This window comes from Sinohyriopsis cumingii, chromosome 6 (assembly GCF_028554795.1).
Source record: "Sinohyriopsis cumingii isolate HCF-2022 chromosome 6, ASM2855479v2, whole genome shotgun sequence".
Taxonomy (NCBI): domain Eukaryota; kingdom Metazoa; phylum Mollusca; class Bivalvia; order Unionida; family Unionidae; genus Sinohyriopsis; species Sinohyriopsis cumingii.
The window spans coordinates 81,897,619-82,041,797 of NC_142966.1; the positions used below are offsets into that span (position 1 = coordinate 81,897,619).

Genomic DNA, 144,179 nt, shown 5'->3' on the forward strand with positions numbered 1-144,179 from the left:
CAATTGATAACAAAATTATTGCGAGAAATGTCACTTTCCTGCTACTGAGAATTTCCACCAGATGGAGGAAGCTGCAATACAACTATTGCTACATATAACTATGTATAATGAATGCAACTTAGTCATGCTTGGTACTCAGTTATTCAACATAGTTATACCGAAACCGGCATAAAAGAAGAGAATAAGGCCTTAAAATATATGTTAATATTAAAAGACTCGTAACAAAAGTTAACTAAATTTAACACGTAGCTCATGTATATTGTCGATAAAAGCATGGAACTTGATGTCATTATTAATGCAAGTTAAACAACAACCATCATATATTTGTTATTTAGTATTCGTAAGTTTGTGCACAGTTGTCTTTTCACTTTAACTGAACTGTCTGACTGAGGACATTGATCCTAGGGATTGATAAAACCCATATCTGCTTCGTGTGTCAAATATCAGGTTTGAGCTAGACTGAATTATGGACTGGGAAAGTGGTTTTAATACAATTCACATACGTGAGAGGGGGGGGAGAGGTTTTGTAGTTTTCAGGGGGAAAGGATTAATTGGATTTTCGCTCTCTGTTCGAGGAGATAATTAGATAGTAATTCTACAGTGAATTATGTGTTTTTTGTGTAACGCAACATAAGGGAAACGGAATGTATAAAGTGTAAACAGTAAATAAGCATTTAAATAGCAGAATTAGTTTATGAATTTATTTCTGAACCCATCACGTTAAAAAAAATTGGTGGCAGCGTTGGGATATTCTCACTCTTAGTGGATTATTGTGTGTGTTGTTGTGTGCAATTGTGATCAATCCACAGCATAACATTTGACTGATTAGATGTATCTTTTGTATTTGTTTCTTTACACTATTTCGCTAACGCATGTGTATTGCAGATAGTGACTTCTTTTGCGAGAGTGGTTCTCTTAAAGTTGATCCCTTGATTTAAATCGCTGTGATATTAGTGAGGATTATATTTTGGATTTATTCAGATTCAGAAATTTTTATTCATCGTGTAAAAAGAGCGGAATGAGGTCTTGATACCCAAACAATTATGTTTGGACATCTCAGAAATCCCGACACAGGCTTGGGTACAACGTTACAAATGTCAACTCCTATCTTTAATGTGCAAAGTAGGTCGCAGCTGGGGGAAATAAGGAAGCTAGAACAAGAACGTGAGGCACTGGAGAGTCAAATTCAGGGAAATCTTACAAGTCTGGGAAGAGTTGCAAACATCAGTGGGATTAGAAATTTTCAAAAACCATTACTGAGGCCAGCGCTCTATGACGGGTCGGAACTGTGGGAAGACTTTAGAGTTCATTTTGAACTTGTTGCTGAAATTAACAAACGGACTGAAGACCAAACAAAACAAAACAATGATTCTGGCATCAAATTTACGAGGAAGTGCACAGGCAGTAGTAGCGGATTTAGAATCTTCAGAGAGGAAAATGCAATTGTCAAACGAGCTGATCAGGAGGTTTGTCTCAGAGAATCAAACATAATTGTTCAGGATTCAGCTTAAAAATATCACTCTGATACGAGATTAAACTTAGCCAGAACTAGGTCATAGTGTAAAAGGCTTAATGTGGAGAGCCTACCCAAAGGCTCCAACGGAACTTATAGAAACTTTGAGCCGGGATCATTTTATTGATACGTTGACAGACTCATACATGAGGATTCCTATTCAGCAAAACCATCCTTAAACCTTGAAGAAGTCACAAAGTTAGCAGTTGAATTGGATGTTATTCAAAGTGCAGATAGACAACGGGGTCGTCGCAGAACAGTTCAAGTTCGAAATGTTGGTGATGATGATGTAGAATGTTCAGAATCCGGCATAGTGGACATCCAGGCATGCATCAAACAATTATCTAGTGAAATCATAGAATTAAGGTAGAAATGGATTCATTAAAGAGAAAGGGCATTGAAGGACCCTTCAATCGGCAAAATTCGAAGAAGTGCTGGATTAGTGGCAGTGATGAACATTTAAAGAAGGACTGTCCGAAACTAAAAGCAAATAAGAACAAACATGATCAACAGTGCAGGACGCGACCCAGTACCACTCGAATTTCAAGCAATGGGTCAGGAATGTACATTCAATGAACAGTGAAAGGAAGGAAAGTGAATTTCCTCATCGATACGAGTGCAAGTGTTACCAGATTTAACGGTCCCATCTATAAACAAATGTCTGACCTGCAAAAGCCATATTTCGAACCAGTCGATCAACAAATGAAAATGCTGATGGAAAGTGTATATAAACAAGACGTGTGGGAAAAATTGATATCATGATAAATTATACGAAAGTTAAGCACACAGTGTCGGGGCGGAAATCGACTAAGCTATCGATGTAATTCTTAGTTTTGACTTTCTCCAGAGACACCATTGTGTCATAGACGCTGCGATTAATACATTTAAGTTGAATGATCAACCAATGAAATGTGCCACGATGGAATTGAAGAGATCGGGTGTTGCCGAGTGGTAGTGGATAAAACAAGTATCATACCTCCAGGAGTGGAAAGAACCTAACTGGCGAAGGTACTAGACCTAGAAGCCGTGCCCTCTAGTGCATTACTTGTAACCACCGAGATATTCACCGAGAGGTATCAATTATTGATGGCGAAGTCAATGGTTAATGCAGAAAATAACTGTATCCCTATTCGGGTACTCAGTCCGTCAGACAGATCAGTTAAGGTGTATGAGAAATATGTGGCAGCGACGTGTGAAGTTTGTGACATTTGATAACGAAATTACAGTGTTTCCATATTCTCAGACTAACATGGTTCCGTCTCATTTTGCAGACTTATTCAAACGGTCGTCGAAGTGTGTTGAAACCTCCCAAAGAAATGAGTTGGTTAATATCCTTGTACAATTTAACCAAGTGTTTGCCCAAGATGATGTCGACCTGGGGAGAACAGACATAATATGACATTCAATCGACACCTAGAATGTAACGCCCATTTGCCAACGTCCAATACGGTTACCTGTAAAATACTATATTAAGAAAATCGTTAAATAAGATGTGATTGAGCAATCCGGTAGTCCATGGGCATCGTCCATTGTTCTTGTTCGAAAAAAAAATGGATCGATGAGTTTTTGTGTCGAGTACAGAAATTTAAATGAAGTAAATAAAAAGGACTCTTTGCCCGTTTCCAGGATCGACGACAAACTGGATGCTCTTCAAAGGTCGGAGTGGTTTTACAGTATATATTTACAAAGTGGGTATAGGCAGGTGGCCATGGGCCCCAAAAATAAATCTAAGACTGCATTTGTCACAGACTATGGTCTCTTTCAGTTCAAGCTCATGCCCTTTGGCCTTTGTAATTCACTTGCTACCGTTGAACGTTTGATGGGTCGAGTCCTAGAAGGGCTTTTGTGGAAAATTTCGAAACGACATTACAATGCCTGCAAGACGTTTTTGAGAGACTTTTGGCTTTTGGCTTGAAACTTAGTCTAGGAAAGTGTCATCTGTTTCAAAGCAGTATTTCAAATTTGGGCATATTATTTCTCAGGATGGCGTCCAAACGGATCCTGATATAATCAAAGCCGTACAGGACTTGCCTACTTTTATTAACATCAAGGAGTGGAGGACTTCGTGGGTCAGTGTTCGTACTATATAAACTATATTCGAGGATTTGCTGAGATTGCATGGCCTTTGACGATACTGACAGAAGAAAATTGTCAATTGAATGGAATGATGTATGTGGGGGGTGGGGGCAATCCGAACTATGAAATCCAAATTGTCTTCGAGTCCTATTCTGGTTTATCCCGACCCGTCTGGTTCTAACTTCAGTTTGGATACTGACGCAAGTAACCTTTCAATTGGAGCAGTGCTGTCCCAGAATCAAGATGGACATGTAAACGTTACAGCCTACTACAGCCGGACACCGGGCAAAGCATAGATGAGGTGTTGCGTCACTTGTAAAGAACTCTTTGCAGTTGTCAGTGCTATCAAGCATTTTCACTGCTATTTGTACGGTAGGAAGTTCTCCATCCGTACTGATCGTAGTTCATTAAGATGGCTCACTCAGTCCAAGGACATAAAAGGCCAAAAGGCCAAATCGCACATTGGTTAGAACCTCTTGGGACCTATGATTTTGAAATCATTTACCTCTGGGGTAAGAAACACCAAAACGCTGACAGTCTGTCACATAGGCTTTGTGTAGACTGTTCACATTGCGAAAAATGTTGAAATTAAATATGGGAATGCGTTATAAAGCTCCAGAGTACAAAAATCAACCCTGTGATGTTCTAAGACATAGTAACGAAAACGAGCAAAATGGACGAGTCCTTGTGAATTCTTTGAATACCAACAAGAGAACTGAGGAATGCTCAGCAAGAGGATAAGGATATCGGTTACACAATCAGTTTTACGGAAAAGTCTGGCGAGTGCCCGAAATGGCTTGAAATCTTTATGGAAAATACGGCAATTAAGGCTTTATGGAGCAAGTGGGACAGGATGGAATTTGAGGATGGGGTTTTGTAGCGAAGATTTTGAAATCATTTACCACGGGGGTAGAAATTTACCAAAAGGCTGACAGCCTGTCACATACGCCTTGTGTAGACTGTTCACATTGCGAAAATGTTGAAATTAAAGATGGGAATGCGTTATATAGCTCCAGTAAAGAGTACAAAAATCAACCCTGTGATGTTCTAAGACGTAGTAACGAAAACAAGCAAAATGGACGAGTCCCCGTGAATTATAGGAATATCGACAAGAGAATTGAGAAATGCTCAGCAAGAGGATAAGAATATCTGTTAAACAATCACTTGTACGGAAAAGTCTGGCGAGTGCCCGAAATAGCATGAAATCTTTATGGAAAATACGGCAGTTAAGACTTTATGGAGCAGTTGGGACAAGATGGAATTCGAGGATGGGGTTTGTAGCGTAGATGGCAATATATGACAGACAAGCACATTTCCTGGAAGCTTGAGGTCTCTGCCGTATTTCTGGAAGATGTTATCGCGAACTTGCATGATGCCATTACTGCTGGTCATCTTTGAGTGAACAAGATTCTTTCGAGAATACGGGAGCGATTCTACTGGAGGAAATGTTAAAAACTGGTGTCATAGTTGTGACCAGTGTTCAGCACGGAAGAGGCTATATAAAGTTAACCAGGCCTCCATGAAAATTTATAATTTTGGTGCACCAATGTAACTATTGCCATAGACGTTTGTGATCTTTCCTGTGTCAAATCATGGAAACAAGTTGGTCGTTGTGATATGGGACTATTTCACAAAATGGATAGAAGCCTTCACAATGCCAGACCAGTAGGCAGAGAGAGAGACTGTGGACACAATTATAGTGGACCAGTTCATCGCTCGATTTGGTGTACCGGTGTGAATTCATACAGATCGTGGAAGAAATTTTGAGTCGAATTTGTTCAGGAAGATGTGTAAACCCTAATATATAAAACGCGGACTACTGCTTTTCACCCACAGTCAGTGTCCAAAGATCGGAAAAACTGGGATGATATTCTGCCACTGGCTCTCATGGCATACCGTAATGTTCATCTTGACTCAACGAAATTCTCACCAAATGAAATGATGTTTGGCCGATAAGTGAGGTTACCCATTAATTTGATGTATGGAATTCAAAAGAAAAAGTCTTTTGAGTCAAGGAATTCTACAGGATTTGCTTCAAACGTAAGGACATGCTTGCATTGTGCCCTAGGGAACACATACAAAATGTGAGCGAAAAGCAGAAAAGGTAATACGACTACCGGACATTTATTAAAACGTATCAGACAGGAGATGCTTTGTGGCTACATGACCCAAAACAGAAAACTGGGATTAGCCGGGAATTAAAATCAAATTGGAATGGACCCTATCTTATTGTTAAATATATCAGTGACCTTGTATATCACATTCAAAAATGTCCAACACACAAACCGCGTGTGGTTCATAATAATAGACTAATACCATTATATGGCGATAAAACAAAGTAGTTGAAGGGCAATGTTAACACAGAGACAGAGATTCCTTACAGTGGCTCCAGTGATGATAGTGATTCCGATAGTTCTGACAGTGAGACTGGGATTCCGGATGTTACGGAGCCTGGGTGTGGCAAGCGGGTGCGACACCGAACACAGGGATTTGACCCTGAAGTGTAGAGTGATCTAAGACATGATCAGGCTCAACAAAGTGACTGTGTTCCGTGACTGTCAAATGACTTGAATTAGTAGAAATGTGTAAATGTCTACATTCCCTTTGAAATATTGGTGAACCTTTTGGTTGGGCATTACTTTTTGTATGAGCTCTTTTCACAAATCAGTGACATTCCAATGTTCAAAGTTCTCATAGTCTTTAATATTTACGGGTGTGTATTATCTGTTTAAATATCTCTCTGAAAATAATGAATTTGTTATCTCCCATTTTGGTTACACGTTCTCATGCCAGTAGTATTTTTCAGTTGGCATGCCACTGTCAAAATATAGTTGCATCCAACACTGTCCATTTCTTATAGATATATTTAATTTGCAGGGTGTGCTTGACCTTCGTCTGTAATTGACTGTAGATGCCTACTTGACTACTCTCACACTTGTCTTGTTTATAAGTTATACATCAATGATCACTTGGGTTTCATTTTATGATCCAGCCTTGATGGTGACCTTTGACGATTCTAATGAAAAAACGAATTTGTTTACAGTTTTGGATAATTTTCCATTAAGATGATTTAGTTTTATTAGAAAATGGTATTCAGACACAGGTCAGTTGTGGCTGTATATAAATTTGAAATCGAAATATTGTTCTTTTCTATGTGAATATCAGTATTTTAGTTATGCTCAGGAACAGTTTGAGAGGAATCATTTATTTTAACTATTCACTGGAATTACAAAGAGCCCATTGACATTTTGGACTCAGATATTAATGTGTGATTATTGTGAGTTAATTCAACGATATCCTGGATTATATCATAGAGATACATCAGACCATTTAAGGCTATTTGTGCATCAGCTCATTCAATACACATGATTCATTTGGAACATTCTATAATTTTGGACTTCTGATTGAACATATAGGACTTTTTGAAATTTAATTCACAATACAGTAAGTTCTTTTTATATCTTCAATTTATATTCTATCTAGATAAATTATTTATTGAATTGTTGGATCACCTTTATGGGCTACTTAGTTAAAGACCGCAGAGCAGTACCAACTTCCGATTTTCCACGTTCAATAGTTTGAGTCATCCCTGTATGAAAAAACATCATAACATATACAAAAAGGTGATATATTTTAAAGACTAAATAAAATGAAAGATAATAAATATATACTCACAAAATGGAAAGGAACTGAGGACTATTTGAACAGTTGGCAATTCATTTGGAATAGCATGGTTGTACCTTAACATCTGGAGGAAGCAAACTACTAAATTACAAATATTAAAGAAAATATGTCGACTTTGAGATTCGTAAATATTGATTTTCTATGATGCGAAACATGTCGCAAATAAACGCTTTTAATAGTGAAAGATTGACGATATGCACGGAAAGCAAATTAAACGTCATCATGATCTAATATGTGACTGATAAATTAAGCTATGGAAGGCATACCAACGACAAAGATAAAGTTCATGCTAACTTTACAGGAATAAGCGATAAATAAATACAATTATATCTATGAAATTATTGAACACAACAGAAGGTCATTGAGATCTCATTCAGTCATGATGAATTTATATCTTTCTAAAGATTTCTTCAATGAAGGTATATTAATCATGTCAAACATCCCAAGATCACATATGATTTGGAAACCTACACAATCAATTAAACAAGTTTCCTGGATAAACGCTTTCGTCGTATGCACTTTGAACATAGCTGTAAAACATGATGTTGCAAAGGATTGTCACACAATGAGGGAACGTTTTCTGACTTGGATGAAGTAAATTTCAATACACGTTTAAACTATATAAAAGTTTAGGTCATAATATATTCAGATCTTTCATTTTATTGCTAGTAGCAGCAAATTAAACTTCGGAAATAATTATAGTTGCAGTTGTAGCGCATTTAAAATTCAACAAAGAAAACCGTATAACGAACTGGAGAACAGAAATGTAAAATATTAGAGATGTTAGAAGTGATTCAAAAATAAAAAGAATTAAATGACATTACTTTGGAGGAAATGAATAAATTAAAGAGACGAATCAACAAAGAATGTCGGATGACAACAAAAAAATATAGTTAATAAAAGTTGAGTTCTTTGCTAATTTAACTTTATATCATGTACAAAGTACATATCAAGGTTACACTTTATTGTATATTAATGGACCTATATAAAAATATAAGGACTATTTTAGAACCTTACCCATGTCCCGCAGATCAGAGTAATGCTCTGAACAGTCTTGATATTTGAAACAATGTTCTTTATGATCAAATAAACTGAGTAGTATTGAATGCATCATCTTATTGTTGGATTTGGTTAAATAATTTGGTAAAACAAAACAACGTAGCGCGAGATCTGACTTGTTTTAACACGAGTTGTGTGGTAATAGAATGTTTTGAATGTAATTGACCAAGTATACAACTTTACGTGAAATACTAACATATTCAGCTGGAGTAATGTCGTAATTTTGTATGCTTCACGCTGTAAAATAACGTGTAAGATTTATGGCAGAATAAACTTATATTTAACCTTATATGTCTATTACATCATCATCTTTACATACTTGCGTCTTAAATCAGAGTCATCACAAACTTTGCCTGTACTTGCGCTAGAAAACACAGGTAAAGTATTGTTAGATACAATGCAACATATATTTTCGTTCAGCCTCATTGCTTCATATAATGAAGCCTATTTCAAAGCACAGATGAAAACTATGATTTAGCGAAGACAAAAAAATATGTAAACATTGAATAGAACAAACAGATATTTCAAAAACTTTTTGAATTAGAACATACAGGACAGCATGGATAAATATTCATCGAAATTATTTCGAAACAAAATGGAACAAATACAAATCAAAAGAATATAAGGAATAGTTTTCAAAGATAAAAATATTAAGATCTAAATTCCAATGTCAGATTTTGGACGTTATACTGTAGTATATTAGTAGATTCATTCTCAGTTACATCAATCAATGTTCAGTCTTTTAAAATGGGATCAATGATGTCATCATTGCATTATATTTTGAAAACCGTCATTCATATTCATTTCAAAATATCGAAATAAATTAACTAATACGAAATATGGAAAAAGGCTTGAACAGTAACATGCGTACTAGTTCATTTTAATGTTAAACAGTCTGGGCTATTGAATGAAACTGTCACAATAGCTACCATATAATGAGCAGATGACTGTCGTGTGATAATCTTTGACAAAAAAGTGCATCAGACATAAAAAATACTAATGAATGTGATTTTAAATATCCCTATTGACAACGTTTACATTTTTCAGTAATTCAACAGTTTCTTATGATTGGTTATAGTATCTTCAGATACATTTTCTCCCTTGTAGAGCTATATTCACTGGCTGTCTAGTGCTTCATCAGCAAAAACGTTTCTTTATTCAGATGGTATTGAATTAAGTGCTGATTAAAATACAATTAGACTTTAGACAGAAGTAAAGCTCTCTAAGTGCCTAACTTTTAAAACTTTTTTAAACAAAAATTGAAGGGATGTTGCACATTTCAGTATCAGAGACTGGACTTCAAAAATGTTTAAAAACTTATGAATTTAACTATGCCTTATTGACCTTTGCTGAAAACAAGATACGCACGGTGATTTACAGAACTGTTTAATAATAATCAGGTAATCAGGCTTATATGCAATGTTTGTCAACTTTTATAGATAAAAAAACCCCATCATTTCTTTTATTTGTATACCGGAGTAGAGGTAAACAATAAACATTTTGTATACACATTCACTCCACGAAAAGGAATCTGATATGTACAGATAAAAAAATGTAAACATATTAAACAAAAGAGAATATTGTTTATTTAATGACATCAAAATCCTTAAGTGACACTTGAATATATTTACAAGCTAATAGATGTTCACAACAATATATTAACATCCAGCAGTATCGCAACTTGAATCTCTTAAAATGTAGGATAATAGCAACTATTGTATAACAAAAGCTTTACAATATTCTGTTGAGTTTATTATAACCTTGCAAAAATGAATTTTAATTATTGATCGCTAGATAAATATCAAACTAGCTGCAGCTGCGGTTACGGTTAGAAGGGCAATATATAATTCTCCATCATTTGGAGGACGCAGTAATCGGTTTATTTCATCTGGAGGGAGCTGAACAGGAGGAAATTAGGTACTGTCGAAGATCTGCATAGGAAAATTGGAAACTTCTAACAAAATAGACTAAACGTTAGATGACGCATTGTTAACAGAACCTGAATTATGCATTTTTCCTATACGTTCCTGCAGACCCAGAACATAATGTAAATGTTGAACAATCTGGACAAGATAAAGTTAATTACTTTAGCCATCCTTCTAATGGTCCAGTAAAATGCTAGTACTTATTCATTAAATTTGTAATGGGTGCCTGTGTGACTCTTGCTGACAAGGTTTATATTTTTAAAAAAATGCCTTGGTAGTTTTCATAGCAAAATATGTCAACGCACTGCAAATACATAACTCATCATAAGTAAAACAAGTAGCGCAAGGTGTTAAATACTTTACTCCAACAAACCGCTGTATCACATACAATCAAGCTAGCATCAACCTGAACAAACGTTCCACATAGAAATTCCAAAACTAAGCCCGACTATATTGTCTGAAATGTGTAGTTTCTTTGTGACACTTGATATGAAAGTGAAAGTAGATACTATCGATGAAGTGGTAAACAATTTGAGTAAAATGACGTACAAATCACTTTGTCTATTGGAAAGTAGTATCCATTAAAGCTAAAAATAACTACATATTCATTGCAAAGAAAGATATGTGGCTACTCGGGCAGTGTATATATATATATATACACTATTTACACCGGTAATACTGCAATCTGGATTTTCTATACTGGGTAAAAATTTATCCAAATTTACAATCATGCCCTACTCAAGTAGTCTGCCCCTATATTTTCAACCCCTCTTATTGCCTTTACACGGAAGGAATATGGTTGTAGTGTCAGCGCCCAACGCATCAATCGAGCGTTAGCGACCTTATCTTTGTTTAAATACAATAGGGGTTGGTGATCAGTCTAGAGAACAAAATCTCTCACAAAAAAGATATGCATGATACTTCCGAATTCCCCAAACTACGGTCAAACACTCTTTCTCAATAACTTAATAGTTTTTGTCCCTGGGTAGCAATTTTCTACTCGAGTAAGCTACTGGTAAATTATTGTTATCTTGCTCTTGCAGTACAACTGCTCCCAACCAGCTTCCGAGGCAACTGTTCTTAAAATAAAGGGTTTGCTAACATCTGGCAATTTTAATATAGGTGCACTGATTAGTTTCTCTTTCAGCGCCCCAAAAAAATCTATCCTGTGGCGGTCTCCGCTCTACTACGTCATTGTCGATGACTGCCGTACAAACGACATTCGAGACCCCTTTTTCTACATTGTCGCTCTTCTCTTAAGCATGTTTGCATGGAATGTCTTTAAATTACCGTCTATGTCAATTTTATAGTCTATGTCAGTATTGACCTCCTTAACTTCGTAGGAACCTTTCCACTGGACTAGTAACTTATTTGTGCTAGTAGGAAGAAGGAATAAAACCTGATCTCCGACAAGTAATTTACTATTTCGCGCTCTGCGGTTATAATACTTGGCATATCTGCATCCCGATTTCATTAATTTGTCGCGTGCCATCTGGCATGTACTTTCCAGTTTCTCTTCCAGATCTAACACGTACTGGTATGTAGTTTTTATTTCCTCGCTCGCAATGTGACCTGTCCATAGTTCGCGTAGTATCCGCATCGGGCCTCGAACTGTTTTTCCGTACAGCAATTCGAAGGGTGAAAACCCTAAACTTTCTTTCGGTACTTCACGGTACGCGAACAGAACCGCGTTCAAATAGCGGTCCCAGTCTTGCGGACGTTCCGCGCAAATCTTTCGTGGCATACATTTTAGGGTACCATTAAATTACTCTACCAGTCCATTGCACATCGGTTGGTATGGGGTAGTGTTTAGCTGTTTGATTGACAACATTCAACTAATTTCACCCATGAGGTCGGAGGTGAATTGGGCAACACAGTCCGTAAGGTTTTCTTTTGGCACCCCTACCCTACTGAAGATGTCAAACGATGCTTCAGCCACCCGTTCCGTTTCAATAGTTGGTAACGCTACAACTTCGGAATATGTGGTTGCGTAATCCACAAGAGTAAGAATATACCGGTTCTTCCTTTCGGTAACTGGTTGTATTGGGCCTACAATATCCACCGGCACTCTTTTAACGGTGTATCTATTAATGACATCTGTCCCAAGGGCACCCTTGTAACACTTCCCTTACATACGGTTTTCTGGCATACGTCACGAGATCTACAGAACCGTGTGACATCGCCATTAACCCCAGGCCAGTATAATTCAGCGACTACTCTACTGGTGGTCTTCGCCTTATTTAGGTGTCCTGCCATGCTATGCTCATGGGCCACCCTAAGTACTTGAGATCTGTATATCTGGGGTACGACCACTTGCCAATACCTCTTACCCTCCGGAGTGATAATCTCCCTATGAATTAGCCCGTTCCTACGAACGAATCTCGAGCTGCCCCCCAACCTTGCAGTGTCTAATATCGTCGGACGCGATTTTCTCAATAACAGTTTTGATGGATTCGTAAGTTCTTGTTCTCGTTTGAATTCATCACGCGAAATTCCGGAGATCGACTCAGGGACTAATAATTTCTGAAACGCGCTTTTCTCTCGCCTGGTTTGCGCTCGCGTTTCGACTGCCTGGGCCAAAGGTATCCTGAAATCTGCCATGGGTGGAAGACGGGAACCTTCAACATTACCGATCATCAGATCTTAAATAGTGTTTTCCATACAAAGGGCATCTACAGTTCCAGTTAAGAAAGGTGTTTCTACCGTGATCCTTGCTACGGGAATGCGACCGATCGTTTGATCAAGTAGCATACATGGGGACATCTACCCGAGCATTTGGTTATCTGCATGAGACTACATTTGATAACTACAGCCGTGCAACCAGTGTCACGTAATGCTACGACTTCTCGACCGTTGACGAAACCTCTCGCGGTGGGTACTCGCGCTTCGGGGAAAAGACACGTGCCAAGTGTATACACGGTTCTATCTGCACCATATTACCAGATATACTTTTACTCTGTATAGCCACGGCTACCTTATGCATATGTCCCTTCCCTTTAGGACATTTTATTTGAATGTGACCCCATTCCTTACACAAGATACATTGTATACCCTGACGACATGTATCCCTAACTGACCTACTTGCCTCAGCTGATTTCACAAGCTCCCTAGGCATTGGTCTAGTAGACTGGTTTCCAGACTTAAAATCTTTTGAAACCACGTTCTGGGTTCCCCCATGAGACTCGGCATAGAAATTTGCTTGTTAAGCCATATCCTGTACGTTTGAATAGACTTTCTCTTTCAGAAATTGACTTAGTTCCCGCCCAACGGTGTTTAACAATTGATGTCTGAGCAAGAAATCAGACAACCCTTCAAACATTTTCACCGCTTTGCGGCATTCAATCAACCGCTGAAATTAGTTCGCCATTCTAACGATAACTGATCAAATGTTTCTCCCTTCTCGGGCTTTCTACACCTGAACTTTTTCCGAAACCCCTGTTCAGTCAGCTCGTACCTTTTTAGAAGTGCTTCCTTCAGGACGTCGTATTTGATCACATCGTCTCTAAGAAGTCGCGAGTACATATCCAGCGCTTTACCTTTTAATAAAGCACTGAGATGCAGTGCCCAGTCATTTCGACTCCACTTCTGCTTCTCGGCATACCGCTCAAACCGATGAAGATAACTATCCATGTTATCTTTCTCATCGTCAAAGGGGAGGGGGCGTAGCTTGGGACCCTTTAATATACTAGAGGCAGAATCGTGTTCTCCTTTTCTAGCTGTTGCTAACTCTACCTTACGTTCATGATCTCCTTGCCTTAATCTTTCTCCTACCTCCAAAGCTTCTACCCTTGCTTGTTTTTCTAACTTATTGTCTCCCTCTCAGCTCCCATTTCCCATTCTATCCTTTCTCGTTCGTCCTGTTTTTCTAGTTATATCGTTTCCCTTTCGGCCTGTTTTTCTAACCCTCTATCTTCCTTCTCTAATTCTGTCCGCCTTTCCTGCGTTTCCCTCTGCCGAGCTTGTTCTTCCTTTTCAAATTCCCTTGCCCTTACCCTTTCATCCCTCTCCCGGGCTTGTTCTTCCTTAACAAATTCCCTTAAACTTTCTCCCTCATACCCAAGTTCTTTGCCTAAGGCGACCAAGTCTTTAAGGGATGACATGATTAATAGTAACAAAACAAATTTAATTTTACTTGAATCCATAGGAGTGTGAGCACAGGTCAGGGTAGAATACCCGTGCATATCATGTTAGTCATGTTACCTCGTCACAAGTAATCTCTGTGGCTAGGTACATGTTAATACAGTCGCTTACCTGGAAAAGCACATTCACCATAGATAACGTTGTACGCATGTACAACGAGAAATAGTCGAACAGTTTTAAGATAAAACCAAGTTATTTCTTTGCCTAATTCTGTGAGAATACTTTTTAAGATTTCCTAATAATGAAATGTTATAAGGATTTCAAGTTTGAATGCGGACGAAAAATCTAAGATGAAAGACGATTAGGTATGTTGTAAACTGTAGTGTATTGAAGTCTTAAATTCCTTGTAAAAGCAAGAACTATCACTCTGGTTTGGGAAATCCGAATAAATTTTTAGAACAGCTGTCTTTTTTTCAGGAATTTCGTTGTTGTTGTTTTTGTTGTTTTGGGGCTTAACGCCATTTTTCAGCACACGATAGGCTATACATGGCGGCCAGTATTAATGGTGGAGGAAGAACCCGGGAAAACCCCGGAAAGAACCACCGACCCACGAGAAGCTACTGGCAAGCTTTCTCACATACCCACATTGGCTGAATCCTAGACTCGAACCGCCGCAGACAGAGGTGAGATGGAGGAATTTCGTAAGAGCACACGTATTTTCCAGGGGAAAAAATTCGTTTTGAATCCAACTCAGTTGAAATAACTACAAACGACAAAACACTTTCCAGTGGAAAGAATAAAAGCCGAACTGAGAGTATTTCTCTAAAACAAATATTATATCGTGTTCTTAAACGCAGTTTCGAAAATCCCCAAGTTGCGAGATCGAAAAGGGCGTCACGTGATCATGTTCATATCACGTACGCCTTACACGACCCTGACGAAAACCAATCATTTTACTCTAAGAAATCAAATTATAAAAAAAAATTGTTTACTTCCTAATCAAGTACTCCCAATTATTACCTTGATAACATCCAATCATTTTTAAAAAAAATATAACTTATTTACGTTACTGCAACTAATTTTGAATGAAGGTTAAGATCCAGGCCAACACTTGGTGTTTATAAAAACGAACAGTCAGTTTCAAACTATTTTCTGGAAAAAGTATCATCTCCAGTGAATAAATTTACACTAAAATAACATGTAATAAAATTGCTAAGAAAATTAAAATTCACAAACAAACAATTATATTGAAATAAATATATATTAAATCAGATATAATTGAATCAAATATATATATATATATATATATATATATATATATATATATATATACACACACACACAACACCAACGTAATAATGTCGTACATGTTGGAGAAGTTTAATTCGTCCTATACGGAGATTGGAACCAAGATCCGCATGGCACCCATGGCATTGCCTGCACGCACCAAGCCATATTTCATCACGGCTAAGAAAGTAATTAAGACTTCTCTAACCTATATGATATCTTTATTTGTATTAGACGTTAATCCTGCCTAGTTTTATGAAGCATTCTTCTACGGAATCGAGGAATAGCACCTTCCGTTCTGTTTGTGTATATTTGTAATTACCCCCCGTCTCTGTCTCTCTCTATCTGTCTCTCTCTCTCTCTCTGTTCATCTCTCTCTCTCTCTCTCTCTCTCTCTCTCTCTCTCTCTCTCTCTCTCTATATATATATATATATATATATATATATATATATGTATATATATATATATATATATACGTGTGTGTGTGTGTGTGTGTGTGTGTGTGTGTGTATGTGTGTGTGTGTTTGTGTGTATGTGTGTGTGTTCAATAGTAAACTAAATGTTTTATAAAATCAACTTCCGCCTAGGGTAAAATATCGTGGCCATCCACGCCTAAGTGACGAGAAGAATATCATGGCTGATATTCAAGCAAATGTTATATTGTGTATTAGATAACTTAAGAGCTACATAAATGAAAACTTGGATTCTTTTTGTCATCTAATAAATATACATATAGTTTAAATTATTATATCAGCGAATGCTTTTGCGATGATAATAAGTAATTATTGTCTGCATAAAAAGATTTATGAAAAGACTTTTAATAAAAATAAACAAATCAGTTTGAACACATTTAAGATGTACGGTCAAAGATGTGTGAAAAAATTATTTTATGTACATGTATCCATAACAAGAGTTATAACTTCTTATGCGTATTTAAACGTATTGTTTACAACATGGATATCCTGGATAATAATAGAGAGATGATTACATAGGAATAAATTAAATATTATTCCAACTTTCTACTGATTATACGTGTTTATTTAAAACTAATCAAAGATTGTAAGATTATTGCTTGCACGATTGGAGGGGCATACTGGCAATGCACAGGAAATACCAGTCATAGGATGGCTGCCTTTGTACGATTGGTGAATTATGCCACTTTGTGTCTGTCTGTGACTGAGGCTGCTGGGATATTAGCATAGTTTGGCATGATGTGTCCTCCTTCTGCTCCAGCGTCAATTGTGTTTATATATTCGTGTGTAAGCTGGTCATATTCAGCATTGCCAATCTCGCATTTATCCAACGATGCATAGTTTTCAGGGTTTGGGTTAATATATTCCATCACATTAAATGCGACCGTACACATCGTCGGACTATTTCGCTCAGTACTTGATGTTTTCAAAGCTTTGTCCTGCATTTTCCTGCAATAGATGGATGTACGTTGTTATTATTCAGCGTAAAGCCAAATACTCGAATTCTCTGGGTGTATGAATGTGTACTTGAGGTAAATTATAGCTATCCATCTTCTACCACAGAAAGAGTCAGAATTTACTGTCATTTTCTACAAGGTGGAAAACAATACGATCGTTTTCTGATTCCTTCTAACGATAAACCTCCAACGAGACTGGAGCTATTTTTACCTCAAGGTTTCCCGATAACAATACCAGCGCTCATAGCGATGGAGTGCTAATAAAGCTCTCACTGAGACTTTATTTCAGTAACATTGCTGAATATGTTAAATACGTCAAAGGTTCAAACCATGATTTTGTCAATACAACAATAAAAAAGAGAAATACATTTTTAAGCAAATGATATGGTCAAAGAGTTTGTCTGAAACAAGATCAAATTCGGAAATAGATTGCGAATACATACCTCTATATAACAACCCATTTACTGTTATTCAGAATTCATAACTTTGGTGTGTTTCATCGCTATCGAATTTTAAATTATAAATATTTATAAAAAAATATCGCTTCATTTACCGGTACATAAAAACTATCATTATAACAGTATTGGGATTAGGATCGCTAGATCAATTTTCGTTGTCAGAATCAATACTCTGAAGCATGATATAATGTTTCGCGTCTCTTAATGATTCGGATCTTCTGATGCTGAAAAGTCTGAATGACCTAGCAATCAAGATAATGATATTATGATAATATATGGAGACCATGTGCATGATCAGGACTGGATATCATATGCTTCATCGGGACAGGATATGATATCCGTGATCGAGATTGGTCGTATGCATGATCGAGATTCATGACTCCATCGAGTGAAATTAAAACAATTTTAAGGAACTAGTATGCGATTCATGTTTGAGAGAGAAATGGATGGACTGAGAATAAAATCTATATTCTGCTAAGTGGAGATTACATTAAATGTACAAGAACGTGACGTTGTATATGTTGACATTTAATAATATAAAAACAAAAAGTATTTTTTATATAATAAAATATAATAGATCGTATTCACTTTTAGAAATTAAATTATTTTTTCTTCAACTTGATTTACGAACTCGTGGGAAATAAATTGTCATATTAGGATTTATTACTCATACACAAATGTAAACTTTTTATATAAAGCAGTCTGTGCTTGGCAGTATTGCCATTGTTTGACGTAGGCTGTGTCAATAATATGGATACACTTGCGAGTCTGTTTTATTTAATAAACTCATGTTAGGTACCAAGCTCGAGTGTACTTGCTTACGAAGTGTGCATTTTATATAAAATGTGCTCAACAGACTGCATAATCAGCAAATATAATTACTATTAATGGGTACACTTATCAGCAAAGAAACGTACTAATGGAAAAAATGCATACAAGAGTACGAAGTACATTAACCTCAAAGCAAAGGAATATCTTGGTATCCGTTAGATTAGATTCAACTGTAAATTACATTTAACACGATGATAACCTATACAGAAGTAGATAATATATTTAAAGCTAATCTTAAAATTGAAATGTTGAAAATTGTATGCACTTAAAGAAATGAATAATGTACCAGACCTATCTATATATGTGAGATAATTTTTATTTTCATCTCAAGTAACTTACAATAGTAACTTAAGCTTTATACACAAACATCTGTATCAGTGTATTGTACCTTCTGAATAAAATTAGCGCTACAACGACCACCGCTATCACACTAATAGCTGCTATGACCACCCCAATGATCGTTGGTAAATTGTTCCCATCCTCATATCCACCTGTAAAGACAAATATAATTCAAATGTTTAATTACGGTGTTGCAGATAGAAAGATTATTTATAAAAGCTTATAGCCTACAAACGGTAGTTCAAGCAATACTTTGTGTATCCAAACTCCATATGAGGATAACACATTTTGAAGCTATTTGGAGAAAGGAAGCATATTGCTTAGTGTCACTGTCTGTAACATAACAATATATTTAAATATATAGTAATAGAGCACGGTCTTGCTATGTTATGTAAACAGTTTACTGCTGGATCATTTACGGTTACAAATTGCTGTTTAAAGGAGGATTTCCGTATGGTCGCCTGTCAGTAGATGGCGAGCGTCCTCAAGCATTTTTCATTACTTATTTAATGCTTCATCAACACGGTTTTGACAGTAAGTGACAATTTCATACTTGTATTTTCTGATAGCTTTTGTAAGAAGTTTCAGAGTGTACGGGCCAAGCGAGCAAGTCAATATACAGGGTTTAGTATATGGCAGTCATTAAACTTGTTGTCCAAGTTGGGTCCAGGCTGGAATTTTGTCATGTTAGATTCCAAATCCTCCGTACAAGACTCCTGCCAGATTCAGAAGCCAAACTGAAGGATGCGGTAAATGTCCTGCTAAGTCATGTATATCGGGGCATAGTGGAATTTGCTCGCGCAGGGGATTGCTGGTACCAATAATGAAGATTTGCAATTAACAGAGCACACATTAAACATTGTGCGTGTGTATGCATGTAGCTGAGAACCTCAATCCCTGGAAACAAAGTGAACACTTTTTTGTACCAGGCTGTTCGCATGATAAGTCAGATCGTATACATGAGATTTATTATCATTCTAAGAAGTGCATAACTGTGAACACGAAGGAGGCGACCGTGGTTGTTTTGTAGAGTGAACATAATTGAGAATAAAACACTTAATATTCATTAATTTCAGATACTGCCAGTTTGTTACTATTGAAAATACGAACTTTTATATGAGTTTACGATCCTTTGATATTGGGTAAATGTTACTGTCCCATGTTGACTTTTGTTTCACTCACTTCATCAATAAGCGTATTGACGTTTCACGCGTTTACTTCCAGTGCACACTGTTTTGTGCAATTATATGACAACCTGTTTTTATAAAATATTGTTGTTGCTTCCTCACGAGGTAGGTGTAGGTTTGTTTCTTTACTAATGCATCTATGATCCTTCTCTTCCTCATTTTCTTCTTTCTTTACTTCTCCTTTGTTATATTCTCGTGTTATGTTTAGTTTTATTATTTTTCATCGCTTCTTTCTCCTCTCTCATTAATAGATAAATCGTCTAATTACATACAATCAGTCTCAAAGAGCAATTTTTTTTTTGAGTAATCGAGGGCAGTGTTACAACTGCTTATTCAAGAGCTTGCGAAGGTTATATAGGTATTGCAAACGTCTTAATGACACTGACCAGTGTCACAAGAAGAACACTGTACCATGTATATCTTGAACCAAGTTAAGGTGCGCATCAGTGGCAAATCTACAGTATTTACTAAAATATATGGGTATTTGACTTTACCGTTCTTGTTTAATTTAATTATCTTAAAACACATTTTTTGAATAACACTTTCGAAAAGTGGTATATATTGAGAAGTGTAAACTACTCCAAAAGTCAATTTAGCGTTTCAGAAATAACTTATAATACATAGCATAATTTAGATATATAATATCAGCGTAAGATACTATATATACAACTGCTATCAACATCAATAAGAAATATGTACATTTGTTAGCTTTTGAGGTTATAGTACATTCTCTGAATCATGGTATAAAGCCGTGGGAATGCTTCTGACTTGCAACTCATTCTCTGAATCTCTCTATCTCTACAGCTTCCCCTCACCGCTATTAACAAAATGAACGCATACAATTATGATTCTGTCTTGAGTGTCATAAATTATATATATCTTACACATGAGGCTGTTTACGGGTGTAATAAGGATTGAATTTAGGTTAAATGGAGAACATGAGTTTGTTCTTATGTCAGCGATCAGCTTATTATATCACCTATCCGGTGTACTGCAGTACTAACTGGGAACGATATAGGGACTAACTTAAAGTCTGGGTAGAATGGGAAATAATATTACGGCCACCACTTTGTAAATATGACCGTCAGGAGACAACGCTAATTCCATACAACTTTAGCATGACCCTATGGTCGCAACAGACATTTAATATTCGTATGACACTTAAGCCGAAAAGAGCAAATAAACATTAATTTGTCATGGTGGAAAATTTATGGGAACAAGGCAAAATCTAATGAGAAAAGCATCCATAGGGTTAACATGATAGAATTCTATAGAGACACGGGAAAATTAGCATTAGGATGCCATGTTTAAACACTTACGGGGACAGCGGAAACATTAATGTTACAAACAGGCAGTATTTTGGAGACCAATACCCCACATATACTGACCATTACACATTTCTACCAACCACGACGCAGTGGTACTGACCAATCATCACGCGTAATAGCCAATACACAGCGATACTGACCAAAACACACATCTGCAGGGTGCAAGATGAAGCAAAAAAGAAGGTATATTAAGGATACTAATACATAAAGTGAACAAAATGACAGTTCGTATATACACCTGTATACATAATTTACCAAAGTGGAGTGTAAGGTAAAAAATTGTTGAATATTCACATACATGTGTACAAACATATTGACATACTATTAGACAAGATAGAAAGATAGAGTGTTTGGGTTCTTGATTTCGCTATGAAAAGAAAATCATAGGAGAAAAGGCGCAAATCACACTAACATACAAACACAGACATACATATTGGGAATATTGACGTAGTGCCTCTAGCTCTGAGAAATTGAGAAATTATACAATATATATATATATATATATATATATATATATATATATATATATATCTGTCTGTGTGTGTGTGAGTGTGTATGTGTGTGTGTGTTTGTGTTTTGTGTTTGTATGTACTATTTTGCTTGCTTAACTTTTGTCCATGCTTGGAGAAATTAATGGCTGTTTGTAAGCAACATGTTTACAGAGATAGCATTTTCAATGATTGCAAGTTGTAAAGAAGATGTTGACACAGTTGTTTGAGTTCAGAATATTCAAGATACCAACTTGTTTACAAATTGATGGAAATGTCCAGTTAGGAATGCCACATATCTAGGGAACATTATACTGTGTCTTAAGTCAAGTGAAACAAGTATAAATCAAGGCCTTGTAAACAATTCCTTCATTCCCTATTCATATCAGTCTTTGGGAATTTATAATCAGAGTTAGATTTAATTCGAGAGGAATTTTTAAATAATTCATAGTAATTATTAATGAGCTCATTGCCTGAGTTATTACATTATTTTGGGATTTTGAGTACTCTTTCAAATACATTCTAGATTACATAATTGTTGTGGTATGTCATGAAATTCAAGACAATTGAAACATTCTATAATTTTGGATTTGTCAATAGTACAGTTTGGATATTTTCTGTGTAGCAATTCACAATGCTGCAAGTGTTTCTTAAACTTACACTTGGTAACTTAAAATAATACACAATCTCTTGAATTTACTTAAATTGCTTCTTTCCTTTACATAGTTTAACACCTATATATATACATACATACATACATACATACATACATACATACATACATACATACATACATACATACATACATACATACATTACATACATGCATGCATGCATGCATGCATACATAGATACATAGATACATACATACATACATACATACATACATACATGAATCCCTTGAAAAATGAGGTAAAGAGAAACAAATTAACAAATTAGTTTCCGCAAAAAGTGTCTGATTTCATCTGTACTGGCAGTGACGATTCAAAAGATGAGAGAGGAGGTAGTCTGATAACTATCTTTGTATTTGTCGTGATTCAGAATAAAAGTTTGCTAAATGTTATATCCGAATAAGTTAAATATTATGTTCTTCTTGATATGGCTATGCTGAATGATAATAGATATTTGCCAAAGGAATAGTCAAACCGTTGTAAGTTTTAGACTACCCGCCTGCCTATTCTCCATTTTATTAAAGCGTAGTTCACGCACCCTACTATCCAGCAAATGGTTTTAAAGAGATATCTTAAACCACCTACCAGTCCATCTTGCATTTCGTTGTGTCCAAACACATTCTCTAATTTGTTTTTACACAGCCATGAGCCAATACCCTCTTATTCTCCATCGTCTGAAAACATAAGGCAACTCACCCTCCTATCCTCAAACTCTTTTGACAACCAACTAGAATTCTTGATTATCCAAAATCTAATAATTTAAGAGCTTGCAGCCAGTGTATCTATCCACTATTTCTTGAACATGACAGACGCCCCTGTATTGCTCCAGTAACGTCTTACCACACAAACTCTACAATTTCAAACAAATCAAATATTAACCATCAATATTTTACCCAATCATTTTTTTTATAATAATTTAAGCATTCCGAGTCAATCTAAAGAATATTTCTCTTGAGACAACAAGCTATACCCTCCAGTAATTTAGACCAGATCATTCATTACAAACGAAAATCTCTGAACGATAACAGTTTTACTTCAGAAACTAAATAAAAAATTTATTGATAATAGTTAACTAATGACAATCGTTATCGTCGTGGCTATATTTACCTATTATTTATAAGAATCATATGCACTGACTAATGACATATTAATTATATACAATGTATAAACTTATAAAATTACAACTTTAAGAGTGCGACTTCTGACTCCACTGACATCGCTTGGCTTGAACAAGGTAGGGTAAAAAGTGGCCTCTCCCATGACTCAGCGGATACCTTGTCAGTTTCTGGTAAGCTCTGTTGTAACAGTATGAAACATTCTACAGTGACCCTTTTCTACTTTGGAAGGAATTCTAACAGTTGTACGCGCCACAAGACTATACATTCTCAAATCTTTGTCAAGTACCTTCGAAAATATATAAAAGCATAATGATCAAAGGGATTGCTATAACCAATATCTATAACCAATTATAACCACTAAGGTCAATTTGTCCTTTCCCACAGCAGGTCATCTTATTCAGATAGGTAAATGTATGTCTTGATGTTTGCTGAACGAATAATTACTATGGGTGAAATGATTCATCGATATATCGATGCATCGATACCTTTCATGGAGCGATACACATATCGATACAAAAGAAGGAGAATCGATACAAAACAATACTTATCGTATATAAATATTTTTCTTGGTCTTCAGCAGTTATGAATAGTTATTGTTAGTTGGCCTTCTTATTATTTAAATACATAATTCATCTGAAACAGCACGTGCAGTCTTAGGCACTAATTTGTATTAGTAAAAGCGAAAGAGACGATTGAGAATACTCGCTTGCCGTCTGCGAATTTGAACAAAGTGACATGGTTCGTAATCTGTCACCATCCATAATTCCATGCTAATTATCTTATCCCTGCAGCATGTTCAGCATTAAGAATACATTCCAAACGTGTTCCGCTTGCATAATGAATATAATGAAGTACTTTACTGATCATTTGATAACCAATTTTCTACATTGAATTTGATCTTGTACTTTGGTCGATTTGAAACCTACACAAGTACTTAAATAGAGATGCTGTCAGGGTGTGCGATTGCGTGAATCGTGCAAAACATGTACGAATTTGCACACTCAGAGAACAGTGATGTGCGTGACCTCCCGCAAATTAGTTGAATGTCCAGCATATGAAAATGTGCTCGACGAAGTACACCATTTTTATTTAACCATTCTTATGGCGACATCTTTTTTTCGGGTAGGCAACTGTTTACACATCTGGGGTTTTCAAACATAATACAAATGGTTGTCAAACTAAATTTGATGGATACATTGTGCCCTGGAATAAGCGTTATGGCGTAGTTAGGACCCTCCATGAAGGACGTTTTACAAATGCTAGAATAAAATACGAGCCACCTACAAAACCCAAAATGTCTGGTTCCCGGCGTGGTTCATTACGTTTTCGTTCGCTAAATACTGGCTGGTGATAGTGATGATGACAATATTTTTTAAAGTTATAAGGTATATTGGATTACTGGAGCTGGGAAATTGTTAATAGAGATAACAGTGAGTGATTTTGAGCCCAAAAATGGTGTTAAATACGGGTCAGATGTACTTGTTGATGGACTATAAAATTAAATGTAGAAAGGGCAGAATACTGACCCTAAGTAAAATACAGACAATTTAAAAGTAGAATGCCATTTTTTATCAATCAATTTATCACTGTGAATCATGTGCGACTAAACCATATATCCATATCAGAGTTACGATAAAATGAATACGTAATGACGGGAAAAAATGAAATTAAGAAGTAAAGCTATTTATTTGAATACCTCTGTCTGCACAAGCTGACCATGGCATTGACTGACTAAAACCCATAATGCAGCATCATGGAACAGATAAGAAATATGGCACATTAGTCAGTAAACTACGGATCCAAAGAGTAAGTTTGTGTCAGTGGAAAATCCTATTTTTGAGCAGATTTATCGAAAATATAATATATGTGATCTCTGGAAAATTGTAAATAATAGCCACAAAGATCAGTTTCCCAACATCTTGACCTGACGAAAATTGCTATGCATATGCCCATTCAGAAGAAAGCACAAAAATTATGTATACACAGATAAATGAATGTCTCCTCTTTGTGCATCTTTATCATTTACTTATGATGCAGAGGTGTTCTTTTATTTTCAATTTTATCTCATTTTGTGGCTGTAATTTCCTTTAATTTCCCAGATACAAATTTACAAATAAAATGCTTATGTCTTGTATTGTTAAAGATGCTTTCGCGTTAAAAGTCTGGCAAGTTTAAGCAACTTCTCTTTTTTCTTGACTTCTAACCAATTCTTGTTTCTCACCATTATATGATATTATGAATGTTTGTTGTTTTGACTAATGATTTCTCGAACGAGTCAAACTAAAATCTGTATCAGTTACAATGAACATTCCGAAACAAATTCACTTTCACTTTTAAGGAAAATGCTTACTATCCCTATACTGTTTTAAAGAAATTCAGATCCCGGATGAGCCTCCAATTTCTGTTACAACTCTTGGTCTTAACTTATGTAACAGTAAGGAAGTAAAACCAACAATTTAAGTGAAATCTACACTTTATTTCTCTACAGTAGAAAGTCAAAATTGAAGAGGAACAGCTTTGTGAATCCCAAATAGTCCTAAATGTCATAATACAAGTCTAAATATTTATCGTGTACCGAAAATATATAATGTTTCCAACGAATTTCAATAGTCTTTAGAGTCATGATATACCACAAATATGCAATCCAGAATATCTTTAAATTCATTCCCAATAGTCTCAAAACATTTTGTTAGTCCAAAAGTCAATGAACACTTGGTAATTCCAATAAATCGTTTAAATAAAGAATTTCTCTCAAATAATAAATGAACACGACTTTAAATGATTCCCGCAGATTGATCTTAAATCATGAAAGATTTTTTGTTTGTTTATCAAATGCCTATTTATTCACATTTTCACCTCACCTTGATGTGAGTCATTTCAAGAGAAAATCCTCTTCTAACTGCAACAAAGACTGACATTAAACTCAAATGACTCTTATCTTAAGGTATAATCTACAATCATGGACAAACGTTAATCAAACAATATATAGTTATGCATAACAGTTTGCTATACATTTATTGGTATATCAGTATTACAACTATATGGTCTTAAAATAAGCAATAGAAAAGTGCGAAAATGAACATGTTTTGTAAAAATTAAACCGATAATTGTTTCCCTAGAATACAAAACTAAAATTTAAAACAAACTTACATTAATGCTAATTAAATCCCAAAACATTCCAAAACGTTATATCACCAGTCCTAATAAATATAGTTTTAATCAAGCTCCAGTGGTGTTCGAAATGTTATTAAACGCTAAAGGTGTTGACGTGCCTGTTGTGACTCTGACTTGGTGATGTAACAACAATATTTTGATGAAATACAGTAATATAATCCAACATGTCCTTTTATGAATTCACTAGAATTCCCACTTACTGTATCTGTTCAAGAATATTTGATGAGCTCTTTGTATTTTCAGTGAATACATAATTTGAATAAATAATTTAAAACAAATCAAATACTGAATACAATAATACATTATAATCTGCAAGATCTTACTGCAAGAATAGATAATTTCTAGATACATACGATTACAAAGCCCTCACCTTTACCTAGGTCACAATTAGCAATTTCTGAAAATGCTATGATTTAATGGATCTTTTATATTCTAGAACGTTCTGCTGCTAAAACTATACAATTCCGTTTGGATATCGATTCTACCCTGTTCTATTCAACTTAGCAGACAATGCTCCGACGGTCTGTCAACGTGGCCAGATTTACGACGCCAATAAGGGTCCTTTGCTCTTGAACAAAGCTTTCAACGTCCACATGTGATTTTTGAGACCCAACAAGCTGGGCTCTCGTAATAATTCCGAACAGGACCACTATAGCCGCTGGGTCTAATATATATAAATGGAATCTAACCATTTACTTTGTTCTTGACTTACGTAATAAGGCCAGGCAACGCAACAGAGAAATTTCTGCGATTAAAATGTGTTCATTTGAAATGCAAAAGGATAATGTATAATGAAGATGCACGCACCATGTTCATACGTTCAGTTATATTCAGCGTTATCAAGAGTCAAAGACAATTTGTGATTTACATGTTGTTGGATTTAGCAGAACAGATAACTTTGATTTAAACAGTAAGACCTTTTGTGGATTATGTGAATATATTCAAGGACTTGAATTTTTTTACAATTTAATCTGCTTATGTGAAACGTTCCAGGGCATCAGCGATATTCTTCGTTCACTAGATTACATTGAAATAAAAACTTTTGGATAAATAATAGCGTTAACTTCAGTGTTATCACGGGAACACATAAGCACTTTACAAGCTTCGTTAGGATTACCTTAGAACCGTTTCGGATTAGTGAGATATTGATTAGGATAACATCATAGGAACTCATACATTGTACGCTATTTGTATTTTCTTCACTTTGTTTCATTGTATATTATAATGAATATATTTATATTTTGGAAACTTAAATGTTTGTTCGGTAACCTTACCTTGTTCTATTACTTAAGTTTAAGCGCATAGACGCAACAAATCTATATACATACATACATGCATACATACATACAGAGAGAGAGAGAGAGAGTGACAGAGATTACTATCACACTAGAAAATTTTTACTTGACAACAATATCAGATAGATTCTTATTTTCTGTGTAAGATTATATTTTTTTAATTCTCTCTCACTCTCTCTTTCTCTCGCTGATACTGAATGAAATCAATTTATCTTCAAATACCAAGTACATAGCTTTAATTAAACAATTAAAATCGTCATTATAAAGAAAACAGATAGATCAGAGGCGGATACAAAGGAATAGGGAAGCGTTGGTGACGAAGACAGCCGTCCATCCCCACGTTAACCCCAAGAACAAAATGAGCGAGGAAAAATAAAACCAGCAACAATATTATGCATTTATTTATACTAGCTAATTAGTTAAAACAGATCATCACCAGATCTTCATGGCTGATTCATATTTTTCTACTAATAGACTCATACGAGGGGATAATGTGATACATATTCGTATCCGATGACACGCAATTTATAACAGTGACAGTCGGTATTAAAATTGACATCATTCCTGTTTAAATAACTTCAGAAGTGCGGAACATATATCTGAAGCACATTTAATATATATGTAATAGCAATATTATTTTATTTTATAATCAGATTTCAGACAATTAAGACGAGACATCTAAACTATAAAAATACCATTTCCACTTGGCATGCAATTATGTACATTCCGTGCTTTTATGTGTGTGTGCGTGTTTGTTTATTTTTTTGTATCTGTTTCATGAATGTCTTTGACAATGAGTTTTAATCGTAAGCGCTTATACTAGAAAAAAATAGTGTTTCTCTCTTTTTTGTCAGTTATATATGCTTCCCGATTTCCTAGAATGTACTGGTAACTAAATAATCGAATGAAGAAATAAAATGATTTCTCATTGGGACGCATAAGTAGCTTGCACGACAAACACTTCATTTTCTTTGATACGGAGTTTGTTTTAAAGTTTCTTTCGTTTAAGCTTTCAAACGGTTATTACATTTAAATAATGTTATACGCAAAGGGTGTGTCTCTTTAACGAGCGAATCTAACACCTGCGTGAGTCTGACTTGACGTACATTGTTTTCCTATATTTCCAAAGACCAAAAACTAGCAGTCGTTGTCAACTGAAAGATTCCATAACGCCCAGAGACTACAAACAATTGTCTGCAATCAACTAATGACCAAAAATAACGAAACTCTATCATAACATTTATAAAGTTTCACCTTGTCTCACATTTATATGACTTCTTTTTTTCACATGCGCATGATTCACCAGTAAACCTTTCGTAACCGAACATTAGTACTTCCAAACTTCAAAACACAGCTTTGAACCTCCTTTCACAGGGTCCCCCTAAACACAGTAATGTACAGTAATGGAGAGCAATGGACAGCACTGTTCTGTAATGGAGAGTAATGGACAGTAATGGGCTGTAATGGACAGTAATAGGGACAAAAATAGAATACTGCGAAAGAAATTATAGCAATGTACATAAAATATTATACGTTTAATTGTAAGGACTTAAATACATAAATCATAAATAACAAATGTGGTTGTGATATTGTTTTATTAGTGCACATAATACAATTTAATTAAAATAATGCCACAACTTGAACAACTCTCTCTCTCTCTCTCTCTCTCTCTCTCTCTCTCTCTCTCTCTATCTATATATATATATATTCTTTACTAAGACTGTCCACTTTTTTATTTTGTTCTAGTCTAACTCCGCTCAGCTCTCATGCTTTTTCTCTGGTAAGGTTTTTCCCCTCGTGAAGGTGCCTTATTATAGTGATTTTACCATTTGTCGACCTTACAACTAACTTACTTGTACCCTTGTCTTTGAGAAACTTTCTAAATATTGCTTCTCGTTCAGTTTCTGTTTCTTGACACCACACGTCAATAGAAACTCTGTCATGCATATAATTGGATACCAGCTTGAAATTGCCTCTTATAATCAATGATCTTTCGGCGTCTTTATACTGGGAACTGACAATCGATTGTAGTACGTCTATCAGATCGGATATATAGTTTGGCTTCCAGTTGCATCCAATATCATGATTATATTCGCTGACTTTGCAGTATTATTTGTCCAGTGGGCAGGAGTTAACATGATCTTTCAGTATTGCTAGCATTCGTTTCTCGAAGCATGGTTGGAAACCTGACGCTTTTTCCGAAATGACATCTGTTGCATGTTTTATTCTTGCTTCTAACACTGCAGAATTATTGGCCTGTGCAATTCCTTCATCACCGAAAAGGGTGTTTGCAATTGATTTTCTATCTTGCACGTTGATGCCGACCCTATTTTTTAAATAATCAGTGACATTTTTCTTCAAGTGACGTGTACAAACCATCTGTGTCGCTCTAGGGAATGACCGCTTTAAACTTTTACGAATCGCAGTTTCGTCATCTGAGCCGACAATCATGTTTTCAATTTCTTCATCTGTGAAATGACTGGCACTTTGTGAGAAGAAAGCATTGTAAATCTCAAAGTCATATTTACCATGTAGAAAAGAGGGGCCGAAAACAAAAGGAGACTCTCCGGTATCGGTTCGGAAAAGTGCTCTGTTTTTTGAAAACTGTTGATGTAAAATACATTTCTCCAAGATTAAATGTTTTGTCCACACCTAATACCGTTTCCTCCAACGTACAACATAATCGTTTAATATCCTGTATCTGTGCATCAGTGTACATTATGATGGACGGACCAGAATTAACGTGTCAGACAACTCTATTGAAAGGGTACTGAGGATATTCTTTACTTTCTACATTAAGAATGTGGTCGGCCAGATTTATGTTGTAAGCGTATTTGGCTTGTCTTTTTTTGTCTGTATTTAATGTTTTGGACAACCTTGATATTTCTGGGAATGTCATAAACATCTTCTCCTTGGTTTATTTTGTCCTACACATTTTTGCGGAGTCCTGTTTTACCATACTTGCAGCCACAACTTTTACGCGTTGTGTAGTTCTTATGTATTCTTCGTGTACTTCTGGTTTTAATGTATTTCCGTGAATTGTCCTCCCGGGAAATGCACCAACATACTCCATAATCAAAACAAATTTAGATAGTGTCATAGAGTGTGTCACATTTCCTATTCAAGTTATACGTCGCTTGTATTTTAGTGAGTTATTGTGCTTGCTATATGCCTGATGCACAACCAACATGTCAGAAGCATCTGGTTGTCGTTCAAGTGGACAGTAGACACGCACACCGTTTAATTGTTTTTCAGTGCAATATTGTCCGTCACTCTATATAACGCTGACCAGTTTCTCGTTTAGTGTAACAAAGTAATTTGTGGGAGAAGTACCTTTCAACCACGTGCCACAGTCATCCCAAAACTCTCTCCTCTTACCAGTTTTCGTTCTCTCCTCATTTAGTGTATTGTCAGCTATTAGGAACACGTTTTCCTTTATGCCAGGCGGTACACGTGGTAGTGGACTATGATATTCATTTAGGTTTAAAATTATCGATGTTTCTGTTATGTCCATAAACTTCTCATTCTTCAAAATCCCACTGTGAGGCCCAGCAACAGTAACCTTACCAGAATTCCCAACTATTGATGCTGATTCATTATTTGTTACAGCAACATTGTCCCAACAGACCTTGTTTGGCTATATTGATTCCAGTGCGAGGTCACTGGTGTCATCTTTGTCAACTAGGCTGTTATATCTGTTCGAATAATTTACGTATGTGGAATCATTATTCTTGAACGACCACGAGGAGCAACTACGACGTTTCGGAGTCTGCCAGTCACCGTCATCTGATTGACGCTTAGGTGTGGACGTTTCTTTGCTAACGTCACGTTCAGGTGTGTAATTACTGGAATAGTCATTGATGGCTAGGATACTAGTTGACGCTGTGAATTTACTGACTGGAGGTTCATTGACGATCGGCTTAATGATTGGTGGTTCTCTGACGGTTAGTGGTTCACTGACAGTTTCAATATTGATGGTCAGACTGTTGATTGGTGGTTCACTGACGGTTGGAGGTTCACTGACGATCCTGGCACTGATGGTCGGGTTACTGATTGATTGTTCACTGATAGTCTGGTTATTGATGGGTGTGTCATTGACGTTCTTTTCAACCAATGCCACGAAATGGTTAGGGGTCCATATTTTTCTTTTTTTTACCAAAAGAACGTTAGCTGTTTGGTTACATTGCTCCACATCAGTGAAATCATCGATCATTCTGCTGCAGAGTTCAAGGTTGTATTTAGAGCCTTAAACGGCAGGTCCTTTGTCCCGTTTGCAGCTGGATAAACACTACGTAACGGACGCGTCGTAACCATGCAAAGGACAATCATAGTCCACGCCGAGGAAAAGCTCCCAATCTGAGCGCAATTTAATGCGGCATCGGAATAATCTTGCGATAATAACTGAATACTTGATCTATTTGGATGCCCTAAAATCTTCAAGCACCATCATCAAAGTTGTCTTGTAGCGCAGTTCATTGGACTTGGATTCATGACCGCACACAAGGATTGAGATGGCGTTGAAAAGACAGTCTCCGTCCCCAGTTGTTCTTAATGGTATTCCTTTCTCAGCAAAGTACCGGAACATGATGTCAGCAGCAATTGCATCTACTGGTTGACTCGGTGTTCAGCATACTCGAAAGAACAGTACCTTTCATCAGTCAACAAAGCCTCCCACTCAACTGAAGCTTTGCGTTTTTCAAGTCCGATCTTTGCTGCCTATTGTAATGAGAAAAAGAAAAATGTAACATTATAAACATTTATAATTTTGTATAATATCTATTTCAAACATAGGTTTTCTAAGACGAATTTCTTGAGAGGATATTTATTAAAAGATCAAAATGAAATTTAATAAATGTACCAACAAAAATGAAATAGTTCATGTCAACCATATATCTAATATACTGGTAATTTTATCATTTTTAAACAGTAGATATATTGATTAAAACGAAACAATCAAACATGTACTCCGCAAAAATAAATACAAGACATGTACACATATAACTATATTCAGTTAAGTAAACACATAGACTAAAAATCAAATTTCAATAAGTCTCAGTTACTTTATAGATTCCTAAAATTACAGATCATTGCAATCAAAACTATATTCGGTCTCCTGAAAAGTTGCAAGAAATTTAAAATCGAGGTTATATAATTACAAGTCTAATAATATGACCATTATGAATGTTTGGGAGAAACTTCTCGAATAGCCTAGAAAATAAACAATAAAATCCTTATAACATAATTCATTACTTTTTGAAGTCGTGTGATACCCATCAAGTAATCACATTTGCCTCCTAGCGAACGACACTGACGACAGATGTATTCCTCATCAATGGAAGACCAGGTATTAAAGTCTTTGCTTGTTATCACTTCGCACTAAGAGTGGAACCAAGAATCACATACCTGAATCAAAATGCAAAGATGCAAACTGCCGGCAGTCACAAATTGAAATGGGTAAACTATTAACGTTTATATGTATGTAAAATAATAATAATAATAATAATAATAATAATAATAATAATAATAATAACTTTATTTTATGATGCTAATACAATTAGTTCTAGGAAGGTGGTGGGTGTATCTAATTTAGATATAACAGATGGTTTAAGATTTGATATAAACATAAAAAAAGTAATTTGTGATGTGGCCTCTTAAAAGAATCAAGTATGTTGAAAATAATATACATAATATAGATATACAGAATAAATAAATGAGAAGATAGATAATCTTTTCTTGTAATATTTACAGCGGATAATTTTGGGAGTTTAAATATAATACTCTATGAGAAAGACAAAATATGATTTATTTAACGGTCTGATTAAAAACAACAATTCAACAATAGTTCTAGGGGGCATATTGCCGACATCATTTAAAAAATTTTTTGAGTCATTACAACATGGATGATTTGCAAAACAACAATACAGAAACAGAATAATACATTGTTACAGTAAAATACATAATATGCTTATCATGTATCGCCTGACAATAAAGTTGCTGAGATGTATGAATACCATTACCAGAGAGAGAGAGAGAGAGAGAGAGAGAACATGTATTATCGAGGTAATGGAATTCATCACGCAAAATGTTATTATGACATTCAGTACATTTTCTTCTTTTAAATTGATTTTACTACATTACATTGACCATTTTCAAGATACATACCAATATGCAATCGGCAACAAATAACATCGAATTGGTCAAATTTTCTTACCAAAGACTCAGTTATACGGCGGAAAGATAAAATGGTAATTTAAAGACTAAAACTCATCATTTTGCGATCAGTGACATACAATAATCAATCCAATAATAAAGATAATGAAAAAATGCAATTAATATTGAAAAACATATACTTTGCCAAGTTTAACTGAATTTAAGAAATGTACTGTTATTAATTATTGTTTACATGTGATGTTGTTAACATTACACAAACAGAATATAAATACGCTTGGGAACATATTATTTATAATTCTAATCAGTTCTTTCATCTTTCCTTTTCACAATTGAAAGCATATTATTGAAGCACTGTGTTTATTATAAATGGCAAGAACTGATACATTTTATTGGCAATTATATATTTTATGTAGATACTGTTTAATGTTAAACAAAGATAACAGGAGGTTTGTATATTCAAATGAATGGCTGTACACACAGCTCAAAGAATTGGCAGGGATAATATAATAATAATGATATATGTTAAAGATCGTCAAATGGAAACTAAACAGTATATAAGCAATTCAAAAGATGACATACCTCACATAAAAGGCAGCCTGACTAACAAGCTTTCTTACAGTCACCGCAAGGAAACTGTTTCTTGCTCTTTCATTTGACCATTCTGATAATATCCAATATATCACAAACTTCCACAAAATTGAAAATTTTACCACGGTGAATAGAAAAATGTTTTTTTGGTTTGACTGCAACCTTCTTATATAAGGAATATATGTATATTGGAGCCTTCTCATTCTTATTCATCTTGATGCCAATTATTTACATTAAAAATCACTGTTTAAACATTAGCGAAAGTTGGTAACAAGTACTATTGATCATATATCAATCAAGTCTGTAACAGATAACATTGCTGATACCTCTATTCAATTATATTAATGTTCAATGACCATTACATCTCACAGTGTGTCGTTAAACGATAATTATGTTAGGCCATGCATGACACTGCCTGCTCGACTTACTGGATTCTATGTGCAGCCAAAGTGAACATCAAAGACATCAAAAACACGTGCAACAGGTGTGAATGCGACATTTAATGAAAGCACACTATACTAGTTTTAGGTGTTTATGCAATTTAAATGTTTCAGCCATTAGTCCTACAATCGAAATCAGTTTACTATTTTTTTTATAAATTTTATTGAAAAAACGAACACTTAAATGGAGTCTCTTTAATGAAGACAGAAATAAGATGATGAATGTATTAAGTTCCATAGCTATGCAACTCTATGTTATTATTTGATAACATAGATTAGTATATACCGTTCACAAGTGCCAACATATATGTTTTGTTTTGTTATACATATTTGATTCCACCAGAAGATCACATGTGTGTATACAGAGCAAAAGGATTGGACATACGTTTTTCAACATACCAGTTTTACTCCATTATAAGCATAATTAATGAACATACATGCTTGAGGTCTCGACAAAAGTCAAGACAGCTGACATACATACGTAGATTTAAATGAGAGGAATAAAAGAATGATAAAGTCAGAGGGATAGTGATTAATGTGGTCTGGAATGTAAAATTGTAAATAACAATCGTGATGGAACAAAAATAATAATCAATTTCTGCATATAAATCTTATTAAACTAGTTCCAGTAATTTACTCCATTCCTGTAATTTCTCTTATCGTATATTATTTTCGTCTCAATTACTGTCCATTATTGCCCATTACTGTCCATTAGAGCCCATTACTCTCCATTACTCTCCATTACTATACATTACTGTGTTTAGGGAGACCACCTTTCGCACTCACACTGCTTTCACAACCACAATAAAAGACATCTCAAAAGAATGACTCCTTCCTAATTATTCCATGGTAAGAATCAGCACATGATTTATGTATATCTATGTTTCTGTAATTCCTGGTACATGATTTTATCTGTTTTTATAAGTTTCCTTCATGGCTCTAATGTATACAAAATATTCTTACTTAGTTCTGCTTAATTGACACGAGTATCTTAAGAGCGTGGTAGTTGCATAGGATCGATAAATACACTTTTACGTGTGTGGTGACAATTATTAATAATAATCTTAATAATAAGACTTAAATGGCGCTTATGGCTTAACCTCAGTCGCTGATGAGGTTTCGGCGTTTCTAGAATAATTGTTTAACATGCTTGGGATTGGTCACCTGAATTGGCCAAATCGACGCAAAATGAGTAGTTTATTCTGTCAGGTGGGGTCAATTGCAAAATACATTTTCAATAAAGGCTGTATATAAGGAGAGAATTAAGCAATCGGTTTCATTTCGATTTTTGAGTCATTCACAATTATAGTGTTCCTGTTGTAAGTATGCAGACGTGTTTTATTTTGTACTTAGATATTATTTGAGAGGAAAAACATTTGTTTGGACTGTTCAGAGGAAATAGAAAGTGATGATTATTTTTAAAATATAATATTATTCTGGAACTCTTATAAATTATTCGAAGTAATTCATGAAAACGACATCTAGACAATTAAAAGGTCTATGTGGACCAGTACATGTCCGGTTTTGAAATGTAAAAGGAACTTATGATTCATTTACGACTGTCAAAGAACTTTATAAGGACTAGTGTGGATTCACTTCATAATACTGCAAGTTCAACCGGCATTTTCGTTTATAACTTTGATAATTAAATTGTTTGTTGAGTTTTACAAAAATTCATTTGATTTCTCTCTGTTACCTTGTTTGTGACCATATAATCGTAACACCCTGTCACGAATATTACACACTGAAAGGCACAAACAAATAGCACCTATAAAAAAGACAGGAACTATTTGGTTAAAGGCAAACCAGAAACATTTTATGCAGTTCTGACCCCTTCTCAAGCTACAAAACACATATATCTTTTTACTTAACTAATCCATGCTTTTATATGGTCTCGTGAGTATAGTACATTATGACGTGTGTACCTAGAAATTAGCTAATTACTCGGGTTGAGAAATATTTCCGTAACAACGACTTCACATAATCAAACAACTAAACACTAAAATCTAACAAAACTATAAACGGAGACGCAATACAATTGGCGCATATCCTAGATTTGTTACACATGATTTTACAACTGGATCGAGGTTTCGGATAAAACTTACATCTCAACACACAAATCATAATTGCTGGTTTATGTCATCTATCTAGCTAGCTAACACAGATCAACCTGCAAGCCAACTGCAACTAGTGTTAGTATCATAATTATATATCTATATTCACTTGAAATCTGAATTAACTAATCTCTACGGACTTTTATGGAAATAGTGCAATATTGATGTATTACGCCCATAAAATGAAGAAAAAATACTTAGCAACAGATGGAGTTGTATTTACCGATCTTGCAGTTTCCTTTACTATTACACTGGATCCTAAAATGTAGATAGCCTTCGATTATCGTTTCACGGAAATTTATATTACTGGTGAACATTTCTATCCTAGGCATTGTTGTATTGCTGACAATATTTAAATATTGCACATGGTTTGTTAACACAAATATTATCTGATGATTGTTCAATTTCTTTAATAAAATGAAATAATAATAATAATAATAATAATAATAATAATAGGCAACTATGGTGCTAAATACTATGACTCAGAACTAAATTTTACTTGCTACATATCAAACAATCTGCTTTATCCTAGAAATTGTTTTTGCGAGCACATACATTTTTCTGTTGTATCTGAATTTTAAAATAATTGCTTGTGCTATATAATGTCAAGTCGATACAAGTAAAAATGTATAGGTTCATAAATTGCTCATTTACTACTCTTTGGGGGATAGAAGTGAAAAATTATAGCATTCCCCACAGGTCAATTGTTGAAAGTATCATCAGCACATAAACTTCTCTATTGCACAGTAGAAACAAACAAGAAATAAATCATAACTTCTTCGAGGGAAAATACATTTGATCTATCCACAGGAGCTTGGTGACAGTGTTTAGTCCGGAGAAAGTGGAACAGAAGTTTCCATATGCTTAGTTAGGGGGCATGTGAAACCTTCGGCCACGGACATGATTTTATCAACTCATTTACAGCATAGGGCGTGGCTTAAGAAATCGCTCTATCCGGCCATCGCAAAGAAAGAAGTTGCACATACCTGGGTTAGGGGATTAGTTCTCCTGTGTTTCTCTTAAAATGCACTTACACTTAGAAAATGGGCATAGACCTATCAGAAGAGGTTAATCTAAGGAAGATATACAATTCCGTTCCCGTCTCTTTTGTTTGAGACTATTCGTGGTTTACCCGGTGCTATTTAGAACCAAACGTTACTGAACTTATTAAATGCCATTAAGAGCTAATAGCGTAGCATTATCGTTGGCTTTAATCGAGAAATATGAGAAAGCAATATTAAGTAAGGGGGACTTACTTGCCGAGATGAATATACCGAGGGGAAGTAAAGATATCGGATTTTAGTCCTTCGTGTTTATTGTTCACAGAGAGAAAAAATACAAATACTACTATAAACTCAGTAACTCAGATGTAAATATGATTGATATTACTTTATTTGCAAGACTGAAGTATCACAGATCACATATTAACAACTGAACGAGAAACCTCACGTGACTATCGCCAAATAATTGCATTAGGGCGTACACTTTTTTAACTTATTAAGAAGACGTCACTTAGAAAAGCCAACAGGCAAGTATGCCTGGATTCCAATTCTGGTGAATATACTTTTGCAAACACGACGGGTATATATGTGGTCCATGATGTATTATGTAATCCGTCATTGTTTGATTATCTACTTGTAAGACCACAGAGTTCTGACTCTAATCATATGCTATACATTTTGGTATGAAAGTAAATAACTAGTTTTGTAATATTTGTTAATACGTTTGAAAATTGCTCTAGTGCTTTAAATTCAAAATATCCTTGGAATTTTTATGTAATCAATCAATTTTTTGATAAATTAAGCTACCAATTATTCAGAGAGAATTCGATAAAATACTGAACAGAAATTTCTAATATCATTCGAAACGGGGTGAACAAGCTACAAGCTCGAGTTCCCAATCGACATCGCATGTCTCTCCCGTCTTTTTCTACACCTACAATGCAGAATAGGACACACAAACCCCAGTTCATAAAAGTAGGGAAGACTGCTCTACATTGCAACTGTGAACAGCTTCAGCTAAGCCGGTGACATTACTCCAGAGGCCTCACTTAATGGTAGTGAGGTGTCAATCAATAAACAATATGAAGACAAATGGACTGATGCAATCAAGGACACCCAGAAAGATGGAAATACTAACAAAACTATTGAAATAATAATTAAAGGAACAACATGCGCAACCAAAAGAGCTACAGCAAAATCAACTACGATCCAATATAAAGTTTCAACACTGACCGATACTAAGAGTATAACTAACCAGACTACGTCTAGTATGTGTGCAAGATCAGAGAATACAACAGTAACAATAGTCGCTATATTATAAACGATATTAGCAACAACAGCTACATCAATATCGATGACATGCAGTGAAGAAACCAAAGAGTTAAATAAACCACATTTCATGAACCAATCAAGAGTATGACAACATCAACTCAAACAGCAGAGATAACAACGATAACAGCTGATACAACAACAGGGCCATCAATAGGCTCAATTAAACAACGGCTAATTTACAGCCAGGCTAGTGAGGATAGAACCAAAGCCAAGAGAGGACATCTAACAGAAAGACAGACGTACAAAAACGGGCAGAGATAGTCAACTCCATCGTTGACCACATCAAAAGTGGGGCTTAATACATCTACTTGAAAATAATGAAATAACGACCAAGCACGTCGAAATGTTAAGATCAGTCCTTACAGCGCACATGAAATATTACTGCGAAGTTGCCTGAACAAAAGATTTGAAAGGAAAGATGCAGAAGCCAAAGAGCCTTTTGTCCATGTCAGCACTTTAGGGCGAAAGTTCCTGGACCGCCCCTATGCAATCCTAGCCTTAAAAACTGATGATGCAGATGATGAATACAAAGTCCGTTATATGCAGGTTAAACCAATTGAAATACATAATCAATGGGACCGAATGGTGGTGGGCGACATAGTAGTAGCCATATTTGAATACAAGGGATGACCAAAGGTCCAAAATACATTTACCATCTGATATTCCCGCCTTCTGTGGTGTAACCTCAGCCCTTTTTAATGCTCAATCATATTAAGAGGTTTCAATTTGGCATGAAACATGCACTCGATGAATATATAATGATCCTTGATGCACCGTTCTAAATTAAACCTATCACATTACCTGACTTGACGTATAAAAATTCGATTGGTCACATTGACCAATATTAGACATTTGTAATTTGGAGGTACACTCTGTACACCAAATACCAAATTATAAGCATTGGAAAATGTAAAGTTATTAATGTGTGACTCTAATTACGATTGTGGTTAACACATAACTGGTAATAGAGAATAGTAAGAGTCAGTGACTGGGCAGGATTTGACATCAGTATGACTGGCATTTCAAGTCTCCAGCCCAGCTCCTTTCGTCCATTTCGTACCTCGTACCATCAAATTCAAAAGTGCAATATGATTCCCACTCGTCTAATCAGCAGGTGACCAGATGTGCGAATATTACGGAACCGGGGTCACATCATATGGGCTAGCTCATTCTCGCCTGATGTCGGATACTGCATGGATACAGTTTGTTAATGAGATACAACAGGTTCAAGTCCCTCTCATTACCAGCAGTCACGGGGGGGGGACTATGGCCCCAGAGGAGGACTATAATTAAAAACATTCATTTGTATGCATAAATGCATATGGAAGAAAGGATAGATACCCTCCTAGACGACTAATTAAATATCCTGCCGTTACGGAATAAACACTCATTACAAATGTACCATGTACGCAAGCTTCGATAATATAAAATCGTATACGTAATCGAGTTGTACCGCATTCACTGATTTATACATTCATTCTCCACAGAGCATACGACCTAATTAGATGGAAAAGAAAACGCTAGCGATGGACATCATGATCCCCCTTCAAACACTGAATGCATTGAGGAGGTCGGGCTTTAAAACTGCATCAGGCTTTGGTCTGAGGGCACAGGAGAAAAGGAGAACTCTTTTCCTGATTTTGGAGAAATTTACTTCAAGATAAAATCGTCGAAGAAGGAGACCCCGAGAAAAAGGAGAGGTACAGTGAAGCAAGAAAGAATATAATCTACGCGGTGATTGCATACCCAGTTGGCGGGCATCTGGTCCGAGACATCGCAAGGAGAGCAAATAGCCCAGTAGTCACTTCTAGCGTCAGAAACAACAATTTCATCACCACATACGAAATTGCGAAGTAAGCAGAAGGTGCCAGGCAAAAGGCAAAGGCTGCGCTTGAAACGTTGGTCCAAGAGCCAAACAGCAATCAAGACATGAAACAGTGTAAGGAAACCCCACCCGTGTCAAGCAGCATATCCCCGGTGACAGTGGAAGAGGGCCGCTCTGATTGTTTTAATGAAACTCGCCAATTTGTCTTGAATCAGCTAATGGAGATACAACTTGAAGAACTGTGATGAACATTTTCATAGATGATTTTGACAAATAATATACAGCAAAAGGTCTCATTTACAAGAAAAATAGAACAGGCCTACGAAAACAACGGATCAAGAAAGCAGACATCAACACCAAAAAGGAGGTAAAGGTAACTCGAATGCCCTGTACCCTTTGCAGCTGTAATAGGCAGTTTACTGCTAGAACAGCGCGTCTATCAAGACCAGTCATTTCTTTCCATCCAGCCTACGAGTCGCAGTCCCAATTTTTATACAGATCTAAGAGAACCTAACATGAACTAAAACAACTATTTTAAGGGCTAAAAGTATTCCCCAAATGCACAAGGTCACCAAATGCCTAAGGTATTAATTTTTGCTCGAAAAACAATTTTGACAATACTAATTTAATACATAAATAGGATGTTAGGCCACCCTATCTTGTCCCCAAAGATATTTTAGCGGGTCATTCAGACCTGAATTTTTGTATATTTGGGAGGACCAAATGTACACAAACATTAACTTGATATTTATTATCACCTCTAGCAAGACCCAAGGGAAGATCAGTAAGATCGTTTATAACGCCCGAACACCTGAGACCGTTTCTGTTTCCACCCGATGTTGAGCCTCAGCCTTTTGGAGTGCTGCAGCTCCAAATTTCTTTTATTCGAGGGTTTCCATTTTGGATTGAAAATGCAATTTGATTAAACTTTTTGAAAAAACAAACTTGATCTTTTAGTCAGCATTCCAAACGAAAACATAAATTTACCTAACCAGGCTGAAAAAATTCAATATATATATATATTCAATATGCCACTCAGACACACACAGAGATATATATATGTGTGTATGTTTGTGTGTATGTGTGATTGCATGCATTTTCTTACACGACGGAAAGTTCATTTTCAGAATTGGCTCCTACTGTGAACGATGCATTCGACATAAAACCATGGGATTGATCCACTCTCTTAAGTTCCATCCCGTCGCATGCACTGCTGTGTCCTGCTAGGAAACTGATTTTGTGCCCAGCGACAAGAGTGATGCACCACACTCTTGCTCTACTATTGCAAGCGATGTCTTCTGTGTGGCCATTTACTGATGCCATCAATGCGCTTACAAACCACTGTTGATAGCCCGAACCTGAGCTCATCAAAAATCATCGATCATACTAGGGTATAGGTATCCCATGGTTTTGCTAGCTCTTTTTTGTTTTGTTGCATGATCCCAAACGTTCAAAACGTAATGCTCTAAATATCTGAGATGAAATACTCCCAAATCTTTAACGAAAGCAACATTTATCCACTTTGATCTTGAAACCAAGTACAGTGTTTCATTTGTTTCGAGAAGCTCCACTAATGAAAATATGAAGATACAGCTTAACCTGAACGTTGAATGTGGCTCATGTAGCTATTCACTCGTTTCTCAAAGCAACGGTTTAGCAAACTCATTGACATGCCTATATCTTTAATAATACATTTTTATACCAATATAAACTTCTAGGGATATAATCCTGCCAGGACTCAGATCACAATTAGTTTCCTATACAGTCTCTATATTCGTTTCACAGTATTGGACTTTTATCTGTGTTGAAATTGTAGCAAATCATATCTTAAGCTAAGGCACCTTCATCGATAAGCTCACGGTGACTGACCAAGAATGTGTTATAATCGGAAAGAGATCTTTTATGCCAGTAATTATAAAGACTTCTAAACACCTTCTAATATTCCGCAAGCCACGGGTTCTACGGTTAGTGTTGCACCTAACCTCATAGAGAAAATCATTGATTCGAATCAAAATTTAGAGGATTGCCAAGTGCACTGAAAGAACTGATTCCACAACACGATACGATTTCTTTAAAATGAGGACTACTTTTTGTGAGTATGTTAGTAACTGAATTTCTTGAATATCATTTACCGCCAGATTGTCTGTCATAGATGTTTAAAGGACAATACAACCGGACTTTCCGCACGAAGGAATTAGTATGTTAAAAATTGTTTGATTGCTGATTAATACTACTTCTCTCATCCTGTGTAAAGAATGTAATTGTCACACTTTATCTTCCTCTCATAATTAGGAAGACGTGTGTACATATTAGACTACACATACGCGATTTACGACTAGAACGATGTACATGATTAGTAAAGTCTTGAATTAAACATGTTTGGACATAAGAAGTTGCTGAATGTAACAAGGACGTGTGTAATTTAAAAATAAGATATGAACTTTGTTTCACCGTAAACATTTTGCTACAGAAAGACAAAACTATTAAAGATTCAAGCAAAACACGTTTGTTCAGTTGTGTTCGACAACGTATCGCGTGGTGTTATAGAGAGTGGCTATTGCGTTATGCATTACTATAAGAATGACATGGATAATCAATTTCGTTTACCTCCTCATTAAGTCTAAGATTGTGATTCCTGTTCGTAATCACCAGAGCCAATGCTTGTATGAGAACAAGAAATTCAAAACGAACCTTAGGAACTGTTTATTTGACCAAGACAGATAAATACGATTAGGACGACATTGTAATGTTTTTCGTCAAATAGTGAAAAAGACAATTCCAGTCAGTCAAACGAAAAACGTGTTTGTTCATAAAGGATGATTTCTTGCACAGGTGATATGTCCCTTGTTAAAAACTGCTGTTCCTTGTTATGATCATTACTTGAAATTAAGTTATGATAATCACTGAGGTGAGCATGATCGGGACAGACATTTCTAAAATGATATTACACCTGCACACATGAACCTTATGAAAGGGCGAATGTAAACTGTAGTACCATGCAAGACATGGACGGAACTCCACTGTTGGTACGAACAAGGAATACCTCACTTACTCCTTATTCCTAATCTCATTGAGATGTCACACTTACAGCATGATTTGCAATAGGTGATGGATCAAACAAATTTGGTAGAATCCAAATCATTTGCAACGGTATGGGCAATTACTGCAACGCCTTAAACTATTCAAGTAGTACACAAACTCAAATGTCTACCCCAAACTGTCTGCGCATATTAGATGTAAAACTGTGACTATATGAACGATAGATGTATACGTTGCTCAAATCCATTCAACGAAACATTCCAAGAAGTTATGCCAAATTATTAAGACTCGGCCATCAATGGCAAACCGATTTAGCAGGAGTATCTGATTTAGCATAGCTCAGTCAAGGTTACAAATATTTGCTTCATATCATTGGTCTGTTTTATAAATAGGCTTGGATGGTCTCTTTGACACACAAAGCTAGTACAAGCTTTAATAATTATCTCGAACAAAATTGGTCAAAATCCAACGAGAAGGTCAATGGACAAAACACCTAATTTCTCCACCAAGCCGTTCTAAAAAAAATTGGATAAAAAAGATACATTTATATTTTACCTGCTGACAATCTTGAATTCAAAGCCAGTTTTATTGAACGTTTATCTAGACCCCTGATTGAACATATGCGGACATATTTTACACATCAGTCGTCTCTCCAATACACCGACATGTAACCATGTCGGGTAAATTTTTATAATTAATCGTATCATTGCAGTATGTGATGTACTCCAGAAGAACTGACCCTTCTAACGAAAGTGGTCATGGTATCGAGTATTGCAACGTCTGAGTCTAGAGTAAAGAAATAAATGTTGAACACAGGATATAGTGTTCACATTCAGGAAGGAAAATACACGTTTGAAAAACCAAACTGATTGACATAACTGTTTCGTGTTATGGGACAGGTGCGGATACGTTACACCCTGTAAATAAATTGGAAGATATTAATTGGGGATTTTGAAACCAATGTTTATATATTGCCCTAATTGCAACGGTTGATTAAAAAAGACTACAGAATGCATGATACAAACAGCATTCTACAAAGGCAAAGTCCGTACAAATGATATAGTTTCGATTCTTGAAGTTCATCATCATAAGCCATTATTTGCGAGTGAAGTAGAAGTAACGAGCCTGACGTTAAACAATCAATCCACTTCTCCGAGTTCATCCCAGTAAGAACTACAGAAACAGTGAGTGTGGTTTACAGAACGTATTAGTAAGAATTAAATATGCATTTTTGACAGGTCTTTTTCGTAGGTTGTGACACTGAAGTACAAACTGGAAACTTGTGAATTTTGTATCTTATTCCCAATTCCCGTTCAAATATACTGAGAGAGTGAGTAACCTCTGCTTTACAATTACATAAAAATGGACCAATTAAAATCCTGAATATAAATGTTTAGGGTTTAGTCAACTTTTGTCAAGCTTTAAAACTAACAAACTAAATGTTTGCCCCCATGTCAGTTTGTTAAATAATGTTGTACGTTAAAATTTTTCATAATTTCATCAAAGTGCAACAGGCAAAACGAATGTATTCTAAGATATATTCTTTGATATTTTCATCTGAAACGAATTTAGACAGATTTAAAAGCTTGAGAATAATCGAATAATCCGTTTAACAATCGCTAAAGTATAAGGCGAACATAGAGTGTTGCAAAGGAGACCAGGAGAAAAAGTTCGTAGTAGATGAAAGACTCCCCAAACATGACTGACTTGGATCATACATACTAATTATATCAAGATCTAGATCCATTAATTACGCAGGCTACCCTGGAAATATGGCAAAGAGGAGGCTTATGACAAAATGTAAGCTGGCGAAATACCGAAAACTCGGGATCGAGTAACAAATCTGCAAGGGTTTAAGAAATGCAGCAAGGGTAGACTTTATAATACATGGGGAAAGGAAATTGTTCCAGCAATCAGGATGGGCAATACAGCGGACCATGAGACATATATGTCTTGGAGATTAACTACTTTGGGCACGTTCACCCCATTGAAAAATAAAACTGTGAATGACAAAACCAGCTACCGGCTCTCATCAGCTGCTAATTTTGTTGGCTTTGCAAGCAGCTATATTTAGCTTCACTGTCTGTATGTATGTGTGTTTGTATAGGTTATCATTGCAACACATTTAGTAAATTTGAGCCAACACTAATTATCAATGTATCAGGTAGTAATTTATATTTTGCCTCATCACCGGACACAACTGAGGTTGAGCCTATAATATTGTCAGCAAACGTAAGACCATGTGTATAAGAGGAAGGTTTTGGTGATAGCAAAGTTGGCACTATAGATAACAAAGTTGTCATCGTTGTCGTTCTCTGACCTATAAGGATTTAAAGGTATCATCAATTTCTAGTTCAATGGTCTCTATGAAAATTTGCTTAAATCGCGATATAGTTGTGTGTTATACTAAACACGCACATTTATTACGCGTACCGATCGTATTGTAATATATGTCTTACTTTAAGGAAACGCAAACATATAGAGAGCAGAAAGGAAATACCTGCATATGTAAATGAAAGTTATGAACGAGAAGATGGGTGTAGTCTATGAACACTCTAAAAACATGACTATTCTTCTTACCTTTTGTGTTCATCTTAATCGACTTTCTCTATGTTACTTTACAAACAAATATTTAATGCATGTATGTCCGTTTGATTAAAGGTAATTTTGTTACTTGGATAATCCTAAAATGATGTTTCCTTTCAAGTAGAGAATAAAATGTACTTAGACAATGTAACTTTGAGTTTACTGAAATTATTCCTGCTTGCTCTTGTTTGTACACAATTTCAAATATCCTTTTCAAAGCTCCGAAACTGTATTTTTTTCATTCACTTTGTTACATTTCATTGATTGATGAACTTGCATTCAACAACACTAAATCCAAATTTTATACTATGCAGGCATTGCGGTAACCTCTGTAGTTAGTAAAAAGGGCGACCAAATAGAAATTGAATCCTTCTTGTAACAAAACAACTGTCAATATGCTACATTGTTCTTTAAAATCATTTTCCTATATACAAAACTAGACATATTTATTCTTGTGTTACCTTTTGTCTCATGCATGTTTAAAATATTATTTGCTTTGTTTCTTCCACTTCATTCATATCTTAAAGTCTATCATATCTGAAATATCATTTTTCTTTCACATATTTGTGTAATATATTTTCAATGCATCTTTTTAGTATTAAATTGAACTACTGTTATCGTTCGACGTTATCGATGAACAAGCGAACAAGTTCTTAGGAAAAGCAATTAGCTAAATGATGATATTCAATAACTTAATTTTTATCTTTAAATCATAGTCTCGTAAGATGGATATGCTATTAGTTTTGTTGCAAAATAAATAGATGTTTTGGTATATTAAAATATTACGACGACTCTACTTTTATAAATCACCCAAACGCGTTGTTTCACGACAAATGAAAATTCATCTTAGAGTTGAACATAGAAAACATTTTAGAAAACGTTGACAATAATTGAAAAAAGCAGAGCAGAACATTAATCAAAAATTCGAGTGACGGTGCAAAGACTAAGATTAGAATAAAAGGAAGAGCAAGTATGTGCCGCAAAGCCTAAGTCAGATCAAATGTATATACTTGATAGGTGTCTGTACAATTGCTGTTTGGGTTTGATATTGTTAAAACACGGTCAATTAATCATGATAGGTATTACACCATTAAAAAAGTACAAATTGAGACAGATAAATTAAATCGACTTGCAGACAATGTGTACGATAAAAGTATTTTTAAAAAATCATAAAATTAATAGTAACAAATAGCAATCAAAATGAAGAAAATGATTATTACAATTTACCATGCTTCATTAATTTGAGTGGCCGAGTGGACTAACGAGCTCTCCGTTACGGATCACTGTCATCTCACCTCTTGCTGCGTGGGTTCGAGTCTCGGATTCAGCCAATGTGGGTATGTGAGAAAGGTTGCTAGTAGCTTCTCGTGGGTCGGTGGTTCTTTCCGTGGTTTTCTCGGGTTCTTCATCCACCATTAATACTGGCCGCCATGTATAGCCTATCATTTGCTGAAAAATGGCGTTAAACCCTACAACAACAACAACAACAACAAATCATTAATTTGAGCTCGTACAGTGAATTAAAGCATGTTTATGAAGAGGACGTCTAACATTAACATTACAATAGATTCACCATCTAGAATAGATACAGAAAATATCCTTAAGCTGGTCCATCATGTTCTTTGAGCCAGTTTTAGTTATTTTATCTAACAACGCAATGAATACTACTAGACTCAATTAATAAGTAAATACATACACAGTAAAATCATCATGAGTGTTAGTTGACCTAAGAATTATCGTACTTCTATGTTAAAAGACAAACGCAAGAAAACTCTACTTCTTGTGAAATTTACACAGATCTTAGAACTGATCCTGAAACTCAAAAGGGTACGACATGAATCAAACAATGATGACTAAATATGGTAAAACGTCTGTTATACATGTACTAGTGCTATGCCTATGTTGTTTATTTGATACTTTTAAATGGGACAGCTTAAGTCACATGCACCACCGTTTGGCGTAAGTTAACACTTTTATCCCATATTACGATCGACAGACAAAGACGGAGCCACACTAAAGGAAATTCATTTTAGGTTGATGAAAGTTGATTAAATTATGAATGATTTTATTAGAGCGATACAACATCACAGAGTGCAAGGTACAAATATACGATAGCATAAAAGTCAAGTGTCTTAACTTAGATTTAGAGGTTAACACGGTCATTGCATTGGGTGTTATGAGTGGTAAAAATGCAACGTGTAGAGTTGCGAGAATAAGTACATGATTTATAATCCCTTTAGCTTTTCTTCGTTTTGTGTAACCTGTACTAGGATTTGCTTCAAAATCATTTAATAAATAATATTTATCTTTCTCGGACCGAAAATGTAGCAAACTTTTATTCTCAATCATGACAAATACAAAGATGTTTATCAAACTGCTCCCTTTCTCTTTTCTTGAATCTGTACTGCTACTACAGGTGAAATAAGTCATATTTTCGGAAGGTATATTGCTTTTCTTTACCTCATGTTTCAAGAGATTCTCAAATCGTCGAAGAAAATATAGAAATTGTAAGACTTTTATCAGCAATTATAATACTATTACTGCTTACGAGGGCTTTTAAAGATTACGCGAATGTTAGTCCAGTGCAAGTATTTCCAATTATGCAGACATAGAAAATATCAACTTTTCGAGAACTACAAAAGATACAACGTAATTGTGCAAGGGTGTACACAGACCAGTAACTAGAAAGAATATAAGATCAGACACGTACCAAATATTTTTTTTTAACCAACTAGAATCATTCAAGAGATGCCCTTAACTGGATCTTGCCAACACGAAATGATCAATATTACCTTAAATAAGTTTGTGCTTCACCCTGTAATGATAAATGTTTTTTAACGGAAAACAAAATTACTTTCCATATGGCCTCCCTATATAATCAAACGGAGAGTCCAGCCTTAGTTACGACTCTATGGTCTTAAACTTTGTAACAGAAAGAAGCAAACCCAGCAAGTTTAGCATTTCCAACAATTTGTTTTATGAATCTACGATATGAAAGTGAAATTGTAAAATGATCTTATTCATATCATAACAGGATGTAATCAATCTAATGGTAAAACCACGCCAAATTGTAAATAAGACTGGCCTTTAACTCAAATGCCTTTTAAATACTATGGTTACAAGTGACCATCATAAGTGCAACATAAAATCATGGATAATAATTAAAAATACAACGGGGATTAAATAATATACATAACAGGTGCATAAGGTTCTGTTTCCGATTTGTACAATTGTATATAATGTATACAACACAATGTTTCTGGATTACCTGATGCGTCAATAACGAATACAATTAAATTTATTAGGTTTCACACACCTAGAAGTGACAGTGTAAGACTGCCGTAAAATGTTATGGCCATTGCCGGAAGCATATCAACAAATCACTTTGTTCCCGCAATTGTATATGAGCCTTGTCCTTTATTACCTCAGTTGAATGCATTATATGATAAAGTTTGTGAAAGCATCTAATATCAGAATTTTCAGTGAATCGTGAGAACCTCGGAAATGTTATGGTCATTATCTAAAACTGCGCATATCGACATATCTCTGTGTTCCTACAGCCTTTGGCAGAGTTAGTTCTCCTTATAACTTGTAGCCTGGTGTAGTGTACAAGAGAATCATGTGAAAGTCTGAAATAATGTCTAACAGCGTTCAGTGGATCTGTATGAAACTAATGGCATATTGTGTTCATCGTCTGTATATCCACACATTAAAATGTTCTCTCAAGCTTTTAAAGAGTTTTTGCTTTCTTTGTCTTACATATACATTCAGTATATTGCCACAGCATCAACTATTCCACAGTTTGTTTTTGTTTTTATTTTGTTTTGCTTTTTGTGGGTTTTTGTTTTTGTTTTGTTTACATGACCACTATTTTACGCTTGATTAATATGTTTTGCTTTTAGATCGATACAAGCTCGATTCAGTGTGTTTAAACTTTTCTACGCACGGACGTAAAAAAAAAGAAATTTAAGTAGTTCCAATCTTCTTGTGTGGTACGGAAATACGGATTGATCAGCTGCATAGAACGCCAGATTAAGTATTTAAAAGCAAACAGGTATATACTTAGAAAGTAGCTGTATGGTCATACATGGTAGAAACACAATTTTGGGGTTATAACAAGGTGTTTGACTATTAAATGCTTGTGAATATGATAGATAACGAAGAATTGTGTTAAGAATTTAGCAATAACGGATGAAAAATATAAATTGTTACAAGTGCATTTTACATAATAATAATGAATTCAAATATTTGATATTGTCATATTAATCTACGAATGCAAAGTCACGTAGAAATCACTGAAAAAATGTATTTACATATATAAATAAATCATGCCACAAAGGAAAATAACCATGTGATTACGGTATTATTTAGGGATCGTTTACTCAGTCCTCTATGTGTATTAAATAGCAACGATTGACGCGAGATGATGTATTTTGTTGAAATAAAATATACGTTCGTCTAATGCAAACAGGAACAAATAACTGAATATAAAGGTGAGAAAGTATTACTTTAAAAATATATTCGATAAGAGCAAAACACCTTAGAAATCCAATGTTCGTTTAGACTGGTTTTACCGTAACTTTACTCAATATGCCAAAACCGATAAAGGAAATAAAAAGCTCACCATATTTTGTATCAGCTTCACTCGTAATCATAGAGGAATCATTCGTGCAGGTTATCCTAAAAGTGCTGTCTAAGCCTAGAAATAAAATCAACAATGATTAAGACAATATGATCATCTTTCGTCACTTTATTTAAAATGATATTTAAAGTCACATTACTCCCAGAAACAAGTAAGTTGTGATAGTAAGTTTGAATGGAAATAATGAAAAATAGTATGCCACAAATGTACACAAGATGAAAGGAAATGAAAGAAATCCAGGGTTTTAGTGGTGGTACTTAACAAAACGCAAAATGATAAGTTTTATTGTCAGTAAAAAATATTTAATTCGCTTGATCACAATTTATTTACACATTCGGTACAAAGAAACAAAATATATACATTTTCGATCATATATGAAATTATAATTCGATTTAAACGGTTTGAATGAATAAATTGACAAAAGGGCAAACTTGCAGGGCGTATTTGTGGTATTGCGAAAGGATTTTAGATGAAATGAGGCTCAAGACTGAACGCATTTCTTCATAAATATGGAACACATCAATGAAGGCAGCTAGATTCGGAAATGTATCACGATGCAAGTTCTTGCAACTAGACTATATGGAATGATGCAGTATAAAGTTTGACACATATAGCGATATGTAATTTAAAATGATATGAAATGAAATATTAGATTTATGGTGATAAAAGACGTTTAATGCATCGAGAAGAATGATTAGTTAGCCATATGGAATGTCTCACACGTTTTGTACCCATGTTTTACTTAGGAAGGCCAATGGTTCTTATTATGTGATTGTCTCAGACATTATACATAAAAGATCTTACATAAGTAATCATCTCAATTTAATTTAGTAAATAAGCCATACAGCTGCTGTGTCCGCCGAGCCTTAAAGATAACACTATTAAACACACCGAAATGTCTCTTCAATTTAGTTTATAAGGGCATAAATCTGTGTTTATATTTATCACGCATCCCAAACTCTCCGCCCCTCAGAAAAGTTAACACTAATAATCTGCTCAAAAGAACCGAAAGACATCATAATGAAATTGTTGTTTTAAATATATTTGGATGGAACATTGTGTCTATGCCTTGTGTGACATTATGACGTCACTTCTAACTATTTGGCATAATGATGTCATCTGAAAAGAAAATTAGCATACGATTTTATGAGATTATGTAACTTGCAGCCATGTGATTAATAACATTCTTTCTTCAATTCCATGAAGTGTGAGGCTTTAATTTTACCTTTTAAATTAATCCACACCATCGCAGGTCTGTTATTTTCAGTATATATGAGCTGTATATCGTTAGTGTTTCTCTGAATTTCTCCGATGAATTTGGTTCTCAAGTAAATAAAACTATTCTCTTTCTGGTTGCACCGAATGGAACTGTTCTTGATGGTTAAATTGCCGCTTGCACAATTGTATACGTCATTGACTTCGCTTGATATAAAGAATCTAATATCGACAAGTTCGAAGTTTACATTCCCTTTTGATTCAACTTGGCATGTGCATCGTGATACCGCAGCTGTCGGCCTTGTTTTATTAAATAGCATAATATTCACTTCAGAGACTTCCACTGCTGTCGAACTGTCGCATATATCCATAATGCCAGTTTCTATAATCAGAATAAATATAGTAATGATCACTAATATTAGCAACAAAGATCTCGATAACAGGGAATTTTCCTCACAACATCTAACAGAGAGCTTTGCCCCCTCCCCAATATTTGTATATATGGGTGACATATTATATGATATTGTGATCATCAAATTAAAATACAAAATATTATTAGTATTACTATGATTATTATTATTATTATTATTATTATTATTATTAAAAACAAAATTCGTCAGAATAATTGCCATTTTTATGTTGCTTAAAACAATTTAAAAGTTGTCCCTTTAATCAAACGTCACTACCTGTTAAATTACTGTTGCAAAGAATAAATCTACAAATACTTCAGTCTCTTGTGTTTCGTCACGTTGTATATGTGATCATCTTCATTGTAAGTGTCATCATCAGAACTGGTAAATGAGCAGTAGTAGTAGTAGTGGACGAACTCATGTTTGGGATATTTTTAACATAGAAACGAAATACATGAACAACTATTGATTCCAGGCTCTGATCACTACACTCAGCAAAGCAAACTACAATTCATATTGCATTAGTTCCGAATAACAGAACGGAATATGCATAGATCTATCAAACTCAAACCAGAAACATTCAAAAATATTTGAAAATATATAGAAAAAATTCGTACATATCCAGAAATCGCTGGTGTTTGGTAAATTTTTTACAGCGATATATAATAAAAAAGGTCGAAAACGTACATTTACCTACTAGTATATGTAAAAAGAAGTCAGTAGCTTGAGACACTCATATAACAAATAGACATGTACTCAGAGAAGCTTTGAAGTTAACTGAGATATAGAGAGTTACTTATTTTATTTATGAATTCGTTATGGATGATGCATATTGGTACAAGGAGGTGGTAAGTTAGATAGAAAAAGCAAATATAATCGTCATTCCTCTTTAAACTCGATGTAATATTAAGATTATTCTTGGCTCTTTCAATCTTTACTTTACAACATCAGTCTCCTTAATTTCCTTGGCTGACAGTTTTCACAAAGTTGCTTCACACATAATCTCCCGAACTATCTATATATGTATGTATGTATGTATGTATGTATGTATGTATGTATGTATGTATGTATGTATGTATGTATGTATCTATGTATGTATGGATGGATGGATGGATGGATGGATGGATGGATGGATGTATGATGTATGTATGTATGTATGTATGTATGTATGTATGTATGTATGCATGTATATATTACACGTGCATATCACTGCTGTGTGGGTAGCTTTAATACGTGAATGTAGAACTTTAAGATAATGGCCAAATCTAAACAACCTGTTTGCATAACTAACTTTTGTCCATGATGGTAAGTTGTGAATAAGTTGCTGACACAGGTTCTCAGTTTAAAATATTCTAGAAATATAATGATTTACAATTGATTGGAAGTTCCCACTGATATGACTCATATCTAGGCCAAGTGAAAATAGTATCAATAGGTACCTGATAACCAAAAAATTCACACCTATTTAAAAACCAGTCCGTGGATTGTTTCATAATTGTCTTGTAATTCGAAACGAATTATTGATTTGTATTATGCAATAGATTTACAAGGTGACCATTAACAATAGATTAACACATTATTTTGGAATTATGGCGAACTCATTCAAAGAGGTGCATGATTGTGCTTCATAAGGACATTCAAAATTGCGAGACTTCTTTTATAATATATATATATAGACAAATTAGAAAGTTACCAAATCTACAAACTGAAAAGGACAATTCTTCAATACAAGGAATAACGTCATCATAAACAATTACCAAGGCTAAACCTAACAGAACTGTTCAACAACCCAAGGAATCAGGAAGGAATATCAAATTCATGAATCTCGGGAATAAACATATGGGGGACAAAAGTCTCACACGGAACAACCAAAAACAATGAACATGATTATAGATCTCCAGAATCCAGACGAAACAATCAGACAAATATCACAGACTCTCACAAAAAATTTCCATGGATATTGAAGCAAACAACGTAACATCCCCATTCACAAAGAAAACAATTTATGTCGATACCGTAAAAAATGGGACAAAACAAGCTGCACAAAAATCCCCAAAATTCCTAATGACAACAACACTAAAAATCCTAATGAAAACCACGAATATCTAATACAGATATCAAAACCCGAAAAAAGAACAGGCGGTTCGTTAGAATACAAAACAAGAGCATGTCGGGATAAGAGAAGAAACGAAACGAACCAACCAAAAGAATAGAAGAGACGGTATTAGATCTGTCTAATCCGATTCTAATTGATAATGACTATATTCTTTTAGGTTGAGGTTTATCCAAGAACTAAAGTGCATACAATATATTAAGCTAGCCGAAACATTGTTCAAATATAAAAGAAGATTAAAACTGAAACAATTTTATTCACAGACAAGTACATATTCACAAAATGAAAATAGGCATTATGTACAAAATAAGCCCTTTTTCTAAAAAAAGACTTCATTTCCAACTGCAGCGGACCTGATTTTTACCTCTAAGTTTACGTTGAAGCGATCAAACAATACATTTTAAATAGCAGTCCTGAAAGAAGAGATTTTACAAACATATATAAAACAAGAACTAAATTCTTTATGTAACGTATCGGATGAAAGAATAATTATTGAAATAGCTGATAAGTCTAACACTATGGTAATAATAAGTACAAAAGATTGTATTAAAGAGGTAGAAAGACAATTAAACGACAAAGTATATCATACAAAATCTTCCTATAATCCATTTTGAAGTAATTAAAGAAAAACTAATAAGTAAATGTTCTAAATAAATTTGTATGCACAATACCTCCATATATAATACATTGGACATCATCCCAAATATAATACACACACCTCCGTTTTATATTCTGCCTACAACACATAAAAGAGGAGGGCCAATAGTTTTTCATGAAATGCATATACTAATAATAGATCTAATAATAAGAAATAATTCTTTGATATCTTTCCGCATGACTATATGGTATTCCGTCTCTACATGATTTTTGGATGACGCATAGAATATTCAACATATTGATGAACAATCGTGCTTTTAACACGTATCGTAGCAGCGATATCAACGCATTCATTCTTCACGACTTCCCCGTCCAAAAATGATACGTTATGTTAGACACATAGAACGTAAATTTAATTGTTGGGTGTAATGTATTTAAACACTCTATGAAATACCAAAGGTCTTCCAATGAATGACTCCAGATCATAAAACTTGTTATTTAAAAACCTTAATAAAAAATAGGGTTTTGAAAAGAATGTATTTCGAAAGTTTCTAACTTCCCATGATTTCCAGGTGGTCTGGATTCAAGAGATTTTGTTTTTTGTTGTCGATTCTACTCAATTCTGCTCGGTATGGATTTGATTTATTAGCTGCGACAATTTTGCACGAAGTACATGCAATTTGAGCAGGGAGGTACAAGCTTTGACTCAACTGCATGTGTGTTTCGGTTCAGTCATTAAATATTTGAAGTCATAATGTGGATAAAATATGAACTCCTTGAATGTAAGTTATCACAAAGACGCTATGGAATATCACGTTTGCTTCGATTGCAGTTGGAAATGCAGTTAAAATTACAACAAAATTTTGCGGTGTGGAATTAAACATTTTATTATCCATGTAATTCGGATTTGAAGACGTTAGTTTTTAAGTAAATTGAAGATGCAGAAATGTGAGTATATTTTGATTTCATTTTCATGACCAGCTAAAGAAGACATTTGTATGCCTTGCCGTTTGGTAGAGACCATATCTATGCATTGACCTCTATGGTGTCGATCGTTAGCATAATTCCGAAACATTGTATCGGAAACGCTAACATGGAAATTTGGAAAGCCGTCGGTGTGTGACAGTCCGTTCAGCCAGCAAAAATAATAATTCTTCGTCGTCTTGGCTTATTGGCTTTGCGGCCCTTTCTTTTCTACCAAAACCTTCAGTTTCATTTTCTTTCTCGAATTTGGTACTTTGACTTATAAAATGGTACGTCTTTATCTTGCGATAGCTATTTGCCTCGATATGTTTTTCTATGCAATCGTTATATACTCCAGAGAGCACTGGTCATAGTCTAAACCATTCCACATTTCTCCTAAGTAACTGTTCAAATGATTAGAATGGTATGTTCAATACTCCGTCTCTCACGTTTGTTGTGGACATTGCGAAAATCATGTTCATTTGTTTGCTTGTTTGAACGTTTCATTTGTAGATAGGTAAACTCGTCCACATAGTTCATTTTATTATCTCTACTTTCAAATAGACGAAACAGCTTCTTTAGTTCATCCACAAACAAATCTGATAAACTAAAACGTAAAGCGATTACTACATGAGTGTAAATGTTTTGTTACAAAGTAGTTCCTAATGCACTATATACTATTTATGCGCACTTGTCGTGCATTATAATGGTGTTCAAATTTGTAAGATACTGCACAATCCTGGCAATAAGGAGGTAACGGAGAAAAAGGAGCATATTATACAACTATTTATATCAAATGTACATTGGATCATGCATTTAGATACTTGTTCACTGGTTTGTGCAATATATTGTGTGCCCAAGGTTTACAGGTGTTCATATAAATATCGTTTGATACAGCACGATTACATTCATAATGTATTCTAAATGTTTCTTTACTACTGAAATTAGTATCATTTTTTATCAATTTAAGAACAGTGGGAGCATCTAAGTCTATTACATTTAGCCAATAAAGCCTTACTAAATGATGTTTGTGTTAGCTTATAACTAATTAGGGAATCTTTAAGATTCTTATTCCTTTAATAATCAAGTGTGGGCTTGCTTTTGTGTAGCAACTGAACACTTGCATTACACGATACCTGTAATAAATCCCAATATGTATTGGTAAACTTGGATAATATTCAAGAACAAAAGGAATGATACTTTCATTTTGTCTCTGACTTTACATTCTAGCTCATCAAGTTTTGTAAGGGGATATACTGTTTGGAAAGCAATATAAATAATTTCAGTTGGATACTTTCTTCTCAAAAAGTGTTGACTTAGCTCTGTAAAGGATGATTTAAAGAAAGTAGATGGAACAGCTGTTCAAGAAAACATATTGGATTCACAGTCCCAAATGTCTAAATTTAAAAATATTACATGAGATTCTTTAAAATTGAACTTGAAAATGTATTTGCATTTTCTTTTGTTCATCTATTCTTGTTTATGAGTACTATATATACAGGCAAAGGTCATCTATAAAATGTGTTGCTTACAAATGAACCTGACAATCTATAATCATGGACAAACGTTAAACACAAAATATGGAAATACATAATACTTTAAACGTCTGTATCACTTTCTATGCAGGTATATTTGTATACAAGGATGTTACGTCTAAGGAAACAAGTACTGAATCTAAAGGTAATGGTTTGCTTGCTTTGCTTTGGTGAGGTAATAAGTCCTGTCCTGAAGATAGGACGGTACACTGTGGACATGTGCTCTAATGAAAGTGTCCAGACATTTTAATATCCTCTCTTTGAGATTCCCGTTATCGGACGTTAATGGATATTATGTTGAAGATAAAATCGTCCTGCTCTAGTGTTTTTTGGGCCAATTATCCTTTTGTTAGCTGGATTATATGTCCGATTTGGTACGCTTGATGAGTACTATTTGCAATAGTTTTTGCATCGCATAGGTTTGGATCTTGGCCTAGTTTTTGGAAGACACTGGTGTAGCTAAGTTGTATATATACACCTCATTTATGTAACATTTCCAATTTAAGACAGTGAAAGTGATGCCTTTAGATGCAGGCTAATGTTGATCATGATTTATCATCTGTTTTCAATGAAATTGGGGTATCTTTATCTTCTTTACTCAAATCGGAAGATCTGCTAACGTGGCCCTTCTAAACTGAGTTGAGGAAGGCTTCTAAACTTGCATTTGAGCTTTTTTGTGAGGTCCAGCTACTTTCCTTTTAGAATATGGTTTGGTCGCTGCAGATATCTCACTCCCATTCATATTTGGATGCAGGACAAAATGGGTCTGAGTTAACGTCTGCGGCTAAAGTATTTACTGTCTTTTTTGCAGTTAACCTTGTGGGAACATACATTGAAACGTTTTGATGACAGTTTTATTTCTCCCCCTGTAAGTTTTGAGGGATTAACGTCTGTTTTAGTAGTAGTTGAAATAATTTTCGTTGTGGGTTGTTTACGTTTATAGCTTTTACGGCTATTTACTTTTTATGTTTAGTTTTAGGTGAAATTTCGTTTGTTTTAGGTTCTCTAGGGAAGTGATTTGGTTACAGTTTGAGACTCTTGAGTGCTCCTGTTCTGACTTTGTTTCGCTTTATAAACAGTTTCCCTTCTGATACTTCCTTTTTGTAGAGTAAAACATTTTCAATTGATCCTGTGTAACTGATGTTGACTCCCGTTTAAATTTTCGATGGTTGCTGATTTGACAACATTTCGATTGTTTCTATCCCGTATATTTTATGGATGCATGGTAGGTTAATTCACTACAAAATTGATTGAATCTATTATTGCTCTTGCTAAATTTTCTGGGCTACACATGAATTGGAAGACCTTTAGTAAATTAGTGACAGTGTTTGTTTCTTCGAAATACCTATACGATGAAGATTTCGAAATAAGGACTTTCGCCGTGCCGAAAAGAGAGTTAATATTTTATCTCTTGATAATAAAAATGCATCTAGAATAGGTTTCACGTAGCTATTTCATTGAAGATAATAAACCCTGACTGGTCATACAGATGTAGCTTTAAAACCGAGTCTACTAGGTATCAATCTATATAAATGAAATTATCACCAAACAAATTTATTGGACACTATTGCTTTATAAGTATGTGCAGTCCTATTTTTTAATATTCCTGTAGAATACCGTTTTATTCATTACCGTAGTTTTGTTGTTTTTTTGTCTCTCTAATGGAAGTGGCACGAGTACTAAGCTACCAAATTCAAGGAAAGCAGGTAAGCAGGGTCTTAAATATTGGCTCCAATCCCCTACATCTGAGGGAGGGGGAGGCGGCAGCATTCACGAAAGATATCCAACATGTTAAGTTTTATTACACTGTACTGCTCATTGATGAACGACGTTTGAAGCTCTACCACTGAGTATAAGGGTTCTCCCATAAGACTGCTGTTTATAGAAAACAAAAAGGAATCAAACAACATTTGTTCTTTAAATTTATGATAGTAACACGATATCGAATCATCAGATCTATTATTTGGGTCAAACGAAATAACATAACTGACTTCAGTTTATAGCACAAAAATGCATGGTCATTAAACAAATGATTATTGGTACAAAGAAAAAAGAAAGATATTTAAAGCTACAATATTTTTGCCGCCTCCCAACGATTCTTATGAGATATCTAAACGAAAGAATAGTGTCACCGGACAGTTGCTATTATTATTATTATTATTATATGTCAACGCCATTTTCTAACAGATTACAAATATAATGATACGGGGGTCTGAACTCTAGAATTTCCGTCTTTATTCGTAAATTGGAAATATATTGGTGATTATTTGTTTGTTTATGGAGAATCTGGTATTGGAACAATATTTGTTATACCGAATGATGAGACAGTCATTAAGTATCAGACGTATAACCATATCATTCTCAAAGCACTCGTTATTTTAATATAATGGAAATAAGTACATGGAATTAACTCTCCACTCACTGTGATCCCTTCAAGAGCTGTTAATGAACTTATATGAAACTCACTGTGATGAACCTTAAATCAAGTTATACATCTGAAATACTAAATATTGTTATACTACAATATAATTTTGTACAATAGTTATATGAAACAGTGTTAATTTTATGTCAATCATTGTAAACATTTAGACAGTTCTTCATAGAACTTCAAACTATCCGCATTGAAGAACATGATTGCAGTATCTACAAAAATCAATGAACGGTGCTGATTGTTGAATGAAGATGATGTCCAAGTTCAGCTTCACATCCAGCCCAAAGGACATCCACATAGGAAAAAGACTGTAAAGAGACTCAACGTTATCAAGCTGAAAATTAACTCAATCGCCGAAAGCGTCTCATTGATCCTGGATAGCACGCTGGAAGACATGCAGACCGGCTAGGCTACTGTGGAAGAAGATTGTACATCCCTTAGAGACACACTCTACTCCACCGTCCACTAAAATCTGGGACAAACGGCTCGCAAGATCGAGGACTGGCTTAAATGGAATGATCAGATGATAACGAACTGCTCGCAGAACACCCCCGCTTACACAGAGCCCTTCTGAACAAGTTTTCATTAGCTATCAAGAAGGCAAACCATCGCCGGTATACGCAGGACAGTGCAGGCGAAGTTTCGCAAGATCCAGGATACCTGGCTTGTCGTACAAAATACGAGAGTCAGGCCTATGTAGATAGAAAGGACGCAATGTGCTTATTACTAATCCTTCAAAGCTGTCTACAGTCCTAGGTCCTCTGGGTCCTCTCCTCTCCTCATTGCAGGCACAGGGACAGTCAACACCATATTCACTGAAAAATAACGCCAGTAGAAATGCCAGGAGCAACATAAAGCCATCTTCAAATTTTTTGCAGACCGGACCACGACGTTGGACACAGTCAGCAGAGATGGACTTTGGACGATCATGGCAAAAATTCGCCTCCCCGAAAATGTTCATCACAATCGTTCGCCAGTTTAAAGTCGGCATGATGGCCCACGTAATTAATGACGGATAACCTACATATGCCTTCACAGTCAGAAATGGCGTCAAACAAAGCTTCGTTCTTGCACCCACACTCTTCACCTTCATGTCCACTGCTACGGTAACAGACGCAATCCAAACCAGTTATGAAGGTATCGGTGTCAGATACCATTTTGACGGGAAGAGTCCATATCCAGGCGACTGCAGGCAGTTCCGAAAACATTAATTATGGACTTTAGCAGGACTGCGCTAGCAATGCTAGCTCAGAAAAAGAGAACGAGACCAGCATGGACGGGTTCGCTGAGGCATGCGACAATTTCGTCGTCGTGACCAACACCAAAAAGACTGAAGTCATGTAGCAAGTTAGACGGGCAGGACACATCGCCTTAATGCTCGAGTAATGGATTCCAAACAGCTGCTGTATGGGGAACTCTCATAAGGGAAGCGCGCAGTACCTACATGCATTAATATACATTTAGAACGTTTAACTCGTACCAAGCTGTATGCTCTGAACGAATGCCGGGCCCGACTTCACGGTCACATGCTAGAAAATTTCCACTTCAGCTGAGATAATACTATCTTCGAAACGCCTTCATTAAATATGATTATTAATACTGCCAAGAATACTTTAACTGGGAGAAAACCATATCCAAAGCGCCTTTCATGAAACATGATTATTAATACTGCAAAGGAATGATATCAAAAGGAAGGTCCCTTCCCTTTTATGCGACCACTAACCGCCTTTTTCAAAGCCATTCCTAATGCAGTTCCGACAGCCTCTTTTCCAACCGATGGAGCCGCTGCAGTCAATAACGCTGGAATTGCTGCAAGGAATGCAAATATTCCAACAGTCTTTTGCAATTGTGCCACCTCTGACTTGAATAATTTTAAAGTTTTTGAAATAGTTTTGTGCTTGACCGCAATAAGCTGAGCGAACTACGTTTGGGTCTGCCACACGAGGACATTTCTAAGTAATTTTGCTACAGACAGTTTCATTGTGACCTCACAATTGTTTTTGATTGAGTGTTCGATTTTCCCCCGTTGACTTTGAGTAAAGTCGAGCTTCTGTTCATGATCAGACATTGTTATTAAAATTCCAAACACGTTCAATTACCAATTTTCCACAGGTGCTTGGATCATTCTATTCGACCACCAATACCTTCCGACAACAGCATCTTGTCAGAAAGTGTGACAGCATATCATTTGTAATTAGCACCACCAGTATTACTTACACGTGCTTGAAAATACATGGCGACAACCGATTGCCTGAACAACTACAGCTGTTCCAGTAAAAAGTAATAAATCGAATGCTACGTACGAAAGTCAAGTCTTGCAAAGACATTTGCCTGTCCGTGTCAATGGTTTGATGCCGATCCATGTACCACCACATATTGTGATATGCACGCGCAGTATGACTGGGTCCTGTGCAGTCTAGCCGAATTTGTTCCGAAGGATCATTGGTGACCATTCAATCGCAAAGAGACCTGGGTCACTTCTAAGTTTTCAGATGCCAGTTTATTTTGTGCCTCGTCATTACCTCGCGCTGCAAGTTGAAACACCAAGAAGACATCCTTTGGTGCACTATCACCCTGCTGGGTACATACTTACCAGGTAAACTGCTTCACACAATATCAGTGGACGGGTGTGCATCTGTGGTATGTGCGGGAAACGATTGCGTTGATATGGCTCCCGACTACATAAACTAGAAAATACGTGACTCTGAGCACAGTGAGGAGCATAACACAAGCATCAACAAGGTCAGTGAATCTAGCACAACTTTACCGGCAAGAGCACCTCCATCACCCCATATCGCATCGTTGGAGTTAATTTTACGAAACAGGGTGACCGTGGTTTTGCCACCAAATATTACTTTGCAAAACCCAAAGATTATGACTGATAGAAATAGCACACTATCCTAGTAATGAGACTCCATGAATCTAAGATTGAAATTTGCATTAGGAAGCGCTAAAATTTATACAGTTGCATCAGCATTGCATGCGGCATTTCGAGGCCGTTTGATTAAGTTTGCTCTCTGATTTGGATGGTTAGATGCATCTGGGACAAACATCATGTTTGGGTCACCATTTCTCGTGTAATCATCGCTGTATCGGGCGAGTCTGACAAACATCGTGGCTACATCCACATTGTTGAGAACGGTTTCGATTTACTTTCCATCGATGGAGTAACGTGTACTGTTAAACAGCGTAATGATGCCATTGTTAACAAGCCCCAATTGGGTATTGGCATCGTAATTATCATTGTTCTCGCTCACCAATTTCAGCCATTGTTGCAGCTGTCTGCTGCAAACAATTCCTATTTAATACATCTGAATGGAAAGGTATTGTTAATTTCCAATTCCTTCCATTTATGAACGTGCTTTAAAATCTTGACTTTGTGACGATATTTATTTTATTCGATTTCATCGCTTGAGTCCTGTCGGCTCATGGCTAATATTGTGACAAACCTTATTTCCCCTATGGAAGAATATATGTGTACTCGCTGTAAAATAGTCTGAACCGCAGTGGTTGATCATTTTATATACATATGCAGTTTGCTTTAACACAGGCTGGTGAAAAAATTTTATGTGGTATTATTGCTAAATTAGGATGAATATTTACGTACATCTAGATTAAATATCCAGTATTGATTTGTTGAATACTCACTTAGGAATGATTACTCGTGTTTTGGTAATTAATTTAAGCAATGAAAACTTATTTATTTCCATTTCATGCATATGTTGCCTCTTGGGTCCATGTACAAAAAATATACAAGAAACTTTTAATTGTATCGATGCTGATAATGAACGTGTTCCTAGTTAAACCTTTGTCAGTGGATCTATAATGTAGTTTATTAATATCAAATATTCTGTGTGGCTCATCATTGGTATAATTTATATCATCCCAATGGATAACTATTTAAATGCTTTTATATGAAGGAAACAGTAAATGCATTTGATAATGCATTATGTAAAAATTATAATTTGTTTACCCCGAAAGTTACATCTTAACCATAACATGGTTAAATGGTTATCCATCTGATGGCAACAATGGAAGCTCATTATAGCACTGAAAGAGAAGGGGAAAAATGTGAGGAGCATTTGCAGGAATTTCTTAACCGACCAGTACCTCCAAATATAACATCAGTTCAACCAGTTAAGGATATATTACCATTTTAATGCATGAGGCCTACTTGAGAAAAACTCAAGAAAGCCATCACAATGCTGAGCAAGTGTAAATCTCCAGTTCTAGATGTAATAACTGCAGAAACACTAACACGGCGATCAACATATCTACAGAAAGGATGTACCAGTTAGCATGTTTGATCTAGAAGGCAAATAAATACCAAGGAATGGAACAAAGACTTTATTGTTAAAATCCTAAGGAAAGACTTAATGTATGTAACAGATACTTGGCAGTTATGCGTCTCTCCTCGCCAGCAGTGGTAATCAATAGAGTAATACTCGAGTGATTAACATTAGTTATGAACGAAAAGCTTAGATACCATTGACAAAAAAGATCATGTATAGAGCAGGTACGGATACTTAGAATGATCATAGAACCATTTTGATGAATGGGTGTCTTCTACATATGCTAATTATATTAACTTTAAGAAAGTCTGTGATAGCCTGGATCGTGACTGTGTATGGGACAATGAGGTATCAGAGAAAGTTATCGCGTTCGACCGAAACACATACCAGGGAACAATATGTGGATTACTTAATCAGGAAGGACTATTATATTGGTTTGTCATCACAACCGAGATGAGACAGGAATGCTTATTGTCACCATATTATTTCGTTTTGCAATATATTGGATGATAAATCAACCATTAATGATCGCAGGCATGGCATTTAATGGACGTCGTGTAAACGGAATATGCTTGCTGATTAATGAAGAGCAGTCCATTGTTATGAAGATAAAAATCAGACTAAATAAAACAGTAAGGCAAGAGAAAAAGTGGCCTAACAGGAAAAGCACATAACGTTTCTAACTGAAACGTATGATATGTGAAGCAAAAGAGCATACCAGAACCAGGACAGGAAAGCTAGATCTGCTTTATACTGTTAAATATTCTTTAAAAAAGCCAAAGAAATCAAACTGTCATCTACGAGACCCATATTCCGTTCTTCCATCAAGGCATTATTGCCGCACGGTTAAGAAATGTAGAGATACGCAACTAGGACAGCTTTTAAGTTTCAATAACAAACGCGTCAGGAAAATACTCTGCATTCGGTCACCTGAGATAGGAAACACGGAAACACTCTAGGAGACGATGTCCATATTTGCAAGCAAAAATGGAAATGGATAGGGTACACACAGAGGACACAGAGAAAGAACATCACAAGACAATCATTGAGATGCAAACCAAAGGGAAAAGGAAAGCAATGATGCACTGTCTACTGAGAGAGTGTGATACAACTGGATCAAGATAAAGAAGACGACTAAACACAAATTGAAATGAAAGGAGTCGCAATTAGAGCTCAAGTAAACCACTTGACCTCTTGTCCTAACAAGGTAAAAATTGGTAATGTCGAATACAACTTTATTAGATAAATGCCAGTGGGTCCAATAAATTTAGTTTCGCACATTGAAATTAAATCTGAGTGCATTGCATACCCTTAACAAGTTCAACATTGTTCAACAATATATAATTTTGATACTAATATACGTCAATAGTATCAACAGATTATGTTGGAAATTAGCACAGAGTATTGTACATTGTCACATTTCAGTAATTTAGCTATAATGGTGATGTGAATGAAGTTTACCTTTCAACCAGTCATCAAACATCTTGATAAGTCAGACCTTTGAGGAGTTAATGGACAGTGAGTACAAGAAAATTTATAATTTCTCATCCGGTCAGGCAATATTACAGCTGCTCCAGGTAACCAGTAGTTTCAACACTGTTGATATATTAATATGACAAAGGTGATAGGCCAGCAGATGTTGCTCTAAATTTGCAATTACTCTTCAATAAAGAATGTTGCCAACTTACATTAGAACATTCATTTTCGTGATTTTGTAATCTGTTTATGAAGCAGATATTGTCGAGACAACATGTCACTGGTCAAAACCTTGAATGCACGTAGTGAAAGCAGCATGTGGAAACATGCAGTTGAATATTGTTATGATATTTACTTTGTATTGTTGGTTAGGTTTTTTTTAAAAAAAAAATTATTTCATTATATGATATTGCAATGTAACATTATATGTTGGACTAAGCATTGTCCTAAATCAAGTTTATTCTCTACTTGACCTGAACTATTGAATTTCTAATTCTAAAAACAACTCATAAATAGCTAAAATATTATCTATATGTATGAATTTAATATCAGGATCAGGATTAATATAAGTAAACATGTATATTTGGGTCTGGGTCTAGGTTATCGGAATTCCCCTACAATTTACCTGGTATACCTAATATAGTCCAGTTTATCTTTTAACAAGTTTAGTAACAGACCTTCTGATTATAGAAATCATTTTATTTTGTAAGCATTAATACATTCTGAACGGCTATTTTCCATTAGGTAAAGGATTTCTTTTAAATCTTAATTGTGCCCTGAGGTCAGGTGGAAGAATATATAATCTTGTCAAGGGAAATCTTATTTATTTTAAAATCTAGCAGTATCAATTTTGTATTATTATTGTGTCCCGAATTTGATTCGGGCTTGAATTTATTTCTTCACATTATTTCTTTCATTGAGTTTTTCTTCTGGAAATACAAAGTGCTCATAAAAATTAATATTCTTGGAAAAAGACATTCACTGGGATTGATGGTGAATTCAAACCTGGAATTATATTATCGTGTTTCAACAAAATACTGTTGGTACAACACGATACAGGGCGCCACAGGAATATCAACACCTTCAGCGTTGGACATAATCTGGATTTCCATTACAGTTTATTCTGAACTATAATATTGGGACTTGTGTCTGTAATTGTATGATTATTTTTGAATTTATTTCTCAATGCAGTAAGTACTTTTTATTTTAATCTTCCATATGAGGGAAATAAATTATTTAATTTTACAAATATTGCTGTTTTTCACTTTTCCTGTTACTTATTTTAAGGGCATAGACTAGTAACAATATAATAATGAGGGCAGAGAAATGTAACTCTTGAAAGTCATTCATCCCAGGGACAGTGCTTGGGATTTTGTTTCTTCTGAGCCCTACAGATGTCATTGAGTCTTCGCACGGGATCAACATAGTAAAATATAAAATGTAGATAGTTTGAACCGTTTTGAAAGAGCTTAGCACTATCAATGAGGCATCCAGTTGTCAATTTCGATAACACAAACATCACTTTATAATGGAACGTTTAGCACAAAAGTAATATAATCACACAGAAGTATGAAATATGTGTCGCATAGAAAAGGTGTGTAATTTAGGCCACAATGGTGTATTTTGTTATATGTGTAGTAATAAGAAAATACATATACTTATCTAGTTGAATAATTTAAAGCACGAATATTTACGAACGTCAAATCAAACCTAAGTCAGTAAGGGGTGAAATATTGATCACGGTGACCTACTGTTAAGATGGCGGTATAGTACTCATCAAGATGCACTCAACGCCATGAGATCAATGTACAAACATAGTCTAAGCAGTAAAATGTGAAATGTAGGTCCGATCGGCCCTCTTTCATTGTAAAGGTATGGTACCAATAGAGATGCATTCAATCATCTAGTCTGACGAGTCTGACATGAACAGTGTTAGCGATTAAAGCCAAATGAATATGTGTGACAGTGACCTACCTTTCTGACAAGCTGCAAAGCCTCACTAAGTTGCATGAATTTTGGTATAGTAGTATGTATATAGGGTGATAAACCCTATGTAGGTATGAGCTAAATACAAAACTTTAAACAATAGCATATATCACATAGGTCATTGAGACCGTTCGTGTTGTAAGGGTTTAGTACAAACGCAGGCTAATGGAAACTTCTATTTTGATGATTCTACCAAACACGTACCATAGGAAATTATTTACAAACATAACATTTAACTAAAGACATTAGAATATGAAACATGGCCTGCTTTTACGAGCAAGGGAATAAAATAGTCAGAGGAAGTAAAATATTTAACAACATTTCGAACAATATCATTTTCTTAACATTTTATGTCATCTGGAGTTTACCGCACTTTTCTATCCAGCTTAAAGATAGGTTAAGTTAAGAAAATATGTGGCGTGAATTACTATAGAGTGAATATAATTTGTATGCTCTATTGGAGGAGTATTATAGGTGTATACTAAACACATGTTTTCCCTAAGTAAATACAGGACATAGTTCATCTATTGATACAACAAATACCCAATTTACTTAAATTGTGGCTTCGCCATTTGCAGCGAAATCACATTTTTAGTTCCTCTCAATGAAATATATCCGATGTTAACATAGGAAAATAAAATATCGCTATGAATCTCCAATGTATAAATTAGTTTTAAAAAATTTGGAATGCACATACACATCAAATGTGCTTACAGTGGTCATAATATGGTCTTTATATCCACCAAGAAAATATTATGTAAAATGAGATGTTCTTATAGAGACCTCTGCTGAACGATGAGAATTGTGCAAATATGGCTTAATATATTACATGCATTGATAATTATATTTTACGGCATATTTATCTTAAATAAGTAAAATAAAAGAGTTGGAAGCAAAACTATTTGTTTGCGAAATTCAAAAAATAATATTATTTTCTCCAGATTACTAAAGGAAAACAACGTAAATCAATAACGTATGCAAATTAAATGACAAATAATCCTAAATCGACAACCACCGAGTCCTGATGACTAAAGTCCTTTAGTGGAAATCCAAATTAGATCCAACACTGCAAGTGTTAAAGTGCATGTGGTGGCCCATGCAGTAGCAGTGGATCAATAATCATATGTTTAATCACAATTATACGATCTAAGAATACACCCTTAATTTAAATTGTACTATAAATCCATGTCTCCATTTCCAAGAATGTTATTTTAATGAGCACCGTGTATTTCCAGTGAACAAATTATCTGTGTAAATTCCATTCCAAGTCAACCGCTGCAAACAACAATAATACAATCGATTCTGCTCAGATCTTAAAGCGGGAATTTTAAAAAATGCTTGGAAAGATCATATAATCCTTTACTTGTCAAAATTAGCATTTTCTCTAAAAACAAATATTACATCTTGGAAAACAGCCTTCTAGAAGGTTTTTACAGTTCACTAGTTAAAATCTCAGTTTTGATTAGAAAGTCTTTCAATAAGCTTATAATACAAAATGTGGTCAACAACATTGTCCTTGACGCAGGAAACAAAATACTCCTAAAATTTATTCATACTGATAGAGAAATATTTAGATATGTATTAGTTGTTGACAGAAGTAACAAAATCAATGATTCGGGTCAAGTAAAAATTGAAATTGTTTTTGGACATACATTTTTCCATGACATATAATGAAATTTTAAAAAATGAATAAAATATTAACTAACAAACAAAGCAAATTAAATATACGTAACACTTCCCCTAATAAAGAAATAGAAACGTTTATGCAATAAAGCCTTCTTTTTACTATTAGTTATAGTTATATTGTAATAAAAATACATAAGATGAAATCTAAGATGAAAATAGTGTGTGCCTGAAATAGATTGGTTTAAGCCTCCTAAGGACTGGCGTTGGTTGCGACCCTGGAGCCGTTAAGTGTGATTGCCTTGGAATCCAAGTTGGTTGTCGGGCTGGTGTGGATCTTCCGGTGGCTGGGTTTGTCTGCCGTGATCTAGCAGCCAGTATAGTCTCCCGGATATCATCATCTTCTTTGCTCCAATTTATATGCCTGTCCCTTAATTATTTCGCTCCTGCTGGGCAAGGCTATAGCTGGCATTGTTATCCAATTGTGTTCTACTAATTTCTAAATGCAAAATATATGCTGCAAGTTGTTGTATGCTGCTGAGAGCAGCCGTGCGTGTTGAATTAGGTATGTTATTGTACCAAATCTTTCTCTAAATAGGCGACCGTTGAGGTCAGATGGATGTATATGCTCTTGCTTCAGCGCTGTTCGAATATGGCCGTAGCTTGCCTTGCGTATGACTTTGGCCATAAGCTCGCGTAGGATATTGCAATGCAGGGACTGGGGAGGTGTCTTTGCTGCCTTGGCGGCCTTTAATCTTGCCCTTCGTTATGTCCTTTAGTTCTGTTCGTTTCAACTTGCCGGCCTTGTGACCATCTCCATATCTTTTACATATAAAATGGACGGTAAGAGTGCCTACTGCCCACTTCCTACAGTTCGGTACTAGCATTCAATCTCTGTATCTCTGGGTGGGAACGGCGCAGCATTAGTTTCCAAATGGTGAGTGCAGCCTAAGAGCGCATATCTGTGTGCCTTTGCGCCACATGATTTTGTCGTATAGACCCCAAGCGTCACTAATTGATGTGTTGTGATAGTCATCCACCTACTGATATGCTACCATGACAGCCAAGGCCTTCACACACCCACCGTGCAACGAGACTTAGTAACATTTTGATGTATGGTGGACTCAGATCTGCATTTAGCTACCATTCATGGAACATAACGAAATCGCTACTAAGATTTGTATCCAGAAGGTAGTGTCAACGACCTCGGAGGCGGGCTATTCCTAGACAGTTTCAGATCCCAATGACCAATAATACCATATTCACAACGAAAGCTTGGTGTGCAACTACTTGCAGATTCTCGTGAATCTGATCCATAGTCTAATAAATGGGCAACCCACTAGTAAGCCAGACATTGCCACATACATTTGTACATCATCGATGTATATACTAACCATTAGATTGCATCATTATCGTGTTTGTGGTTTAGACAAATTGGTATATAGTGTACTAATGCTATAAAAAGTGTAGTAAAAAGAAGTGACGACAAGGTGCATCAACATACTTAGAATCTGTTGTAGACTGTGTGTGTGTGTGTGTGTGTGTGTGCATGTGTGTTGGATTTTTAACGTAGCCACACCCAGTCACAGTATCCGGACAACAGGTCGACCAAGCCTAAACCTGACGTCTCAATGCTGAACGCCAAGCGGGTCAGCTTGTACCACTTGTACACATTTTTTATATGACCTGGCTGGGGCTCGACCATACGACTTCCCGCAGTGGATTCGGCCAACAAAAGTGAGCAGATAAGCTTTTGATAACATGAATGACAAAACTCAAATATAGTATTTCTTTCATACAATAATATGTCCATCGATTTTATAGTTTTATTATCTAAGTTATAACCTTTAATAAAAAGTCTAGAACATTTTCGTACTGTGTGTACCATTGCTCTTTATCGCGAGTGCTTCAGGTACTTAGTTATAAATCAGCCCTGTATAACGTACCTAATCGATATCGTATGTAGTCATACAGAACCATTTTTAAAAATTGGTATTGTTAAGTTATATATTTATTTTAAGTTATTAACTAACGCTATGCAGATATAAAATTATTTCGTAAATTATTATTTTCAAATTATTCTTCACGGAAAACAATAAAGATGCTACTTCTGTTTTTCTATGTTCTTATACTTTCAGGTGCATATGTATCAGATAAGTTTGCACACAATATTAAAAAATGAAATGAACTACCGTATTTAACTTAGTATGTGCTTTTAAAGTCGTGTGTTTTTTGTAGTTTATTTTGTCTCCTCCTGTATCGCCCAGGCTTTATGGACAAACCATTATAACTTATGTACGTATTGTTAATATTATTCAGTATTCAAATGAAGTCACTGCCTCTGATGTGGAGCTCTGCACATGTTTACGCTTCCTGTGCGGCTTAGATTCTCCTACTTTTCAGAACTTGATTTTTATTAGGTACCTTATTTCTAAAGTAAGACCTATACATTACATTTCTATATTTTATAACTTAAATTATATTTTTTTAAATTGTATTTTTGTATTTTCTAAATGTTGTTTTCAAAGCTTTATACCCTGGCTAAGAATATCTAATATTATAAGGCTACAAAATCACTCTTATAAAAAAGTACAAAAATATTAAGTACAAAGTGGCAAGTGAGTCTCCACTAAGGCAAGATTATTTATTTCCCTTTCCGAGATTTGTATTTGGATTTTTAAAGAAACTCTTTTGTATGATTGTCATAACCTAGGATTTTTTTTACAAAAATATTTTAACGAGAATCAGTACTCAGGGATTTCAAGAAAAGTATTTTTATCGTGTAGGGCATTGCTATTTTAAAAAGTATGGGAAAGGGTGCGCAAAGAAGTATCCGCACTCTCTAAACTTTTATTGTCTTTGTGTGTCAAACAAATGAAACGATACATGGGAACGGGCTGGACTTATATATAAAAAATATAGTTAAGCGTTTTAGTTTTTCAAACCGTAAAGACTTTAGGATGAGTCCAGACATAGCCGATTACTGCTACTAATGCAAATGAGGTTTGTTTATTGTTTATAAGATCTTAAGAAGCGATACATTTGTTAAATTATACTACGCAATGGTTCATGGTAGAAATACATCGTCCGCTCTCTGTGACCAATAATAGCAAATGTCTTATAAAACGTTTAAAAATAGTTTACGATTGTACGATACCCACATGAATGTTTTGCAATGTTATAAACTAAACGTTATTTGGTATCACATTTCGTACATGTTTAGCTTGAATCATTGTTTTTGCACAAGTCCATTTTTTCTTAATCCGATTATTTTATCATGTGCGAGATTTATGTATTCATCAAACAATACCGTGCATACGCAGTACTTAGAAAATGGCCACTTATTTTGTTCACAGTCTGATGCGTAATATAAAATTCTATAACATTCTTAAGTGATCCATAGCATAAGCCTCATTTTCCCCAATCGAAACAAAAACGAAATTTGATTGGAAGCAAATAAAATCGATTGATAAGTATTACTGTTTCTGTGCATTTTTAGCGTAACTGCACATATTCAATCACATCATATTCGTGCAAACACAATTTCGTACATTATTGAGATGAATAATAAGTACTATATAAAAATGTTATTGTTGAAAAAATATTCATAGTCTGTGCAGAACATTGAGGTCTTGACGTATTATATTTGCGGCTACTCATTTGAACTGCTTCTGTTTTGCATATTCGTAAACCTTAGTTAGATATATTACAGAGGCATTTTATATACTTAACTTTTTTTATTTTATCTTACTTTTAGATGAACAAGATGAAGAAAATTCTCTTAAAAGTGCAATAGCCCAATTAATAGTGATGTCGAACTGCTTCTGTGCCAAAAACAGCATTAACAAATGTAGAAATGATCTGTGGCTGAATTCCACTATGATATATTTACAAACATGTTATAATAAAGATAAAGATAGTAAAGGCGTTCAAATTTTGAATAAGACTGCAGATCTTAGCCATGACTGACACTTAGCCATTATATATTCTTTTCAGGGTTCAACTGTAAAGGGGTGCCCACAAAACCAAAATTCAAAGTTCAAATTTCATAGTAGCAATCTAAATCAATTCGGACACTGTTACAATTAAAATAGCTAATTAAAAACAGACAATAAACAGTAACGAGCCGTATCATGACATTTATGAAAACTCTCATGAATATTTGGGAATAGGGGAATAGTATAAAACTTAAAATGTGTTGACATATTGCATTTTAACTGAAATACTTTATTTGGAAGAACCATTTAAATTAATTTGCTGAGTTTTTAAAACATTGTAGACTGTGATTAGCTTAGGCACAAAACAAGATTAATATTTTATTAATTTGTAATTACTGCTGTATTTTTTCTACAATTAATACCATTATAAGTTTGATAAATTTGGTCTGTCGTGAAAGCGTAGACGGAACAATTCTCCGATTTTACTGTGAAAGAGTTACTTAAAGCAACCTGACTGTTGTTAAAACTCTTACAAGATCAGAAAGTATATTTCTAATAATATATTTTTAGGTATCTTATTGTTATGCAAGTCTTAACTATTGATCGCGTTTTCTGGTCTGTATGATATTTATATTGTGAATTGATTAGCCCAGATACTGTGCAGGCTAGAAAAGTACTAAACTCTTAAAATAATACTATATCCCAATACATGTTATATAGTTATACACATAGCGCACGCTACAATGTCGGCCGGACCGATTTTTCTTCTTCAAGTTATATGGTCCTTACATAATCAATTAAGTCTAACATTTTCGCCGCTGGAATTCTATCAAAAACTTTTTATTTCTTGACAAATATGAATTTTAACTGAAGTTAACAAGTTCAAGTCAAATAATTACCAATACTAATAAAAATAGCAATGTGTATTTGTAATAAAGGCCACTGGACTACCATACATATCCATACATCATAATGTACAAGAATGTGTTTAAGTATGTAACAGGAAAAAAAAACATAGCATCACTTGGAATTGTTATACATGCAAGTAATCATTATTGAATAATGTTTCTTTTTGAGTGAAACGCAAATGTATATTACACAGTAATCAGACAATGTTGATTAAAGAAAACCCTACTGCCTGCATGTGATATTGATGTAGTATATATGTACCAGTAGCTGATAATAGCAATGCTTCTCTTGAAGGCTTTTAAAGTAAACATGGATAAATTAGTTAAGAGCAATTTTTGTAACATTTTCTATAAACTTTCTAAATGTTTCTAAAGTTGGATTTTTATATGCAAAGGTGGGTAAATATATTCTTCGTAATTATCCTTATACCGGACAAACACTAATAAACTAGAATTCATTTTCGATATTAATATTACAAAATTTGCCGCAGTCTTTCTTCATAACAAATATTTTCATATCTAGCTCTGTTAACTCTGTTTGTGAAGTTCCCCACTCACAGACCGAGATAGCCGTTCATAGCCTGAATAATACAAACCAACCAAGGCCACAACAACTTTTTTTGTTTCTATGATTTAATAATCAAAACCGTCTAAGTCTCGGACGATTCTTCTTTTCCTTAGTCTTTCTAGCTTTATGAGTATGTGGGCTTCTGAGGGGGTGTTTTATTTGTCGTCTCTTTCTGCCTTGTCCTGACTGTTTCGTCAGGGAAGCACGAATGAATGACTCAGCAGCGCCGAGCGCATTTATAGGAGTTTCTCGTCGACCCAAAATGTATTTGCCAGTTTACAGCAAGACATTTTCGTCTGCTTTCAAGAATGCTTCTTTAGGGTTTTGTATGTGGATGATTTTCGAGAAATTCTATGCCTTGCGTCAATGCGGCATATTTCAAGGCGTGCAATCTTCGTGTCATCATCGGTTTCAACATGGGTGCCACTGAACGAAAAGCCGATTTCAACATATCTCCTAAAGCGTGTCCTCGCTGTCGAGCGACGCCTCGGTACACTGGACACATGACTTACGAGTCGTTAGATAATCTTCTCGAAAATGGAGTTTCACCGTGACTTTCCCTCTGGTATATGGGATATTTTACGCCAGATCTCCTTTTATAGCAATGTTGAAAGTGTCCAAATACGACTTCCTGACGGGTAAATAGTGAGGATGTACAAACTCACGGTGAACATGATAGGCGTTTGTACAATCATGGTCATTGACCGTGGCAGAATCTACTTTGAAAGGAATGATACGCAGTAACGGTGCGGAGGTGTGTCCCACCACATTGTACTCCACCACATCGGAGTATACAAAGATCAAATTAAGTCTCTGGTTCAGTTATACCAGGGATCCATTAAGCGTCTTTATGGTACTCAATCGGAACACGTTTGCTTACTCTGTTCAGGGCTTTGCCAACAGCTGTCTCGAACCTCTTCGCATTGGTGACCACTAAAGGTTGACCATTAAAATAATAGCCTGGATGCATTTTCACAGTGTAGATGCTCAATAATGGATTGTTTTTTACTGGATTTATGCCACCTGAAAGCCCGATTTTAGTCATCTCATCTTGCAATTGTGCGTTCAGGCTCCCATTGTTCCCGTTGGAGAAGTATTTCACGGAAGGATTGTAAAGAAGGTAACCGATGCAACCGCTCAATAAAATGGTCCACACTTCTTTGTCTCCTTGTTGCAAACTCAAATTGGCAATGGCTGCACAAAAGACACAATGCACCACAAAGATTTGGCAGAAAAAGACGATTTGCGTTTTAGGCACACGTTCTCCACACCACACCCACAAGGGTTGCTTTTGTAGATCTTGCAGAGACGATCTTGGTGAAGGAGGAGTGGTCGCTGTAGTTGCAGAGGTAGGTGAGGATGTGTGGAAGGGCATGATGGTCACTTCTTTGTGCAGTTGATGTCTTGCGAAACGTCGATCCAAGAATCAAAGCTGGATGGATATCCTTTCCAACGTACTTTGACTTCTTTGACACGTCGTTTATCCACTTTTCTGGTTCTTTGTTCAAGAATGCTTTCGATGTCGTACACGTCATCTTCGTTTTTGGTGACACGGTTGTAACTCGGGCAAGTAAAACGTTCCTTTTAACACTTCGCCGTTCATATCTTCCAATTTATAGACGGCAGGATGACGTCCATGCACTTGTCCAGTGACACGAAAAAATTCGGTGGTCCAGCTAGGTAAGTAACCTTTGTCAAAAGTGCGTTTTGGGTTTATAAGTAAAATTAATATAATCTGAATTAGCATCCAAGTAGTCTTGCACTTGTGTGTCATGAACGTCGAACTCAAAAGTGTTTTGATTTGGAAGGATAAAAACAAAAGCCACTTCCCAATGGGCTTCACGATCGAATTGAATGGCCTGAGTTACTTTGGCCGTGTAACAACATAAAGTGTTGTTGGGAAACACCTCCGTGGAACTGTCACTGGGTATCGTAAAGTAAAATTGGTAATTGTTGTTCATAGTTCTAGACTTCTGTTGCTGTCCGAGGGGTCACTCGAAGTCAGAGGAGTGTCTCCGTCCAAAATGTTGTTATTGTCGTTGTTGTTGTGTTGCCTGACGTTGGACGCAAGGGTCCCGTTGTTCCCATTCGAGGAGTATTTCAAGGAAGGATTGGGAAGAAGATAATCGATGCATCTGTTCAATACAATGTTCCACAATTGTTTGTCTCCTTCTTGCAAACTCAAATAGGCAATGGCTGCACCGATGCCACAATACACCACAAAGATTTGGCAGAAAAGGATGATCTGCGTTTTAGGCACACGTTCTCCACACCACACCCATAGTAGTTGATTTATAGATCTTGCAAAGAAGAATTCAGTGAAGGAGTGGTCACTGCAGCGGTAGCGGTAGCTGAGGTTGTTTGAAAGGACATGATGGTTACTTCTTTTTATAGTCGATGACTTGCGAAGCGCCGATCCAAGAACCAAAACTGGTAGGATATCCTTTCCAACGCACTTCTTTGACACGTCGTTTTCCCACTTTACGGGTTTTTTATTCGAGGATGCTTTTGATGTCATACACTTCATCTTCTTTTTTGGTTATGCGTCGTAACCTGGGCACTTAAAATGTTCCTTTTAATACTTCCACTTTCATGTCTTCCAATTTAAAGACGGTATGATTATGGTCACGCACTCGTCCAGTGACAAGAAAGAATTCGGTGGTCCAGTTGGGTAAGTAACCTATGTCGACAGTTTTGCCAATGCGCACCCAATCTCCTACTGCCAACACTCCACTTTTCTTGGGGACAGCCACTGTCAGGGACGTACCAAACAGGCGCCCGAAAACGGTTACTTCGTTGCCGGAAGTCACTTCTTCCGGGGTACGTCCGATGCTTCGATGATTAGATTGGTTGTACGCTTGGACCAAGTGCGGTAAAATGTCGATGTACTTGAGATTGTGGCGATGCGTAAAATATTTCCACATGCGTTCTTTCAAAGTGCGTTGAAAACATTATACGATGCTGGCTTTGGTTTCGGGATTCTCGTTGGTGACAAAGTGAATGTCACGTTTCTTTAATTCTTGTTGGAAAGCTTGGTTCAGAAATTCGGTGCCTTTGTCGGTTAGCCATCGAAGAGGGTGCCGACCACTTTGTTTGAATACCAGTTGGAGGCCTCGCACCTATTCACTGCTCGATTTGGAGGTCAATGGCACGACGAAATTTGGAAAAGACGTCGATGACACAAAATAAATATTTGTAGCCACAATTGTAGGTAGCCAATGAGGGACATAGGCTAAATCGGTTTGCCATTGGTGATCGATGCCCTCCACACGAGTGCGAAAATTTTCGTCCAATGGGTTTGTGTAAAGTGTTTGTGGTTTGTTCTTGTAACCATCGTTGCACTTGGGATAAACGGAGACTTTTCAGTCGAGTTTTGGCAGCACGATACAATTTCTGAACCCCTCCGTAACCTGCAGGATGGGATGGATCGTAGTAAATGCTGGCTAACACCTTCTCCGTATTTTAATAAATCACCCACTCTTCGCTAATGCTACTTTGGACGGGGTGAAAGAGTGATTTGGAAACGGTCTTACGCGTCCGATGGGCTACGGGAGTAGAAGTCGAAGGTAGTGGTGGAGGTGGTAATGGAATCACATTACTCTTCTTTTATTTGTTCACCTTTGGTTTCCCTTCTTTCTTTTTCACTTCTGTCGAAGTAGGAGTGGACGTCATCTTTGTAACCCGAACTTTCATTTCTTCTCGTTAGGGGTGTAAGAGAAGGGTTCAACAATCATGATGCAGTCTTACATGGAATGGGAGCTGCTAACGGTGTTTGAAAGCTTTATCGTACCTCTTCTTCCTCAGGCTTTCCTGGAATTGCGTCTGTCGTGACCACTGCGGGTGGTGGTGGCAGTTATGGTGGTGGACTTTTCATCAAGGCCTTAAAATCATTCAGAGTGGGTAGAGCTGTTTGGTCTAAAGTTTTCTGGTGAACGAGTTGCAGTCGTTGCAAGAGTTCATCGTACTTCTGCGATTTTTCTGTTTCCGACAAATCGTGGCGCTCCATCAATGACTGCAAATCATGTTGTAACTAGCACATCTCGGTCAAATTTGGATTCGGGGGCAAATGGAGGGTTCGTTGTTCTTGCCAATGATGGTATTCCATCCGTCGTTTGTAAGGCCCCAAAGCCAGTTTTTGTCCTTCTATTCGATTTCAAGGGTCACGTCAGATATTTTTGGTCTCCAGAGGTCCCATTTATCTTGCTCCCCTGAGTCCTCCCAGCATGTTTCCCAATACTCCTTTCAGCAAGGGTCCTAGCAACAGAGGCAACATTTCTTCGCGTTGTACCAATATCTTTTTCTTTTGACGAATGGGGATTTTGTTTTGAACCATTTGGCGAATAACGTGATGATGTTTGGCTAAGCATTGGTTCTGGTGTTTAGACTAAGGTATTGTGCCTTTCACAACGTTCAAATGACATTCGCACACGGTATCGATGACATCATTGGAGGCAGTTTGAATGAGTTTGTTTTCGCATGGGTGGAAACCTTTGGACAGGACAGACATTTCCCTATTGTTGACTAAACAAAGAGACTGTCCTTTCCATTTCTTTCCTTTGTGTTTAGAAGAGGGATGTTTTCTGGGTGTGACATCTGTGGGTCTTCAGGAGCACAAAAGCACTGATACCCATGCTTTGCCTGTAGGCTTTTTTTATGCTGGAACAGGTCGCCACTGATTGTCTTTACGTCGTATCAACTTGATGACAGTCATCATGCGTCGTTGATGGGGTTCGCAACGGACTAAATCGGAACAGTTTTTGGTTGGACAAATCTATTAAACTCTGTAACATACCCGATTTCTCTTGGACTTTGATTTTAGGAGCAGGTACTTTGTGAACAGCTGCCACTGCAGCTAAAGAGGAGGAGGACACCGCTGGAGGAGAAGTTTTTGGAGACGCTGGTTTCCATGGATTCATCAATTGTGTAAAAATGGGTTTGGCTGGCATCACCAGTAACGGACAAGCGGAAGAACCTGAGGCTAGTGGAGACACGGTCACCGTCGTTGCAGGTCGTGATTTGCGAATGTAAGGTTTCGTCCTGGCCGATGTGTCACTCTTGCGGATAGAAGCTGATTTCTGAGGGCTTTTCTTTTCCTAGGAACTTTTCTTCTTCTTTTTCTGAGGTTGTGACCTGGTGTTGACACCACTGCTCTTTTTCTTCCTTGGGCTTCGTTAGGCTTTTTGGGAGTGGCGTTTTCTTGGGGAGAACATTGGGGGCGTTAAGATCCCATTTTAAGAGGGAGCAAATGATGACACCTCCCAGAGAACCGCTCCCTCCAGGTTTCAAAATAATTTGCTTTTTGGTTTGAGTGTCGATGCAGGAATCGGCCAGTTGTATCAAGGCTACTTTGTTGCAGTCAAAAACACGTTTGATTTGATGAGGAATGTGAATGATCTTAAGACTTCTTTGAGACTGGCTTCTAAGACACGAACACGTGTTTATGGATCTTCTTCGCGACGGATGCCGTACAAGGCACGAATCAATTTGATGGGAAGATGAGACTGAAGGGACTTCATCTTGACGATGTGTGAGACAAACCCAAAGTGTCCGAGGTTTTTATAGATTATGTTGGTTAAATCGACGATGGGGATGTGTACAGGACAATCCCTCCGTCTTGACACAAGTGGTGAAACAATTGGGTAAGAAATCGCAAATAATCAAGGGTGGTGGGTATCAAATCGACGAGCAAATAGGCGTGTGGGGTTTACGTGGCATCGTCGTACGCATGAGTTAGCCAAGGCGTTCCTAACTGTTTGGCTAAGACTTGTATTTGCGATGTATCTCTAAGGCTTTTAAAGAAGACAACGTAATGAGCATTGAGATTAATGGTGTGATGGGCTTTACTTTGTTGAAACAAAGTTTGAGTAATGTAAATGACACTGGCATTACGATGATGCCCTTTGCGCGTAAACCACAGTTTAATTTCTTCTACGTCTTCTCCTAACATTTCATCGAAAATGACCAGATGGGTTTCACTGGGGTCAGACACGATTCCGTCGTCTTCTTTAGGAATGCCTTCCACAAACACGATGGAATCACCTTGACGTTCTCGTAAGAGGCTGTACGCCGATTGCCTTTCATTGTAACACCACACGATTCGTTGAGGTGGACGATCGATCAAATTATATTTATGTTCAACCAAACGTTTGACAAATTCGGTTGTGCCTGAACCTCAAGGCCCGGCAATGAAAATGGTAAAGGGATGACAAAGATACAAGGCCTTTTAACTGACAAGATCTAAGATCGATGACTTTGAAAGTATAGGAAGAGGAAGCAGAGACAGTAGAGGTAGCCATAGTGCAAGGAAGGTCACTTTTGACACGAAGACAGACAAGACAAGAGTTTTTATACTTTTTCAAGAACACGTTTATTGCAAGTTAAAACGGAACAAGACAAAAGACAAAAATACATAAAAGCCAAATGGTTAAGTACAACGATAAAATACACATCAATATCATCAAAATGAAATATAAACAAGTCTCTGTACACCATGTTTTTGGTTACCAAAGTGTCGTAGCGTCAGTGTGTAATGTTCTTACAGACTCTAGATAGGATACAGTCACACAGGTGTCCTCCCGGAAGGGTCTTTCAGGAATGTCCATGACAGTCCTGTCCTGAAGGGAGTGATTGTCCTCGGTGACGGGTTCTTCTGGTACGGTCACTAACACAGGTTTAAAAATGACTTTTTTCATTGGATCCTTGAATGGACGATCACAACCCTTTAGCATAATGAGCCATTTGTTTGGTCCAAGCCTCAAACGCCCAATTTTGCCAGTCACGTACATCTGTCCAATGAGGGCGAAAGTCACAAGCTACACGTACATCGTCATACACATCTTCAATACCTAAAGGTTGACGAATCTTTTTTTCCCGTAGAGGTTGAGAAGTATCCATATGAAAACGTAAAGTTTTGAGCTTAATGAGTCTCTCGTGGACATTTAAAGGAACCACTATCATGTTTTATTGGGTGGTAAGTACTGTTCGTAAAGAATCCATAAGGAATCGGCTGGTAAACGAAATCCCAGAAAGCAAGTCACTAAGACATACACCAAACGTCGACCCAAATTCAACGGACACAGTTCTCGTAATAAGTGTTGGTAATCTTCCACTGTCTCAATAGTGTCATTGATTTCCTTCCACGGAATCTGTTGTATCACTTCAGAAAAAAGTTGTGGCATGGTAGTCGGTTTTTATACCCTCTTTGCTCGGAAGCAATAAATGTACTTTCTGCACAGATATAATCGTTCTCCAGTAGCAAATCTAAATGGTTCATTCACTAACATACGCATCACACTTCGTTCAGAAGTTTTCCCTTCACCTAAGTTTACGTTGTGTAAAAGATTTAGGTAATCCTCCAACTCTTCTGGAATTCCTTGCAGTCTGTACCTCGTAGTAAAAAAAGATCATTAACATACCGAACCTTCTCAACAACATTCAGCAGTTGATCAACGTCTGACCACTGGAATTCTGTCTCATTGATTCGTTTTGGGGGATCTACCCCTAGATGCAGGACCTGGATTTGTCTCCACTCCGTGCACAAATAAAAAGAAAAAACAAGCTACCTTTCACTGCCAGAGATAATCCACTGATTTTCATTCTTCTAATTGGTGTAGATTTCAGAGAGTTATTTGAGTAAAATATACAACTCCACGGACACATACTTCATCTACGTAAAGCCTGACCCTAAGCCACTTCTGCACGGGTTTGTACATGTACCTAACCTTCTACGTTCACAGTTTCATTCTAAAGGGACTCATTGTTTTTAACATTCATCGTATGATTATGAATGATGGTGGTGGTAATGTTGTTAATAACACATCTACTAAAACCCACCCATATGTTTTCTGTATAAATAAAATAAAATGAGGAAATATTAGTGAGAACAATTATCATGACTGTCAACACTTGTGTACGGAAGTTCATATTATGATTAGTCCGTAAGATATAACCTTTATATGTTAAAAGTATTTTGTTTGATCGCTATTTTAATCAGTCTCCTGACTGACACCTGTAGAAGCCTTTGTTGGAAACAGCGTGGAAGCATTTCATAGCTCTTGAAACGGCATGATGTTCGTAATTACAGGTGTGAAAGAAAGAGAGACAGAGATGAATAAAATTATATATAAATTGAGATAAACGAAGAGACGTACCTTTAATGCATTGATACTTCACTTGTATATATTGTTGAACTACAGGTTCACAGTTGTAGTTTGGTGATTGTGGTGTAATAAAGAGTCCACATTTTTTCTTTCCTGAACACTGTTGGTACAAAATCTGTGCATGGAACTTCGAGTAGTCTTCTCTACAATCATTCTCATCTAGGGGACAGCAGTCTTTTAGACAGCTAAAACCCTGGCATGATTTTTTTTTCTGTCTATATTCTGCTTCCATTATTCGTATCTTACTTCCCTTTGAACAGTTTAAGCCATAAGTGGAACATTCACTTTTATGAAAACATGCTGTCACATTCACATTTGCAGCTGGTGCCGTTTCTGAAAACAAGGTCGTTTAAGAAATGAGAAGTTGCAAAATAAATTGATATGGTGGGTCTTGAGCAACTTTTAACTGCAAAATACGTGTTTTCAACTATACATTGGATACTATTTCTTACACCATAACTTTCCTGATAGACTGAATCGTTCGTTTCCATCGGTTCTGCGTTTAACATGAACTGGACTCCTGCTGTACAGATTGAGAGAGGATGATCATATTCTATATGTTTCACAAGGAAGTATAGATGACAGCAATGGGTCGAATCCGGGATGAACAAATGGTGTGGAGTCAAAAATCACGTTTTTATTATTAGAGTGGACTTGATTTTGCAATCTAAGCATAGACTACATGGATTAAGAAACGGTAATTATAACTGGTATGCAATTTCACGAGCACACGAAGATAACAGCAATGATTTTAGATATTTAATATAGTTTGAGGATGGACTTGGATAGGTAACATATTCGAACTACTTAGGAACCGGATTAAAAGTATTTAACATTTTTTCCAGGAAAGACCCAAATGATAATATTTCAAAGCTACAGTTGACAGTGTTATAAGTTCCATTAGTTGCTACGTATATTTAATTTGTACTATATGTTGGCTCCTCGTAATGATTATATGGTATGATTATCTGTATATTGCACTTGACCTTGTTGAAAATTATGTTTATGGTGTACCTAACTAGCAAGATTAATTTTGTAAACAACATAATACGTAGCTAATATTTGCCTATAATTGTAGATTAAATATTCATGTCATTACTAATGATAAACAGGTTTATTGTCTTGATTCTGAATCTAAAATCTTCTAGAATGGAAAATTTCATTAACTTGACTGAGCATTTCGAGAAATGTTAATTATGACTAAGAACATGTGGACGGGTAGATAATCTTCTTTAAATTGGGATTATTTATTCTTGCCTTGACATTAGAAGCAAAATGAATTTTATTGCTGTCTTTGATTAAGGTGGATTTATTCACATTTTTATTCACATGTATAATAAAAAATGCTCAATAATATTCTTGAACAATATTTGGAATTATGATGAATTCAGACAAGAACATATTTGATTATATTATTGAAAAACACCGAAAGACTGTTAACATATCGCCATAATCCAGAGCACTGGCACATTTGCTCATTTGAGATTACAGACACATAAGCACATTCAATGCTGGCACTTATCTGGAGTACCAATGGAATTCAATTGATACTTCATACATTTGGATCTGTGATAGAACTTTTAGGACTTGGTATTTAGTTCACAATAGTACAAGTTCTCTTTAAACGTTCACTTTTTATTCTAGGGAAATTCATTATTTGTTGAATGTCACAAAATTTGGCGAATTGTCACTCTCTGTAGCTACTTAGTTTAAAACCACAGAAAATAATGGGCTCGTCCGGGGTACTAATTTCTTTAATATGTTACAGAAAACTGTTCTTGAAATTTTAATTCACTTTGTTTCAGAATGTCCTAAGTCCGTCATATTATTTCACATATTTGAGAAATCTATTGTGAAATCAACAAGCTTTTACAGTGTCATCTAAATTGGATAAGTATATTTTAAATCCTACCTAGAAGGGTTAGAGTTTTTAAAAAAGTTGCATTGCTCCAGCTTGTCGGACAATATGATCTTTCTGAGGCTACGAATTCTTTTCCGAAGCAAGCAATATAAACAGTTTGGTCCAGATTTGGTGGAAAATAGTTTCTGGTTATAGTGCTTTGGGTTTGGTTGTCAATCTGACTATGAAATGAAAGTAATATAATTGAAATTAAAACACAAGATGGACATAGAGTTAAGAAGCCTCAGATTCAGAATGAGGAAACATAGATGCAGCTCAGGAACAAAGAGAGACAAATGCAAACAAATGCAATGGAAGAAAAGGACAGAGAGACAGAGATAAATGTAGCAATGAAACGAAGAAAAAGAATTGCAGTTAAAGAAAGAAGAGAGAGAAAGAGAGAGAGAGAGAGAGAGAGAGAGAGAGAGAGAGAGAGAGAGAGAGAGAGAGAAGATAAATGCAGTTGTACTGAGAAAAGGAAGAAAGGGAATTTCAAGTTAGTTTAAAAGAATTATTCCTGGAAAGTTGAAAACACTCCCCTTTCTTTACAGTCAGTCAGTCAGTTCAGTCTTTTGATGTTACAATAACTGTTATTTTCATTAAAAAGAAGTAGCATCGATTGATTTCATACAACCGAGTAAAAGTGACGGAGTTCACCATGTATTCTTGTACTGAAACCAGATAATACTTTCAGCATATGCACAAACTATAGAAATAGGCACAGTATGACCTTAGCAGATTCATATCAATCGATAATTACATTGAGAGATTGGACATCCAAAACATGTCACAAAGTTAGAATTTTCGAAAGGATTTTGCAAATTACAAGGACGGAATGGGCAAAGCAAATGTCGGCATTAGTAACCCCAGATGAACTTCATTAATGTATAGTGATGCCGTTTGGGATTAAAGAATTGCCGTGTACACTTCACAGCTAAATGAACATGATTATATCTAATCTATAACGACACATGGAAAGATCATCTGGAGATGATTAAGAAAGGCTTTGATACACTCATTAATGCAAATTTGACAATTAATTTGTGTGCACTTGACTGTTGCCGTGCTTTTGTTATATTTCTAGGAGATATTGTGGGACATGGGCAAGTTTAACTTATAATGCAAGATTAAATCGAACTCTGAATATCCTCTTCCTATCAGTAAAAAGCAACTGATCGATCGTTTGGGTATAGCTGGATACTATCGGAAAGTTTCTTCCAATTTTTCCGTAAAGGATGACCCTGAACAATTTATCGCTTAAAAAACTTTTGTTTTGGTCTGGAAAATGTCAGGAGACTTTTGATAAGTTAAAGGTAATACTTAAGAGTGCACCAGTTCTTTCATCTCCAAATGTCAATCAGTCATTTAAAATGTATGTTGTTGGGGTTGGTGCAGTATTGATTTAAGAAAACAAAATGTGTGAAGATCATCCATTGTGCTAATGTTTTAAAACATTAAAACAAGCTCCAGAAAAAAATTATTCCACAATCGAGAAGGAATGTTTGGTTTTGATACTGGCTTTGAAACACTTTGAATTATATATTAGTTCAGCCTCTTCTGCTATTATTATGTTAGTTATCGCAACTCACTTACTTTCTTTGGCAAGGTGAAAAACAAAAATTCGATTAATGTGCATGATTCCAATATCGAGAGGTTTTCGGAAAGCGGACCTGATTAATCATCCATTGTAAACGCTCACCTGGACTTGACTGACGTGAACAAAGCTGGTTATGAAATTTGAAACATTGACTTCATGGAAGATCAGCAGTAGGCCAAAAGTTATTAAACTGGGTTATATTCACATTCTCCTATTTAGATACTGTCGTAACTTATCGTCAGCCTTACGAGGAGAAAAACATACGTTTTGCACATAATTTACGAATGTGACTGCACTTTAGTAAATAACCAAACCTTTACAATTTATTTATATTACACTAGATACTCAAATATTGGTGAGCTGGCCTATAGATTAAAATATCGATCAGTTGTCCCAAAATACGAGAACGTTTTAACAGCTAACCTTTTCAATATTCCGTTATTAAATGATTCACGTTAGAACAATAACATAATATCATCAAATTAATTTCTAAATGTTGACGTGAAAAATGTACGAACTAAATAACTTAAGTACCTAAAACCTAGAGCAAGAGCGAAAATGTTTTCATAAATTTTAAAATACCGTGAAATTTTAATATATACCTCTAAATTATTCACTTTATATATATACCTCTAAATTATTCATTTTGTATAAGGAAAGAGGCAATAATGTTTTAAATGTTCTTGTTGTTATATAAAAGAATGGTTAACACCGCATTAATATATATATATATATAGATATATATATATATATATATATATATATATATATATATATATATATATATATATATATATATATATATATATATCCTAAGTTTTCAATTGAAGCGTATGTACAGGACATAATGTTTTACACTGTATCGAAATGGGGACTTGCATTAACCCACATCGACTTTTTTCTGCTAGCTGTATCCTTGTACATAGTATCACTCATTCCAGGAATAATTACTGTAAAACTAAACTTGAAATCTGCAAAATGAAAGACATCAACAAAAATACATTTTAAACAAATGTATAAAACTCATACTTCCTGGCCAAACATTTTCTAATAGATATGGCACTATGTGTTGCAGATATATGCATGTTATATTGGGGTAACATTGCTTATCCATGCAGAAGAGAGTTATGTTAAGAGACATTGAAGTGATGAAAAAAACAAAAACTTTTGTCCGGAAGGCCGTCGCATAAGTTCTGTCTTGTATCTTGGTGTTTAAATACCCAAAATCGGTGTTCTTCATTGAAAATTTTGTTAACAGAAAAGGGTAATCTCAGGGATTGATTCGAGCACTTCAGCACTGTGTAAAAATGTATAGTTTGCGGATGATAATTTACGCTGAGTTTTGGCGGGCTAAATGAACACCACAAAAGGATGTGGTAAAGTCGCAACATGATCAGTTTTATAGATTGTAAGACGTATATTTATTGATTTCATGTTATAAGAACTGTTGAAATCGGTGACAGTATCGGACACTGGCATAAAGATATAACAAAGCCTGATATCTTTCTTTGCTGGTCAGATAGTGAAACTGGTGAAGAACATCTGCGTCAAAGAAAGCTAATTTGCTATTGAAAAGGTGACAAACACTCTTGTAAGGCAACTATGGAACGCCAAATTGTTCAAAAAGGACAAAAGAGTCAACAGAGTTCGAGGACCAGTTTTCAACAGCGAGTGAGAGATTGCGAACAGGAGACATTGTGGAATTAACTGGGGTTAGACCACCATCGAATGCTTCCGGTTGTGAGTGGAGCCAAGTGGTTCCATCTGGATTCAGAGATTTCGTTTGACTGTCTTTCACTGTGGAATATTCATGACAGGAACAAGCTGAATAAATCAAAAATTAGTTGGAAAGAGAATGAAATGGGAAAGAATAAGACCAGGAGACTGCAAACTGGACTACGGAGAAACATCAAAAAATACCTTCACTGAATCTGAATTAAATTCAACGACTGCATCATGCCATGCAAGTGTATTCAGAAGTGATACAGGGGCGAACGATATCGAGGGCAAACAGTAAAACTGAAACACATGATCCTATCCAACATTATATATAATATACAGGTTTTTTATTTTGAACAATTTGTTGCTAGTTTTCATATTTCCTTCTGATAATTATATAATAGTTAACCAGAGACAAAATAAATTTAATATTTGGACTCATGTCACAATTATTACTTGCAGTTCAGTGACCATAAATGTACTCACAGTCTATTGTTGGAGCATTATTTCTTCTCTCATTTCGTTGGTGATACAACAATTAAATATGTTAATAATTTACATTGATATGACAGTAATTGTTTATTCATTAGAATAAATGCACGGTGACGTAGTTCTCCGTTTATTTTGGCGACAGTGCACAGTGAGTAATGAGGCATTGATGTTGATACGGAAGTGAAATCCGTGACCCATTACACGCTGCTTTCTTTATAGTAAAGCCTCTCCATAAAATGCTCGATAACCTATCGCAAGAACTTCCTGATGAGTTTATTTGTGAATGTACTTCAGATTAACATACGATTTATTCGGATTTAGAGACTGTAGAAAGTTAAGAACTGAGAAACGAATGTAGAGACTATGTTTGAAAAAATTATTATGAGTCTATATGACTAACCTCGCATGTGAGGTCAGACATTAAAGGAAAATTAATTTTATAAACTTGATAACTAATTACTTTATGAATACAACCAGAGAGAGAGAGAGACAGAGAGAGAGAGAGAGAGAGAGAGAGAGAGAGAGAGAGAGAGAGAGAGATAAAGGCACAAGCCATACATAAAAATCATTTTCCATATGTTTTGGGTTAAACGTGTAATTCTTCAGGGAATGAAGCAACTTACTTCCACGAACAAACACCACGCACAAAGCCAATAGACTTCCATATCATTTTGAATCACGGAAACTCTACAAGCAAGAGTTCAAAAAATGGAAAAATTAAGTACATATTTTGAAGCAACTGTCTTAAAACGGATGAATATACCTCTTTTGTGCAGCCGTGAGCCCAACGTTTCTGTATCACAAAATTCAATTTTTTTTATGTCTATAGCGCAGAAAACCAACATTATATAAAGTGTTATGAATGTCAATACAATATGACTGATTAGGCTCCTTACTTGCATTTATTGTCCTCTCACCGTTATTGAGGTTCCCTTTATATTGATAGAGTGTCACTCCTAGATCAATTATTTACAACACAAATTAACAATAATGATGAACAGCGCGAGGAAACCACTTTGTGAAGTGTGTCTAACGCACATACAATTAATTTCGATATAATTTTCTTTGTCTATTCAAGGGCATATTTTCCAAAACAGACATAAAATAAAATGAAACTATTGGATGGCTCTTCTTTCTCCTGTCCGCTTTTGGCAAAAAACTACACTTGTGTCCTAATGGCATTTATCTAGATCACAGCCTCTATCCACCATGATTTCTGCTCATATTGTTAAAAGAAGTCCGATGCTATGCGCAAACTGCGAATTATATTCAATGAAAGTAATAGTTATCAAGAGGATCAGCTTTGAAATCCAAACAAGGTGTGCCAGCTACTTATCGATTAAACACCGCCTACATGGATACTGCTTACAATTTTAAGACAGTCACGGGTCCTGAGACTAAGTCTGAGGACAAATTTAGACAATGGAGAGGAACATTAACAAAGCCGATCTGTACTCCCTAAATTAAAACACTTTCACTAGAAGAAGACTTCTCAAGAAATGACCCAGACGAATCCGATAAGCTCACATGCCCCATAATATTTGAATATGAATAAGCTCTGCAAAATCACGCATAAGTGAACTTTCTGACATTCTTCATGATTCTCCCAAATATAATCAGGCTGGTGTTTGTTTGACCCAAACGTATTTCTTTCAATACAAGACCGTGACTTTGAACTTTGAAAGAAGAGCATTTGGAATAGCTCTTTGTTTATTCTTTTGCTTTTGTTCAACTTGTATTAAGCAGAAATGACGTACCCTTTCTTTTTTAACAATAAGTTCACGTACGAAACGATAGGAGTTCTGATCAGTCTTGTCTGATATTTGATTTCTTAGTGCGGAAGCATTTGTATGAGACTGAGATGACTTCCTTTTGACCAGGAAAACTGCTGTGAGGAAGACGTACTGACAAATGAAACTTTGCGAGTCAATAAGTTATTGTGATGTGTGCGAGCAGCATTTTCCAAGGTTTCCATCTTTCGCTCTTCTACGAAAGCCTATCATAATTATATATGCAATTCTTGACCTCTTCAATTAATATGAGCTGTCTGAGACTGCCGTTAACTGTTATCAACCTTGACTGAGCATCACCTATCAAATAACAGTTATTTGGTCTTGCAAATTCGAATTGGGTTTGTCCAGTTTATTCTATACAATTTCGAAGCCTTTATTGACATGCCTCAGCTATAACTCATAACTGTTTAAAATGTATTGCCATACCTCATCAAAATTAGCACTCTGCTTGGCCAACAATGATGTGTAGACTTCACAAGCTTTTCAAAACGTAGACTTTATAATAATAAAGTCGAATGGTATCTTGTACATTTAAAATTGTCAACAAATTTCTCAAAGTGAAGGACGTATTTATCCATCTCTTTTTCATGAAAAGGGTATACCTGATATATCTGGTAATATCAAAACCTGAACTTGTGTGTAAAGAGGGAGAGTGCTCCATCTACCATTCTAATTATTTTATTATATTATATATTTCCCTTTCTTGTTTCTTCTCCTTCTTTCTCTTTCTCTTTCGCATCTGCATTTCCCTCCTTTTTTGATTCTTTTGAATGTGCAGACCTCTCTGTGTGCATCTTTATCAATTGCTTATGATACAGCGAGCGTCTTATTGTCAATTTTATCCCTTTGTGGGGGGCTGAAATTTCCTGTCAAAACCAGATGCAACTTTACAAATCAAATGCATATCTCTTGCTTTGGGTAAAGCGTTAAAGGTCTGGTAAGTTCAAACAATTCCCTTTTTTCTTGGATTCTAACCTTTAAACGACATTGTAAATGCTAGATGGTGTGACATGATTTCTCGAACGTGTGAAACTAAACTCTTTATCAGTTACAATGAAAATTCCGAAACAAAGTCAATTTCAATTTTAAGGACAATGCTTACTATCTCTGATATGTTTATAAAAAAACATTGAGATCCCTAAAGAGCCTCAGTACGACTCTTGGTCTTAACATATGTAAAAGAAAAGAACTCAAATCCACAATGTATTTATTTCTCTACAATAGAAAGTGAAAATTCAAGAAACACAGATTTGTGAATCCCACATAATCGTAACTGTCATAACACAAGTCCAAATATAAATTGCACCTAAATTATAGTATGTTTCAAATGAATTCAAATATTCTTGAATACTATGATTAACCACAAATATGCAATCCAGAATGTTTTTAAATTAATTCCCAATAATCCCAAAAAGTGTGGTAGTCCGAAAGGCAATTAAGACTTGGTAATTCCGATAAATTATTTAAATAAATAATTCCTCTCACATTATAAATGAACGCGACAATAAGTAATTCTCACAGATTAATCTGAAAGCATGAATACATTAATTGTTGATCAAATCCCTATTTATGCACCCTTAAACGTAACTTAATTGTGAGTCATTTGAAGAGAAAAATCCAGTCTAACTGCAAGCCAGACTGACATTTAACTCAAATGATTATTACCCTATGGGACGATCTACAATCCTAGACCAACGTTAAACACACAATATATAGTTATAATTAACAGTTTACAATACTTTTATTAATAGATCAGTATTACGACTCTATGGTCTTAAAATAAGCTATTTTCTATAAAGAGCGAAACAATGTATTTCTCTAGAAAACAAAATGAAAATTTATAATGAACTTACATTAATGCTAATTAAAGCCTAAAACAATCAAAAAAGTTATACCACCAGTCCAGATGAATACAGTCTTAATCAAACTCCAATGTGTTTAAATAAGATCGAACTCTAAAGGTGTTTACTTGCCTTTTGTGACCTGTGACTATGTGAAGTTACCAAAAATGTTTAATGAATTACAAGAATATAATCCAAAATGTCCTTCTATTAATTCATTATAATTCCTATTCAATGTATTTGTTCAAGAATATTTAATGAGAGCTTTATATTTTCCGTGAGCAAATCATCTGAATAAATAATTTCACATATATCAAATACTAAATAAAATAATACAAAAGATTCTACAAGATCTTCCTACAAGAGTAAATAATTTCTAGATAAACAAGATTACAAAAACCCTCACCATTACTTAGGCCACAATGAGCATTTTTAGAAAATGCTACGATTTAATGGATCGTTTATATTCTAGAACATAATGTCCTTGACTCAGACTAAGATATTGATCCTAATATTTAACCTAAACTGACAGAAATATAAACTATGAATTAGTTGTTTACAGAGAAAAATATCAATGATTTTGGCCACGTAGACAATGAACTTGACTTTGGCCAAGGTTAGCTACAAAATATAATTAATTTTACATAACCTATAGCATATAATGAATACAAAACTAATGAACAATGCAAATTAAGCATACATAGGAATCAGTATAAAGTCGAGAACAAACTGCCTTATATTCACTCTTGGATAGTACAAATTGATGGTGGTGACACTTTAGATTGTCACCCACTAATTTAGTTTGAACTGTTGTAAGAAGCCATAGTGACCTCAGAGTATCTGCTTAAATTGTTCTGTTTAAGACGATTGGCGCCACCCTCCTCCCGCTCCACTCGGTTCGATTCTTTTAACATCTGTTTTAATTGAGAGAGCCACAGACGTGTCTTGCTATTATCTCGCATTCCTATCACCAAAACTAATCGTCAGATTGATATTTACATTGATATTTTGATCAAAAAGACTTAGCGCTGATGAAAAGTTTTCATTTGCCTCTGGTACTGATGGATACTTGGAATTTTTACTGTGTATATACCATTTTTCTTTCCTTAAGCGGACTAGTCACTAAATGTTACTTCAGAGATCCTGTAAGTAATGTCTTCAATTAAAACGAGTATTGTGCTGTACGGTTCATGAAAACGAGTCCTGTATGTTGTGTGTCTAATATCAGTCATTGCGGCCTTATTCGATGGCGGGTCACTACAATATCCACACATTCATAAAACCGTTATGCGATGATCCTTTCGGTAGACAATTGGTCTGACATTTCTGTTAGAAATGACCTAAATTCGTTGATTCTTATTTGTAGTGACGCCAAACATTTGTAAGAGACAATTCACATTCATTCAGTAGAAACTAACGTTACTAAGTTGGAATGCATTCTATCAAATTAGTTCAAACTGTGTTCAGAGTTAGTTTGAAAGAAATCGTAATACTAATCTATTTCATTAATAGCAGCACTATTTGGGGAGTTCTGATATTATTTAAATACAAGTAGACTATTATAATACTTGAGTGCCTTCAATCAACTTAAGTCAAGCGTCTATCCAGCTGTTATTGAGAAGACTCCTTTTAACCAGTTTTTTCTTTTTAATAAGGGTGACTGTATTTGATATATGATGGGCGTTTGAACAAATATTAAAAGTGTCAATTCAATAACTCTTTCTGTTAAGTCTGGTGAAAGTTTACTCTTTTATTTATTTTAGTAAAGGCTTATTGATGCCTTCTAATTTCGGTAAATGTGGTCACACATAATATATCTGATTACAATAGTATATACATTGCATTGGTGATTAAAATCCTACGGTGTGACTACCGTGTTTTGTCATTGAAAAGTCCACCTAAATATCCTGCGTCAGCTGATCTCATAGAAATACGAATGCTGTGGATTATTTAAAGATTTGTATGCGACATATAATTGATCTCAATCTTGGTAATGAGAACATGTATTCCGTTTTAACCCATTTTTATCAAATACTGGTATTTATCTCAATTTTAAAAACATTTGATCAGTAGATATTCATTTTAAATTATGTGCTGATTATTCAAATTTATTGTTGCAGCCCTCCGGGTAGATATAGCTTTAAGTATTTTCTTTTAAGCGGGTGATTTCTGAATTGCAAAGTTTCCCAAAAATTACATTAGTAAAAGAAATGCACAGAAAGCAAAAGGAGCAGATAAGTATATTAAAGGTAATATTGCTTTATCCGAACTAGGATGATTTATCATATAAGGGAATACAATTCATGCATGATCCATGTTGACCCATGAAATGACTTTGTGCAATAATAATATACAGACAAACGCCTAGAGTGAGAAGCAGAAAGGTAAATATTATGTGTTGCATTATTATTCATGACTGTCGATTGTCAGTGTCATTTAGTAGACAGCTTATTAAATATATACATTTATCCATTTTCTACATCCTGGTTTTGTACATTTGGTTGAGGTCATTTCGTTTGAGTAAATATGTTATTGTGGGTTTTTGACCTTGGAAAATGTAAACAAAATATTGCTGACGAATTTGTTGGAATTTAAATTCAGGTCATGGGCCTTTTGCCCAGGAAAACCAGGTAAACTAAAATTCCTGTTTGGGTAGCCGCTAAATGACCCGACCTTATTCACAAATAGAATATTATGGAAATGATTATTAAACCCTCTCTATGGTTTTGCAACAGTATCTTAGCTTTTTATAAAAGAGATGTTTAGTTGAGAATTGGTTATTCTAATCTTAAATATCGGTCTTAGTGGAGTCATATAGCTTTGTTCAGTGGAGGTTATTTATTTATGGATGTATTGCCTTTATTCATTGGAATTACAACATGCTCATAAACTACTGGATTGTAAGTATATATTTCGGAATTACAGTGAATCAATTAAACGACAGCTCGGACCATATCATTTGTGAAAAATCAACACTGTTATCACATCATACTATTCCAGACTGTTTGCACATCAGCATAATAGATTTGGCTTCGATCGGAACATCACTAGAATTCTCTAGAACCCGGGACAAGAATTTTAAGCATTTATTTTTAATACTAGATAATTTTGGTGTTATGATAAAACGTTTAGGTCTGTTTCGGATCTCATTCACCATCTTGTAAGATCTTTTTAATTTTTCACTTTGCTCTCTAAGAAAATAAATTTCTGTGTGCATTTTCCAAACTTTGCTTGTATTTCACTTTTTCTGATACATGGCTTAAGACCAAAGAGTTGTAAGAAGTCACGCTACCAAGCGTAGATAAAGTGAGTTCAAAAACAACATCAAGATGATGAGATGATGTGTAGCTGATTCACGTATCTTGAGCATTTGGACAACTGGTAAACTTGCTTCAGTACTTCAACACACACTGGCAACGTTTTTTGAAACCAAATATGAACAGTTAACTAAAGCACAAGAACAATATATAACCTGTACTTATACAATGATAAAAATGTGGTCTTTGTCGAAATCAATACCCGATGAAAGTATCCAATGACAGTTGAGCACACTTCTCCCGCGTGTGCACTCTTTCTTTAGGTGGGACTTCTGTAGTTTGACGTGAACTTGATGCAGAAACTGTATAATGATGCACCTTAGAGGGAATGTGGTGTATCTTATTAAATTTACTATATCCGTTGTTTAAAATGTTTCATGTTTTACTGTTATCTCTTATGTATTACCTTTTAACTAAATTGCAGTATCCTTACCTTGTTGTTGTTGTTGTTGTTGTTGTTGTTGTAGGGTTTAACGGCATTTTCCAGCACATGATAGGCTATACATGGTGGCCATTATTAATGTGGAGGAAGAACCCGGAATAAACCCGGACAGAACCACCGACCCACGAGAAGCTACTGGCAAGCTTTCTCACATACCCACATTGGCCCAATCGGACCTCGAACCCACGCAGACAGAGGTGAGATTGTAGTGATCCATAACGAAAAGCGCTTTAGACCACTCGGGCACTCTAGGCCCATTCTTACCTTGTATATTGTATCATTTTGTACTTCATGTTACATTTAATTGGAATGGCGTGTGTACCAAAGGTTTCATTGCATGTCCTCGATTTTACATGTTTCTTCAAACCTTCATTTTCTCGGTATAATGTAGTCGCTTTTGTGCTGAAATGCTTTTAATCGGTTCTACATACACGAAATTACAAAGAAAATGTCAGTTGACAAACTTAATACGATTAACCAATACATCTGTGATTTTCTAGTGAATACAACACAAACTGCTGTTACACTGCTTAAAATTACTAGACAAAAGTACAAAAGGTCGGAATATGAACATCGACAATCCTTACAGATACTAAGGAAACACCGACTGTCAAACCAACACTCATCCACGAAAATACTAAACAGCCTCACCCAGACAGAAATCCATTTGGGTATGCGCCTCTCTATCAGCAATGACTCTGATTATGGGGACATATGTCCTGAAAGGAATCCTTACAAGATGAATATCATTACTTGCACATGTTCAAATATTTTGGTGCCACCATTTATATTCTGAAAGCAGGTATGAACAACCTTAATTTCAGGAAATTCCACGCAGGATAAAATAATGCTCATACAAGGTTTAACCTCAATCAGTTTGAACTTAAGCCCCTTCTCAACCTTTCAAAGCCAGGCTAAGAATTACGTCTGTACGATTTTGAAACTACATTTTGAGAGTTCACTGACCAATCGGGAGGTACCAATTTTCTCGTAAGAATTCCGTTTTAATGAAATAACAGACCAGTACTTCAATGGCTTCAGTTTCACTCATGGCCCTTTGAAGCAAACAGCAGATATTATGATCTTTTTGCTGTTCGACGACAAGTGATTGTGGTTTGTCACCCTGATTAGAATAAAGACAATGAATAATTAAAAGAGGATCACTGTGATGAATACGTTTTGATTGATCCAAACAAGGAGTGAAAGTGACATCATCAAAAGCCTGACGAAGACATGTATCAGCCTTAGGAATACTTTCCTCGTCAATATCATTCTCAAGAGCGTTCTTTCCCATACATAGAGCAACTTCACAAGCTGGGTATAAATCAGATAATTCTTTTTCAATTGGATCGACTTTCTGATCCACAAAGGGCTTGTCGGTCACGAGTGGATTGACCACAACCTTATCTCCAGCTAGGTCGTTGCCTAGTAATAAATGAATGCCTTCAACGGGTAAAGCAGACACTGTTTCGACTCTCACTGGTCCTGAGACTAAGTCTGATGACAAATTTACACAATGGAGAGGAACATTAACAAAGCCGCACTCTACTCCCTGAATAAGAACACTCTCATTAGAAAAAGACTTCTCAGAAAAGGCAAAGCATAAAAGACTCTGTGAAGCTCCTTTGTCATTTAACATTTTAATAGGTATGGATTGGCCGAATAACCCAAGAGTGATCTAGAACACTACGACATGAATGGTTCATAATTGTCCATAATAAAATTAGACAGGAGTTTATGAGACCTAAAAAATATATTGCTTTCCATACATGACCGTGATCTCGACCTCTTAGGTCTGTCTTGAGTCTTACGCTTATTTTGAAGTTTCAGCAATCAGAAATAACGTGTTTTTTCTTCTGCAATAGATGCACGTAGAAAGAGACAATAATTTTTTTATCAAGACTATCAGAAGATTGTTTTCTAGACATTGTGCCAGATTGAAGTTTAGAAGGGCTTGTATTAGGCTGAAATACATTTCTACCAAATGACTGCTAAGTGGATAACGAAAGAAATTTTATGAGCTAAGGAGTACTCGTCAGCAGCACGAGCAGCATTTTCCACGGTTTCGACCTTATGCTCATAATGATAAATCATGATGGCACTATGGACACAGTTCTTGAACTCTTCAGCTAATATGAGTTGTCTAAGACTTTCGTAATCTGTATTAACCTTTCTAGAAGAGCACACCTATCCAATTGTCATGCTTTTCCAATGCAATTCGACATAGATCTGGTAAGCTTATTTTCTATTTTCCCAAAACCTTGTGGACAAGCATCCGGTACCACCTCAAAACCTTTTAAAATAAAGTATTTAACCATTTCATAATAATCACTCTGCTATAGTGACAGTCAATTTTAAATATCACTAGCTTTACCAGTAAATACGCATTGTAATAATAGAGTCATGTACGCTGTTGGTCACTTCAAAATCTCAGCAATTTGTTCAAAACGAACAAAATATTGATCCTCTTTTTCCAGAAATATTGGTCTAATTCTTTTTCCAGAAAATGGGGTAAGAACTTTATATTTCTTAAACATCAACAGTAGTGGGGTGTGTTTCATTTGCCAACTCTAATACTTTCAACCGAATTTGAAATTCCATGTCTTCCTTTTCTATTTGCATTTGCACTTGCATTAGCCTAAATTGTTTTTTTCTTCTCAAACTGCATTTGTCTTATTACCCTATCTCTTTTCATTTATATCTTTTCTACCTGAAACTGAACGCGTCTTATCTCTAATTCCACCTTGTTTAGCTGTAGTTCCATTTTCATAACTTCCAGCCACTCCTGAGTAAACTCCGAAAAATTCTCTACCTTTGATTATATTGTACAAAAGCCTGTTAGTTTCACTTAATATTTTAAATGTGAAATAATACTTGGGATTTTAAAAAAATTCAAAAACTAGGGGAAATTAAATTTCAAAATAAAACGTTTCTTAAATATTTTAGCCAAAATTCATATATCCAAAGGACGAGCGCCAAATTTTCTTATTTGTTTAGGTTCTTATAAAACGTAACAGAAAAGCGAGAAAACAACAAGCTTTGTAAAATTTAACAAATAATTTTTCCTAGATAAGCAAGGTAAATATTAGAAATAGAACTTACGGTTTTACGAATCAAATCCAAAATTATTCCAAAAATTAAAACATTGAAGTCCTAGTAATAACAAGTCCAGTGTGAAACTGAGTTCGAATCCGATGAAATCCAAAATGGAAGAAGAAGACGTCTGTTGTAACCAGCGAAGTGCTAAAGTTTCAACTTTCTCTTGTTGAATCACATAAAATATTATTCCAGTTTTTGAATTCTGCATAAAGTTTGATAAATGTCCTTATCCAAGAATTAATTTAGAACACCATTATCTCCAGTAAAAACGATTACTTGAAATTCAAATACTTTGAAGAAAAAAGAATAGTTAACCCAAACTGGACACAACATAAAATACCTGGACATCCCAAGTGTTAAGGCACAAATGACTATTCTTTCTCAAAATATCAATAAGTCTAACTACAACGCAAGACAGATGCCCGGATGAGGGTCACATGGTCATCAATCCAGAACAAAATAAAAGCTTTTTAGATGCCTAATTTCATGTACTCCCAGTATAGCCTTAACTGAACTCAATGGTTCTACTCTAACAAAGAATAAAAAAAGATTTTAAAAAAGATTATTTACCTAAACTGCCATTGTTTCTGAATCAAGGTCAGGAACTAGGCCAGCATTATATGCAATGTCTGTATAAGGCTATTTCCGTCAAAAATATAAAAAGAATCAGTAGCATGTAATGGAATAAAGAATTTCAAACTAACAAACAAATAATTAATTTATATCAAATATACATTATATATATATATTGTACATATGTCAGTAACTAGTTTTTCTAAACTGATTCACTTCTGCTTACTCAAGGCACGGACTGAACTGTTTTTGTAACTCTCTGTAGATAATCATAAATCAAATAAATGAAGAGTTGCTAACCATTTTCTTAATATATTGTTAACATATTCACATTATGTTTGTTTCCAAAGTCAGGTCATTTGCTGTGTTTTGGCTTAGAATTAAGACAGGTAGTGGAAAATAGTACATACAAGCCTATTTTGGCATTGTTTTACTTTATTTGTTTTAATAGCTGCAACATTTGGTTAATTTGTGTCAACTAACAAATTTGGCTTTCATGAAGCTAAGAAGTAAAATTATGAGTTTGTGGTTCTTGTGTACGTTAGACCTCGCAGTAAGATGTTTTCGCCACACATGGAATGCAAATTATTTGCTTCATCAGTCACACACAAACACATTCACATACTTTTTTTGTAACGACGAATAGTCTGTCATGTACGATGAATGTCTTCTGCACACGAGGATAAATTTGTAGCAATTTTAGAAAATGGAGGTTTTCGTACGCTGATTCCACAAGAGGATATGCTTTAAATTTTTGACGTATGTGTGTTGGTGACTTGGTACACTTCTTACATCTGGTTTACCGCCAAAATCGTTTTGGCAATGTATTAATATTTCCTGAAAATAAGATATCCCTGTTAATATTTCATAAAACTTGTTCTTCACGGGAAACTTTACCAAAACTGGTAAACGTGTATGATTGGCTTTTCTTTTTCTTAAGTATGAATATACTTTTCACACGCACCTGGTATAATATAAATCTTTTTCTCTCTCTCAGTGATATTTCACAAATTGACGACTAAATGGTACAAACAATCTTTAGCATGACGAAAAATATGTATGTATGTATGTATGTAGGTATAAAGGTATGTATGTATGTATGTATGTATGTATGTATGTATGCATGTATGTATGTATGTATGTATGTATGTATGTATGTATGTATGTATGTATGTATGTGTGTGTTGGTGTGTGTCACAAGAAGTGAAATAACTTTAGATCTGTGCTTTACGAAACATATCGACATATCAACTGAGACTATTGCCAGACAAGAATCGTAACATGGGTTTCGGGAGTAAAATTCAAACTGCTTGTCTTCAAAGTCTAAGGCAAAACAGGATTTATACAACAAGTGACCTCACTGTAGTTACAAGGTATGTGCGAATATGCTACCCAATGTGTAAAAAACATTAATTCAACGTAATAACCGAAATTGCTTCAGTTTGCTATTAGAACGTCACCAGAACTGTTTTGTTCTTTCCTCCTGGACATAGTTTTCTAATAAATATGTCAATTAGAAATTAAAATAATCATCTTAAAAGAGCAATGTGTTTAATGTAACTCTCCCAATATTGAAATGAAAATTTGCGTACGTTGTTGAAAAACCAGTCAGAATTGTTTATGTTCTATTATTGACCAGAATCTTTCTGAAAACATTCAATAACATTATATCTGTTCGTAGAAAGACACCAACAGTATATTCGAAACATCGCGTAACGTCTCTTACGTACCGTCGTGATATTGCGGATGATATTTGAGTGCAATCGCATCAGAAGCGGAAATCAGCACATAATATAGCGAACAAATCCAAGGAATTCAGGCCATATTTGATAGACTGAGAGTTTCAAAGCCTTTATTCAGCAAAAATATAGTAACAGATCATAATTGGTTTGAACATTGAAATAGCCGAAAAATATTTGTGTTGGTGTTTGATGACATAAACACAAGGTTATTTTCCGTTGAGGCAGTTGGAAAAAAGTGACTTGACCAAGGGCACGCTACAGCAGCCAGTATGGGCTGATTCAAGGCAAGGATTCGAAACCCTTTTTATGGCAAGGACCAACGCGGTTTCTTACGCAAAATCTTGATTTTTAATCTTTACGGCAAAAAACAAATTGAAAAGAATGATTAGTAGCTATAGAAGAAACTAATGCATAACTAGTGCCAATATCTTACATACAATAAGATGATGACATTGCATTTATGACGAAAGTATTTTTAGACGGAATCGCAATACTAAGATTTTTGCAAAAAGAAGTTTTGTTTTATTAGATAAGAAATTAGCATGTCATGTAAAATATTGGAATCAATTCTAGTAATGTCTCATATTTTCCATGTAAAGAGCATATCAATAAAATATTTATACATTAATATCTAATTTCCGTTTCGTCTTCCTGATGTGTTTATTCATTCCGTATCAAACGAAAAACAAACCCCCTGGAAAAACAAACAAACAAACAAAATCTTTAAAGTTCTTTCTCCAGGTAGGATATTAGGTGGGTCAAAACGATCGTTGTTTATGACAATTAAACATGCTTTCTAAACATCTCTTTCCTATTTGACAAATGAGCTATGTTTATTACATTACAAAAACTTTTGTCTCACTGAATAAAGCAATATATGTGTTTATTTCATTCGTTACGCCGATGACATAGTACTCTGAGATTTAAAGTCATACGCCGATGACATAGTACTCTGAGATTTAAAGTCAAAGTACTCTAGTTCAACATATCGTTTCAGTGACGTGCTAAATGTGATACATTATTGGGCTTTTTCGTGGAAACAAACGCGACAAAACGAAACATACAAAACAGTAATACAATTGATATATAGTAATTAGGCTCAGAAATACAAAATTTTAGAACAACTTGCAATAATTATTATAACCTTTGTGCAGGTTCATTATTTTCATCGACGCGATATAAAATACGTTCGTCTACGTGTCAAAGTAACATAAAAAACAAACTAGTCAAAACCAAATCATTTATATCCTTTTCTTTTCCATAACTTAAGAACATTAAGTTCTCAGGTAATACAAGTAGTAATATATGTAACTATGGTCCTCTATAAAACTTAATATTATGCAGTCGGGATATATATTAGATGACCCTATTGGTCTTTCTGATAAATCCTATGCTAAAATTGTACATAGTTTTAGCATGAGTGGAAAACTGTAGGCCTCTACGGAAATTTAACATGTCGGTACACTATAACATTGGAAGACGTGGTTGACCTCAGATGGAGTTACAGTTTAGAGTTGACCATAGGTATGTACGGGATAACATGTGCTACAATTGCCCGTAGGTTTAAGTTTCTCTGGAAAATATAATGTTAAATTTGGGAGTATTATAGGCTGTTTCCATTTTGAAACAGTTCGAGGTCCCTGCGTGAAACGTAATGTTCAATCTGTTAGATGTCATCCAACACACTTGATGCACATATACTTTTATATACTGCCTAACATACTTTTCATATATTATTTAATAAGTAGTCTTGATGTACTATCCTATAGATACCTTTTGATTAAAACTAACGCACATTCTACTATCTAAAGGGAAGGGTAGTAGTGTTTATACAAAAGCTGTATTTACAAAAATACAATCACACACAAAAAAGATAGGAATGTTTATACACAAGCCATACGTACATCCAGCATGTTATACCATAAGAAGCAATGGTAGTGGACACAGTATACCCACATATAAATACTGTCACACATAAGAGGTGTAAGGTGTTTAAGTTAAACATGGTCATACACAAATTAAAAATCATATATTGCCATGCTTTTGAGTAGTAGCTTTCTTTCGTTGATATCTAGGTGGGCCTAAAATGGGTCGTTTGGTTTTGTCCTGGATTATGGATGTTTATGGATATCGAGGACAGCTACATCCCCGGGTCAGGCTTGGCAACCTTTTGTAATCTTCTGATATTGATAATGAGCCTTAAATGAGGTTAATTTGCTTCTTTATTGCAATATTATTTCTCCTCCTTTTCAGAGATTCAGTCAGTATTCAATTGTTTCTCATTTATTCTTGAATAGTCATCCAGATTGAAATTAGGTGCGGAAATTCCAGTTCGCTCTTCTCCTTCTACTTTGACATATTTCCACCTCCCAACCTCTTTATCTCTCCCACTTCTTCGGTAATCACTTCTCAGATGAGCCTGTTTGCTGATCTTAAAAACCCATTCACATCATCATCATGTGAAGCGTTCAAGGATAAATTTCTTGCTCTTCCACTCGGCCAACGAGGTGTTGTTGTGCTCAAGTTTCCCATTTTGCAGTGTTTTGCCATGCTTCTTCGTTTGTATGAACGACAGTGAATGGCAAAACTGACGGATGCACTAATTTATATGCCTTAAACGCGACCGTAGAGGAAAACAACTTCAGAGTTGGTACCCGCAGGTGAATGAAATCATCCTCAAGTGTGGTACAGAATAAAAGTTAAGAGAAATCGCGTAGACCTAAAACAATTATTGTCTTTTACTTATAGGTTTCTAACATTATACGAAGGTTAGGTAGGATTTATATATACATGTTATACCTACAAATACGCTGTTGGAAATATTGTAAATATTGATAGTTGCTGCCTTGATCTCGACTAAGATCAAAGCAGCACAAAGCATATCTTTCTGCATAATCATCGTACGAAATGCCACATCAGCTATCGGTGTCTAACTGTCATGCAGTTTCAACGAATATCAAATAAGTTCTTAAGTAATTAAAGTAAGTAAATAAATCCGGTACTCAACGTATGGCCATCGCACGAGACATTTATCTTCGACACATTGAAGTGTCGGAACTTGAAAAGATTTTAATAGATGACTAGATTGAGGATCGCATACCTAACGATACCAGCGACCAAACGCTTAAGTAGTTGTACTTTGAAAAAATATTATCTTCGACCAGAGTGAAAAGGCAATAGAAAAGGTTTCCACTTCCATTTTGTCGTAGAGGATACGTGGTTGTCGTCCTGCTCAGAGGATGATGGCTGTCGTTTCCCACTTAAAGTATGACCTCCCAACGGCACGTAAAGTCTGGTTTCTTCGATGCAGGATTTGTACTCTTTATCATTCGCCATTAAATAAAATATGGTACTTGTTTTTAAACCACATTCTTTTAGACAAAACGCTGATGCTAGACGTGTCTGACAAACGAATGCGGGTATATGAGGTCTCGCCAGGTCAAACAAATTAAATCTCAAAGAATATACACATACACTCTATGCCACACGAACGATACCTTTTTTCCCTCACCGAAAACAAGCTTCAAAAGTTCACCACGTCAAGGATGATCCACCAGGATACCAGGCTGGGGTACAAGACAGCTCCTAAAGACAAGCCAGATGTGGTCATATGCACCATGAAAGTAGATACCTTTGGGTGTTCGCAGAAAGATGAGTTAGTACCTGGACTTCCCGTGAAACTCGCTAGATGGCATCGACGTACAGCTACTGCTTCGGCGACTCCAATCCGACTGACCTGGATTCTCAGACTACACGGACACGGACGTGTCTCGAAGTCAGCCGTCCACGCCCCGAATGGGCGAAATGGCTGTAAAAAGGCATTTTTACGAGCAGGTCCTTCCTCTGGTGACACCATGACCGGTGAGATAAATTTGGTGGAAAAATGAATCATAGGCTTGGACACCTTTGCCAATGACGACGATACATGAGTAAACAGTACGTAGATTCAGCAGTCAACATCTTAAAAATATGTAACCCTCTAAAGCGACGATAACATCACTAATCCATTAGATATGGGTAAGAAAAAGCTTCATCCATAGTAGAACCTGTATCTGCTCAAGATGTGGCGGCAATATCATCCGTTGGTCATTCCACCAACAATCGCTGTTGTTTGGGTACATCCGTTCAAGCCCTCTAAACATGAATGCAAATACAATTGTAGAATTTGCAACTCCTACTGACGCTAAAGACAGTGCAATCAAAATCTATGTTGATACCAAGAGCGCGAACGTGCTCTTTCTAGGGTAGCCAAACATGGTTTTACTATATTGGGGTCCCTTAAACAAGAACTATAACAGAATTGCGTGTAAAAGGGAGTCTGTCGAACCAAAACACTCGCAGATATATCAAATGTTGACCAAGCGAATGCTGCAGAATATTGGGTTGTTATAACCACCTTCCTGAACATGACTGTAAATAAAATAATTATCGTTGGAGGGTTAACTACTCTCTAGGACGCGGCTACAAAGGCTTATGTCCACTTGGCTGTGCGCACTACTAACTGTGCCGTCATTTTAATTGTAGTGGCTTATTTTATTAACAACTGAAGTAATTAGGGCTCATGTTACTTGCTCTAGATGGAACCTAGCATGAAAACTGTTCATGGTCTCAACGATTCCTTGCGCGCGGGTCAAGGATGGCATTCTTCCGTTTGGGGGTCATGTCTCCTAGTAAAGGGTTTAACCTGTCATATGTACGGCGCTAAGAAAGCAATGATCATAAGGTCACCCATGGTATGATGGAAATATTGGGTCGAGACAAGGTAACAATCGGTGCAACATTTTATATACCGCTATTGAATCTCTGACATTAAGTGTGTATTTTATATCAGATTGGAACAATCCCCACTAAGATCGTTGTTTCTCATTAAGGTCAGGCTACTTATTGAAGTTGTTACTTAGACATTCCACCTAGTATCAGATCTTAATGGATACCACTCTTCTTGTAACCTACTATGCTACTGAATAAAACACAAAATGTTATCAAACTGCCAGTGTTATAATGCAGTGGGAACGTGTGGCTTACTTTTACTTTTTTGTGTGTTCTCGTACTAATTTACGCTCAGCGCTGTCTCACCGCATCTTAATTCCATGCATTCCTTCACTTCTTTATTACGTTGTCACACTTCGTTATTTAGCACTACACGTCTGCAAATTGCTTAAAACTATTACAGAAAGGCACACAAGGTCGGAACAAGAAACATCGATTATCTAGTAAGATAGTGACAAACCATAGACTGGCAAATTAAAAAAGCCTCACTAAGATATAAACCCATTTGGATATTCTCCTCCTCCATGAGCAAAAAGGCTTTGATTATAAGGACATGTGTCTTGAGAGGAATCCATACCAAATGAATATCACGGCATGTAGATGTGAAAATATATCTTGTTGTTACCGCTGATATTGTCAAAGCAGATCTGAACATACGTTTTCTGAGTAAATACGACACAGTCATTGTCAAAATATGAGAAATTGTGGCTCATTTAGATAAGTACAGAAATCAGTTTGAAATAAAAGACGAGTTTTTAATCAACCAGTTGATATGCCCGATAGATAAGGTTATTATATATGGCGTTACTCAACAACGAAACAAGGGCATGATATAAGATGATGAGATATTGGTAAATATATGTAGGTCGTTAGACATACCATGAAAACCAAACCATGAAGCTTTCTTGCTAGCGTGTGGTCACCTATCATGCGTATTCCTTCAAGATGACCCGATCCACTTGCGACATCAACGTAATGCAAACGCTTGAAAAATGAATAAAAAGTTATTCAACTGTTAAACCTAAAATCAGCCAATCGATAGAGCAATAAATATTCATCTAAACAATAGACAACAGAATTTCCCACAAGCGCACAGTACAAGCAAACAATGAGTGCGAACGTAACCTAGATATAAGAATCCGATGTGGTATGGCTACCAAGCAGACCCAATTACAACAAGGTTTCAAAAAAGGGACACATGGACAAGACACCAGTATGTATATAACAGACGTGATACACATACCTGAAATTATAAACATTAGGTACCTCGGTTTTGGTACACATGCACCTGAGTCAAATATAGGTGTACTCTTTTATGTGAAATTTTCAGTGAATGTATTGCGCTTCAAAATATAAATACTACGATATATGTGAACTTTAAGTTTCTCTTCCTCTAGCTCGAATGTAGAAATTAAGTCTCTCATTGATTGTACTCTGATTGAAAAACGTACGGTGTACACCCGTTGGCTTAAAAATAAAGATCTTCAGCTTTTGAATATCTGTGTAAGACTCCTGTTGAAAAATATATATAGCAATCAAGTCCTAACGTGCATACTAAATCCAACATTGCAGCAACTGGAATATGTCAAACATTTCTTGAACGTAATGTAACTGTCTGCTGTTATTCTAACTCTCTCATTGGAAAGACGAGACAGAGGCAAAGGAATGGAAGGAGAAACAGTCATGCAGGTTTGAAATAACCAAACCAGTAGCGGATCCAGAAATATTGTGGAGGGGGTGAGAAAACGTTTTCAAGGGGTCTATGAAATATAACCCTTGGCATTTGGTAGGCGATCAACAAAGGCTCATGTATTTTAAGTGTTTTCATAGCGTAATTTAATGCTTGTAACTGTAACGAAATTTGTCTCCAAGAAATGTTCCAAATGTGTCACGATCATTTCCTTTTGCTCGTGGGGGTAGCTGTCCCGTCCCTCCCCAAGCTGAATCCGTCCCTGCTGTTCCATAGACACGAAATGATTTCCAAATATCCATTGAAGAGTCATATGGATATAAAACGTTTCCTCTGTTGCAAATCTCTTTTATTTGTATCCGGCTACTGACCTCAATAGTCTCCCTTTCTTTCTCTTTCTCTTTCCCCATGGAATGATTAATTTTGATCGCGAGCTAGGGACTGCTACGTCTTAACAATGAAACGATGAAGTACTTATAATAAACGACTTTAAAACTCCATTTCCCATAATATAGCCAAATGACTTCAATCAACGTTCGAACATGAGTACTGTCCATTATACTTACATCGATTGCCCACGACGCATCTTGACAACTTTTAAGAGATTAAAGTACTTTCTTTCTATATTAGTGATGACCATACCATTTGTGAAACTCTTAAGCAACATAACACGAATATATACTGATTCACACTCCTATATGAAATACTAATTTTTGAAGCAATTTATTGAAACTGAACGCCCTTCTAAACTATTTCAAAATATTAGTTCATTGACCTTTCAACAAAAGACCCAAACGTGTCTATCTGGAACCAGTTTCCTAACTATTCTCAATAACTACACTTCCATTAAAGTCAAAACAATCAAACTAGCGAAACAAATAAATTGGTATAATGTGAAATCATTGAAGCCCAACGTAATATAACAAATGTAAGAACTCTATGGAATCATACAAAGTCATTAATTATCAAAGGAGGCCCTATTTTGTTTCACAAATGCCGTTGTTTCATAGAAGCCTTTGTCTCCAGCTCTGGAAACTTCCAGCTGGAATCATCTATATGTACTTATGAGTGTGTTCGTGTACGATATTTTACTAAAATACAATATGTTAATATGTTGAGGGCAACAACATGGCAGACGGGTCTTTCATGACCAAATGTCTTATCCTCCTTAATTAAATATTATTATTATTATTATTATTATTATTATTATTATTGGTAGTAGTAGTAGTATTAGTAGTAGCAGTATTAGTAATACTATTATTTATAGCATGTATGCGTGTCGTTTATAAGCGATTTCAAATGATGAAAACTGTGATGGAAGTGGTCTAAAAATAAATACTAATTTTGTAGTTTCTTATTTTGTTTGTTACAATTGACATTTTGTTATAATTTAGTAAATTATCAAGGTTGCTTTGAAACAAATTATGTGTGTATAACTGTAATAAAAATACTCATAAACTGATAACGACCATCTGGGTTCAAAAGATGACGCTTAGTAAATATGGGTCTATTTGAGTTGGTATAGCTATTCATTTCGGCCTAACCGGATTTACGAGTTGCATACGGCTGAAAACATATTCATATAAAGTGTTAGCTATATGTTACAAGTTACTCTCAAGTTATAAACAGGTACATATTTCTAGGCTGTACTCACCAATGAATGTGAATAAAATACTGATCCAAACTGGTGGCCGCATGACTGGATATGGGTGGGTATCAGTAAAAAGAGTAATGAACCTTTTTTTTGAAGCTTGACCTTGTGAGCGTCGACACAACTATTTTCTTTGTTGACAAAACGGTTTCTGTCCTACCGTTGAGCAACCAACTCGTTCACTTTTGTTCTTACAAGGAAGTGAAAATGCATCATGTTAGCTCCCAACTAACTGAGTTGACAACACACGCCACTTGTAAACGCGATCTTTCAATAACAGATTAGTGAGGTACACGAAAGGAGCGTTCTAGAATTATACATTGACCAGTAAAATGAAGTGAAATCTCATTTACTAGTAACCTAGGGAACTGTTCTTGATATCGCACATTTGATTGTACGTAAATGTCAGGTGCGCCCAAAACTATTTTTGAGCGGTGGGTTGATGGTGGAAACATACAATGGTCAGCTATTAAGTTTTACGGACGTGTGCTAAAATTTGTTTAGAAGTAAAATGGAGTAGGGGTTTGCAAGTTGCCCCGATGTGTGGGTGTCCATGGTAACTTTGAAATATCATACACCGTATGTGCTGTAAATCGACCTTTATAAGAAACTAAAATGTATGACTGGAACCTGTATATTGTTACAGATAGTAAACGTAAAAGGTATTCGTGTAAACATCTAGGGAAGACAGGAAAATATGACACATAAAGAGTACTAGTGAATGGTAAATAAAGTGCGATTCTCACATGAAGCGACACTATTTTCCGTTGAGTTTATATTAATATTCATAACGTTTAAATTATTATGCTTCCATTTCAGGACATTGGCTAGGATCTTTTTAGGAATAAGAGAGAAAACTTTGAGCCAAACCGTTTTTATTATGGTTTTGCTCTAATGTTTATATCCATGAATATTTATTTTCGTACAAACGCTTTCTTGGACTTTGTAAAAATAGACATCGTCAAAATATTTACGTTTCAGATGAAAGTACATATTAAAGGTAAAGACGTTACATACATGTACTGCTACCCCCCCCCCCTTGAACTTGAACAACTATAGTCTTTAGAAATATACGTTATTAGGATCATAAAAGGATGAATACAATACAACTCATATTATATATTCTTACAATCACTATTTCCCTCTCTCTCTCTCTCTCTCTCTCTCTCTCTCTCTCTCTCTCTCTCTCTCTCTCTCACACACATAATCCCCTCAACTTAATCTAGCCAGGTCAGATCCCCCCATCGTCAGTAATAAAAATAAATTAAAATACTAAAACCTGCAGGGTAATCGGAACTGGTATCCCTTAAAAATTTCAATGCGCGTCCATCACACACACACACACACACACATACATGCATACATACAAAGACATATATATATATATATATATATATATATATATATATATATATATATATATATATATATATATATATATATATGTGTGTGTGTGTGTGTGTGTGTGTGTGTGTGTGTGTTTAGAAAAAGATGTAGAGAGATGCGATTCAGATGATATAGTGGCAAATATACATCATACCCTTTTGCGCCCCGACCCATTTCCCCTTTGTGTTCCTTACACATTGATTAATTGATGCGTGTAATGGACAGACGTACTTACTGATTACTGACACGTGCCAAGATGGTAGCTGTTTCTGTTTATCAGTTTGGTAACATATCGGCAAATACCTAAAATAGTTAATGCAATATTTATTGTTATGTAATTTATTTTGGAATTTTCTTTCGAGTGAATAGTGAACGTAAAACTATGTTAATAGAGCTCGTTCATCAAATCACCTTCCTAGCAGTTAGGAGGATGTACATATGTACATGATGGCCTCCTAAACCTGGTAGTATCCGCTAGTTACATATTTATTAGTCAGCAGCTGTATATATATATATATATATATGGGGGGGGGGCGTGTGTGTGTGTGTGTGTGTGTGTGTGTGTGTACTCAGAGACTCCGCGCGACTTTCTTGTATCGTATGACAAATATGATATTTATGTCACTACAAGGAATGCCTCCTTTGTAGTTCCAAGTATTATTTAATAGCGCCACAATTGCCGTGATTTACAATGACGACATTGTCGCTTTGGCAAGTGAAGGTACATATATTCCTGCTCAAATACTCTTTACATTTCATAATATTTGAAAAATGTTCGAACGACACCAATGAGCCGTTGGATCAGCGCTATAAAATCACAACAGCCTCGAGTCCTCGTATGTCAGTAGATGTTGAAAGTGTATGATGATACAGTTATGACGTGTTACTTTTAATCTCAGACCAGGAATCTACCTTTGTTCCATCAGCCCCAACCCTTCAACCTCAGGCTGATGCTGCTTACCTAGAATAATATATGTAGTGAGATCGTGTCTACGATATACTAATTGAAAACTAGCCAGATATTTGCTACATTCGATTACGTTACGAATGGTATTATATTATCTACGTCTCAATCGGACCAAAATTATAAACGTCTTGTCCGTTCTACAAACCACGTCTTTTTTCTAGGCGTATAAGCTTTAATTTAATCCTTTTCCAGTAAGGTTGGATTGACTTTGCAAGTCAGTGGAAGTATGATTATATTATGATTTATTACAGTTTTTTGTTCACTGGTTGCAATGTGGCACATTAATAACACTACTTTACTGTTCAGATCCCGTTTGTATGCTTCATGTTATCATGTGTGTTACCTGTGGTAACCCTCAGCAGCTCTATAGGATTTGACCTTGTTGGTTTCAATCACTTTTCTGCCTCATACTAGTAAAGGTTCATTGTGTTCTTCATCTAACATTTCCAACAAAGCAGTTAGTGTATCGATGGGGACAGTTTGGTTTCCTATCTGTTGAGCTTGTTGCAATCAGTGACTGAGTGTCTGACAGTCGCATTCCTGTATAATTATGATAATGATGAGGATGATAATAAGTAGTATTATTAGCAGTGGTGGTAGTAATTACCAGTACTCTGCATCACTTCTGTACTAATATGACATATAACCATAGTGCTATACAAATGTGCTGTATTAATGACTAGCTGGATACATGTTAACGCTCGCTGTGTATGACCACTGACCGAACGATTGTGACAAAATTTTATTGTATAGATAATACGAGTGCTGAATAATATAAAATATGCAGAATATAATGAAGGATCATAGCAAGTAAAACGCCGCATCCTCGTCTCTCTCTCTCTCTCTCTCTCTCTCTCTCTTCCTCTTTGGTCTATCTTATACACGCTACTATCATCTATACAAATGAAGTGTGCTGCTGGTAGATGTACTCAACTGGAGATGTTTTAGTGATTTTATTTAAATTAAAAGATGTACAATTAATTTGATTAACTGATATTGTATATTTAAAAAAGTAACTGACTGGGTTATAATTCGTGACTAGAAAATAGGTAAGCAAACTTGAAGATTTATGATCTTCCTTTTTCGAATGAAATTTATTGTTGTGATTTGGCTGTCTTATGTTCTGCGTGGAAGACGGTTCAAAAGTTGATTTCGCTAGCTCCCAAGCGATTTAAACGAAACATAAACTTGAGGGGAGAATGCATTCACGAAGTGCATAGATTAAGCGTCAGACTTACAATTACTTAATACTAGCATAAATATCTGTTTTCATGTCATTGTAGCAATATGTCATTTAAACCGTAATTTATTGGGCTACTATATTGGAAAGTTTAGTTGTTTGAAGAACTTATATTTACTTGTAATTATATTATTGATTATAGTTAAAAGCACGTTTGCTACCAACTTCATATTCAGTAATAGTTAATTTAGAAATAAAATACTCTTTAAATAATAGAGTTTAATATGTTGACATTTTAGAATAAATTCAATAATATGTATTTCAATTACGGTATTAGTCTCAAATATAGAATTCTAAATTCTTTAGCTATGGTGAAATTATTCGATATTTAATTATATTCAAATGGGCAGAAATTATACAATGTATGATGTTGGTAAATAAAAGAATATCGTAGTGTTATATGTATCTCTTATATCCGTAATTTAAGCTTATGTAGTTTGATATTGGAATGTAATTGTATATGTTGAGTGTTTCAATAAAAGTTTGTTCGCCAGAGACTCAGAGAGACTTCTGTCTTTACAGCATCCCGTGTCTCTCGCAAGATAATTCCCAGAGGTAGCCATATCTTTATCGTCACGTGACACCTCTTTCAAGAGGATTGAACTTCGTCTTTTATTCTCTCTCTCTCTCTCTCTCTCCGTTGGGTTTTGGAAACAGCTTGACCTAGATTTTATGAGACAATTCCTCTCATAACATGTTTTAGAAAAATAGTATTTTCTTTTCCCTCTTGCTCTGAGAAACCATGCAATATTTTCTCGATGTATATGTTTTCATGTTTTAAGATAACTTCAATTTCTCAGCTGATTCAGTTTGCTGTAGGTCTTTAAATATGATCTATATCCAAATGTTTTCCAATAGAGAACATGCATGACGTTTGCGTGTCGTAAGCCCACATTTGTTGATTAATAATTAACTGTTAAGCAGATAATTGTGGATGCGAGTGTCATCGACTAAAATGGCAAGATATCTTTCATTTCAGTTTATATATCTTGTTTATGGGTATCCCAATATTTCAGACGGAATAAAAAGCAATATCAGCTTTCACATCAATGTCATTATTGATAGAGGGAATGCCTTAATTATTCATGGTTATCACACCTTAGCGATGTAAATGACAACATCAGAGGAAATAACTAAAATGGTGACATTGAAGAAAACTCGAAACTTATATCAAAGGTGCCAGACTTGAACAACAATTAATATAACAAAATCACAAAGAGTTTAGGGGTCTTTTAAACTCCCAAAATGCATACATTTGCCTTTATGTGATCGATAATACAACATTTTATTTTAATAGCTAATTGTCATGTGTTTGTGACAGCCTTATACCATTAAAACGTTTATAAAAATGACTTTGTTTAGTACAATGTTAACGGATATTACAAAACAATCACACTGAGGTTAATAACATATTCAATATCAAACTGCTGAATCGTTCCAAGTTTGATCATTTTGAAATGCACTTTAATGTCATTGTAAACGTCATGCAATTGACCATTGTTTCTGCCATAAAATCAGTACCCATTTATATTTCTATCAAGTGGATCTCAAGTTAATTAGTCATGATTATCTTTAACTTTTACTCATTCGTGCGTTTGAATTATCTTCTGGTCTGGAGACATATTAATGGAGCCAGTTATATATTTTTCTAACTTACTTGCAATCAGATGATCTAATATAGAAGTCTTCGCCACTGATTTATTAAAATAACAATGTTTTGATGTATACTTAACTACTTGTAATATGTCTTCTTTTTCAGAAAGTAAAAATATATCAGTACTATTTGGACGGAGGAAATGAAAGGACGAAAATACTATATATGTCGAAACGAAGCGTATTTGTTTTTATTGCAACCGCTTCTTCTACTGTTATGACAAAATCAAATGACCTTAGACTTAACATGTATTCAGAGACAGAGTTTTCTGCATTAATTACAGTCTAAAAGTCGCATTCTTATTTTTGTTCCTCAATACAGTGATGCTATTTTTCTGCTCGAGTATACGGTGGAATCTTCATGCATCAAAGAAGAAAAGAAAACGTAACTTTATGACGTTTTTTATTGGTCATGTTCTGGTTCATGCCATGAAATTTTCTGTGCATATGCGAAATCTAAAATCTCTCAATCAGCAAGTATTTAAGTTTACCTTCCAATCCAATCTGTAGTAGGCTATTGTATTGACCGTTCAGGTTATTAGGAACACATCTATCTGAATTTCTTTATTCTGTTAAAAGCACGATGAATATGAACAATGTCACGCGTTTTATACAATTATCAGCAAATACGATCGAATTCAGTTTATCTTTATATATCAGCAGAATTTGATAATACAACAAACATTACAACAGCCTGGTGCAAACATTAAGATGAACATAACCGATATATAGTCGAAAATTATGTTATAGCTTTGAAACCTCTCACACAATTGTGTTATTGTAGTCTGACTGGGTTACATATATAGACAATGGTGGGGGACTCTGAGCATTTCTAGAATGTAAGTGACACGTCACTTGCAGCAACCAATCTCCCCTAATGCATGCTTAATACAGGTGAACTGTTCCCGTAAATATTAACCTAATTATGTTCTGTTTTATATTCCGAAATACAATTCATTTCGTGTTGTGCCAGACTTCCGTTTCTATGTCTTGGCGGCTTACGTGGCACAAGTTGTGCCAATTAGCTTTTAATATTTACAGCTTTCGGGATGTTCTTGATTTACTTTCGGTACGAAAGTTGTTGCGAAACAAGACTGTATTAATATAAAATTGTGGTCTAAGGTTGACATTGCCCGGGGTGGGAGTGGGAGACAAGCGCCCCAATCCTCCAAAATGCCCCATACGGCCTGCGTCTCTTACTGCCTCTGTCAACTAAAATCCAGCTCCTGGCCTTCGCGAGTGGCTTAGATTTGAAGCCCGGCAGACCATGTTTTCTACTAACAGGAGAAGGGGTGAAGGCGGCCCACTGGCGCCTTAAAACCAGTTGCTTCGGGTAGATGGGACTCGTAAACCTTGGATGGTAGCTCATCTAGGAGAAGGAAAACTCCGATTCCAAACCTCTGCTGCCTTGTGGCTATACCCACTCATGGGAAAGGCTAAGGGAGTAAACCCCGACAGAAAATCCGGAGATGGAGTCCCTAAGGCGGTATGACATTGACTTCAACGTCATTCCGGCAACTCCTGCGACGCCGTTGGTGCCAAGCTGTATCGGCATTCGTCGTTCCCTTGGGCACACCAGCTGCGTGGGGAGGGGGGATCTGCTGCATGGGCAACAGCTGATTCTCCATACCACCCTGCCCAGGCTTCATAGCTCCACTGGAGAGGACACTCCAGCGTCGTCGTACGGCGTCGGCACAACACGAGAAGTAGCAGTTTACCGGTTCTAAGTCAAAGCTCGATTGGCGTAGAGCTTGGCGCCAGGGGTTACTTCTGACGGTGGGAGAGATCATCAGGTCTCACTGGACAGCTACCGCCCGCCGCAAGCTGGGCAGCCCCCAGTCAGTAAGGTGCTGCCCGCCATGGCCTGCCTGCTTCACTGGGTGCGTGGAGCTTAGAGAAGCATCTCGACAAGTGGGCCACAAAACTCTGCACCAGGAAAGACTAAAAGAAGAAATAAAAAGACTCCAACTCTTCGTTTTGCAACCTGGAACATCAGGACCATGTGTCCTGGATTGACCACTGACCTACAGCAGATCGACGATGCACGGAAGACTGCCGTCATTGACAGAGAACTCTCCCGACTGAACATCGACATTGCCTGCCTCCAGGAGACCCGACTGGCTGACAGCGACACCATCAGGGAAGCCAATTACACATTCTTTTGGCAGGGGAAGCCCTTGGATGAACCTAGGCATCATGGTGTAGGCTTTGCCGTCAAGAACACGCTAATCGCCTTCATTGAACCTCCATCATCAGGTACTGAGAGAATCCTTGCCCTCCGGCAGTCAACATCCTTAGGCCCGGTCAACATCTTCAGTGTGTACGCTCCAACCCTCTACTCCACCTACGAGGAGAAAGACAAGTTTTATGAGGCTCTGGATCAGGCAATATCTAGTATCCCCAACAATGAAAGCCTTTACTTACTAGGAGACTTCAATGCTAGAGTGGGAGCTGACCATGAGGCCTGGTCCACCTGTCTCGGCTTTTACGGAAGGGGAAAGATCAACGAGAATGGTCAGCGACTGCTGGAGATGTGCTGCTCCCACAGCCTATGTGTGACAAACACTTTCTTCAAATGCAAGGAGATCCACCAGGTGTCGTGGAGACACCCACGTTCACGCCACTGGCACCAGCTAGACCTCGTCATCACCAGGCGTGCAGAACTGGCCAGTGTCCTCCTTACCCGCAGCTACCACAGTGCCGATTGTGACACGGACCATTCCCTCGTGGCCAGCAAGGTGCGAATATTACCCAAGAAGCTGCACCACGCCAAGAAGAAGGGTCACCCACGTATCAACACCTGCTGTGCAAGCAACCCAGAGAAAACACAGCAGTTCATCAGCAAACTGAAGGAAGCCCTCACCAAAGTGACACCTGATGACACCATTGATTCCAAGTGGTCCCATATCCGTGACTCTGTGTACAATTCAGCCATCACAGCTTACGGGAAGAGGGAGCGAAAGAATGTCGACTGGTATGAGGCAAACTGGGAGGAGATGGAGCCCGTGACTGAGGCAAAGAGGAAAGCCCTCCTGGCATACAAGGCTGCACCTAGCCCCAGAACACTACAAGCCCTCAGGATTGCAAGGAATAATGCCCAGAAGACCGCCCGCCGCTGTGCCAACACCTACTGGCTGAACCTTTGCAACAGTATACAGACAGCTGCTGACACCGGGGATACAAGAGGAATGTATGAGGGTATCAAACAAGCGACAGGCCCCCCCCAGCTACAAGACCGCCCCCCCTCAAGTCCAAGACGGGCGAAGTCATCACAGACCAGGGGAAACAACTGCAGCGATGGGTTGAGCACTATCTCGAGCTATATGCAACCCAAAACAATGTCACTGGAACTGCCCTGGACGCCATTCCAGACCTGCCTGTCATGGAGGAGCTAGACACACAGCCCACCCTGGAAGAGCTCGGAAAAGCCATCGATTGCCTTGCCTGTGGGAAGGCTCCCGGAAGCGACGGCATTCCGCCTGAAGTCCTCAAGAGCGGAAAACCAGCACTGCTCCAGCCCCTACACACACTCCTCTGCCTTTGCTGGGAACAGGGATACATCCCACAGGACATGCGTGATGCCAACATCGTCACTTTGTACAAAAACAAAGGAGACCGTAGTGACTGCAACAACTATCGGGGCATCTCCCTCCTCAGCATTGTCGGAAAGGCCTTCGCCCGTGTTGCCTTGGCACGCTTGCAGATCCTAGCCTCCCGCGTCTACCCAGAATCCCAGTGTGGATTTCGAGCCGGCAGGTCAACTGTAGACATGATCTTCTCACTACGTCAGCTGCAGGAGAAGTGTCGCGAGCAGCGGATGCCCCTCTACGTTGCCTTCATAGACCTGACGAAGGCGTTTGACATGGTTAGTCGTAGTGGACTCTTCAGACTTCTGCAGAAGATCGGCTGCCCCCCACGTCTGCTTGCTGTCATTATGTCGTTCCACGAGAACATGCACAGCACAGTGTGCTTCAATGGCGCAACATCTGAAGCATTCCCAGTTGTTAGCGGAGTCAAACAAGGCTGTGTCCTTGCACCGACGCTCTTTGCCATCTTCTTCTCCATGCTTCTCCAGTACGCATTCAAGGACTGCTACGAGGGAGTGTACATCCATACCAGGGCTGACAGCAAGCTGTTCAACATCGCCCGTCTCCGTGCTAAGACTAAAGTCACAGAGGTACTCATCCGTGAATTGCTTTTTGCCGACGATGCAGCCTTGACATCACACACGGAAGATGGACTTCAGCAGCTGGTATGCTGCCTCTCCCATGCATGTAAGGAATTTGGACTGACCATCAGTTTGAAGAAAACAAATGTCATGGCACAGGACACAGACTCCCCTCCCTCTGTCTCCATCGATGGGTACAATTTGGAAGTTGTCGAGAACTTCACATACCTCGGGTCTAACATCTCAAGCTCACTCTCCATTGATTCTGAGGTGGGCGGCAGGATTGCCAAGGCAGCAGCAGTGATGGCCAGACTTAACCAGAGGGTCTGGAACAACCCCAACCTCACAGAGAAGACCAAACTGCGTGTCTACCAAGCCTGCGTGCTCAGCTCACTTCTCTACAGCAGCGAAACATGGACCACCTATGCAAGACACGAGAGGAAACTCAACAGCTTCCACCTGAGATGTCTGCGGCGCATTCTGCACATCCAGTGGCAGGACAAAGTACCCAACACAGAGGTTCTAGAACGCGCCAACATGAACAGCATGTTCTCCATACTCAGCGAGAGGCGCCTTCGCTGGCTCGGCCATGTCAAGAGAATGGACCCAGGTCGCATTCCCAAGGACCTGTTATATGGGGAGTTAGCAGAAGGTGCACGACCAACTGGACGACCACATCTGCGCTACAAAGATGTTTGCAAGAAGGATATGAAGACAGCAAACATCAATGTCAACGACTGGGAGAGCTATGCAAACAACCGTTCCAGGTGGCGTCTAGCTGTCAGGCAGGGAGTTCAAAACGCAGAGGAAAAGAGAAGAATAAAGCAAGCTGAAAAGAGAGCTAAAAAGAAGGATAAGCAAAAGCGTACTTTGGAGCTATGCCATCGTCTCTCGTAGACGGACGGATGCCAAGAGATTTACAGCTTTCGGGATGTTCTTGATTTACTTTCGGTACGAAAGTTGTTGCGAAACAAGACTGTATTAATATAAAATTCACAATGGGTCTCGCGATTTCCTACACAAGGTAGGTAATGTGAGGAGTATAGTTAGTTAGTTGTTTGTTTATATTTTATGTTTATCTGGTTAATTGTTGATTTTATTTCGCCGTTGTATTCAATCCGGATAGCATGGAACCAATTAAACATTTTTCAAGTTACTTTGCACTACAAGACACACATATTTTAAGAATTGTGTATAAGCGTAAATGCAGATGAGACTTTGTAGTACGAATGTTTATACACTTTCCTTACTACATTTAAGTGGGTTTATATTAAGGTATAAAAATAACTTCAAAACAATAGTTTATTTTACGATTGCGCAAGACTGATCAACATGTTTTGTGAGATGCTGCAATGGGTATACTATATAGTCATATTAAAGCAGTACGACAATATTAAGGGAACATATTTGCTTATATTTAATTTGATATATCACTTGGAAGCATAAACAATTACTCAAAAAGCATATTCATGGATTGTATGATTATAAAATAGAATTCCTGGTTATTAAGCTTTTAAAACTCTTTATGAAAATTTAAAGACTCGAATTATGATGAAAATGTCCCTCAGACATATACTAACTAAAACGTTCACAAGCTTTCGTCAGTCGCCCTTGCACATGCATTGTATGTATGTATGTATGGATGGATGGATGGATGGATGTATTTGTGTATGCATGTATGTATGTATGTATGTATGTATGTATGTATGTATGTATGTATGCATGTGTGTATGTGTGTATGTGTGTGTGCGTGCGTGGGTGCGTGCGTGCGTGCGTGCGTACGTGTATGTCTGTAATAACGTTAGTATGTATTCTATAATTAAATATATGAACTACCTCATGAATGTCTCAACGATTTTTAAAACTATTATTCCTGTGCTGCAAACGTATTTGTCAGGACACGTTAGGACTTTGTGACATTGAATTCTGCCTGTTATATTATGTTGCTATTCAAATTGTCATCGTATATGGAGAAGAGTCGTATTGTGCACTCCAACGTTAGTGATAAATTCCCAAAGCAACGCACTGACATCTTTCAAAGAGCCAAAGACAAATGTTTTTTTTTTTCACATTTCATTCATCTGTTGATATTCTGAGGTTTATGAACGTGTCTTAAGAAGCATACCGTCATAAACTTTCCAATGCATTTTATAACATTTGTATCGATGATTACACATATGGTTAAACAAATAATGATTTTAAAAAGTCAAAGGTTCCACGTACATCGTGCAAAGAATAATTAGAATTTTCATGATGACTAAAATGGAATAAATCATAACAAAAATGGACGAGTGGAAGATCGCATAAAATTAACATAATTTCATCAAACTGTAAAAGCTTGTATATATCAATTTAAAACCCAAAGAACAAGCTGCACTTACTTAAGATATAATACAAATTTATTTTACGATATGTATGTTTTGTGGAAGGTAAAAAATGTTTGATGAAAGGGCTGACATATCGCATATGTAAAGAGAGACAAGGTTAAATAATAAAATCTTTTCTGAACACAGTTTGATGTGATCCTTACTGGTTCTTTCAAGTAATGATGTTCAGTAAACTAGAATGGTACCTCCATTAGTAAAACTGTTTACAAGAGGTATATCTTACAATGATTCTGATTTATTTAATAATTCAAACATGGTTTATACCGTGGGTTATTTCTCTACCTTTCATTGTATTCTCGTCTTGCGTAAGGTATCGACAAACAACCTTCAAGTTTGAATACTAGATAAAATAATTATCCACATGTTATAAGTCAATGCGAAATCATGGAACTAACAGTAAATATATATATATATATATATATATATATATATATATATATATATATATATATATATATATATATATATATATATATATATGGCGAATAACGTAAACAAATCATCTCAGTATAAACAGAATCGTGCTGTGGGAATGCTCGAGGTAGCTTTTTATGTTAAGTGCATACACATATCTCAACGTCTGTTGGTTTTGCCAGCTCGTAATCAGACCCAATAACAAAGTCTATATTGGCACCATTGTTCTCTTCAGTTGCAGATTTTCGTTTGCTTCTAGTATCAATGCTATTGAATAACTTGATTGTTTCCCTTCAGAACAACAGTGGATTGCTGATCCTTGCACACGGGTGTGTCATATATGTCACCAATTTTAAACTCGATGTATTTATCCGGTAAAGATACGGCTTTGATGTCTTGTAGTGGTGGATCTTTAGACGACACTCCAGAATTACTGTTATATATATGCCATACTTCACTCTCAGCATGAATAGACTGGAGATCTTCTTTGAATACCTGAGAACCCCCCTGAGATTTATGTATGATTCGTACATTTACCATCTCTCCATTTCTAGATGTGATTGTTGTTTTATCAAGGTGGATGTGAATGTATGAATCTTCTTCCACGATGTTTGTTTGTCTTCTCTTGGTTCTGTCTGAGTCGAGGTCAACATGGGAGTAGTTATCAGCAATACGTGGTTCGTTAGTAATTGTCTTTTTCGTGTGATCATTGCTCTGTGAGTCTTGTCTTACAAATTGACCATGAAAATATTCATTTGTAGTTGGTGCGGAGGCAGGTTTTGATTGACTTGATGCATGGTAATACGTATAGCAGCAGGGAGGACGAACAGACCAATGGTCGAAAAACGTCCGAACGTCTAAAATAAGCCTTCCTACAAATGATCGAAAAAAAGAAAAGCGTCGACAGATTTAAAAAAGCGTCGACACTTTACTGAGAGAGTCTCTATGGAATTTCTAATTAATATTACTTTATTGTCGTTGGTGATTTTTTTCTAGTTTATTGTGCACGCGCTTTACGCTATTACGTCAACTTGAGGTCGTGCCCTCTCTGCTGCTATTAATTAAAAAATTGTTTTATCAAAATAATGGTTCACTCTGAATCTCATACTGCAAGAATAGCACGAGAACGAATAGAAGCTATTAAGCAATTTCTTCATGTTAGAGACTCACTTAGAGAAAACTTACGAGAGCAGCAGGAAGCACAAGTTGAGTACGAGGAAGACACTAAAAAGTTATTCAAACCCGTCACCGCAGCTACTGAGAAAGTTACAACTGTCATCAAAGAAGATCTTCTTCCGGTATCAAAACAAACAGCAGAACAAACTGAAAAAATAGCAAGAAGAACTAAACAGACAAAAAAGATTTTACGAGATCTTCCAACTGATATAGCTGCGGCTCAACCTCCCCCCGTCGATGAAGAAATATTTGACGGTATTGGAAAACTTCGTACTGAAGCGGTCGACGTGAAAGAAAAACTTGCACCTAAACCCAAACCAGTAAAAGAAAACGTAGAATTGATTGCAAAATTTAAGGAAGGGTTTGTCGAAGATATTAGAAATACTAAAAGAGAAAAATTACCTGAAAAAATATTAATTAGTATATTTAATAAACGTTATATTTTAAAACCCGGTCATGAAAAAGTAAACGATGATAATCTTATTAAATGGATATATCGCGTATATAGAAACAAAAAAAAGCTAGAGATGATGATTTAGAATACAGAAATCTTGATGAAGAAGTAAAAAGACTTTATAGAGAGAAAATAAAACAACTAGAAAAACAACAACTCTCCCAGCAAGAACCTTCATATCAACTTCCTCTACCGCAGCAAACATCTTCACCCCTGCAGCGAGCAATAGACAGACGATCTGCTTTGTTAAAGGATCAAATGGAGGAGTTTAAAAGAGAAAGGGAACAGATGTTGGCAGAAAAGGATGATGATGATCCTCCGAACGCTGTAGGGTGTGGTTTCCTGACTACATCAGAAGGAAATAATTTTGATTGTCCTGATAATACCCTCAATGACGTGTCACCGTTAGAAGTTCTCATAGGGGGATAACGTGCCGGAAGTAAATCATCAGAAATAACCAATGAAGGAGTTGATATTTGCCACCGATTATTTCGCGGCGGTATCATGGATATTGGCGTTTACCGGCAACTTATTGATGAGCTCGTTGATGATTAGTCACCGCGATTAGATAATGATAAATAAGATAAGATGATCATACATAATAATTATCCTAGACCTGTACCGGTCAGAGTAGTAAACTCACGAATACCATTCTACGGAGCAATTTACGGAGATGGACTTGGTAATGTTATTCAGGGATTATTTAGAAGATTAGCCCCAAAACTAGCACCTGTTGCAAAACAATTATCGATGAAAGCTATCGATGTTGTTCGTGAAAAATCTCCTGGTACAATTATCAATGTTGCTGGTAAGGCGTTCTCGGCGATCAAAGATAGACTAGCACGATTAATAAGACGAAAACGACAACCAGTAAAATTACCTAGTACTGAAGTGATGTCCGCAGATGTCAGTAAAATAAAAAAACAAGCTGCAAATAAAAAACTAGCAGATCAGGGATTAGGTGAACCAGGGAATAATATTTCAAGTTTAATATCCGGAAGCGGAACTTCTCGAAGTTGGATTATTACAATAAAATGTTCAAGCGTATGTCCGACACAGCATTTGACATGGAAGCACCTGTCCTGAAAGATGAGTCTGTACGCGATTATCAGTTTTATTCTTATGACGCACGATTACCAGATCAACGTGGAAGAATTGAACTACAAGTTCCTGATACAAGTAGATACTTTTTACCCGCTCAGGCTTTTATTGAGGTAGAAGGTACAATTGTAAAAACTGATGATACTAATTACGGAGATGCAGTAAAAGCTGGTTTTGTCAACAATGGTGTTATAGCACTGTTTGATAGCGCCACATATATGATTGATGGAAAAAATATTGAATCGATTCAGAAAGATGTCGACGTTGCTAGAACAATAATAGGATTGGCAAGATATTCTGATGATTATACAAGATAAGCAGGTCCCCCGATGATGTTTGTAAAAGATAATACTGGTCACCCTGAAAACGATCCGTATAATATAAGACGACCAAGAAATTTTGCCGGAAACACTGATGCTGATGTGACTCCAGTAGTTCATGGTGCTAACCCAAATTTCACCTTGGAATTTGCAACGCGTAAAAATATGCTGCTAGGAGCCAATATAAGTTTTTCATGTACATTTCCACTATCGCATATTTTTGGATTTTGTAGGAATGTTAGAAGAGTTATTTTTAGAGCTAGACACACGGTTCTTTTTGTAAGAAAGGGTGATGATAACGATGCTCTGTGGAGACCTGCTGGTGATGCTGGTAAAGTAGTATTAACAAAATTTTCCTTGTGGATGCCGGTAATGACTCCAACGATCGCAGAAGAACAAAAATTGCTTTCTTTCATGGACACAGGCGGTAAATCCCTGTTGTCATGGTTGACAACAAGCACGGATAGTATACAAAGTAACACTAACGGTCAGTTTACATGGCATATAGCATCACATCAAGGTGTTTCTGCACCACGGCATATTTTTATTTCGTTTCAGAATTATGATCGTTTAAATAATCAAGAACGTACTCATATGATATTTGATAAACTGGGTATCACATATATTTCTTTACGGATAGATGGACAACAAGAACCAACAAAGAATATACAACTTAATTATGAACAAAATCATATATGACGTGTATATCATCGTTTGATGTCATTTATGGGACGTGATCAAAATGTGGATACCGGTTTGCAAATATCACAACATGATTTCATAACTTTGTATCCTATCAATTAATTTTCGCTGGAATATCTTGATCTATCAAAACAATCTGTCGTTGATATACATCTTAAAGCAACATAAAATTTAGGTGGTGGTATTGATTATAGAGCAATCGCGGTCATACTCAGCGATAAAGCCAAGTTACTTGAAGGTGGTAGTGGTCGAATGAGAGTGATTGATGCACCAGTGGAAAATCTTTAATCATTATTTGCAGTGTGGTAAGTATTTATCATAAAATGTCGTACAGTCATGTTAATGTCGCTCTGACTCTCGATCAGGTGAAGAAACTTCAATCAGAAAACGCCAACAAATGCAGAACAAAAATATCACTAAAGCGAGATCAGATTTCTAGTGGCGGTATAAACAAATTCTCGTTGACAAATAACCAGATTAAACATCTCAATAAAGCTCTAGAATAAAAAACCGGAGTGCCATCAAGGACATGGTTAAAACAGGTGGTATTTTTCCACTTCTTGCGGCCATTCCGGCATTAATAGCTGATGCTGCTCCAGCCGTAGCAAAAGCAGCCGCGTTAGGTGCTGTTGGAACAGCTGCTGGAATGGTTCGAAAGAAAGCAACAGGAAAGGGGTACAAAAAAGGGACGCGGCCTAAGATTATCAGGGTCTCGATGGGGAAGAGGTCTGAGGCTTGCAGGATCACTTCGTTAGACGTTACATCATCAAATTTTGATTTACTTAATGCTGCTAAACAACTAAAAATATCTGCCTTTAGAGGTGTTTTTATGTGATATGAATTACCGAAGCAACCGAACGAAGTCGAAACGGGTATTATTAATCTTGACTCGAATTCAGGACCCGTTACTCATTGGGTATCATACGCAATTGATCCACTTGGAATTGTTTATTTCGATTCGTAAGGATTAGCTCCATCAGTTGAATTTATCAAGTATGTCGAGCCACTTCATTAAAAAGTTTGGTATTCAACGCTACCAACACAAACAATAACAGATCCGCCAATATGCGGCCGTGAAGCAATTAATGTACTTAACGCCATATAAAAATCATCCAAACCGGAACATAAAGTTATGCATGATTATACGAGTAACCAGTTCGTTGCGCGCAAGGTGTTTTAAACAGATCAAGGATCTTATATAATGGTTGATATTTACGGAATATCTTCATCTACAAGTAAGAAAAGTAAGAATAAAATCCGATGACATCGATTTGTCAAAGTACGCGACTAAAGATGAACTCGCTGATATTATGAATCTTGCTGAAGTTGACCCAGATGAGGTTGTTATTTTTCAGGATCGATATGGTAAACTGAAAACCAGCAATATCAAATGGAATGACATAGTTCGACGAGTACTCGGTGCTGTCTCGGATAACATCCCTGTGTTTACTGACAGCGGACAAATCAGGGATTCAAGTATATCGTTTACAACCATCAGAGATGAAATTGCAAGAAGCGTTGCTAATCGCGTGAAAAATACCGGTGACACAATGACGGGGAAACTCAGCATGAACGGGAATAAGATAGTAGTGTTGAGGGATCCAACATCCGACGAAGATGCCACAACAAAAATATTGGTCGACACCAACTATAACACCGTAGATGGTAAATTAGCCTCGTTGCGGGCCGAGTATGCTTGGCATCCGTCCGTCTACGGGAGGCGATGGCGTAGCTCCAAAGTACGCTTCTGCTTATCCTTCTTTTTAGCTCTCTTTTCAGCTTGTTTCATTCTTCTCTCTTTCTCTGCGTTTTGAACTCCCTGCCTGACAGCTAGACGCCACCTGGAACGGTTGTTTGCACAGCTCTAACAGTCATTGACATTGATGTTTGCCGTCTTCATATCCTTCTTGCAAACATCTTTGTAGCGCAGATGTGGTCGTCCAGTTGGTCGTGCACCTTCTGCTAACTCCCCATATAACAGGTCCTTGGGAATGCGACCTGGGTCCATTCTCTTGACATGGCCAGGCCAGCGAAGGCGCCTCTCGCTGAGTATGGAGAACATGCTGTTCATGTTGGCGCGTTCTAGAACCTCTGTGTTGGGTACTTTGTCCTGCCACTGGATGTGCAGAATGCGCCACAGACATCTCAGATGGAAGCTGTCGTGTCTTGCATAGGTGGTCCATGTTTCGCTGCTGTGGAGAAGTGAGCTGAGCACGCAGGCTTGGTAGACACGCAGTTTGGTCTTCTCTGTGAGGTTGGGGTTGTTCCAGACCCTCTGGTTAAGTCTGGCCATCACTGCTGCTGCCTTGGCAATCCTGCCGCTCACCTCAGAATCAATGGAGAGTGAGCTGGAGATGTTAGACCCGAGATATGTGAATTTCTCGACAACTTCCAAATTGTACCCATCGATGGAGACAGAGGGAGGGGAGTCTGTGTCCTGTGCCATGACATTCGTTTTCTTCAAACTGATGGTCAGTCCAAATTCCTTGCATGCATGGAAGAGGCGGCATACCAGCTGATGAAGTCCATCTTCCGTGTGTGATGTCAAGGCTGCATCGTCGGCAAAGAGCAATTCACGGATGAGTACCTCTGTGACTTTAGTCTTAGCACGGAGACGGGCGATGTTGAACAGCTTGCTGTCAGCCCTGGTATGGATGTACACTCCCTCGCTGAAGTCCTTGAATGCGTACTGGAGAAGCATGGAGAAGAAGATGGCAAAAAGCGTCGGCGCAAGGACGCAACCTTGTTTGACTCCGCTGATGACTGGGAATGTTTCAGATGTTGCGCCATTGAAGCACACTGTGCTGTGCATGTTCTCGTGGAACGACATAATGACAGCAAACAGACGTGTGGGGCAGCCGATCTTCTGCAGGAGTCTGAAGAGAACACTCCGACTAACCATGTCAAACGCCTTCGTCAGGTCTATGAAGGCAATGTAGAGGGGCATCTGCTGCTCTCGGCACTTCTCCTGCAGCTGACGTAGTGAGAAGATCATGTCTACAGTTGACCTGCCGGCTCGAAATCCACACTGGGACTCTGGGTAGACGCGGGAGGCTAGGATCTGCAAGCGCGCCAAGGCAACACGGGCGAAAGCCTTTCCGACAATGCTGAGGAGGGAGATGCCCGGATAGTTGTTGCAGTCGCTATGGTCTCCTCTGTTTTTGTACAAAGTGACGATGTTGGCGTCACGCATGTCCTGTGGGATGTATCCCTGTTCCCAGCAAAGGCAGAGGAGTGTGTGTAGGGGCTGGAGCAGTGCTGGTTTTCCGCTCTTGAGGACTTCAGGCGGAATGCCGTCGCTTCCAGGAGCCTTCCCACAGGTAAGGCAATCGATGGCTTTTCCGAGCTCTTCCAGGGTGGGCTGTGTGTCTAGCTCCTCCATGACAGGCAGGTCTGCAATGCCATCCAGGGCAGTTCCAGTGACATTGTTTTTGGGTTGCATATAGCTTGAGATAGTGCTCAACCCATCGCTGCAGTTGTTTCCCCTAGCCGAGTATGATGTTCACGTAAACGTGTTCACAAATCTCCGTAGAAATTTTAGAAAAATTAACAAAACCGGAGAGGAATTTTTTGGCACTCCGCCCACCGCCGATATAAAACTCTCTGATATAAAGCTAAGATCGACACGATCAAACGAACACTCGAAGACATTGTCGCGCGGATTCCTGAGATCGTTAACAAAATTAGTTTGATTAAAATTCCACCTGGAATAACTCCCGGGCATATTACCAACATCGTATACATGGTATCATCTGGATTTGCAACATGGTCAACGCAGAATAAAACTATTTAATATACCGCAACAGTCACTGGCGTCTACAGGCTATCTGTGTTCAGTGCTGAAAAAATTGAGATGTTTAGAACGTATCCATGGCGTCATTCCACCAATAGGTTTTCTTGGTTTGTGTCTGTTGTATTAAACAGGGAACTTCAATCGACGATACATCTCAATACAGGTATAATCAAGCGCGTGAATGGCAAGTAAAATTAAAAGATATCATCGAACAATATACGGTAAAAGTAAAAAAAAATATCGACGACGACTGGTTATCATCGACGTGATTGTTTATTTAGTATCCGCTGTTGTTGCTGGAACAGGTGTTATATTGTCAACAATGACAATGGTGGCACCAGTAGCCGTAACAATCTGTATTTCAGCCACAACAACAATTGCAGGTGCTCTTAACATCATTGCAAAAAAATATGCACCTGCATAAATGAAACATTATCCGATTACATAATAAAATTACACACAGCGACGGTCGCATACTCGAAGTTATCCTCGTGGTTATCAGCAAGCCTCAGTGATGGAATAATTTCTGATTTTGAGTTTTCATAAATGATTAAAATATAAAACAGTGCTGTTAAAGGTACGAGTATTAATAATGACATCAGTGGAGCTACTTCAACAGATCGTGCCAAACACAGCTCCACCAAAAACAACAATGATCTCGGTAAGCTCGACTAATCCCGAATTTAACGTTAATTTTCCAACTGCGATTCACGCAAATGAAATCGCGTTAACAAAATTACGAGTATATTACAGCTGGCCAAATATCAGATCAAAATCATTTAATGGAACACCAGCAAATAATTCGCTTGTATTTGTTAATAAAAACAAACCAGATGGAACAGCTGATTGGGTCGTTGTTGGAATACCAACTGACGTTATGAGGTCGAGGAAATCAATGAAGAATTTCAGCGCAGAATAAAATTAATAACCGGAAAAGAATCAAAAATATCAATTAACGTTTATGAGCCAACTTTATCAGCAACGATTGAAATACATTCACCTGATTACGCCGTTGATATTTATCAATCATCGATACGATCCGTACTATGTTGGCCTGAAATCCATCCAGAGCATCGTGGACCACCAGAACTGAAGTTAAATGATTTTACCACAGACGGGAAGAAATTTATAACGGAACCAGAGTACAAAAGATATATTTTTTGGACTGGAGAAAAATATGTTCTCTTATTAGATGGTAAAGAATTTCCTACAGTACCATTTTTTCTCGCTGATTCATCTGATATTGTTAATGAAAGAGGTTTCAGATCACTGGCTGATAAAATAAAAACTGAATACACAAATATATCCATGACATGAGTGCAATTATTTAAAAATTATATCCTAGAGTATCCTAATAACGATATAAAAACTAAAATAATTGAAACAATACAACATTTAAATCAAATTTTATCAGACCTTAAATACGATAATCGGGTTACTGTTGAGGTAGTAAATACCAGTACTTACATAAATGAAAAAATAAGCATCATACAACTATATATTAATCATTATAAGATAAATGAAGCAGATTTATTAAATGTTATATTACCAGGATTTTCCACCGATGACTTGACATAATCACTCAACGATCTTATCAATAAAATATTTCCTAAAGTTGTTGAGGCATGGAGAAAATTAGCCCCACCAGCAACTGTTCTTAGATACAATAATGATCCGTATGGAGATTGTAGAGATATTTCACCAGGAATCGTTAATATAACATCAACGATCGCAGTCAATCTTTTTTGTGACGTAATCGATGGCAGCTATCAAATAGATCTTGGAAAGTCAAATCAGGTTCAACAAGGATATATTGTATTCAAGTTCACTCCACAAGTATCTCCTGGGAGTTTGATCGTGCAAGTACACATAATCAGTATTTGTCACGAATGAATTTCAAACTCGCCGACCACATAGGACGATTAACTGACCTGCGTGGGGAGGAATTGATTGTGAACCTACATGTAAAGTCTTAAAGACGTTTATCGTAACGATTTCCGTCTTAAAGACTTTTATCGTAATGATTTTTGATAATAGATCTTTGATCAGAAATATTTTTATTATTTTTATTTTATCAGAAATATTTTATTTTATTTTATATTATTCAGAAACATTTTATTTTTTCTGAAATATTTTTTCTTCTGAAATATATTTATTTTTTCTGAAATAATTTATTTTTTCTGAAATTGATGGGGTAGTTCGTACTCATAATCGTGCAAACCAATCAATTTCGTAATTTTGATGGGGTAGTTGATACTCAGAATTATGTAAAATGATCAAATTTTCAGCAACAAAAAATATTTCTGATAAAATAAAATATTTCAGATAAAATAAAATATTTCTGATAAAATAAAATAAAAATGTTTCTGAATAATATATTTCTCATCAAATAAAAAATATTTCTGATAAAAAAATATTTCAGACAAAATAAATATTTCAGAAAAAATAAAATGTTTCTGAATAATAAAATAAAATATTTCAGAAAAAATAGAATAAAATATTTTTGATAAAACAAATATTTCTGATAAAATATTACATGTCCTCGGTCGTTTCATGATCTGACATAATTTTTCTTAATTGCCTTATACAAGTACTAATTATTTTATTTGCTTCGTACTCGCGGGATAATTCCGATCGAACTTTTCTTACTGCAGCAGAGAGGGGAACGAATTCCTTCACGTGATTATCTTCTATAGTAGCTAGTGACTGAAACATCGCCGCCTGAATTCGTTTTATGAACCTGTATTCGGATGATACTGTGTGTATTCCTTGGTTCTTACGTTCTTGTAAAATTTCAAAATCAGGATTTAGTTCATCAGATATATTAATTCAATTTTTCCAATTTTTTAATAGCAGAAATAATATCATTAATATTTTTGTAGTTCATTATTATACGGTATATATATAATAAAAAAATATATCCCCATGTGAACCCCTAATCGAGTGTTTTTGCAAGTTCAGGAGGATGTTTCAAGGACAGCACAGCATATATAATGAATGACAATCCCCACATGAACCTCTGTTCGAGTGTTTTAGCAAGTTCAAGGGGTATATGGAATATATACAATGAATGACAATCCCCACATGAACCCGAATCGAGTGTTCTAGCGAGTTCAGGGGGTATATGGAATATATACAATGAATGAATGACAGTACAAACATAAATCTTAATTAAGGACTGCACAGATATATACGATGAATGACAATCCCCGCTTGAACCTATATTCGAGTGTTTTAGCAAGTTCAGGGGGTATATGAAATATATACAATGAATGAATGACAGTACAAACATATATGAAATATATACAATGAATGAATGACAGCACATACATAAATCTTAATTAAGGACGGCACAAACATATATGGAATATATACAATGAATGACAATCCCCACATGAAACCCTAATCGAGTGTTCTAAGGAGTTCAGCGGGTACATGAAGTATATACAAAGAATGAATGACAGTACAAACATAAATCTTAATTAAGGACGGCACAAACATATATGTGGCCATTCTCTACGCTCAACAGATTTTGACACCCACCTCACATAATCAGCCCGTGGGTGATACAAAACATGTATCCACCACCGGTGACGTGGTGGGAGGGTGTTTTTCTGTTGAGTTTTGAGGGATGGTGGGGCCCAAATAATTATAAAAATTGCCAATAAGCGTAAAAACCAACAGTTGTCAGTCATGGGACTCGATCGCCGGGCCTCGAGTTCCAGTAATTCTACACTCATGCAATAGGCCACGGAATCATCTGACAAATATATGTTTCAGAAATTATTATATTGGTTTCTGAATAGATTGTGTATATTTCTGTATGGATATAATAAAACAAGTGTTTCTGAATAGATTGTGTATATTTCTGTATGGCTATAATAAAACAGCGGTTTCTGAATAGATTGTGTATATTTCTGCATTAAACGGCGGTTTCTCAATAGATTGGAAATATTTTTGCATTGAAACAGCGATTTCTACCTTGAAAAAATAGAGCCTTTTATCGTAATAGCGCAAGTATCCTAAAATTGATTATTTTTCACACACTGCACCATCAAATATTTTATAGTTACCTACAGATCAGTTTCTGAAATATATAAATGTAACAGCGTATTCAGTCTCGATTTCTCGTAACAGATCGTAAATATCTACACTCAAACAGCGTGTTCTGCCTTGATAAAATATATGTACATCTCCTACCACTGCACCATCGAACGTTTTATTGCCGACAGATCGGTTTAAACATATCTGTATTATAACAGCGTCTTCTGAGCAGATTGTAAATATCTGCACTAACAGCGTGTTCTGTCTCGATTTCTCTTAACAGATTTTAAAAAGTCGCTATATTGTACGATGTAAAATACGTTCATTCTACTATTATGTAAGCTAAAAAAACATCAATATCTTTCTACGAGTATAATTACTGGTATTAATTACGACGTTAATGGTTAATTGACTAATTACGACCATAAAATCAGAAATCTACGGAGAAATATATTTACAGAATTATCTCCCTTTTGCTCAAGTCGAAAAAATAAGTAGTATATGGGGGAAATTTGGACCCAAAATAAAAATTAGATAAATGGTTACTAAATATAATTACTTGATAGTGATGATAGTTTATCTCCATTATTGATATTGGAACATGATTTTCTGTTTATATTTTTTTGAGAAAGCGGATTGATATATATTTTCGCGAGTTAATATCAAGGTATTTCGCAGCTGCATTCATTGATTGAAATATAATTTCTTTGCTAGTTTCTGTATTGAAGGACTTAACTGCTCTAATGATTTTTGAGTATTTACCCGCTCCCCCGTGTTACGTTCTCACTCTGTGTAGTAGCTTGAAGGTTGGCTAAATTATTATTTTGATGATTCACGTCAATATGATCAATCACAAGACCGTCTTTGATCAACCCCTTGTGACATTCACACACAAATCGATGATAGAGATATTTTTCTACCCAACAGCAAACATCAGATAACCAGCATTATTAATATAACTAACTGGTACTTTCTTCTAACAATTTCTGATCATACCATCACGATTTGATTCGTAGTTTGTTGTTATAGGATGAGGGACAAATTCATTTTGCTCCGTTATACCATAATATTATTTGTTTAAATCATAATTTGTCTGAAAACTTAGTTAAATAGTCCTCCACGGATTGTATAGCTCCGTCACTGACATTATTTTTTTAATCATAACATCTATTAAGTTCTCGATATTTCCACCACAACGTGCTGACAACTCTGTTTATCTCGTACTCCAACACCACATCGCAGACACGCTATAGGTCCCAAACAACCTGCATGAACGCTCTGCAAGTGTTTTCCACAAAATTCCTTCTTGCAGGATTTATTGCAGGGATTTAATGATCCGATCATCAACCATTTGGACTTGTTCTGTTGAGACATTGTATATATAATATTTCAATTTAAATACTTGTCTGAAATATAATATGGATTAGTTTGAGAGATTATCCAGAATCAAGCCTTGGAAAACAAGTAAATTCAACCTCGACAGGATATCTTCTGATTTACCAATAAAATATCTAGTTGATAAGAAAAATAAAGGTTTGATCAATAAAATTCACGACGCCAAGAAAGAATTTCACGCATATGGTGCATCTCATGCATGGTCAACGTTCAAAGTTATAGGCAACAAAGATATCATCGACGCTACGATGAATGACAAACTAGCGGCAGCTATTATTGAGCAGCTCGATGATAGAAGTTATCTTTTCAGAATAAAATTTGTCGTGTTACCAGAAACGGATATTTGGTATATCCGTGACAAATATGATCCTGTCCACAATAATAAAAAAACTGTCATACTGAGTAGAAATTCCAAACCAGGAGCGCTGACTGGTATTGACAAACCGTATTATGAGCGAGCGTATCATGTGACAGCAGTTATTTATGGAATCTATGTGATAAATGAAAAACCCAGCATTAATAATCTGGCGCCGATGAAATTTTCAAAAATAAGCTGTGTGGCTGAACGAGTAATAGAACATTTTACAAACGCGGCCCGTAGAAACGGTTTAACAGATAAAATACGTAAAATAAAAAACGAGTGGGGCGAGATGGTTAAAGATACTTTGGCGTCTATCAAAGATGTCACTGAGTTAGGAAAAAATTTAAAATTCCCAATAACCGTAAAAACAATAACAGGAGAAATATTATATGAATCAAAATATAAATCAAAAAGAGCTTCGATCGAAATTATTGATCATAACGGACACGCGTGGACTAGCGCATTAACAGTGTTTCCACGAAATCGAACTGTTAAATATTATCGTGAAGATATGTTTGAATTTATTAACTAGATAAGTAAAAACGATCCTGTGTTAGTATGGCTGTTTCAGAGTTCTAACGACGAATCAGATTTGGAAGAAAAAATTAAATTTGATCAGTTTGTAAAACCGAATGACGTTATTTATCAAACGAAAAAATGAAAACTCTTGTGCTGCAATATACTGATGATACTGACGAACTATTGAGCAACTGTTTTACAGTTCCGTTAGTTGCGGCTCATTTTTGCAAGAGAAAAAAATTCGTGAAAGCCAACTCGGTCTGATTTTCTTGATGATATAATACTGAGTTGTGTCGAATACGGACACGGTGGATTGTGGAATGCTAAATACGATCATAAATGTTTTTTCGGTTGATATGGTTGCATGTTATCCTGGAAGTTTTCTTGGATACGGAGATTGTTCTGTGTACTTTGAGCGTTTCCGTCATCCGATGCACGAGATGACACGAGTATCGATAAATGGACCATTACCGGAATTTGACTTAACTGGATTTGCTTGTATCGAGTCATTTGAAATGTCTAAAGATCTCCACGCGATTTGTTATACCTGGTTTGGAAAACATTTTACAGAGAAAAATGTGGGCACCAATAGTATTCTTACGGTATATGCTCGATTGTGCGATGTTAATATTGTCGATTGTAAGTGAAGCAATTATATCATATCGGAAACAAACCGAAGTTTGGTTACCACAAGAAAAGAAATATTCCGATGATGAAAACCCCGATATAACCGATTACGAGAATAACATTACAAAAGATCTCGGTAGAAAAATAATCGGCAAGTTCACCCAAGGAGGAGCATATGATCACAGACGACATTGTACACGATTGATTATGGATGATGCAGAGTTAGATTTTATAATCGCTGATACAACATACAGAAATACGTGTATAAGTCGAGAACTTGCTTTCTTGTCAAATGGAACTAAATTAGGTACAATTATAAGTTATATGGATGGTGAGTCACCTCAGTATACTCATTTAAGATCATCGATGCTCGTGTAGGTTTCAATAAATCTATTATCGATGATAAATAAAGTTTCTACACTCACTGTCAGAGTCGCTACAGATTCGTTTTATATCAATAAAAAATATTCAGGATTAGCAGAACAACTACATATCGGTACTTGTGCAACATGGGGTTCGTGGAGAATAAAAAAGGAAAATATACTAGATTATTCTGAATCAGCTGATGTTGCGGTTAAAGATATTTATTGTAAAAAGCATCAAACACTACAGTTATCATCTGCACCATCGATGTACGATCCAATAACTAGAAATAAAACAATTTATCTAAACGGACCTGGGGTTCTGGTAAAACCACTCGAGCGATCGAACTGTTTCAGAACTCAGATATGATCGTGCTGACACCCACACACAGACTCGCGCGAGAGATGAAACAACGAGGAGTACAATCATGTATTTATCATAGCTTCTTCCGATGGAAGGGTGATACATGGACTTCTTCGAGGATGGGAGAAAAATACATTAGAAGGATCATCATTTGGAATGAAATATGCACGGTGCCATTAGAAACATTTAAAACATTTCTAGATTGGTTGTTAACAAGAAATACTGCTGTGATAATGTGCGGCGATCATGTTGAACCACCACCGTTTGTTGGACTATCTCCACATAATTGGTTAAAAAATTTCGTTGATTATAGAGCGCTTGATGCAGAATTAAGACAGGTTAAAAATTTAATCAGACTAAAGCCGAATAAAATTCAATGTGAAGTAATGCGTGGAATAATTTCAGAAACTTCAATGAACGACTTTCTACAAACAGGGCGACCAAATGATTTGATAGCGGCAAGTAGAGAAATAGTTCGTGATAAACTTCAACGGGAATTGTTTCATTTACATAAAGAAAGATTTCCAACATTGCCAGTTCCGTTATGTTATCGACCAGCTGATACACGGCGGCAGAATACTGATGTTGATATACCAGGACAGACCGAGAAACAGAATTTAGTATTAAATGATATTATCACAGTTGATATCAACGCTGATGATGATGCATTATCGTTGAACAAATCTCCGTGGACACTAGGATATGAATGACGATTCATTCATCTCAGGGATTAACTATTTCTGATACAGTTGTTTGGTTTATAGATTATCGTCTCGAGTGGTCAAACCTAGTTTATCTCGCAGTGTCTCGAATCAGAAGAATATCTCAGTTGCGGAGAATTGTCTTGGATGAGTCAGTGACTAGTGATTGACAATGATATAATAGGAAAAGAAATGAGCTGGTTATAAACAATCTGATAAAAAAACGAGATTTTGATATCGATTTGAAACAGCAGCAGAATAATGATTGTTCAAGTTGTAATTGTGTGATGTTATGGAGATATTCAAATAATAATCCAAGACATTTTACCGTAGATAGAAAAGATAACAGTCGTGGTCATAGACGATAAAATACCACGTTGACCTGTCTTGAGTGTAATCGACGTAGGTGTGCTAGTTAAGTGATCTGGGTGGTAATTGCGTATCCTCAGGAATTACTTGTAGTTGTTCACGTGTAGATCCACGTTGATGAGCAGTTGAATCTAATCTGTAGATTGAGGGTCTACCTGAGGATCTTGTCACGGTGGATATCTTATTAGTGGTAACACTCCAAATAGGATCAGTCGCTCTTTTTTGACCACCTTCGAGTTCACCGGGTTCATATAAAGACCTTACATTAACATTACCTAATACTGGCTGCGCTGAAAATTCACGTCGTTGTGCAGGTATTTTGTTTGTAATTGCATTAGCAGGTTTCATGTTGGTCTTTCGAGTAATCTCATTATTTAACGCAGTTATCACACTTGGTAATCTTGCAACCCATTCACGAGGTCTCTTGTTTTGAATAAATTCCTTCGCTTATTGATATCCAAAGAACCGCTCAGCAAGTGTTCGATTAAATCGTTCAACAATTGCCTGATCACGATGAATTGCAGTGTGTTCTCGTCCTATTTTGACATTATATCGCTCCATCAACGATGATACTGGACCAAGAAATTCTTTACCAGGATCAAACTGTAGCAACTGTGGCCATTGCAAGGGACCAAGTTGATAAATTCGTTTAAACGCAGAAGCTACTTCGGCAGCTGTCTTTGTCAATAATGGTTCTGCTTCTTTATATCTACTTGCAACATCAACAACGGTTAGCGCGTATTTGTATATTTTTCTGCGTACAGTATCATGTGGTAAAAATAGAATATCAGCTTGATGAACTTCATTAGGGACGCTAACATCGAAATACGCGTCCTGCATTTGTTTCGGTGGTGGTAGGTAAATTTGACATATTGCCTGTTTAGATAACCATGTTTTAGCGGTAACATGTGTGACTTTTGCTGCCTCGGCGAGTTTACTAATTGCTGCGTTACCTTTCCAGTATCCTCTTGGGGAATAATAAATCTTTTCCATTTATAATTAATTACCAGCACCTAGCGCTAATTTACCTTTCATAGCGGATCTTACTAACCAATTAGCTAACGATTCTCTTATATTATTTTTATTTTATATAATTTAACGCATGGATTAATTTCACATCTGCGATATGTCTGTCTTATAGATTTTCACTTGTATACGCTACATCATGAACATGACACGCTTTATCAACAGCGTTTATTGGATACTCACCTGGCTTTGGTTGATCCTGATTGTGAAGCCTGATATCAAGTCGAGTAGCAGGACCACGATAATTATATCCTGGTAGATATTTTTCTCCAGGGTATTTAGCCCACGGAGTTCCCAGTAATTTTGTTAACTTGCCTGCAATATCACCTCCTCGCTTTCTGACTCTTTTTTAAAAAAATAATATCTGATTTTGGTTGTTTAACACCAGGAATAAACTTTAATTTCTTTGTACCACAACGTCCACACTTACCAGTAAGTGCCGATCTATTATTTTTTGTTTTGACCGTTGTTATCTCGATTGTAGGAGTACGTGCTCTACATTAAACACAATATAGATCCATAAATATTTTATATATAACATGGATATAATTGATTTGTCAGCGACAAGGAAACAAGAACCGGTCAAGCATCATTCAGCGTTACCGAACTCGATTAGGATGATAATAATGGGTCCATCTGGATCGGGTAAGACGCAATTACTACTTACTTTAATAATGAGATGGTTGAAATGGGATAAGTTGTATTTGGTAGCACCATCAGTTGAAGATCAGAGATGACACGATGTGCTTAAAGATTTTAATGAAAACGCGCGATTACTGGATGGCGATGAAATTAAATTTATAACCGGTATTGATGAAGCACCATCTGTTGATGATCTAGATGGATTTATTAATAATTTAGTTGTATACGATGATGTGATGCTAGACAAACAATCAAATCCAGCTAGAATATTTTCTCGAGGAAGACATAAAACACTGATGTGATATATGTTACTCAACGATACGTACAGATTGCGAAAGTAATCAGGGATAACTGTAATGTTTTAGTTGTGTTTAATGGCGCAGACACATACGTTGCGCAATATTCGTCAAACTTGGTGTAGCGGAGATATGGATATAATTAAATTTAGAAATTTCGTCTCACGAGCGCAAGCTACGCCGCATGGATTTATAACAATAAATTTATAAGATCCTAGATCCCGATATCGTGTAGGTCTTGATAAGATATTTGGATAAATTAATAGCAGCAGGGAGGGCGCGACCTCATGTTAACGTAATTGCGTAAAGCGCGTGCATAATAAACTAGAAAAAATCACCAACGACAATAAAGTAATATTAATTAGAAATTCCATAGAGACTCTCTCAGTAAAGTGTCGACGCTTTTTTAAAATCTGTCGACGCTTTTCTTTTTTTCGATCTATTTAAGGAAGGATTATTTTTGACGTTTGGACGTTTTTCGACCATTGGTCTGTTTGCCCTCCCTGCTGCTCGTATCATCAACTTTCTTTACTTCTATTGCCGATAGAGTGTCATAGTTTAGCATCTTTACAGCACATTTTTCTCAAAGTGAATTCTGTCATATTCTTCAATTGTACCGTTTCCTCCATTTTTCTTTTCGTCTTTAGCAATATCACTATCATCTTTTTCTTTTCTAGCAGGTATTAAATACGTTGCTATAGATTCGTCAGTCATCTCATCGTAATTTTGGGTTTCAACAATTTCATAGTCATGGATTGACTGTCTATTACTCGTGAAGTCATAGTTTATCAGCTCGTTAGGTAGTTCATCCTTGGATGCATCGTCCTCGGTAGGTTTCTTACATCGTCTGTTTGGATAAATGTAGTGTTAAAACATTGGTTATGTATATATTAGGTCAACGAAACTATTATTGATCGAATTAAACCTTAAAAATATTTATTTGTTTGTTTTACTGACTACATTAAAGTCACTCTGAACCATTCAATGTCCACCATTTGTCGCTGTTTTGGGGCGTTTGCTTGCTTGTTTTCTTGTTTGATGCTGTTCATTGGTTTTTCTATTTTATTGGGGGGGGGGCTGATTCAAAAGGTTACAAAGCGCTTCTTTCATCTCGATCAAAAAACACAGAGAAAGTTTATTTTTCCTAAATAATTTGATAAACGCTACATTGACAGCTACAAACGTTCAAGATTATTAACCTTAGCGCTTATGGCACCTGAATTGAATGTGCTTCATCAAGTACAAGCTGATAATGTTTAACGAGTATGTATCTCTATGATATCTGCACATTGCAAAGTGTGTGTGTGTGTGTGTGTGTGTGTGTGTGTGTGTGTGTGTGTTCATGCTGTGTATTTCTGCTGTGACCTAATCTCGTTCACATTTTTCTATAGTATGCCATATTAAACTGTAGAATAAGAGGTGGCATGTGTTGGAGATTATACTGATAGAACAAAATATAAAGCTAACAGCACGATGAACACTTATAATTGTTGGTGCCTGTTGACTGTTAAATTGTTAACTTTTCTTATTCAAGGCTGACGTTCAAAAATTTATTTTTTGTTCTTCACGAGATAAAAAATGACAATGATTATGATCATCGAAATATATGTTAAAGATTATTTTGCATACTTTGACCCGATCCGGTAATTCTAGTAGTTTGCCAGTCCTAAATCTAGATTTGACTCATTAACATCGTTTATCCATGGTCAAGATAACTTTATATATATATATATATATATATATATATATATATATATATATATATATATATATATATATATATATGCACGTAAATATCTGTCTTTTCTATATGCATGTGTGTATATACTGATTCTTTTTAAGCAAACATTCACGGGAATGTACAAAATATTTATTTTCATACCGCCTGTGCAATATAAATAATGCTACCACAATTGCAGTTATCAAAAGTACTGTCGCAACCAAGACCAATATGATCATCAGGTGTTTAGACTGTTCGTCCGCGCCTGAAAGAAACAGTGAATGATATCATCCATGGAAATATGACTATTCCCAATATTAAATTGGCATAATAATCAATTATGTCTTGTAGTAAGGAGTTTGTTTGCTAGTAAAACTATATACAAGAAAAGGATTCTAAAATAAAGGGTCTAGTGCACATTTTCGTCCGACATAACACAATATTAATCATAAAAAGGGTGGAGACTATATTATACATGTGGTGTGATTCGTCATTGTTTTTACAAGGCTATTTTATTGAATTGTATTACTTTTTTATTTTGTTCAATACAATGCGTTAATATATTGTCATATCATGTCATTCAAGAGCACAGTTAAAACATATCAGAATCAGAACATGGAGCAAAAAGTTACTTTAGCCATGAGCTAATCGACTTACAAGATAACTGAGGAGTGTTTAGCTCTGCTGGTCAAAGACCAGAAGGTTTTATGAGATGGAATGTTCTTCTTTCATCACTCTTCCAACATACAGTGTATTTCCATCCATTAGGTATGTGAGCGTTAGATAATCATTGTGTATATAACTACATAAATCTACTTTTGCCTGATATATTTGATTTAAAATGGAAGATGACCATGATTAGCGAACTGAGAGCAAAACTATTGTATCATTTAGTCTATGTCCATTAAATGCTTAAATTTGTTTGGAGAAATAGTAAGCGTCTTAATCAAGTATGATGTCTAATGCTGTTACATTTGGAGGAAATAAATCCGGACTACATATAGCATTCGGAGAATCAGGAACTTGCTTTTATTAGGTTTTATAAGGGGAAGAAAACTACTTATGGTCAGAAACAAATTATTGGACCTGCATGCAAAAAACATATACGTTTACCTGGCGTATAAACGCAGTTCGGGTAAGTGTCTTCATGTGTCCATTTTCATTTTGATATCAGTAGTGATAGATATCTTCATATATCTGTATGTGTGTCTTACGACGAATATCTTTTGTGATTCTATTCAGTGTCTTCTTCTTTGTATGGATAACAAAAGTACGTATAACTTTGGCTTTAAAATTGTTTAAGTTCTCCCCCTCAATAGGTGTGTTCGTATATGTTTGTGTATCCATGTGTGTTCGACAATATGCGTAGCGAATCGGTAAGGAAACTGAGAACAATGTATGTTTCTGTTAATCCTAACGAAATGTATTTTGAGACCTCACGATCAGTGAATGATGCAATTTGTTCTTGTTC

At 36.1% G+C, this 144,179-nt stretch overlaps 1 protein-coding gene across 1 annotated transcript; it reads right to left on the reverse strand.

The window, feature by feature from the left end:
* Nucleotides 1-15,589: 15,589 nt before the first annotated feature.
* LOC149797328 (uncharacterized) lies at nt 15,590-110,658 on the reverse strand. Its single transcript, XM_089962054.1, has 6 exons — nt 110,525-110,658; nt 83,887-84,228; nt 52,907-53,278; nt 51,664-51,738; nt 18,732-18,834; nt 15,590-17,046 (listed from the first exon to the last, which is right to left on the reverse strand). The coding sequence occupies exons 1-6, from the start codon at nt 110,565-110,567 to the stop codon at nt 16,776-16,778; spliced, it is 1,206 nt and encodes a 401-aa protein (XP_089818180.1). The 5' UTR covers nt 110,568-110,658; the 3' UTR covers nt 15,590-16,775.
* Nucleotides 110,659-144,179: the final 33,521 nt, after the last annotated feature.

What these genes read in the sequence shown, in the direction of transcription:
- LOC149797328 (XM_089962054.1), bottom strand. Translation starts at nt 110,567, where the DNA reads ATGCGGCCACCAGTTTGGATCAGTATTTTATTCACATTCATTG. An exon ending in GAAGTATCAATGCATTAAAG is followed by an intron (nt 53,279 to 83,886) that starts GTACGTCTCTTC and finishes TTCTGATTATAG; the next exon opens with AAACTGGCATTATGGATATA. An exon ending in GCGCTAATTTTATTCAGAAG is followed by an intron (nt 17,047 to 18,731) that starts GTACAATACACT and finishes CATCTATTGCAG; the next exon opens with GAAAATGCAGGACAAAGCTT.